Raw genomic sequence first — 115,843 nt, 5'->3', positions numbered from 1 at the left:
CTCAGCAGCCCAGCATACTTACATTTCTCTTCTGTTAGCTGTTTAAGAACCTCTCCAACGATCTGCAATAAAAATCCAAACACAATATTAGCCTATGGATAAAATTACCATTGCAAACAACATTTAATGTGTTTCAGGACACCGAAGGTGACAGTCAGCTTTGAAGTTCTCTTTATGCTGCTTGCTAGCAGTTTTACTTCTTCAGATTTTAACTGTTAACCAGGACAACCAGAAAAACTTCCCTAAGCCATACAATCAGTATGTCTGTTCCTGGTAGCCAAATTGTTCCCACTTACTCTTTCTTGATGCCAAAAAATGGACTTAAATGCTACTTCCAGGCAAGTTCACTGTCAACCACCACTACAGGCTGCCCTGACCTCGTTTCTCTCACATACCTGCCCAACACTCTGCAAGGCCTTGAGATCATTTTCTGATTTTTCATATTGCTTGGTGAGCTCTTTCAGTTGTTCCCTTACTAGAAAAGGAAAGAAACACATAATTGTGGCTTGCACACCCTCAACACAACAGCATCTCTTATTAGGAAAACATTTTTCTGAAATCATCTAAAAACCCAGTCTAGACTTTTAGAAGCTCAACATCAAAGGTATTAGTGCCGCACGGAGACATTTCTACGTGGGGACATGCCACAGCCAGAATGAGGACCTTTACAACACGAAAATAAAAGGCTAGCAGAAAAACCTTAGGGAGTAAAACACTGAGGAAAGAAAATCGCCTGTCCCGGTCTGGAGGCGGCAGGGTCTTACCCTCCCGCCCACCCGCAGGCAAGGTGCGGGGGTCCCAGGGCCCGGGCTGCCCCTCTGGGTTCTCCCCAGGCGAAAGGAAAACAGCCACAGTACCGACACGGCCAGCCACGACGCAAGGCCCTGCCGCGGCAACCGGCAGACCTCGGTCCCGGCCCTCCGCCGCCCCTCAGCCCGGCCGACGGCGCTGCCCCGCGGGGCCCGGACAGGCCCATGACGAAGCGCGGGCAGCGGGCGCGGCGGCCGGCGGGCTCCCTCAGGGTTTCCCCGCGGGCGCTCGGCGGCAGCGACCGCCACAGGGAAGGGCCCGCGGGGCGGCCACTCACGCTCCTTGAGGCGGCCGTCGATCTCCTTGTGCTCCAGCAGCTTCTTGCGGTAGTCCTGCAGCGCCTTGTCTCTCGGGTCCGCCATGATGAGCAGCCGCCGCTCATAGGGAATGCCGGGAAGGGCCATGGCCGCCGGGGGCAGGGCCGCGCGCCCGCCCCGCCCCCCGCGCGCGCCCCCGCGCGCGCCCCCGCGCCCGCCCCGCTGCGCCCCCTGCCGCCGCGGCGGGGGCAGCCGGCGGGAGGCGCCGCGCATGCGCGCTGCGAGAGGCGCCCAGGCGCAGGCGCCGCTGCGCGTCGTGTGGGGTGCTCCGCGCGTGACGGCAGCGGCGTGTACCGGGGTGTGCGCATTGCGATGTGTGTGTAGGCGTGTACGGCACGAGTGACGGCTCAGCCTTCCCAAGAGGCTCCCGCAGCTCCCCCTCCCCTCTGTCACCAAATCCCAGAACGGTGAGTGTTAGAAGGGGCCTTCAGAGCTCATCCAGCCCCAGCCCCTGCTAAAGCAGGTTCTCTTCGATCAGGGGGCACAGGAGCGTATCCAGGCAGGTTTGGAAACCTCCCGAGGGCACTCCACACCGTCCCTGAGCAGCCTGGGCCTGGGCTCCCTCATCTCAACGACAATGAAGTTTCTCCTGTTCCTGGAACTTTTTGTGTTCGAGCTTATGTCCATCACCCCTTGTCCTGTCACAGGGCACTGCAGAAAAAAGTGTCACAGAATGGCAAGGGTTGGAAGGGACCTTAGAGATCACCCAGCCCAAACACCCTGCCACAGCAGGTCCGACTCAATCAAGTTACATGGGAATATGTCCAGGTGGGTTTTGAACACCTCCAGAGAAGGAGCCTCCACACCTCCCTGGGCAGCCTGTGCCAGGGCTCCCTCACCTCAACAGTAAAGTAACTTTTTCTTATGTTTAAATGGAACTTTTTGTGTTCCAGCTCCTTTCTAATTACCCTTTGTCCTGTCACTGGATACAACAGAAAAAAGGGATATCCCAATCTCCTGACACCCACCATTTAGGTATTTGTAAATATGAATGAGATCCCCCCACAGTCTTCTCCAGACCAAGCACCAGGTCTTGCAGCCTTTCCTCATCAGAGAGATGTTCCACTTCCCTCAGCATCTTGGTAGCCCTCACTGGACTCTCCAGCAGTTCCCTGTCTCCAGAAGTAGTCACAGGACTCCAGACGAGGCCTCATCAGGGCAGAGTAGAGAGAGGAGAAGCTCCCTCAACCTGCTGCCCACACTCTTCTTGATACACCCAGGATGCCCTTGGCCTTCTTGGCCATGAAGACACAATGCTGATTTATATTTAGTCAGACTAGAGTTTGCTCTCAGTGGTGGCTCCTCCCCGGGTTTAGGTTATTTGGCAGATTTGGAGACGTCAACAAAAAAAGACCAGACTACATCTGAATCATAACATTATAACATCTATTAACAGGATGAACAAGGATTTGTTAGCAGTGCTGACTGTATGGATTAAGGAGCAGCCATGGCCTGTGGGTACAGGCAAACCCCAACGCACCTCTTGTGCAGCCAGAAACCCAGACACAAAGCCATGGGTCTGAGATAAGGTGAGATGAACACAGACAGGGGCTGCTCCCTGCGCCACCCTGACACCAGACTTCAGAGACTTCTCATTTTTAGACCTCTCCTCAGATTCCTTAGAGTTCTACCTCTCCTCATTTATAGACACCCAAATCTCTGTCCTCAGCTACTGTTTCATACAAGCATGATTTCTTCCCTGTGAGAATGATGGAGCACTGGCACAGGCTGCCCAGATGCGTTGTGGAGTCTCCTCTGCAGACATTCCAAACGCGCCTGGACAAGTTCCTGTGTGACCTACTCTAGGTGGTCCTGCTCTGGCAGGGGGGTTGGACCAGGTGATCTTTCGAGGTCCCATCCAACCCTTAAGATTCTGTGTAACTGCAAGCAAGGAGTTTAAAGTATTTAAAGTTGTCAGTGCCCGCTTATCTGTTGTGCAGACACTTGGCGGTGGGATGCCTTTGAAATCAGCCTGAGAAGTGGCTGAAGGAGAGAACCTCAAGACACCATGACAGTTGTTTTGGCTATAAACCGTGGGACCGAGCTTACAACCAACTTCAAAACAGTTCCAGCCAGGCCCAAAGTGAGATCGTTGCTTCATTTCTCTGTGAGGTACATAAGGAGCGTTCTTCCATTACTTGGTGAGCACGTGTTAGGTGGAGCAATCTCCCACCTTGAACCTGGCACTGCAACAAATCAGTGACGGCTTTCTAAACCACAGGTTCTGTTTTGGAGAATGCTTTCCCGCTACAGAGTTCAGTAACAACCTCGCTGTGTGCCCTCGCCCGCAAGGGCAGGAGGGCACCCTACTACGGCACCTCCCGCGGAGCAGGGCCGGGCCGGGGAGCACCCAGCGCACGTCTCTGCTCCGGGATGATGGCACCTCCCGCCACGGCCTCCCCGTCCCGTCCCGAGTGAGTCACCGCTGCCGAGAAGCCTCGCAGCTACCGCGGGCCGTCTCCGCGCCGTGCCCTCTGCGGGGCCGGGCCGGCAGCGGGCTGCGTGCGGCGCGGCGCGTCCCCGGCGGCGGCCGCGCCCCCGGCGAGGGGCGGGACGGAACGGAACGGAACGGGACGTGGCCTTTTCACCCGGCGGCGGGGCTGGTGTGCTGCGGTGCGGTGAGATGGCGGCGGGCGGCGGGCTGATGCTGTGGGCGCTGGAACTCGCCGCTTTGCTGCTGCTGCAGCCGGCGCTGCCCCACGGATCGCCCGGCGAGGCGGAGCGACGCTGCTTCTGCCAGGTGGGCTCTGCTGGGGGGACGGGACATCTGCGTGCGGCTCGGGCTCGGGGTCCTGTCCTCAGGGGCTGCCTCAGTGCTCTCCTCTCCGAGCACTGGAGAGCCCGCTGCGAGCTGCCAAAGGGGCACTGGGCAAAGGGGTTCCGGGAGTGACTTCTACTCGCTGAGCAGTCCCGTGTTCTCTTCAGTTGCTTTATTAGCTGTACTGTCTCCCTGTCCGTAGAAGGGAAAGTGTTTCAGCTAGGGGAGTAGTTCTTCCCTAACCACCCAGGTGCCCTCTCATCGAGTGATTCGGGGATGTGTGTTGTGTTACTATGGTGCCCAGGAACTGCCTCATCCCCTCACCTGCAGGTCTCCCATGCTGTTCCTCCCAACGTTGCTGTCAAGGGGAGCATGTGGCTGCAACAGGCACCTCCTAAGCAACCCTGTCAGCCAGAGCTGCCATGCTTATTAAAGCTCTTCCAGGGTTCCTTCCCCTCCCTTATTGAGGTGCCAGACATGTTACCTTCTGGCCTGATGTGCTTGGTGCACCTTCTGTTGATGTACAGTGAAGAGAGAACTGGATATAGGCAACCAAGAGATGAGACTGAGTTTCAGGATTTAAGGAAGGGATTGCTGTACAGATTCCTTTTGACTTAACTTTGCCCAAGCACATTTGTAAGATGAGAAGTTGAAGATAGTACAGTTTATTTAGTGCGTTGTTTTTGTTGCCTTTTAAATAAAGGAAGCTGTTGCAAAGCCTATTCTTGGTGTATTAAAACTCTAGTGCTTAAGTGTGAGCCAGAAATTGAGAGCAGAGAAAGAAAACCAATGCAATTGTGCACTTGACTTTGGCTTTGCCTTCTGGGTGCCTCCTGATGTTTCAGTTTCATATGGATATTGTAAATACAAGCTATGCTGTTGAAGAATTAAAAAGCATGCATTTCAAACCCTGTATCTCTATGGAGTTCCTGCTTAGCAGTGAAGTTTTGTCTCCTAAGGACTGACAGCAGAGTCAGGAGTCCAGCATGCAGTAAGGAACCCTTACTGCTGTTCTGGCATAGTAACAGTTTCCAGGCTTGTTCCCTTGAGTGGAGGGATCTGCTGTTGTACTTTTTACATTGTTGGTTTGTTGTGACCCGTTTCTGGTTGATGGAGTAGAGTGTGCTTTGGTTTAGTTTTCAATAGAGGTTCAAGATTTCCCCAGACTTCATTGCCTTTGGGAAAGCATGTTCTGTAGGGCACCATTTCTCAGCCTTACTAACCCCTCAACCTTTTAAAATCTCCCCCCAGGGCTGCCTGATCTTGTAAAAAAACCTCCAATCTGCAGATCATCTTGTGCAGAACTGAGGTGCTTTTCTTTTACCACCAAATAAAATACAGAACAAGCCTTTAAACAATACATTGACCCTACTTTATGTGCTTGAAGGCATGGGTTTATATTTGGTTTCCTCCTGAGAACCATCTTTTGCTGTTTCATGAACTTGTTGGATTGAGAAATCTTGACATGGGGTGGATGCAGGAGCTTTGGCTGGTCCATCAGCCTGTGCTGGGACAGTTGGCAAGGGCCACTTTTCAGCACGTTGGCTCTGGCAGTACTTCAAATGCTGACTTAAGCAGGCTGTAACTGTGGAGTGGGTGTTGCCCTTCTGTCTGTACTGTGAACAATGCCTCACCTGCTTTTTTTTGACTGTTATTTTAGCTCTTTGTTTACTTAGAGAAATTCTGAAACTTTTGTTAGAAGCATCCATCTGTTAGTAAAACCCCTTCAGTTTTACAGACTGTTTCTGCTTCCCAATCTGTCTCATTAGTTCTGAATAACATTTGAGTATCAGAGTTCCTTTAGACTTTACAGATAGCTTATTCCCCACCCAGATAGTCCTGTTTGCATTAATGCTTTAGTCAGCTATGAATCAATTCCCCATATTCCTAGTAATTATTGCTGATTTGCTGTGTACAGACTGATGGAGCCGCCCTAGGGATGTGCTGCAGGTGCTTGGCAGGCAGGGATTTTGAGTATGTTTCCAGTCTGGTGGAGAGCTGCTTTCCTTCAGGGGTATTTCTGTGGCCAGGACACTGTCATTAGGGGTGAGTCTGGACACTGACAGTTACCTTGTTGTTACCTGAACAGACTTTCCAGCTGCTCATGCATTCTTGTTGAATTGTGATGTTCGCCCAGCTGCCTTCGGGGCAGGAATTCATACCCAGCACAGTTCTCCATCTCTGTGGGGTGGCTCAAGAGGGAGTTTCCAAGCACAGAGCAGCTGCACATCCTTCTTTGCTAGCAGATGCTTGGAGGTGCCATCTGACAGCCGATGTGGTTGAACCTCCTCTTGAGGCTCCCACGTGAGGTTTGCTTTTATGTGAGTGCTGGAAGCCCCAGCCCTTGTTTTCCATGTAAAAGATGGGGGACAAAGCACCTAGGAGAGCAGATGCTGGGGTGACTGTCCTCACCTGGCTGCCAGCTACTTGCTCTGAGTGCACTGGCAGGGATGAAAGGGAGACTGAGTGCTGCAGGTAGAGCCACAAATCACTCACTCAGGCTGACTGTGAGGAAGCTTCTGCTGGGGCAGCAGGAAGAGCATCTGCTTGCCCTCCACCTGGGACTGGTGTGGCTTTTCTAGAAGAGCTGGCAGTTGCCAGTGAAGTTATACAAGATGAAGCACCTCCTCAGCCACTGTGATATTCTCTTCTCAGTGTGCTATTGTAGCTTCAAGTGAGAGATACAGAAAAGAGTTTGCCTTTTTTCCTGCCCAGCTGTGCAGCAAATGGTGGTGTATGGGTATGGGATGGACCCCATAGTGAGAGAAGAAAGGCCTAGATCCACTATCCAAGGGACAGCTGTGTGATACTGGTGGAAACAGAAAGAGGTAGAGAGACAGACCAGCATTGCAGGGGAGAGCAGACTGGCAGGAGCCTGGGCTGGAGCACCTCTAAGAGGATAGGCTGAGAGAGTTGGGATTGTTCAGTTTGGTGAAGAGAAAGCTCCTTGAGGACTTTCTGTCAGCCTTCTAGTCCCTAAAGGGGCTGACAAGAAGGCTGAAGAGGGGCTTTTTACAAGGGGATGGAGTGACAGGCCAAGGAGTGATTGCTTCAAACTGAAAGAGAGGAGGTTGAGATGAGATGTAAGGAGGAAGTTCTTCCCTGTGAGGGTGGTGAGGCCCTTGCACAGGTTGCCCACAGAGGCTGTGGCTGCCCCATCCCTGGAAGTGTTCAAGGGCAGGTTGGATGGGGCTTGGAGCAACCTGGTCTGGTTGAAGGTTCAGCAGCTGAGCACCTTCCTGGGTGCTCCCTCAGCAGCGGCAGCCACTGGTATTGCATCGGTCCTGGCGGCCTTGGTGCATCTTTTCCCACGGGGCAAACCCATCCTGACCCATTGGGCTGGTGCCAGGCCCACACCTCTGCAGGGTGGAGAGAGCACAGCCCCTCGCTGCCGCCCCACTCCCTGGCACACGGGTACTGCCAAGCACATGGCACACATTTGGGAGAAGATCAATTCATGTTCCCTCTTAAACAACTGTTCTAGTTATTACAGGCTGAAGATGTAGATAAATATTGTAGGGAGGTGGGGAGGGAAAGTGTTTTAGGGCACCACCCTTGACATGTGCTCCAGCTCAGTTGAAGTCCAAAACAAGCGAGTCTCTGGCTGTGTACAGGGCTGAAATAAGCAAGTTCTGGGTTGGCAGGTGGTCCCAGAGGAAGGGCAGCCCTGTGGGATGAAATGCCAAGTGCTCTGATGCTGCCTACTTCCCCAGGCCTGAAAGTGGGTCAGTGCTGTTTGATGGGGCATCCTGGGGGCTTTCACCATGGTCTCTGAGGAGCTTTGGCTCTTGATACTGTCTTCTGACAGTATCATGAGCTTTGCCAGGTTGGGCACATACAGGCAGTGTCACCAGGCCTGGCTGAGCTATCTCAGCAGCCTTGTGGCTGAGAAAGCAGAGCAGGAGAGTAAGCCAGCTAGCAACAGCTCACTGGTCATGTGCAGGCTAAAGAAATTACCCATCTTTGCCCACTCTGACTGAAATCTTTGGAGGAAGGAGTTTTCCCTCTGACTTGAGCAGAGCTCAAGTTTAACCTTGCAGAGCTTCCCTTTGCCTGTGCCAGTCCCACAGGCATCTTGTTGGGGTATTGTTATCAATCTCCCTTCCAAGGCATTTCCAAACAGAGTATTGGATACCTGGAAATCTCCAAAGCATGCCTCCCATCTGCTCCTGAGTATTGTGGGAGCATCTGCAGTGCTTCCCCCAGGTGATTTTTCAGGATGATATTTTGCCAGACTGATTCTGTCTGGAATTGGTCAGTAGCCATAGTGACCAGACCAAGGCCTGGCACAAATGATGTGTGCTGTTTTGGTTGAGAGCTGTCTGTGTGCTCTGATGGTAAGAGGTACCTTACAGGGACATCTTTCCCCTAGTGATGTGCTTGTCTGGTGTGGATTCAGAAAGCAGCAGCAGATTATCCACAAATCTTTTTGTAGGCCATTTGTAGACCCAATCTATAAGCTGCCTGCTTCAAAGGATGCTGAGTCTCCAGGAAATAAAAATTGTGGTTGGTTGTGTGTTGTGGATTGGGGTTTTTTTGTGATTGTGGTTGGTTTGCTGTTCGGTGCTTCTGGAAATTTTGAAATACCTTTAAATTGGGTAATTGGGTTATCAAATTGCTGCTATGTTTTAGCTTAATGGTGTTGTCCTTTTACAAGGATGATTCAGGCTAGTGGAAACCTTAATTGCTGTGCTGTTCATCTTTGTTACCATGTCAAATGCCTGACAGAATACAGTACCCGTGTGATGATGTGGCCGTGGGCTTCAATGCAAACAACAGAAGTGAACCTCCAAATCCTAGTGCCTTAACAAAAAATGATTTGCTCAAGTGGAGTTGGGCATTCCGGCTTGCTCTCCTAGATTTCTCTTCATTCCCACTTAGATCAGTGTGGCTGAGTACAAAATCTCACAGAATCCCAGCATGGTGGGGGTGGGAAGGGACCTGCAGAGCTCATCCAGCCCAACCCCCTGCTAAAGCCCCTCCATCAGGGGGCACAGGAATGTGTCCAGGTAGGTTTGGAAATCTCCTGAGAAGGAGCCTCCACACCCTCCCTGGGCAGCCTGGGCCAGGGCTCCCTCACCTCAACAACAAAGAAGCTTTTCCTCCTGTGCCAGTGGAACTTTCTGTGTTTCAGCTTATGCCTGTTACTCCTTGTCCTGTCACTTGAGACAACAGAAAAGTGTTGTCTCATCCTCTTGACAGACACGTTTTAAATACATGTGTTAGAGATTCCTCCCTCAGCCTTCTCCAGTTGAACAGCCCCAGTTCCTGCAGCCTTTCCTGATCAGAGAGATGCTCCAGTCTCCTCAGCATCTTGATAGCCCTGTGCTGGCATCTCTCCAGTTGTGCTGGGGAGCCCAGAACTGGACACAGGACTCCAGATGAGGCCTCACCAGGGCAGAGTGTGCTACCCACACCTTTCTTGATGCCCCTCAGGATGCCATTGGCCTTCTTGCCCCTGAGGGCATATTGCAGGCCCATATTTGGTTTGCTGCCCACCAGGTCTCTCTCCTGTAGCTGCTCTCTGGCAGGTCACCCCCAGTCTGTCCTGGTGCATGGAGTTGTTCCTCTCCAGGTGCAGGACTCTGTACCTGTCCTTGGTGAACCTCTTGAGGTTCCTCTCTGCCAAGTTCCTGGTATGATGTACTCAGGATCTAGAACCTGGATTCCTTCACCCTCTCTCCAGGGTGGCACTTGCCTTATAGGTGCTCTAGGCTTGAACCAGGCCAATGGGTTTTTTCCACTTCCCAGTTTTGGGGGCTGTGCTTTGAAGGCAAGTGCTCCATTTTTGCCTTCCTTCTCAGAAGGAGGGCAGGGAGCCTTATTGCCACAGTAATAATTATAGAGGTTTGAATTGATGTTTAGCTCTTTCCAAATTATCTGAGGGCTCCCCGGAAATGCATCAAGGCAAGTGGCTCATGTTTCTCATGTGGCAACACTTTTCTCCCTGTACATAATATGTTTTTCCCTAATTGCTAAGGCTGGAGTAGCACCTTTGCTTTGGTTTCAGGGAGGTTTGTCCTTGAGGCTTGCAGGGTCTGACTGCTGAGGTGCCTGTGACTTTGGTCATCTGCTGCCTTTCCTGCTTCTGGTTGCTGTCCTGTGGTATTCAGCAGCCTTTAGTTTGAAAGTAAGAAAGGAAGGAGCACCTAAAATACAATCCAGTGCCTTCTCAGGTCTTGTGCAACCCCCATCTGCTCCTCCAAAAGCTCTCTGGGATGGTTTTATGCCACCACCCAGCAGTGCACTTTGTCTTGCTTCATGGGAGGTGTCCTTTCTGATGTTTGTGTGCCTAGTCTGCTTGCCTCTGCTTTCAGCTTTCTTGTTCCCAGAGGGAAGGCAGAGATTTGGCATAAGCCCCTGGAGCAGTGTAGCCTGGGACATCGTTTCTGTGCTGCCTGCTACTGTAAGATTATAGGCTTTTTGGGCCAGAAGTGGCAAGAGGGTTTCTTACCATGAGTTGTGGCAAACATCGCGTTCTTTACTTCATAAATTAAAAATATTGATTTAAAATACCTGTCTGATCTTAACCCCCTGACTTTCTCTGCTACTAGGGAATGGCAGCTTGCTCCATGTTGCATTGCTACATCAACATCCAGGAAAAATGCTTGATTTTGGCCAGGGTGATTTCCCCAAGTACTCATCAGGGGGTGTGGGGGAAGCAAAGCTACTTCTGCATTGTGCAACTTTGTCATCCGGACAGTAACCTACGTGTCAGGAAGCAGTAGCCCAGTTTGTGCTACTTTTCTTTGGATTTTTGTTTTGTTTTGTTCAAGGCTTGCACACAGCTTGTTAAGTTCTTCAGGATGATGCAAGAAGTGTTGGCTTTCTACATCAGATTTAGAACAAATGTTTTCTTGCCAAATGGCTCTCTGAGGTGAGGAGAGAGACTGTGGCAGTTGCTGTGGTTCTTATTAAGTCAAACAAATGGTTTGCAGCCTTGTTGATAAACAATAAGGACTTTCTTTGAGGGCTGTCATCTTCTGTGGTATTGTTGTTTCCTAACTGAGGCCTTATGCAAATGCCAACTCTCACCCAGGAGTGACATCCTGAGGCTCCTCTGGCAGGGGAACCTGAGCAGTGTGTGGCTCATGGCTGCTGCAGCAGCCCATCCCAGTGTCTTGCTGGATTTGGCCCTGAGAGAAGTATCTGTGGTCTGTGTAACTGGGTCTGATGTGTGGATAATGGCTGTGTGTTGGCTGTGTGTGTGTGTGTGTGTGTGTGTGACATGGTCTAGTTGAATACTTTTGTCATCTCTGCTTTTTTAAAGAGCTGGAAGTGTCTGTCTGCCTCTTACTGTGCTACCAGTGAATTCTGATGTATCAATGTGTTAGAGAAAAAGTGTTCCCAAATAAAACTGCCTGTCCCCAAGCAACAAGTACAGGACACATCCTAACAGATGCATTGAAAGCATTTCTCTGCCATTTCAGCAGAGATAGATTTAATGTTGTTTAATTTTGGTTATGCTTAACTAGGTGATTCCCTGGTAACAGGAAAGAAAATTGTGAGCTGTTTTGATCTGCAGTGTTAAAAAGTACTGCCTAAGTTCTTCATTTCTTTGGTTTGGGGTTTTCTTTTATTCAACAGGTTACTGGTCATTTAGATGACTGCACCTGTGACGTGGAAACCATTGATGCCTTCAACAACTACAAGCTTTTTCCTAGGCTGAATGAGCTTCTGGAAAGTGACTATTTTAGATACTACAAGGTAATTCTCTCATACAAGAATGTATTATTGCATTAATTTTGTATGCTGCTGCTGCTTATTTAAAAAATAATCTTCCTTGAAGTAATTGCTGGTCTTTTTCAAGTCAAGTACCCCCTTTCAATACTGGCTTTTAACAGTGCAGTCAGTAAGTGTGACTCTCCTATTGTCAGGAGAAACTTCATGTCACACAATGTGCTTCTAAAATAAATGGCATGTTTTTAAAGATTGAGAATAGGATAGTTCCAGCTGGAAGGAACCTACAGTGATCATCTGCTCCACCTGCCCGACCCACAAAAGTTAAAGCATGTTATTAAGGGCATTGTCCAAGTGCCTCTTAGACACCGACAGGCTTGGGGCATGGACCACCTCTCCAGGAAGTCTGTTCCACCCCCTTGGTAAAGAAGTGCTTAATTTCCTAATATTTCCCTAGGAATTTTCCCCTTCTTGAGAACTTATGCAGTAGACCAATGAAATTACTTATTTTGTTGAGCTGGGGCTCAAAAATGTTGATGCCTGGGGATCTACATTGCATAACAAGTGTGTTCTTTGTGGCTCCCCATTGACAGTTTAGTTACCAACAGTGAAGTGAGTTGATGGCGGCTGCTGCCAAACCATCCTTGTTAGATGTGCTCAGCTCCTCTCCAGTGAGACTGTTCCGTGTGACCAACTATGGGGCTGCTCTGAGTGTGCTTGGGTTATGGGGCACTGTTTTACCTGTCAGGTGGAGATACTGGACAGTGGCTGTTGCCTGACCGTTTCTGCAGAAAAAACAAGTATTCACTCTTCTGTAAGAACAATTTAAAATGTCCCTGACTTTACTGCAAACTAGAATGGACCCATATATAAAATCATTGGAGTAGAGCTGCTTTTCCCTGCTCCCTCTTGCTACCAGACCCACAGTCTTGTTAAATTTAATTGTTTTTGAAGGATACTAACTTGATTGCACCAACTTGTTTGCAACTTGATACTAACTTGTTTGCACCAACTTGTTTGCAACTTGATACTAACTTGTTTGCACCAACTCACAGAAAAGAAATGGCCTCAAGTTGCACCAAGGGAGGTTTAGATTGGAGCTGAGAAACAATTTCCTCCCCAAAAACGCTGTCCAGCCCTGGCACAGGCTGCCCAGGGATGTGGTGGAGTCCCCATCCCTGGAGGGATCCCAAACTTGTGTAGCTGAGGGACCTGTTTAAGTGGTGGCCATGGTAGTGTTAGGTTAGCAGTTAGATTCAATGAGCTTAAAGGTCTTTTCCCAACCTCAGTGATTCTAATTTGTAAAAGAAGATTGTGTCCTTTCCCCTTCCCAGTGTTGGGATTTGTAACAGAAATATTAAGATTGGTCTGAATGAGGCATCAGCAGAGATGTCTATGTATGAAAGCATCACAAGAAAGATGAAGCAAAGATTAAAAGAATAACCTGTGCTGATAGCAATCAGTCTGGTAAATACCAAGGAATTATCAATTCCTGTCAAGCCCTGAAGTCTTGCACAGCAGCAAGTCCAGAGCCCAGATGATATGACCAGAGCACAGGTCTCCTGCTGCCAAAGGAGTATGTCAGAAAGGCTCTGGCACACCATCTTCCCACTCCTGCATCAGGGAGGTAGGCTGGGGTCTTAAAATGCCCCAAACAAGGAAACAAAATCAATGAGGGAGTAAACTTCCCCTAAGATTCATGGAGAATGAAGTAAGCAATATTCCAAGGCCAAGCATTGCCCCATAATAACTGTTGGCTTCTAAAGGGTACAAGCCACCTGGCCATGCCTCAGTTTGTCATGGCTCAACAGGAGCCTTAGGATCTGGTTAGGAACCAGTGGCTTGTGTGTTCTGCCCTCTGTTACCACAAACAGTCCAGTCCAAGTCACAGAGGTGCACAAATCTCACGTGAGACAAGGGAATAAGTGATCAAATTTAAGATAAATAACACTGTTTCCATACTCACTGCACTCAGCCTTGCACTGAGTTTTGTTGTAAGCCTTACACTAAGGCACTGAAGATGTGTGTTGGTAAATTGTGCTGTGGAGTGTTGGCTTGATGAAAGAAATGTCTAATGGGATAATATGTTATTTATAGGTAAACCTAAACAAACCTTGTCCCTTCTGGAATGACAATAGTCACTGTGGATTAAGAGACTGTACTGTAAAGCCCTGCCCATCTGTAAGTACCAATCCATTCTTTTACCTCTTCTACATTTGGTTTTTGCAGACCAGGAGGAAGAAGCAGGCAAATGACTGAGTGCTCGTTAGTGTAGCTGTCTCAGACCTGTGGCTCTCATGGAGCTTTCTTAGGAGCAGTGATGTTGGTATCCAGGAGAGAGGCCAAAATGCTAAATTGTCAAAGTATAAAGAAAGGCTGTACTTTCAATAGCTGACCTTCCCTGAGTGGCCCTTTTCTATTTTTTGTATTAATGAGAATTTTTTGGGCAAATCAGCGGTTGTTAGATGTATCTCTTGCCTTAATAGCCAGGATATTCACCCACTGGCCCATGAACAATGCTGTGGTTTGCAGTTTTGACTGACAAATGTGACCAGGCCTGTCTCTTTCCCTGAAATGGCTCTTTGTTTCCCAGGACAAAAGCAAACACTCTATCCCCATCAGAAGGATTTAGTTTACTGACGTAAAACAACTGGAGTGCAGGTGTCTGCCTGAAAAGAAGGGGACGAGAAAAGGAGTGAATCAGAACTTGGTTGCTGAGTTGGTAGAAGTGCAGATGCCCCCCAGGCTGGCTCTGTGGGTTGGCAGCCAGCAGCAGTCCGTCTTACCCTCTCACTCCCAGGCCTCTGGAGCAGTTTACCTGCCATGTCAACGGTGTCATGAATGGTCTCCATGTAAGAAGCCTCCTGGCCCCACCTGTATCTGTTTTTCCAGCTCACTGATGTATCTTCATGTATGATTTAAAGTATGTTGCAGCAAAGCAGCTGTCTGTCCCCTTTGCCTGATAACCCTGTGGTAACCTGATGTAGAGTAGCTGTTGGCTGAAAAAAACATATCTAGGCTGATATGACACCTTGAAATGATTTAGTACAGAGGGAGTGTGGGCATCACTTGTTATGTGACTTCTGATACATTTGATAAACTCATTTATGCGTCAGCAACTGCCCTGCACTTCAAACCAGTGTCCTTTGCCTCCTTTGTCTTCAGAAAGCACCTATTGTGGACACAAAATGGAATGATGATTTTTTTTTCCCCCTCAAAATAACCTTAAATCTCGTTTTAAATACTTTTTCTTTTCCTTAAAGAGGATGGGTTTGGTCGTATGACCATAGTATGACCAACGTGAAAGAGTCGTGTTGCAATGGTGGCAGGAGTAGCAAGAAGCTGTTCTTATCTTAAGAACTGTGTCATTGCTGGTTTTAATGATTTTGATTTGGCTCCATTTCTTTTTGAAGGCAACAACAATTACTCTTATTCATGGCTTGATTCTTTCTCTTCCTGTGCTGCTTGCTGTCACAGCACTTGCTTCTGCAGCGCAGAAGGGGGTTTGTTGCCTTCCTACTGATGGAGGACGTGGAAGTTGAGGAGAACTTAAGGCCTGATTGCCTGGTGTGTAGTGCTTGGGTTATGTAGGGCTGGTGAGCCCGGTGTTAAGTGATGGAGTGGCCAAAGGGAAGCTTTGGAATGCTATGTGTCAGAGGTGGGAGATGCAATAGCTGGTGAGGCTCCCGGGTTCCTGCCAGGAGTGCCAGCATCCCCAGGAGACACCAGCTGACCGGAGGCAACTCCAGCTCTTCTGAAGTTGGTATTGGCTTCCCCAGCCTCAGGCTTGAGTTAGCAAAACATAAGCTGATGGAAGATAAGCTGGGGAAGGCTACTGACCCTTTGAGGAAAGGACGCTTGTGAAAAACCAACACAAACCACCAAGAACATTGCTTAAACTCAGTCTGTGGAGGAGCGAGAAATTGGATGTCTTGGGTCTTGGCAGCCCCACGTGAAGCACACGCTCAATTTTCTCTTTCAGGATGAAGTCCCTGATGGAATCAGATCTGGAAGTTACAAGGTAGGGGTGTGTGTGTGGGCACAAAATGACACAGCTCGTGGGACCAGTTTGGTGTCACTGCAGCTGATAAAAGCTGTCTTTTATCAGCTGTTTGTCGCTGATGGACACTGTTTGTCAAGATTCACTTTATGGCTAGTTTTTTTACCCTGTTCAAATATTTGGCATGCTATGGAGCCTTTGAGGTGGCTCTCCTGAAGTCAGGTATTCCCCACCACTAAGGCAGAGAGCTCTCCAAGAGCAGGTGTTGTCAGGCACAGAACGCTCCTACGGCAGTGCTGCAGCTGCCAGGAGTCCGTGCAACAGTCATCACAGTTGCTTAAGTCTCTGGATATCTGCAGCCATCCTGTGGTAATACAGGGTGGGGTGAATCGTGAAAGTGTTTCTGATGCTTAAACTGGTTAGTGCATTAAAGGCAGAATGGTAACAGCAAAAAACTCCTCTCTCCCCACCCCTTTGCTTTTCAACCCAGTATTCGGAAGAAGCCAATAACCTTGTTGAAGAGTGTGAAGAAGCCAAGAGACTTGGAGCTGTTGATGGCTCTCTGAGGTTGGACTTTTCCCCACCGTCCTTATTGTCTCAAAGGAAAGCTGGTATTGATGGTCTTTCTGATAGCCTTCCTCTGCTTCCTTTGCAGCAAGGAAACCCAGCAGGCAGTGCTGCAGTGGACACGGCACGATGACTCCTCAGACAGCTTCTGCGAAGCTGATGGTATGTGGGGACCTGTTTGATCTGAAAAGTCTTTCAATGGAGTTTTAAGCACTTCTGCAGAACCCTCAGGCCAATGTATAGAGTTTCAGCAAGCCTGGAACATATTTGGCACTTTTTCTTTTTTCTCATCCACCCCTCTTGCCCTCAGAATTTTGAGAATCACAGAGTAATTACGGTTGGAAAAGAGCTTTAAGGTCCTAAGTCCAAGCCCTCCCCTCACACTGCCCAGCCCACCACTAGCCCATGGCCTCAGCACCTCAGCTCCACGGCTTTGCAATAGCTCCAGCGATGGGGACTCCCCCACCTCCCTGGGCAGCCTGGCACAGGGGCTGACAACCCTCTCAGGCAGTAAGTTCTTCCTTAGCTCCACTCTAAACCTCCCCTGGGGCAAGATGAGGCTGTTTCTTCTTGTCCTGTCACTTGTTACTTGGTAGCAGAGGCTGACCTTCACCTCACCACAGCCTCCTGTCAGGGAGTTGCAGAGAGTGCTCATGTCTCCCCTCAGCCTTCTCTTCTCCAGGCTGAACACCCCCATTCCCTCAGCTGCTCCCCATCACACTTGTGCTCCAGCCCCTTCCCCAGCTCCACTGCCTGGCTCTGGGCACGCTGCAGCCCCTCAGTGTCCATTTTGACAAATAATACAGTGCAAATACTTCTGATAAAGCTTTGAAGGCCAGAAAGCTTTTCCCTACTGCAGTGGGTAGATGAGTAGTTGATGGCAGGTTGGTGACCTACCTCTCTGGAGATGTATGAGCATGACTGCTCAGGATGCAAAGGGGTGGCTGGGTCAGTCTTGGAAGATGTCACTTCCTTCAGAAGTTGTTGTCACTGACTCTCACTCTGCTTTGCAGACATCTCTTCTCCTGAGGCAGAGTATGTGGATTTGCTCCTGAATCCTGAACGTTACACTGGCTACAAAGGACCAGATGCCTGGAAAATTTGGAATAGTATTTATGAAGAAAACTGTTTCAAGTAGGTGCTTCAGGAGGCAGGTTCCCTAAGCCTGCATGTGCTGATTGTTGCAGAGGGGCTGCATGTGCTTTAACTCCCTCAGTAATTCCCACCCTCCTGTCTTTGCTGCCACGCTTGTGCAGTGTGGGCTGTCAGAGAAGGGTACAAGCCATGTGATTGCCCTGTGAACTCCCCCTTGGCTGTTCTTTGGGCCACAGGGCAGGCTTCAGAGTCAGGCCCTGTGGTGTGGTGGGGCAGCTGCCTGGCATGAGGTGCCCGTCTGTGGTGGGATATGGTGCCAGGCACACAGTCCTGGTCTGGGCACAGTGGAGCGGACTTCTCTCCCCAGTCCAAGTGCCAGTTTGAACTCTGCAGTGGGTTTCCCATGGCTGCCCACAGCTCTGATGGGCACTGGGCAGTAGTCTTGCCTGCAACGACCCTTCCAGGGATTTCCTCCCCATTCATACTACTCTATGCTGCTGCACCAAGGCTGTGGGACAGTGTCCATTAGCACCCGTGTAGGCACTTGAGTTTTCCTAGCTGTCCTTTCTAAAAGCAGAAGAGAATGAAAAGGCAAGCCATGTTTTGCTCCTCTACCCCACTCCTGTCTGCACAAAGCTAAAGCACAGGAGGAGATGTAAGAACTCCTTAAGCTCTTTGACTGCAGAGAAGTAAGGACTCTGTGCTGTGTTTCTGCACAATGAGGAGACAGTCACCTAATTACATATTGTATTTAAATGATTGGTTTTTGTCATCTTAGGCCTCAGAATGTAAAAAGACCTTTGGCATCTGGTAGAGGTGAGTCATTTATTTATGTCGTTAAGTGGTTTAGTGGTGTACTGATCCTCACTCCAGGATCAGTAAATGTGCTCTGAGCTACTTCTACTGAATGAGAACTATTGTAGCTCTTGATCAAACATAGGATTTTATGGGTAGTGCAGGGGCATCTGGAAGTGTGGCTTTCTAGCATCTGTCACAGAGAAAGGAAGTCTGATGCTCCACTTCTGGAAGAAATGTGAGCTTTGGAAAGACTGGGAGCCCATGTCAACCCTGAGCTCTTACTAGGCCCCTGTTGGCAATGCCAAACAGTCTGTGATGGACTGGGCTGTTCAGTCTGGAGGAGACTGAGGGGGGAACTCATTAATATTTACAAATATCTAAATGGTGGATGTCAGGAGGTTGGGGCAGCACTTTTTTCTGTTGCCTTCAATGACAGGACAAAGGGTAATGGGATGAAGCTGGAACACAAAAAGTTCCATTTAAACTTAAGAAAAAGTTACTTTACTGTTGAGGTGAGGGAGCCCTGGCCCAGGCTGACCACGGAGGGTGTGGAGGCTTCTTCTTGGAGGTCTTCAAAACCCACCTAGACATATTCCTGTGTGACCTGATCTAGGTGGACCTGCTGTGGCAAGGGGGTTGGACTAGATGATGTCTAAAAGTCCCTTCCAACCCCTGCTTACATTCTATGATTCTATGACTGAAATGCAAACCTGGCTGAGATCCTCTGTGGAGACCATTCAGTAAGAGAAGCTCTACCCTAGAGGCTGAGGCTAGGTAGTGTAAACAAAGTAGTGAAGGGGTTTGGAAAGGTAAGAGCTTCTACCCCAAGGCTGCTAAGAGACCCCATGTCTCCTGACACCTTGTTTTGCCCAGACATCAGCCTCACTCCCTGAGTGTTTGACCTGAACACTGTTCCAGCAGTTCCCTTGGGGGTGATCTCCTGATTTTCCCCTCAACTGTGTAGGTGCTTTTCCTCCATCCCTTGACCCTTTGTGCAAGGGAATGGCACTTTAGGAGCTGCACTGGGTAAGATATGCCATGTCCTTTAAAGTATCAGTCCTTCCTTTGGCTGCCTTTAGGGCAAGATCAGAATGAAATAATAGGGGTAGGTTGAAGGGAGAGGGAAGGATTGGTGTTTTGCAGGTGGGGAATCAGAAGGACAAGAAATTAGAGGATATGACCTGATGATAACCTTGCAAGTGGCTAATAAACTGCAGGAAGCAGGGATGGGGTTTTTTGGGTATCCTGTCAGAGGTCATGCAGGAGACCTCTGGCAGAGGTAGACATGTGTGTTTCTTGTTTTCCAACTGTGTGGTGGCTTTACTTCCTTTGCAAATATTGCTCCTTCCTGCACTGCTCAGGTTATTCAATAGCATTACTCATCTGGTACGTTCCCTGCTGCAGTTCAAGATGGTATTTTCTGTTCAGAACATTTCTAAACCTCTCTTGAGAGGCTCGTTCTCTTGTCAGAGCAGATTAACAGAGCAGTCTTAATGCTTTGGAGTTGGGTTGTGGTCATGTGTAATTTTTATTTCCTCTTTTCTCTCCCTCTGCCACTCGTGCTGTTTTTCCATCAGGAGATGATGGAGGTGAGTGGCACCCTTGTTTGTTTTTACTGATAACAGAAACAAATGTGGCATCTTTATCATTCTGTCAGAAGCTGTACCATTTTGTTAACCAGGGGCATTAGCTAATCATTACTCAGACAAATGAAAACTTATCTTGAAATTCTGCTGTGTGTTCCCCTGAGCTCCCTGTCCCTGAGGCCTGACACACACCCTTGTGTGAGGGCTTTAAAAAGCACCAGCAGTGTTTTTAAGTGTGCAAGTCCCATTTGAAGAGGCAGGGCAGGGTCATAAGCCTTCAGGAACAGGGCTTGTCTTGGGAGTTTTTTTTCAGTACCATCTCCCTGCCCTGGCCAGAAGAGAAAAGCATTCAGTGATCCCTGTTTCCTTTCCCTGCTTCCCCAGAGCTCTCTGGGGACTGGCCTCAGAGGTGGTTTGGGGGCATCAGGCCTGGGCAGTGCCCTCACTCTGATGTGCTTGTTTTCTTTTTGTTTCCAGGGCATACGTTTTACAAGTGGCTGAAAGGTAATCCTTGACATTTCTAAACTTGGTTGTTCTTCCTGGGGTGAATGCAGTGTGGCCAGGGAGTGGATGGGAAATCTGGGCCACACTCAGGGGAGGATGAGATTTCTGTCTGACAGCCAGGAGAAGTGTGCTTCCAGTATCTTGAAGTGCCTGTTTCCTTTCAGGTGTCTGTGTAGAGAAACGAGCTTTCTACAAGCTCATCTCTGGTCTCCATGCAAGCATCAACATCCATCTGAGTGCCAGGTACCTCTTAAAAGGTAAGTGCTACTTCCTGCCTTGGCTCTCCTGCCTCAGTCCTGAGCTCACACTTCTGTGGCTCTGCCAAGTGCTCCCTGGAGCCCGTTCCAGCAGGGCTGAGGCCTACTACTATGCTCCTCTCCTCCCTCCCTCAGCACACGTCTTGTAGCTGCATCAGGAGTGCAGTTACCACCTGCCTTTCAGGTCTGAAGATGGCTGGAGTGTGCTCCGTACTGAGACTTCCAGCATGTGTTCCTCCTGTTATTTCCCAGTGGTTATTTTGGAGTGGGTTTCCAGCTGTCTATTGAGGCTGTCCCTTCATAGCCACTCTTTATGATGGTCAGTTTAGCAATAGCCTCACCTAGACTGTGAAGTGCTTGGCTGGGCTTTCCTGAGAGCCTTGATCCATTTCCATACACTGTTTCCATTTCCTTTGCATGCCCTTGTCCATAAGTAGCCATCTGGAGAATCTAAATATCAACCCTGGGGTTGAAAATCCAGGGTGATTTGAAAACTTTTGTGGCCCAGGGCTGTGACACGCTGCCTGCGCAGCATGGGATGTGGGTTCTGCCTGCCTGAAGGATTTAGTTGTGGTAGTTTAGTGGTACCTGTGGCCCAACTTTGTTCTGTTAAAGCTTGCATAAGTCACACACAAAGAGTGTGTGACTAGAGACAGCTTTTGGAATTGGGGTAAGTGATTTAGATTTAACTAAGTAATTCTGTTTAAGTCTCTACAACCCACACAGACCTCACCTTGATGTGAGTTAGAGTAACAAGAGAAACATCAAAGGCAAGAGGTGAGCTGGGACTGCAGAGAGGATGAGGAAAGTAAGGCTGGCCCCAGGCAGCAAAGTAAGGCTCCTTGGCTGTGGAGAAGGGAGAGCTTCTGTTGGTGAGAGGCTAAGGAAGATGCTTTCTGCTCTGAGAAGCTCTTCCTTGGCTCTGCGTCCATGCAGGGCTTCCCACCTGCAGGTGCCATGGTTGCCCATCTGAGCAGATGAAGCTACTCCTGTTTCTTTTTCCCATGTCTAGCCATCAGTTTGGCATGTCTGTGTTCTGCCTGCTGCTACGTGCTTGATACAATCCCAAATACACAATTGGATGAGCAATCAGAAATACCCTTAGTGAAACCTGGGCTTGGCAATGAGAAACAGAGGCCAATCTCCTGTGCTCCTGGGCTGCTTTTGTTCTCTTGTCTTTCCATGAGAGAAGGCGTGTCTATGGCTGTCCCTGTTAATCAGGGAGCCCCTGCCCCCAGGCTGCTCCCCAGTGCAGTGCTCCAGAGTCTGCACTGTCCAGGACCAGAGCAGGGACCTCTCCTGAGGTCTGCAGGAAGGAGGCAGAAAGGAAGGGATAGTCACTGCCCACCCAGTGCTCCCCTGGCCGTCTGAACTCTGACAGATGCTGAGCTATTTCCAGCTTGCATGGAACTGCTCAGAAACAGTCAGCTCACCCTGAGAAACTCTGCAACTGCCTTAACTCTTTTTGAAACAGGCAGGCTCTATTTTCAGCTTTTGCTTGTAAACCTGGGTCGTGTTTTAAAGCAACAGCCAAAGCTCAGCAGGAGCTGTGTATGTGTGTTGGGCTTTGGGCTGGGTTCAAAACATGCCTCTCCTGACTCCTGACCAGTTTGTGGTTAGCGAGAAGGCTGTGGCTGCTGTGAGCTTTGGATCTCCCTGCTTAGTCACGTTTCCCCATCTGCCTGAAAAAACAGAATATTGACTTGGGTTTGTGTTTTACTTAGCAAATCAAATCCCTTGACTTTCTCCTCAGTGCCTGAATTCAGCTTACCAAAGCAGAGTTTAAGTGTGTACATTCCATTTTCAATTCAATATGGAGCATCCAATAATACTTGGGCGTACTCATGATGGAAATCACTTGCCACCTCCCCACCAACCCTGCATCAGCATGAAAGATAACATGAGAGAAAGCAAAATTGCTAGTGTAGGGGGAAAAAAAAGGAAGAAATTAAAAAGAAAATACTACAATAAGCCATCACATCCATCATGTTTGAAGTTCATAAGCACTTAAACTCTTTTAGGAACCTCTCTCCTTTTCAGTATAATATTCCAGAGCTGGGGCACCTGGAGGTGAGGCTGAGGGAAGTGAACAATGAAGGATAAGATGATGTAAAAGACCAAAAATGAGTCCAAGGGCAATTTTGCGATGTACACTACTGGGATTGGGCCAGAGGATAAAGGCCAAAGCTGACAGAGCCTTGTTTAAAAACATCTGAAGATGCCAAATTTAGACATATACCTCACTGCAGCCTGCATTACTCCTCTTTGGGTGTCACATGGTGGGAGCTAATCCAGCCCAAGCCCCTGCTAAAGCAGGTTCCCCTCCATCAGGGGGCATGGAAATGTGTCCAGGTGGGTTTGGAAACCTCCTGATAAGGAGCCTCCACACCCTCCCTGGGCAGCCTGGGCCAGGGCTCCCTCACCTCAACAACAAACAAGTTTCTCCTCCTGTTTAGGTGGAACATTTTGTGTTCCAGTGTTGATGAGATCCCCCCCTCAACCTTCGCTTCTCCAGGCTGAACAGCCCCAGTTCCTGCAGCCTTTCCTCCCCATGGAGATGCTCCAGTCCCCTCCCTATCTTGGTAGCCCTGTGCTGGCTTCTCTCCAGCAGTTCCCTGTCCCTCTTGAGCTGGAAAGCCCAGAACTGGACACAGGACTCCAGATGAGGTCTGTTTTGGTTCTTTTTTCCTCACTCAGATACGTGGTCAGAGAAGAAATGGGGCCCTAACGTTACAGAGTTCCAGCAGAGATTTGATGAAGTCCTCACCAGAGGGGAAGGGCCCCGAAGACTCAAGAACCTGTATTTCCTGTACCTGATGGAGCTTCGGGCCCTGTCCAAGACGCTGCCCTTCTTCCAGCGCCCGGGCTTCCAGCTCTACACAGGCAGCAACAGTCGTGATGCCAACATGAAGCGCCTCTTGCTGGAAGTTCTCCATCTGGCCAAGTAATGACCCTGGGGACCTGGGGAGGATGGCTCTCGCTGCCCTGGCATCTCTGGGTGGGCTTTGCATTTCACAGAATCATAGAATCCCAGTATGGTGGAGGTGGGAAGGGCCCTGCAGAGCTCCTCCAGCTCAACCCCCTGCTAAAGCAGGTTCCCCTCCATCGGGAGGCACAGGAACGTGTCCAGGTGGGTTTGGAAACCTCCTGAGAAGGAGCCTCCACACCCTCCCTGGGCAGCCTGGGCCAGGGCTCCCTCACCTCAACACCAAACAAATTTATTCTCCTGTTTCAGTGGAACTTCCTGTGTCCATTACCCCTTGTCCTGACACTTGAGACAACAGAAAAAAGTGTTGCCCCATCCTCCTTTTCACTTAAAAAGATCCCATTTCACTTAAAGCCCCTCAAAGGACAGGTTCCAAGTTGATCTCTCTAGTGGGGTAGTATGGTTTGTGTGGTGTTGTTGGGAGCATTTGGGTTACCTATGGGCAAATTGCAGACCAGAGTGGCTGGGCCCACAGTTTAACCTTTTTGCTTTGGCAGAGGTGAGTTTAGTAATGGCCTACGTGTCAGCCCTGGGATATTCTGCCTGGTTGACTCCTCTGTGGGATGCCAGTGCTGGCTTTGTGGATTTTGATTAGAAAAAAATCCTAAACATGTTGGTAACAGAGGTTTGGGCTGTTGGGCAGAGTTTGGAGTCAGAGGAGTGGAGGATACCAGAACCAGATGGAAATTGTTGTCTCCTAATGCCATCCATGTGTGAATTGATCTTGTCACACTTATGTGCCTTCAGTGCTTATGTCTGTTAGGTGACAATTGCTTAGAAGCTGTAGAGCAATTGCTGAAAATGTCTCCAAGGTGAGATGCAAACCAAAATTGAATGCCCTGAAGAAATCAAAGAAATGAGCAGCTTCTGCTTAGAAGACACCTAGAGATGTCCAATGTCTAACATCTTCCAGTTCCATCCTCACACATAACCAGATCTTTCCGTGGAGCTGGACTCCAGCTACGCAAACAATCTCTGGAGAAAGAAAACTTCTATTTAATTCTTTATTTTCACTCTATTGCAGGTCTTTCCCACTACATTTTGATGAAAACTCACTCTTTTCAGGGAATAAAAAGGAAGCTGCTAAGCTAAAGGTAATTGGCCAGCCCTTCCCTTTGGGGCACTTGCTGCCTGAAGGGTATTTTCAGGTGTGTGTCTGGGGTAGTACTGGGTCTGAAAGGGGCCTCATGTTCAAGGTTGGGCATTTCCAATGAATTTTGCTTTTTGAATGGTTTGGATACATGTGGGTCACTACAGAGCTGAGGGTGTGCCTTCAGGAGGCACTTGCCTAACTCAGACACGCTAAATTTAGCCTGAAGTCCAGGATTAATACATTACTGGACTAGGATTAATATATGGCAGTGTGTCCCAGTGAGTGCCTGACCACCACCAACGTGCTTGTCTCTTCCCCTAGGAGGAGTTTAGGCTACACTTTAAGAATATTTCTAAGATCATGGACTGTGTGGGCTGCTTCAAATGTCGTCTGTGGGGGAAGCTGCAGGTAAGCTTTCTTAGGAAGTACCTCACCTGAGGGGACTTTGTGGTTGAAAACTGGGTTAACCTGCTCTGGCTGCACCCAGGAGAGGAGAAGGAGGTACAGAGGGTGCTCTAAAACTTGGGAATCTGGCAAAGATCTGCACTGAATTTTACCTGTGGTCAGACCTGGACAGGAAGCCTCTGCTGGGTAGCTCTGCTAAATAAGTACAGCATCTGGGCCTTGTTCTGCTCCTCTGAGCTGTGTGAAGTCCAGGTCTTCCTCTGTTGAGATGATGGCACAGGAATTCTTGCAAAGATGAAGGAGAGAAGTTAAAGGGGTGAGTCAGGCCCTGGATGTCTCCCTGCTATTAAGTGATCTTTTTTGTCCTGCACAGACACAAGGTTTGGGTACAGCACTGAAGATCCTCTTTTCTGAAAACCTGATAGAGAAGATACCTGAAAGTGGCCCTTCCTATGGATTCCAGCTGACCAGACAAGAAATTGTTGCCTTATTTAATGCTTTTGGAAGGTTAGTTGGAGACTTTTCTTTTGCTTTACACAAGCTGCTGTGTTACATCTCAGTTAAGCTTTGACAATCAGTTCTCATCAGCAACGTTGGCATTAACTCCTGCTCTGATTCTGCTGCCTCAGAGGCTTGCAAAAAAAAGGTCAGATGATGTTCATTTGGTGTGTGGCAGCTGGAGCAACTTAAAACAATGTCTTTATACTCTACATTTATGTAAAGACTAAAGGAAGCATTTGCATTAAGATACAAAGAGTTGGGTGGTGTTTAAGGAGCTGTGTGAGTCTGTCCTCGGAGCACACTGTCCCCAGATGAGGGCTGCTGAGCCTGTCCCACACTCACTTCAGAGCACTCCTGTTGGGCCCAGGTCTGTTTGCAGTGGTTATATTCAGTGGGAATCCATCAGAACAGCTGTGGAGAGCTGCATCAGGAGGGGAACGAGGCCTCTGGGGGAGCGAGGACACTGAAGACCCTGTGGTTACCTGTCACTGCTCAGCGGTGTCAGACTGGGAATCTCTGGCAAACAGTTTTTAGAGAGGGTTCTGCTGGTGCTGTTGCTGCTGGTGCCAGAGCTCAGGGCTGCAGCTCCCCACAGAGCCGCTGGCTGCAGCTTCTGCTGGTGAAGCACCACAGTGGGGAGCCCTATATCTCCGTCAGACCCAGGCAACCCCAGAGCACTTCCCCGGGGAGGGCGGGGGGGAGTTACTCCCCTTACAGCCAAAGAGCCTCTGGCCCTCAGCACCTCAGCTCCACGGCTTTGCAATAGCTCCAGGGATGGGGACTCCCCCACCTCCCTGGGCAGCCAGGCACAGGGGCTGACAACCCTCTCAGGGAAAAAGCTCTTCCTCAGCTCCAATCTAAACCTCCCCTGGGGCAACATGAGGCTGTTTCTTCTTGTCCTGTCACTTGTTACTTGGTAGCAGAGGCTGACCTTCACCTCACCACAGCCTCCTGTCAGGGAGTTGCAGAGAGTGCTCATGTCTGCCCTCAGCCTCCTCTTCTCCAGGCTGAACACCCCCATTCCCTCAGCTGCTCCCCATCACACTTGTGCTCCAGCCCCTTCCCCAGCTCTGCTGCCCAGCCCTGGACACACTACAGCCCCTCAGTGTCCCTCTGGCAGTGAGGGGCCCAACACTGAACACAGCACTCAAGTTGCAGCCTCACCAGGGCCCAGCACAGGGGGACAATCCCTGCCCTGGGCCTGCTACCACACCAGTGCTGAGAGTCCTTCCACCTCTCTCCTGATGTGCTGACACAGCTTTTGGAAGACACGTGTGGATCTGCAGAGGCACTTTTTCCAGAGGAAGTTGAGAGCTGACAGGCACAGAACCCTTCTCTTTTGTCCCATTCTGTGTGTGAGAAGGCTGGGGACAGACAGCTCTTTCTCAGACTCCAGCCTCATCTTCCACCTACCTGTATTAGAACCTTCATCCTCTGCTTGTGGCTCTCAAATCATGAGGGTTGTTCAGAACTCTTTGAGAAGGAAGCTGGTGCTGGCTGGGAAGGGCAGAGCTCTCCTTGATGGGAGGTGTGCTCAGGGGCTGCATCCCGATGTTAACCTGGTATCTTTACTCCAGGGGAAAAATGAGGCAGGCAACTCCCAAAAAAACCCTTCAGAAGGACCAAGGAGACTATTATGGCCAGTTTATTGATCTCTACAGTTCTCTAACATCCTGTTCCAGTGTGTTCCTCGGTGTTTGGGAAACTAGTGACAGGCCTGGGTGTAACTAGAACCCAATTTACTTGAATCTAAATTCTCTCCTCCTAAGAGCTCCCTCATAGCAGCCCCTTTCTCTTGGATTTGGACCACAGCATGATGCAGATGCTGCTCTGACATTTCCCTTCTGCTTTCTTTGCACTCAGGATTGCAACAAGCATTCGAGAACTGGAGAACTTCAGGAGCATCTTACGGGACATGCGCTGAATTCCTGCGAGAGAGACCTGAAAGTGTCACTGCTCTGGGGGCTGTGGGCAAGCACCATCCTCCCACCACACTCCCAGCCACTCTGTGGTGAAGCTCAGTGCCTGAACTTCTTCTTCCCACCTGACTGTCTGTAACCTGCTGCTGACAAGTATTTTTGTACAAAGAAGGAAAAACCAAAGAGCTACTTTTATACAAAAATGAGAGTGGGGACCATATGGGGAGTTTATTTTGTATATTGGAAGATCGTTCTGAATCACTATTGCTGTACTCTTCTGAGGGATTAGACCCATCTCTCTGCCTTCAGAGGCTGGAGGTAGGGCAAGATCCATGACACTGAATAAAAGGGGGGGGGTGGGAAATTCCTTGTCTGCTCCCTGATTCCAACCTGCCCCTCGCTTACAGAATCCTTCCACTTCCTGCTGCATAAGAAAACCTGCCAGAGGTTGTAGGAGCCCCTCATGCTTTGGAGCTGCTGCTGTACAAAGCTATTTTCCTCCTGGTGCTGCTTTCCTCTGGCAACAGTCTCTTCCTCATGGTCTCCCTGCGTGATAAGGGCTTCAGTGAATGCTTCGTGAGGAAGGTGAGGGCAGATGAAGCAAGAAACAAAGTGCTGGAGGGATGCTGCTACTCCTGTCTCCATTAGGACTAGAAGCTGGGGGCTGGTGAAGGCCTGGTAACATGAGTTGGGTCTCAGGAGCCATTTGGCTCCTGCTGGTAGCCAGGCAGGTCTAAAATGTACAAGGATTTACCTGCTGTGGGGCTGCTGCTCCTTGGAGTCAGCACGGAGCTGCTCTGGGGCTGAAGCCAAGTTCAGTTGTACTGCTCCAAGGACAAGCAGCTGGGGCAGTGGGACAGAGCTCCTCTGGCACAGCAGGGAGCTGCCCCTCCACCACAGCAGAGTAAGGGGTGAGACAGCTGTGCTCTGGGGGGCCAGAACCAGCCCTGTTACACCTTCTGCCTCTACAGCAGGGGCTAAGGCTGGCTGCACATGGGGTCAGCGTGACCAGGGAGCAGCCACACCACCCAGACCCTGTGCAACACCAGAGGCAGTGCCCTCAGCAGCCCCACTGCCCAGCACCTCCAGCCCCATGCCCTCAGCAGCCCCCCTGCCTAGCTCCCCTAGCCTGCCAAAGCAGGTGCCGGGGCAGGTGCTGCTGTGCAGGAAGCAGCAATTTCTGCTCCAACTCAGCTCTCCTGCCCCCTCTCTGGTAGCCAGGCTCTGCTCTGGGAGCTGCATGAGGGGAAACCAAAGGCAGTGAGGAGCAAAGGACGTGGTTTGAGGAGGTTGGACCCCTGTGAGCCACAGGCAGCCCCAAAACATTAGGGGGTAAAGCATGTTGTGAGGGCAGGGGGAAGGAAAGCAAAGGCCAGGGCAGCTGCAGGACGCCTCACAACACCCTTCTGCACCCACCTAGATGTGAACCCTGAGAAGGACTTGGGGAACCACTGCAGTCCCAGTGAAGCAAAGCACATTGTGCTGGGCTGGCCAGGTGCTACCCCACAGCCAGGAGCCCTCAGGACCCCTGTAAAAGTAGCTTCCTCAAGCTGCCAGCCATGCCCAGCCTCCAGGGCCCTGTGCTGGCACTGCCAAGCTTCCCTGCCCAAGGCCTGGGGGCAGCAGGAGCCCATTCAGGTTCCCTTTAGAGCAGCACACAGCCAGGCCCCTGCCCCCCTGAGCACAGACAGGCTTTTGGGGGTTGGGTTTTTTTTTTATTTCAACAGAGTAGTGCTTGGTTACAGTTTAGTGATGAACAAAATCAGTACATTCATTGGCCACAGCTTCCTGTTGCAGCCAGTCGCTGCCTGACTGCAAAGCCCAAACACTGCTAAACCATACCAAAAAAACCCCAACAAACAAACAAAAAGAGTTTAATGAAAGGCAACTATGCATTAAAAAAGTCATTGTACTTCTCAGCTATAAATTACTTCAGTAAAACACGGGCCCAGCCCCCGCAGGAGCAGTCAGAGCTGTGAACTTCAGGGCCATCCATAGGACTGAACAACCCCCCTGTGCCAGCCCCTCCCAGGGGCCACAGCAACCCCCCAGGAAGAGCTGCTGTTGGTGTGTGCTTCAGTGCAAGAGGAACAGGGAGCCTATAGCCCTTGAGTTTTTTCTTTTTACAACGTTTAATTATTATTCCTTTTTATTTTTTTGCACTACACTCCTTGCCCTCCAAAGAAAAACTTAAAGTGCTCCTAGTGCTTTGGAATTTAAGCAAGAATGGGGCTGCTGTGTCACTGGCTGGCTTTGGTGACTTACGGGAGCAGACAGAGGGGTGATGCCATGAGGCTCTGCCTTGGCTTGGCCAGAAGTCAGGGGGTGACTGAGATGTAGGAGCCCCTGTGTCCCTCACTCCAGGCAGGAACCAGGGCCCTTATCCTCAGCAGAGCCACAGCCAGGGCAGGAACCAGGGCCCTCAGCCCCAGCACAGCCACAGCCAGAGCAGGAACCAGGGCCCTCAGCCCCAGCACAGCCACAGCCACAGCCAGGGCAGGAACCAGGGCCCTCAGCCCCAGCACAGCCACAGCCACAGTCAGGGCAGGAACCAGGGCCCTCAGCCCCAGCACAGCCACAGCCAGGGCAGGAACCAGGGCCCTCAGCCCCAGCACAGCCACAGCCACAGCCAGGGCAGGAACCAGGGCCCTCAGCCCCAGCACAGCCACAGCCAGGGCAGGAACCAGGGCCCTCAGCCCCAGCACAGCCACAGCCACAGCCAGGGCAGGAACCAGGGCCCTCAGCCCCAGCACAGCCACAGCCAGGGCAGGAACCAGGGCCCTCAGCCCCAGCACAGCCACAGCCAGGGCAGGAACCAGGGCCCTCAGCCCCAGCACAGCCACAGCCACAGCCAGAGCAGGAACCAGGGCCCTCAGCCCCAGCACAGCCACAGCCACAGCCAGGGCAGGAACCAGGGCCCTCAGCCCCAGCACAGCCACAGCCACAGCCAGGGCAGGAACCAGGGCCCTCAGCCCCAGCACAGCCACAGCCAGGGCAGGAACCAGGGCCCTCAGCCCCAGCACAGCCACAGCCAGGGCAAGGCTCTCCAGTTCAAGTACTAGAGCAAAAGGGAGGTGCTGAAAGGTGGCAGCTCTGAGAAGCAGGAGGGGGCTGCTTCTGTTTTTAGGCAAGCACAAGGGAAGCAGGTTGGCAGGGAACGGCCCAGGAGGCAGCACACAGCATGCCCAAGGACAGAGGAGTCCATGCCAAGGACAGTAGGAGCAAGCTGTACTAGTGAGCAGAGGGCCAAGGAGAAGTGGGGCTGCCCTAGTGCTGGGGGGATTCCTCTGGCACAGCTGTGGCCACTGAGGCTACCTCAGGGTCTCTCTGGCCCCAGAGTTCAGCCCAGTGGTCTCCAGGCAGAGCCAGCCCCTGTTGTGGGCACAGCAGGTCCTTCACCCCCCTGGGCCCTTCCACACCAGGCAGAAGGAAGAGCTCTAGTGGGGTAAAAGCAGCTCTAGTTCAGGTTATCACCATAGGTGAGAGGAGGTGCCCTCCTGGCCCCGTGCCCTCCATCCAAGCCTGTGTCCAAAGCTGCTTCATCCATCCCCACCTGTCATGCTCTGGGACAAACCAGGGATAACATCAAGCCTGATGGAGCTAGGGGCCAGGTCAAACTTGGCTAGTTTGCCCCCTCCCCTGACCCTGCACCCTCCCAGGCTGTGTACACCACCCAGTGCTGCCAACATAGCTGCTGGGGCCGTGGGAAGACTCCAGGCCCACAGTCCTGCCCCACAGCAGGGGAGAGCAAGGAGCCCAGGGACCAGAGCTCTGCTTTGTCCACACTGTCCCTCTGCAGGCAGACAGACCCATTCCACCTCTCAAGCAAGGACCCCATTGCTTCACATTCAATTCTGGGTTGAAACTTATCTCCTAAATGTGATTTAATACTGAGGGGGGAGCCCCACGGTGGGTAGGAAGGAGGAGGAACAAGGCTGACACCCTCTTCTACACCTGCTCCTGCTGTGCCCACAGGCAGCTGCCCCTAAAGCCTTGTCCCCACACAAGTGGCCACTAGGCCAAACCCACCTTCAGCCCAGCCCCCCATCTCACCTTGGCTGGGCCAAGCCCTGAGCTCTGCTGTGAGCTCACATTCCTGGGCAGGGCAGCTCAGCAGGAGCTGGGCCCTACTTGGCCCTGCTGAGTCAGGATGACACAGGACAGAAGACAGGTCCCCATGGCACAGGGCTTCCCCCTGCCCCAGGAGTCAGGCTGCAGAGCACTTGAGGGAGCACGTCTGTGGGAAGACACTGCCTCTCCCAGCCATGGATGTGCAATTAAAAGAGTAACTAGAAGAGTGTCAGGCCAAGGCCAGCCTGAGCAGGATCGTTCCTTCCACATGTGCAGGTAAAAGTGCAAATATGCAGTTGATGTTTCTTTTTTTTCTAGTGAGGAAGCTCTGGTGCATTTAGCTGCCAACATCTTGAAGACCAGACCAAGAAGGGGAAAAAAAACCCAACCAAAATAAGCTTCCAGAGAGTTCAGCTTCACTTTGCTACATGGTACCTTAAAGTCAGAGTTCTCTCGCTTCCGGCCTGCAGCCATCAGCTCAGTCCTGCTCACAGCCGCAGCAGGGAGTGGAATGTTTGTGTCGATGAGTTAGATGCTTCAGGGAAGAAGGAAAGAGGGGAAAAAAAACCAGGTTACAACCCTATACATGAATGCCACTTCTGGGAGGAAAGGGCCCTTGCAGCCTCTTCAGTTGGGTGGTGCAGGGCATGAGCTGTGGCAATTGTCCGTGTGGGAGCCGCCTGCGGCAGGGAGCAGGGGAGCACGGTCCGGGGGGGAGGCACCTGCACGGGCACCCACCGGCTCAGCCCCGGCCAGGGACCCGTAGCAGCCAGAGCACTGAGGGGTGGCCAAGCTGGGGGGAAAGAGAGAAAGAGAGAGAAACTAGACACAGATTCAGAGACAGGAATCACTGGGCTGCAGCACACTCCCTGCTCCCAGCACCCACAGGAACAGGCTGGGACAGGCAGACACAGCCTCGCTCCCAGGAGCCTGGCTCTGGGGACACAGAGACAAGGAGAGGGGAGGAGCACCAGGCCCTGCAGCACTGGTCCAGAAGACAGAACCTCTGAACCCCTCACTACACCCCCTGGGCTGGCAGGGTTCATGAGCCCACCTCAGGCAGCAAGGGCAAGGCTGTCAGGTCTGCCCAGACTATCCTGCTGGGGATACCTGGCCATTTGCCCCCACACCAGATGCTCCTGCAGAGCTTTGTTCCAGTTGGCTCCCAGAGACCACATCCCTCTCAGGACTTCCCCACCTCTCCCTTTCCAGGGGAGAGGCTTCTCTGGAGGTCTTTTAAGAGCCTTCTGCAGCCCCCCCCCCCCAGCTAAGGAGAGATCCAAGATCAACCCTCCTGTCTGTAGGCATTGCCTAGTTCTACCTGTGAGCACCCAGTGCCAAATCCACCTCTCAGAGCTGGGCACTGCTGTCTAATTAAGATAGCTCCTTTGAAGCTGCAGAAGGGAACAAACCCAAAGTCCCTCCAAAGGCTCCTTGCCCTAGCTGCCTCCTTACAGCCAATTCTGGTACTAAGAGTGGAAGCTGTGGGGTGGGCAGCACAATGCTTACCCTCCTTCCCTGCCCCCAAGCCGGGACAAATCATCATCGCTGTCGTAGCGCCGTGGATTGTCGAAGAAGTAGGCTCTGGAGCTGTAGCTGTGGCTGTTCACCATCCCTGCCGGAGTCTGTCAACAAAAAAAAGAGTTAGGCCAAGAAGGAGCTGTTCCTGAGAGCCTTCCAAAAGGCCTGTCCCCATACCACAGACACCCTGGGGCTTCTCAGCCTCCAGCAGCTCTCTCAGCCTACCAAGTTCTGACTCAGCCTCTGAGCTCGGAAGAACAGCACCACAAACGTGGTTGGCACCAGCTCCCAGAGGAACAAGACCACTCCAAACACCACGTACTCCTCACTGCTCACTTCCACGTGCACCTGCAGAGAGAAGAAGGGGTCTCTGTGCAATCCCAGCCATCAGCAGAGCTACACAGCTTCCCAAGCAGGAATGCAGAGAAACCCTTACAGAGGCAGGAGTGTATACACCAGCACAGTGACTCCCACCTAGCTGCTGCCGCTGGTTTTAGGGAGCTGGTTCCTTCAGTGTGCTGCCAGGGCACTGGTAGCTCCCTCCCCATGCCAATGACTTGCCCTTGCACACAGCTATATCTGATTAAGCATTGCTTTTCTGCTCTAGTTGACTTGTTCCCCCTCTCCCCCAAAAGAAGAGTTGGCCATCTAAAACTAAGGAGCACAAGAGGAAATCCCTCCAGAAGGAGTAGCCAGATAGAAGGAAGAAGCAAGCAGGGCTCCTGAAGGCAGCAAGCCAGTTTGTCTGGGGGTTGAGCCAGTCAGACACCTCCACATCATCCCCTTTGCACCCACATATGCCCTCACAGAAAGGTAGGGGACTGTCTTTCACTCCACCAGCACTGGACTTGGGGTCAGGGACACTTACCTTGTCTGAAAGGTTGTCCCAGCCATAGTTAAAAGGACCAGGAACACTGTCTGGAGATATGGCCACAGCTACCAGGTTATAGCAAGCCCTTGAGGAATACAGGAGAGCAACTACAGATCCCACAAGAATCGCCTGGCAGACAGATGTTCCCTACAGCAGGAAGAAAAAAAACCCCAGTTTTAATAAGGGCCTTCCTACAGAGCTGCAATCCTCCCCCCATTCCCCTTCAACACCCGAGGAGCTGCGCAGGCAAGAGTGACCCAGAACATTTGGACGTTGTTGCTAACATCCTCGGAGCTGGTGAAGAACTTCTCGGTGCGGCGAGAGCCCTGCAGTAGCACAGCTACACAGCCGAGGTCGCCAAGGAGCAGGGAAGGCTGGAGGCACGGGAGGATCTTCAGAGGGGTGGTCCGGAGCTGCTGTCCCACCGCTGCCTCCCCGTGGGAGCCTCCAGAAGGACAGCCAGGCACCAGAACGGACAGCTTGCTGCTTCTACAGCAGAGATGTGCACCCGGATCATTCGCCCTGCAGCATGTGGGCACCCTCATACTGAGCACAACGTTTGCCTAGCAAAGAAGCCCAAATATTGGGGTGGGCAACTCTGAGAAGAGGCAGAAAGACCCAGCACGCAAACCCCAGTGTGGCTGTGGGACAAGCCAGGCTTTGCTGTACACAGAGCAGAGTGCTCAAGGCTGACTGGATGTTGTGGGACCTGTGCCTCCTGTGCTGGTGAGCAGCTTCCTCTCAGGGCTTCAGATGCAGGGCTGTCAGAGGGACAGTTACCCATGGGAGGGGAAGCCACCTGATCACCTGCAAGTGTCTCCATTTCTGTGCTAAATACACCCATGAAGGCCTTTAATAGCCCCTGGCAGCCAGCAAGTCATCACACAGCAGCCAGTAAGCAGGCAGGCAAACACATCTCAGCAGCTGACTTGCCTTTGTCTTTGGAGAGACAATCTGGTCAGGAAGCTCATCTCCTTGACCTGCTCCACATCCAAGCCATGGGCACACTGTCTCCCTTTCCCTGCCTTCAGTAGCACTTGCTAAGGAGAGTGTCTTGGAAAGAGTCAGCACAAAAGTGCTCCTAGAAGCCAAGTCTCTGCCAAAGCACAGGAAGGCAGCCTGCCCCAGCACTGTTAGCCCAGCCCCTGCTATTCAGGACAGCAGAATAGGAGGCAGAAAGGCTTGGGAAGCAAGGCTCCAGCTGACAAGGACCACAGGATAGGACCTGGCAGCGAATCAATAGCCTAACCTTCTTCTCAAGTGTCAAACGGCTCAAATCTTCCTACCTTGAGAGGAGGCCCCTCCAGCCCTGCTGCATTGAGTCAGCAGGTTCACAGATGGAGGTCAGGAGGTCAAGACAACCTTCTTCAGGCATTTGTATAACACTTCTGCCCATCCCCACCCTATTTTTGGAGCTCCTCCACAACTTGAAGTCAGAGGATGCCTCTAAGGAAAGGGAGCAGCACTTGAATACAAGAGACCTTTACCAGACAGCCAGGTTGAGTGTTGAACCCCAAAGCAGGCTTCTCCACAGCATGTTGTACAAGAGCACAGTCCCACAGGCAGCCTCAGGCACCTAACTAGAGGAAGTTACTGCCTTGCTAAACTACTGGTGGGTGAATTTGATAAGTTAATTAGTGTCCAGAGCCAGTCAGAACTGGATACCTGGCCCATGCAAGCAGGGATGGGAGCAGGTTCTCAGCTTAGTCATGGCTCCTCTTTCTCACTCCAGCTCACCAGGCTGCAGCCCACAGCCTCCATGGGCAGCCACCAGCAGATCCAGCAGCCCACACCACAGGGCCTGGGCAGCTACACATGGCCTCTGCTGCTCCAGAGAGCCAAATCTCTCTCACAGAAAGCCTCAGCTTCAGCCCTGACAGCACAGCTCTGGCCACCCTTCTCAGCTGTCACTCAGTTGCCCTCTCCAAGAGAGGGGCAATGGGCCATGCTTTGATCATGCAGATAGCCTGCCAGGGAGCCACGAGGTGCCTTCAGGCAATGCAAGGCAGTAGGCTGGAGCCACAGTGTCCTTTGTAGCCCTGTCTGCTGCCAGGCTGCTTGTCATCCCCTTCATCCTCCTCCTGAAGGAGGACAGAGCCATCCAACAGCCTCCAGGGGCTCTGGGCAGCCTCTCACCCCAGCCAGGCTCTAAGCTCATCTAGATTTACTTGAGGGCACATTGGAAATGTGTTTCTGGAGAAGGCCAGAGCCCCACCTGACACCTGGAGAGAGGCTGTGCAGATCATACAGGGTGAGGAGCTGTACCAATGGGAAGAGACAGTAGCTCCAAAGTACCAGAGCCAGGCCACCAGCTTCCAGTGGGCTCAAGTGTTTCCTAGAGATGGCTGCAGGCTCAGAGTGCAGCCTGCCCTTCTCTACAGGCCGGGTCCCTACCCTGGAGTCACTGCCTTCCACAGCAGTGACATGGCTTCCCCAAGGAAGAGAATGCAGCTCAAGTGCACACTTAACTGCAGTCTCCTGCTACACTAAGATGAGGCTGCTGGTGGCTTACCCCCTGTCCTGTTTGCTTGAGAAGAGTTGTCTATGTTCAGGCTGTCACCGTTCCTTCTGCCCTGGGACAGGACCTACAGCAACTTTCCTTATCTTATCCAAGAGAGGGGAGGACTGCCTCTGGCTCAGGCAAGCAGGCAGCTAAGGCTGACTGCTGGGGAGATCTCCTTCACAAAGAATTGTTATGCATCTGCCAGAAGTAACAACATGTTGCAGATCTTACTGTCCTTAGTGACAACATACTGCAGGAACTCTATCTGTTGCTCTTGGAGAGCCCTCTCCCAGTCAAACCCCAAATTCCACTTCTCAACCTGAAAAGCATAAACAGCTCAAAAGCCTGCTGTTGTGCCAGCAAAGCTGCAGATGAGGTATTCCCCTAAAAACCACACAGGGCACTTAATTCCTACAACAGAAGCATGAACCTCCTGGAGGGAGGAGTTGAAGAGCTGCCACCTTCCTGCCACCTGGAAGGAGTATTTGAGCAACAACAGCTCATGTGCCACCAGGCCAGTGTTGCTCTGAGTAAGCACATAACAGATCCAGCTGAGGATTGTGCAGTTCCAGTGCAGCTGATGAGACATTTACCTACCTTGGACTCGAGGTAGACGTTTGCTGAAGACATCTTTCCTAGTTTGCACATGCAGCAAGCCAGTGAGATGGCACAGAGGATGAAGAGGCTGTCGTTGACTAGGGCACGGGCAAGGACTGTCCACCTCAGCTGGTTCTCTGGGACCTCACCATGGATTAACATTGCACAAGTTAAGTTCACTACTAAGAAGAGGAGGCTGGTAAATATGGAGCCCAGATACAACAGGACCCTGGAGAGACAGCAGGGGTGGGGGGAAACAGAGTTGAATCACTGCTGGGCTCATCCTGCACCCCTCTCCTATCCCATCAGGCCAGGGAACCTCCCAGCACACCCAGTGCTCTGTCTGCTCCGAGGATCTGACCTTCCAGCAAGTTTCAGTGGTTGTACTGCCAGCTCAAGCCTGCAGAGTATTTGTCTGAGCTGCTCTCATAATGCATGAGCAGTGTAAGTAGTCATGAGTTACAAGACTCATCTTCTGACAGGTCCTTATCTTGCAGATTTTAAGTGTTGCTCTAGCTCTGCATTAACTTCAGTCAATAAGATATGAGTCATCACAACCACTGCAACTTATTGAAACCCACTGGAGCCTGCATTTTCCACTGTGGGTTTCCCTGGAAATGGTTAGGAAGCTCCTGGGCTGCACAAACACAGGTCTCACCTACTGCTCAAGCCTTCTCCTGGCGGGGGGGGGGGGGGGGGGGTCTTTTCTGAGGTGAGACAGCTCAGAACAACCTCAAGAGTTCATCTCGTTTGTTTTCAGCACCAGGACACTGATAACATGCATCGAGACTTGCAGCATGTGCTTCCTTAGTGCTTCTGAAAGTCCTGGTTCTGCTCTGAGGCATGGCCCTGACCCTTTGCCAGAGCACAGCTACATATGGCCTGAGTGGTGTTCAGGCTTTGGGGCCTGAAGCTCCCATTCCCAGCTCTGCAGTAAAAGTTCCCCTTAAGCCAGCTCTGAAGGTAATATTACAAAAGGAACACTTACTTGTACTTGTTGAATTCAGCTGCACATTTCACTTTGAATATGACCTAGGGGAAAGATTTACACATTGTTAGTTAATAGGACCTACAGTTTGCCTTTAAGTGCAAAGATATACACAGAGGAGAAACCAGCCACCAGCTGGACACCTGGAAGGACTCTAGATCATCTGGTTGCTACTAGACTGGACTTACCAACAAGAGAGACTGGTACTCTTTTTCCTGCAAGAGCCAAGCCCAAATGTAGGTGTCCAACAAGCTTAAACATATTTAATGCCCCATTTGTGACAAGGGCTTTAACACCACAGCTACAGACTTTATGAAAAAGCAGAGTTGAGCACTCAGTAGTCACTAAGATCATTCAGAAAGACATCTACTTTGCCCAGTGTTCAGTGCTGCATATTTTAGAACCTCAATCATACTTGACTTCTTTTAGAGAAAGCTGCTTCAGCTGCTGTGCTTTAGCAAAACAAATAACTGATCTGAAACAGGCCTCTGGTATTGGATGGGCGACCTGTAAACAAGCCTTTGGCACTCACAGCTCCTCCACCTTTAAGCTGTTTGAAGGCCAAATACGCCCAAAAAGCAACCTTGAAACGGCAGCAAGTCATCCAGAGGTGGAAGGCCCAGTCTGCCAAGTTTCATGGCTCACTTGACAGCCAAATGTATTAGGTGACAGGCAGTTATTTGCAGACTATTTCACTCGTCAAAGTGACATGTGCTCTGTCCAAGAGTGGATCTGGGTTCTGTCAGTCTCCTCACCACACAAGAGGTTAGGAGACTTGAGCTGAAAGTTGCAGAAGAAGAACTAGTGCTTCAAAGCAAAGGCTCCCAGGCTCTCCTCAGGCTGCAGGGGCCTGAACACATGCCTGCACCCCCAGCCAGCTGGGATGGGAAGGCCAGAGGAGAAATGATGAGCTCTTACACTCAGGCAGTCTTACAGCACTCTTCCCAATAGAGCAGACAAGCTTTTGTGTCCCTTTGGGCTGGAAGGTGGCTTCTGCTGAAGCCTCCAGAGGCAGGACTCCCAGCCTAAGGCAGTACAGCCAGCTTAGGAAAGTGCAGACACACTCCCAAGTCACATCTCAGAGGTGAGCACAGCAATCCTGCTGCAAGGTGACAGGTAGCCAGTGCTCACACATGGCCAGGACAAGCAACATGCTGGCAGAGACACAAGGAGCTCATTCATCACACACGGATGCAGCACAGACATGGCAGGAGCTGGGTTTTGTCCTGTGTCAAATGCAGATGCTGGTACAGATCTCACCAGGAAGGATCCCAGAGCTGTTGCATTCAGTCTCAGATAAAGCTTATGTCCTGACTAGAGACTCTGAAGGAGCTTGGGAAGAAATAGAGCCATCTAGCCAGATCCAGCAGACAGGTCCTTGTGGTCACTGCTCATGTGGAGGTTTCCATTTCACTGCCTCTGGAAGGAGTCTTCCCTGTCAGCTTCCAGACTGTGGCTGCAGTGAAAGATCACTTACAAGGCACCCTTAGTCAGCTTCCCCCCCCCAACTCCTCCCTGAAGGGATTTCTTGTCTCCTGCCTTCCAGTCAGCACTGAGGGAGCAACAGCACTCTGAAGCTTCAGGCTCCTGCCACCAGGATTTCCAGAGACACTTGAGAATTTGAGGGCTGTCTGATCCATTGTAGCGGTTCCAAGCATTTGAAAGCCCTCCTATAGGGCATCAGACAGCTTCAGCATCTGGCTTCTCCAGTCTGAGGGAGGATTAACTCAAGCAGCACTTAGTGGGGAACAAGACTTGAGCAGAGGGAGGTATTCAGCCCCCATGGCTGAGGGGCACAGTACTACAAGCATTCTCTGAAGCCCTTCACCCTGTTGTGTATTTCTCTGGGCTGATACAGGCCAGGACAAGCATGGCATCATCCTTTGAGCTCCAAAGCTCATCCAAGTTACAGGAAACCTGGGTCTTGGAAGGACCACATGGTGACTTCAGGAAATTCCTTGAATGCTCTTCTGTCCCAAGATTGCCTGTAGGCCATATTAAAGCACTTTGGGAGTGTCACACAGACAATAAAAACACCCAGTTGGGAAACGCCACGGTTCAGCACCCAGGTGTACTGCATGGAAATCCATGTGAGGTATTTGTACTTCTGCTCTGACTCCCAGAAGAGGAGTCTGTAACTTCAGCCTCCAAACAGCAGCCTGGAGTCCCTGGCTTGTATTCCAGCTGATAATCCTAGGTAAGAACAGCAGAGCAAGGCAATGCCACCAGCTAACAGGAAGATGCTGCATCCACAGCTGCAGCAACCCTCTGCAAGGGCCTCCTGAGGCTCTCCCCTACAGCCCTGAGCCCTAGGGACAAAGGCACACAAAGCTGTCTCAGGGTTAAGAGTGCAATGGCAACCTGAGACTCACACCTGGACTGCTCTGGACTGCTGCCACTAAAAGCAGAAGGAGACCACAGCACCAGCCCCACGGTTTTATTAGCCCCCAGCTACTTAGTCCCAGAACTTTAGGAAAACGACTGTCATTGCTCAGTTCACAAGGGATTTAGTTACCAAGGCAAGGTAACTCAGAAGGTTGCTTTACCTTCACGAGGGCTGGGGCAGTAGGTGACACCAGTGATGTTCACAATACACCTTTATGTTCTTATCCTTGAGATTTCCAGCACTGGACTACATCTGCTGCTTTCAAAACCCAGAGACAGCTGATGCAGAGGGTTCCACTGTGAAGGGAGCACAGAAGGCTCAGCAGTCATCCTATTCTTCATAAATATAGGAGATACAGACCCCTGCCCTCAAACAGGTGTGTGATGCCAAGTTGCTAGTAGCAACCCTTGCAAACTGAACAGTTCCTTTGGTCCCTAGCAAACTGGCCAGCCTTAGAAGTCGTACAGCTGCCTGCTGACAACAAGGAATAGAGGTCCCTGCTGGCCCAGTGCAGCAGGACCAAGAACATTTACTCATAAGCAAGCCTTTCCTAACAGTTAAGCAATAGTCAGTTGCCTTTCTGGAGCCACAAGTCCTTTGAGCACTTCCCATCAGCCATGTGGGATAAGGACGTGAGGTTGAGAAGACCTACAGACCTCAAAAGTCCCCAGTGATGCTGGAAGCTTTTGTTTTTGTGATGGCTGATTTCACAAGAGTGAGTATATCTTGTTCCCATCACTGAGCCCAAGACTCCTCCTTAGAACATGTACTGGAGGTGTCACAGCTAAGAGAAAAGGGCAAGTGACAGACACCCTACCCCACAATGGCCCTGAGGACACTGCCAGCACTGTAGCCCCAACATGGAGCCTCAGAAAGTCCTTCTACATGGTTTTGGTACAGCCATTCACAACAGATCTGAAAGATCCAGGAGAGCCAGAAACTTGCCATTGTCTGATGGAATCAAAGTCTCTTTTGCTCCATAAAGAAATTGGGGGTTTGGGCTCTCAAGATATGACATAACCACATCCCATCTTGCCGTGCATACAGCCCTCTCAGTTGCCAGGGCATACCCGGGCAGATTCCCTCTCCCACCACAGAGATTCAGCAGCAAGGATCAGAGCAGAGCACAGATTACTATTTTGGGACTACATCCCATAACAAGTGTTTGAGCCCCCACCTGCCCCCAGAGATCATCCTGTACCATGATGCATCTACCTTGATTTCCTGGAAAGGCTGGTTGCTGGCATGGCCACCTGTTCATTTGGGAGCCATGGGAATCATCAGTGATGGGATGGAGCAGTTTAAGTGACCCCTTACCAGCTGTTCCTCTAGGGCAGAGGGCACATGCTAGGTGTCTGCTAGACAAGGAAGGGGGAAGAGTGTGAGAATGGATGGAGGCTTTTCCAGTTTTCCACCTGAGAAGGCAGGAAAACACAGGACAAGGACAAACAGCTCTCCCAGGCTGGATGCTCCTTCCATGCATGTCTGCTCCAGTGCAATTAGAGCAGCAAGGGATGAAAGAGGCTGATGTCATCTAATCAGATGGAGCACTTAAAGAAACCCAGACAGGTTCTGGGATCTGGGCATGCCAGGCTGGCGGGGCAGCCCCTTGGAGCCTCACCACTCCAGCACGAGGCCTTACTCATTGCTGCACGCAGTTGCTGACTCCCAAGTGAGACAAGGACGCCAAGTGCTCAAGGAGGTCTTGGAAAGGGTCAAGATGGAGGTTGTTGTGGCTACATTTCCACGTCTTGTGCTTCTGACCATGACCTAGGGGAAAGCAGGAGCTGAACTCTTGGGAAAGACAGCATTACTCAAGAAGATGTCTAGCTGGCAGCAGAGGAGTTATTCTAAAGGCAAGGCAGAGAAGCACCCTGGGCTGTGTATCTGAGCCACAGTTCTGCCAGTCTGAGGCAAGACTGAGGGTGGAGCTGAGGAATTCTGACCTGATGCACTGTGAACTCCAGGTTTCCCCAAAAGGAGGTCATGCTGTTACAGAATGAAGCAGTGAGGAAGAGATGCTCCCAAACAAGAGGCACTGCACCTTGTCATGCTCCAGGTAGAAATAAGGCAGTGACAAAAAGAACCTGTCACCACCAAATCTGCATTCCACACACATTTTGTCAGGCCTCCCATGTCCCCTCGGGAATCTCTGGGGCCAGGAGGGGATAGGAAGAGGATAACCTCTCCCCACTGAAAGGGGAGCACCAGACAGTTTCACAAGTTCAAATTTCAGTCCCAGAACAGCTTGGAGTGTAAAATAATGCTAGCAACTCCATGGATGTTTGTTTCCTGAAGCTCTTCCCCCACCCAGCACCATTTCATCCTCAGCTTGTACACAGTCTCAAGGAGCTCTGTAAATTAGGCAGGATTAGCTCAAATAACACAGCACAGGTCACATTTTCTTCCACTGCTTAGACAGATGCCATTCCTCCAACATCCCCACAAAGGCAGCACTGTGTCCAAAGACAATTAGCCAGGCCTTTAGCACAGAAGCAGCCTATGCTTTTATCTGAGGACCAGCCAGAGCACGATCACACCCTCAGAGTAGCAGAAGCCCAATGTCCTTCTACAGCTTGCTACCAACTGGCCCTTCAGAACTGAAGAAACTCATAAACATAGCAGTCAGATGAGCTGCTGTAGTCCCACCATAGCTCCACTTTCTCCTCCAGGCAGTGACAATTCTTGTTTACTTACACCCTAAGCCCCGTTAACACAACTCCTCCAATGCTTTAAGAGAAACACTGAGCACATCCAAGCCAGGCATACCTCTGTTAGCTACCAGCACACAGCACCTTCCTGTCTAGAGAAGGATGGGCTAGTTTTAATCAGCCTGTTGTCCAGACAAGGCCAAATGTCCCTACACAACATCATTTCTCCTGTTAAAATGGAAGCCAGAAAAGCACAAAGGCTTTCAGTACCTCTAGCTGCACTTTCTCCAAACCTCTGGAGCTGCAGGTTTCACTACCTACCACCACTGTGAGATCACCCACAGGCACCACAAAGTGCTGGGCACCCATTCTGTTTGAAACAGCAAAGTGTCAGACCCTCTCTGCAACCAAGCATGCATACCCATTTTAATAAGTAATTTCATCCTTCCCCACTCTAGATTCTGAGCTCTTATTTCCTCAGACAGGATTTCCCTTGGCTCCAGATCTTCAAGGAGAAAGAAGTGGGGTATGTTCAGCAGGAGTCTGCTGAAAAACAGACATGGGAGGAAGGGAAGCCTGAGGAATTATTTGAATTTACTTTACTGCTCTTTAAAGGAGCGTTTTAAGGAGCCTGTGAAGAGGCAAATCCACTGTCAAGTCCAGCAACTTAGAGGGGAACAAAAATCCAGCCACTTTGTGATAGCAGAACATGGGATCCTTTCCTCAGCTTGCCTTTCAAGGGACACTCAAACACCTACTGGTTGGAGCAATTGGTAGGTCAGGCTCCCTTTCCCAAACAAGATGGATTATGCACACCATTTGTTATTTTCACTGCCACTCGATCAGCAGCATATCTAACACCAACAGCTTTTTAGCCAAGCTTCCAGGTGTTTGTGTTGGAAGGAGGGGGGGGGGGACCAAAACAGCTGAACAGTCCAATTGCTCCAAGTCCCACGTTATCATGTGAATGTTGAATGTCCTGGGGAAAATGAAATCATAACTCCCCTGGGTGACACATCGGAGCGATGGAGCGGTGCCACTGTGTGTTAGCGATTCCTTTGTGAGGCTGGCGAACAGCTGAGAGCTGCAAAGCAAAGAAGCTGAACAACAACAACAAAGCTGGAAGGAAAGTGCTGCCTATTTATGAAACAAGTCCCCAAACTGGAAGGCAAAGCAAGCAAAGGGCTGCTCGGGAGAAACTGGAGCAGAAATAAGATAGTCAAAGGAGGAAGGGGAGGGGAGGAACAAGGCTTTAATAGATAAAGATGAGTGAAAGGACTAGAGAAAGGAGGATAAAAATCACAAAAGTGATGGGAAAGCCAGAGAAGGAGGACTACAGCTCAGCGACAATAACAAGCGGCTCCACAGTGTCCCAGCCGCGATCATTGTGCTAGCAAGGGGCCCACCTCTCCAGCCCCAGGCTGTTGTCTCGGGAGGCACAGGGATCTCAGGGTTTTTGTCTGACAACAAGCTGCAGAACAACAAACCCAGTTCACAGCAGAGCGGAGAGATGGAGAGAAGGAGGGAGCGCAGCAACAATAGCAGAAGAGGCTCTAGCTGGTGACGTAATGGTTGGCATCACTCCAGGCCAGAGCAGCCCCTGCTGCTGCCACTTTCTGGTCCCCTTTTGAGAAGGGGACTCAATTAAAAAAAAGATGCAAACAGTTCCTTAAGAGACCCCCCAGCCCGTGGCACTGCCACCCATCACAGGGTTACAAAGGGGAACCTCATCGGGGAGCAGGGCATATCTCTGCACCCCCACAAGCCCAGATTCAGGGCATGTGCCTGCCTCTCCCCCACCCCGTGCCCCTCCCCGGGCTCTGCATTCAATGCTCACCCTTCCTCCCACCACCCCGACGCTGGGGTTCAGGACACAGTTTCTGCCCACCCCCAAGCCTGGATTCAGGGTTTTAATCCCTATGCTTCCCCCCCCCCCCGTTCCTCCTTACAACCCGAGCCCGAATTCAGGGCACAGCACTGAATCTCCTCAGCCCGCCCCAGAGCCCACATGGAAGACAGACAGTGTCCCACTGAGCCCAGCCGGGACCTCCACACACCCCCCTGCATCCCCCCACAGAGCCTGGTGTCAGGGCACAGCTCTGCGACCCTCCAAGTTGGGCGAGGAGTGTGGGGAGGGAATAGAGATGACTGAAGAAGAGCCTTTAGCCCCAGCATTCTGCGGGGGGGGGGGCGGGGGGGGTGTCCTGTCCCCTCCCCCTCGTCCAAGAAAAAAACTTACCTCAGCGAAATAGAGGTTGAGGAGGCAGAGGCTGGAGAAGAGCAGGCAGCCGGGCAGGCAGTAGAGGAGCCAGTGGGCGAAGGGCTGCTGGAGGCGGAGGGCCTGCAGGGAGTTCTGCAGGTAGAAGGAGAAGAGGGTGGTCCTGAGGGCAGCCCAGAGCAGGCAGAGGAAGAGGCAGAGCGTGTGGTAGCTCAGCCGCCGCTCCCGGTAGTAAAGGAGCAGCCAGAGCTGCAGGTAGGCGAAGAGGAAGAGGGCGGCGTAGAGCGCGGTGTGCAGCACGGTCAGCCCCAGCTCCACGGCGTAGGGCACGGCGGGCCCCTCGGCCGGGGCCGCCCCCCGCTCAGCGAGGGCCGCCGCCGTCGCGCTCATGGGGCAGCGGGAGGCAACGGCCCGCCAACAGTCGCCCGCCCCTCCCGTCAGCCCCGGCTGGACACCCCCATGCAACAATGGGGAGCTTCCCCCCCTCCTCCGCCTCCTCTCGCCCGCCCTCCTGGCTGCGCCGCCCGCCCGCCCGCCGCCAAACAACTCTCTGCCGGGGACAATCAGCTGAGCCCGATTATTTGAGGCGCTCGCTCCTGACAGCGCGCGCTCCCCATTGGCTGGCGCCGGCCCGCCCCCGCCGCGCCCATCCGCCGCCGCCAGTGGCCGCCGCCGCCTGTCACTCACGGCCGCCCCCGCCCGTTCCTTCTTTGCTTCTTGGGTTGCCGCCGCCGCCCGCCTTTCCCCCTTCCCTGCTCGCGGCGGCGGCGCCGCGCCTGGCGGCTGAGGGGGCGGCCCTGGGCAGCTCTCCGCCTGGACGGCTCGGCCGTAGCGGCTCTCCAGCTCCGGAGCGGGGTCTGGGGTTCGTGGGAGAAGGGCGTGTGGGCTCCCCGCAGCCTGCGGGAGCTGGAGGTCGGGTGTGTGTTGTGGGGATGGCGAAGTGGAGCTCGGAAAGCGTTCTGTAGGGGCGGCGGTCCCTGTGGCTGCAGGGGAAGCTCGGGGATCGTAACAGGCAGCCAAGGGACTCCCGCTGCCCAGGGCGCTCGGCTCGGCGCTCGGAGACCCCAGCGCTGGAAGGGCCGGAGCGGCGCAAACCCGCAGCTTGGTTCGGCGGCATCCCGTTGCCAGCACGTAGGAGAAGGCCAGCTCGCAGATTCTGCAGTCGTACAACCGGGCCACCGACCTAAAGGGACTACCGAGGCCAAGCAGAGGTATTGATGCGGGACTTGCACCCAGCAGCCATCGCGGAGGGACGAGGACTTCGGCTCGGGACAGCCGGGTAGGTGACATCCCTCAGCCATCTTGCTGGCAGCTCAGAACTGTTGTCCGTTGTCACAGTGCCAGATGCTTACCAGGGCCTTTGGCGGGGCTGGTCCCCAGGAACAGAATGAACGGGGGCAGTGGGTGAAGCTGCAGGCTGTCTGCTATGCACGGGCATCCAAGTGTTCCTCTCCCGGTCTAGACTGAGGGAAAGGCTGCAGTGTGTCCCTCCTGCGAAGGAGGGCTAGCAAAAGCCCCATGCGGACTACTAGATGCTGAGAAGTGCGACCTGGAAGTGAAAATGAAAGTGAAACTCGAAGTGGCAGGAAATGGGGAAGCATGGGAGCATGGCTGCAGGAAAAACCCAGCGAGGTTTCAATGTGTCACTGTGTTTCTCACCTCAGCTGCTGATGCTTGAGAAGAATCTACGCCCTGCCCACAGAATAGATACATTTGTGTGTGTGAGGGTGTAAGTGTATATACCCTAAGGATAAGGGAGCCCTGGCCCAGGCTGCCCAGGGAGGGTGTGGAGGCTCCTTCTCAGGAGGTTTCCAGACCCACCTGGACACGTTCCTGTGCCCCCTGATGGAGGGGAAGCTGCTTTAGCAGGGGGTTGGGCTGGATGAGCTCTGCAGGTCCCTTCCAACCCCCACCATGCTGGGATTCTATGCAGACCTCTATCTTACATTTGCACTGCAAATCAGGCGCGTCTGGTGCAGGAGTGGGGGAAGCTGGGGGAGAGTGGAGCTCTGTTATCATCTGACGTCGTGTGCCAGATGTGCCTCCAGTCTCGTGAGCTGCTCCAGCACAGATTTGCACCGTGGGCTGATTATGCAGAAATCTGCAACGTCCTTAAAACACTGCTGCTTTAAAAGTGTGCCTGCCTGGACACAAAAGGCCTGGCTGGCAGCATTTGAAACAGTACTTGTGGATAAATACCGCAGTGAGGTTCTGGTTTCTGACCAGAAGCAGTTACATGAGTCTCTCTGCTCTGGGTCCCAGTGTCACTGCTGGACTAGGAGTCAGTGTGTCTGGCATGGGTGGAAACATCTTCCTGTAGTTATAGCACCAAGACCATGGCAGCACATGTCTGTAGAGGCCTTGAGGTTGCAGGCTGGCAGGAAGAAGGGGCAGATGGGAAAGGCCAGAAGGTTATTTTGGTCCCTTGATTGCAAGCCTGGAGCAGTGGAGAACCATCTCAGTGCTGTTCCAGCTCCAAACTCTGGGGAACTGCAGCTTTCTGATCTTATTCAAGTCAGCTGGGCCAAAGAACTTGCCTTTGGAGGATTTGGAAGGAGCTGAGTTGAGCTCTGTTCTGGCAAAACTGGTTAGCAATAATTAACCTGACTTATCTGCTGGTATCTGCTGGTTAGGAAATGGCTGGTGCTGGCCATTTTTTCAAGGATGATCAGGGAAGGACGGTGTGTAGAGGAGAAATAGACAAAATAATGCACTATCTGGTCAGGAAGCAAGGTCGTTGCTGGGCAGCCATAAGTTTCCATAAAACTAACACATAACCTCACCCAGGAAAAAAGAAGACTTAAATATTACTTGACATAAGCAATATTTCAACAGTTGGCAGCAGTGTATGTGCATGCTTGTCAGGCCTGTGGCCTGGGGCTGTCTGCTCTTCTGATGAGTTAAAAAACCTGCAGGACAAACCTTACTTCCCCCTGGCAACGGAGTGGCTGCAGGGTGACAGTTTCACATTGTGGATTGTCCAGACGTGCTTCAGTGGGATCCCAAAGATGTTTTCTTTGGCCCTGAAGAGCCATTTTATCATCTCTTCGGGATAAAAGAAATTGGTGGATGATACAGGTGATACAACTTCCATCTTGGGATGCAATCACCTTGTTGGTCAGGTAGTGACACGTGTCTAGAGTGGTTCATGTGGATCCACAGGGCAGGAGGCTGGAACAGACACCTTTTCAGGGAGATTTTCTGGATCCCCTAAAAGAAACCTTGTGTGCATGATCCAGAGTGCAAGAAGAGCCATCAGGATTACACTCTGCTTTGCATTTTGCAACAGCAGTAGCAGGTGTATTTGTGCTGGGGCATCCAGCCATGCCAGGGAGAGTGCTTCAGCCTGCTGTAGCTAAGGGATTGTGTCAGCCTTACGTGGATTTGGGTGTCTCTTATATGTCCTCCTTGCCAGCAAATTTGTGAGAGCAGCACGCTAGTTAACTGCTGCCAGAAGGGTATGAAAGGCAGGCAAGCATGCTGCCAAAAAACTGTACCAGCTGAGTGTGGGGTGAATGTCCTACTGCAACAAAAGGCCTGGTCTGTGTCAATCATCACAAGAAAGGTTGAAGTGATTTCGTTTAGAACGATCCACCTAGGGAGTTAAAACTTCCCAACTGAGGGCTCTGCAGGTGGGAAAATACTGACCTGATGAGATAAAGTGAAAGGGAAGCAGCAGTGACCACACAGAAGGTGTAGGTTTTTGCAATAAGGTAACTGATCACAGAGAGGAAAATACCCTGCTGAGGAAAAAGGGAGATTTTACACCCCTGGTCTTTAAGTCCAGGCTGATGGTGTTTCTCCTGCATTCAGAGAGGCCCACAGATGATGGAGATGGTACCCAACTGTCCATGTTTCCAGCAGGACATTGCTTCTTCCTTGTCTTTCGAGTCTTAAAATTCACCCAATTCACCTTCTGTTGAATGAAATGTGCTGCAGCTTATTCAGTACTAACTGTTGGCACCTGAGGGCTCTGTGAGGCTCGGTGTCAGAGAAAGCAGCTGGCACCACAGAGATGATGCTAGGATCCCAGCCTGTGGTTACAGCTCCAGGATTCCCAAGCAAAACTGATGCAGCACAAGAAATTTCTGCCAACCCAGAAGTTTGTGCTGGGTTTCTATGGTGGATCTGGTTTCATTTTAGGCTGTCTATGGTGGCCTTATCCACCTTACCTGGCTCTGTTTTGGAGGTACAACAGTGAAAACACGAAGCAGGTCTTGAATACTGTCTGTACTGTGCTAAGGTGCCCCACAGTCTGTGGGCTTCAGGGTTTCCCAGCAGTGACACGGAGCTGGATCACACATCCCTAGCATTTTGACACATCTCTGGTAACCCTGTGAGTGGCTGAGGTACAGCGTTCTGGCTGTTTCCAGCCCAGTGGTGATAATTTTCCACTGATGGAAAGAGGTGATGGAGGAAATTACTTAAAAGCTGAATATTCAAGTCTGGATTGATAGGGCACAGAAGGAAGGTGCTGGGCAGGATGGAGGTGAGAGGACATAAATAGGGAAGGGCCACATCTTTGTTTCAAGGGAGAGAAAAGCATGAGGAGGAGCGAGGCCAAGGATAGTGGGATTGGGAGCTGGGGGAAGAGTAGGGGCATGGGACAGAGTGAGGAGTCGTGGTGAGGCAGATTGGATTGCCTCTGGGAGAAGTGCAAGGAGAGCAACAGTCACACAGGGGTGTGGAGAGGGCAGAAAGGTGGATGCTGGAAAAACTACAAGAGCCAGAGGAGACATGAAGAGAGATCAGGACTATGTAGAGGCTGGAGTGGTGTTTTAAACTGCTGGCACCCTCCTGCAGGTATAGTGCTGAGAAGCCTTTGAGTTATTGGAGGCTGCTCCTCCTGCCTCCTTGACAGTAAGCTCTCCCATTTGACCTGGACTGGTTCCCACATGCCAGGAGTGAGTTTATTTTTCCATCTGGCAGTAGCCAAGTTTGTCAGTTAATAGATATTGCCCCCCCTGTCCTGATCTCTGTCCTCTCTGTCAGCCAGGGGAACAGATGGGAGGGCAAAGGACCAGAAATGCCTGGCACTTCCCAAAGCTGGAAAGGAGAGAACTGGAGATTTTCATATGAAAAGAAAAAGAAATTCATGCCTTTCTCAGTTCTGCTTTGTTCCTTTGTGCTGTTCAGGCCTGACTCAAACACCTCACCTACACGAGAGGGAGCCTGTGAAGGCCGAGCAGTTCTGGCTGTCACCAACTTCTCACTCTTGGAGCAAGGCAGAGGGACTTTGCCTGCTTATTTTTGAGTCTTTGAGTTTGGGCTCGTCACAGAGCAGTGATAGTAAGCTGACAGCATCTGACAGGGTGTTGGAGGGAATGACAGCCCATGGACACAGAGGCGTTTGTTAACAGAAACAGCTGCAGCTCATGATGCAAAGCAAACAGCTTCTCCATGGCTTCAGTTTCAGCATTGTCTCTTTGTTGACCAGGAACTAGCCATGCTCCAGCACACTCAGCAGCAAAATACCTGAACAGACTTGAAGGAACCTGGCATTAAACAGGGAATGCAGTGAGAAGTGGGTGTTTTCTCATCCTATAGTGGTTGCACACATAAAGGTCTCCTGAGCCCTTTAATCTGAGAAGTGGGAAAGAGCTGTGGCAGGAAAGCTTGGGGAGGGCTGGTGGTGAGCCCTGGCAGGTTGTTGGTGATCCCTGGCAGCAGACTTCCACACTTAGGCATTGCTCCATTCTCTGAAGCATCTCACAAATTCTTTGGACTCCTCTCCTAAACCAACTCCATGTGGAGAGCTGGTGTGGAAGGGAGACTGCTGGGACTGCCCTGGAGCCTGCTGTGGGTCGTGGGTTTTGCTCCTGTGCCATCGATGTTAGAATAACGTGAGGCTGGATTGAGCAAGGTTTGAGAAGCTCGAAGAGGTTACACTAACCCCTCTGCCTTTTGGTGTAGTGGAAACCTCAGATGGTGAAGAGATGGGGCAGGCACTGGGGGAGGGCTCTTGAACCTCCCCACATCATTTGTCACAGTGTGAAGTGATCAGTATGGCCTGTCCCTTTGCAAACACCTCTTTTAGTGACATCCTCAAAGCTTTTTAACAAGCATTGAGACAGTTTGGCTGGGGTTTTTTTCTTGTATGATACTGTCACTGTTTTCTGCCTATACATGTAATTGTGGTTTAACTCAAAGGAAAAAGGAGAGAAGAAAAACAGTCCTAAATTGAAAGTGTTGAGGGTCTGTGCAAGCCATATAATCTCAGAATGGTTTGGGTTGGAAGGGACCTTAAAGCTCATCCAGTTCCAACTCCCCTGCCATGGGCAGGGACAGCTTCCACCAGACCAGGTTGCTCCAAGCCTCATCCAACCTGCCCTTGAACACTTCCAGGGATAGGGCAGCCACAGCCTCTGTGGGCAACCTGTGCCAGGGCCTCACCACCCTCACAGGGAAGAACTTCCTTACATTTGATTTCAATCTCCTCTCTTTCAGTTTAAAACCATTACTCTTTGTCCTGTCACTCCAGGCCCTTGTAGAAAGTCCCTCCCCAGCTTTCTTGTCAGCCCCTTTAGGGACTGATGGCTGCTGTAAGGTCTCCCTGGACCCTTCTCTGATCGCCAAGTCTCTCAGCCTGATTCCATAAGAGAGGTGCTCCAGCCCTCTGATATCCTTATGGCCTCTTCTGGACTCCCTCCAACAGCTCCATGTCTCTCTTATGGTGGAGGCCTCAGAGTTGGAGGCAGCACTGCAGAGGGGTCTCACCAGAGTCGAGTAGAGGGGGAGAGTCCTCTCCCTCGACCTCCTGCCCACACTGCTTTGGGTGCAGCCCAGGATGCAGTTGGCCTATGAGCTCCATTTGGCTGTCAAGGCATTGACTACAACTCTTGGGGTGTGCCCATCCAGCCAATTCCTTACCCGCTGAGTGGTCCATCCATCAAATTCACATCTCTGCACTTGCAGATACTGCTCAGAGGGAAGAGAATGGCCTCTACTGTCATCTTTACAGTTGCCTGAGTCACTTGCTGTTGTAGTTACTAACACATGACCTTCCTAAACAGAAGACAGTCATATATGTCATATATGTGTATATATATATCTCATATATCTATGATGTTTTGGTTTTTTTTCCCTAGTTGTGACTCTGCCGTGCCTGTAGCTGGTGACAGCCATGTCAGCCCGAAAGGACAGATGGATTTCTTCCTTCTCTTTCCTGCTCTTCTGTGCTTCCTGCATCCCAACACATGGCAGTGTGAGCCAGCTGCAGGAGCTGAGCCCCCAGCAGTATTTCAGCAGCTTGCAAGCAGGCCGAGCATCCCTGGCTTATTTCATCCCTAACGGTGGGTGTGTGCAAGTGGAACAATGGAGAGGCAATTCTGAAGACTTTTAAACCCAAAGATAATTGTGAAGAGCTGGTCAGGCTCAGCTGGCTAATCTGTGTTTGCAGAGCTCCAAGTGCTCCTGATAGTCAGAGACCTCTTGGGATGGGATCTTTCCTGGTACACTCCTTCAAGCCTCTTCATTCATTTTCTGCAGGTACCACGGAAGAGAAACTCAGCTTCCTAAGGAGTTGGCCCCTAAAGGGAATGGGTTTTTTTCCATGGTACCTTGCAGGGAAAGGGGAATCCCTTGCATGCAGGGGACTATGGAATGGGCTGCCAAGAATTCAGACATCCTTGGCCTTGCTTTTCTTGTTCTGCTCATTCATGACCCTCAGGTATGGTTTCCCAGAGACAGGTGTGGGCTGAGACACCAACACAGCTCCCATGTGACTGGATATGTTAGAAAAGAAAGAGCAGAGACTGTGGGCATTCATTATTGCCTGTAATTAATTTTATTTCAATAAATACCTTACTCTCTGAGTAAGAGCAAGACCATGTTGTGTCAGGCACTGTCTCGGTGCATGACAGGAGCATGCTCTTGACTCTGAGCACTTGCAGCTCAGCCCAGCAGTACCTGTCTGATAAAAACAGTCACAGTTCCTCTGTCTCCCTCAGCCACATCCTCATAGGCCCCTCCAGGCTCCCTGCTTGACCTGGGCAGGTCAGCTCAGATGTGCCAGGGTGTTTGCATGGGGACCTCAACGTACTGTTACCATGGCAGAGCACAGACAGTGCTTGCACTAAATGTACTCTTATCTGCCTCATCCTTAAGAAGAAAGGATGGAAACAATTTTCTTTTGTCTTTCAGTTTCTCCTGGGCCCCAGCCCTTCTTGGAGCAGATTGAGAACTCAGCGGAAGCCCTCCAGGACTATGGCATTTCCGTGGTGAAGGTAAATGGGGAGGAGGAGTGGGACAGGCTTCTTATTTGTGCAGGGCTTTCTGTGAGCTAGACAGAACCACGTTGGGGACTGACACCAGTGAAACCCCACAAGAAAACAGACCAAGGCATCCCATGTTATCCCTTGCCCTGGTCTTACATTTGCTGCTTGTGAGTTGCATCACAGCTTCTGCCAGTGGGACATGGAAGACTTCGTGTTCCAGAGAGACTCGATTTCTGTTGTTTCACTGCTGCCAGATTAGAAGACAGAGGCCAATTCTGACACACAGCCCCAAGGTTTATAGATGGTGGAAGCTACCTGATGGCTGTTCACATGAGTTCCTTTTGTTGTTACTAGAGACTGATTTGGCCTGTAACCCCTTCATGCTGAGTTTCTCTGGCATCTTGTCCTGTGCATTGTTGGGCTGTTCCTTTGGGTGTTTCAGACGCTCGTTACGGTCATTCTGCTTCCAGCCTCGTTTTCTCAGGACACGAGGTAGTGACATTGCTGCATTGTGTGTGGGGGTGGTGCTTGGCTCATCATCTCCAGAATTTTGAACCTCTTAGACCTTTGGATCTCTTTGGATCTCAGTTGAATTCAGATTCAAGTCCAAAGAGGCTGTCTTTTCACTAGTTGTGTGCATACAGCAGGCAGGATGAGGAGAGAATTCCTCAGCATCTGCTTCTGGGAAAGTCTATAGTGTCTATAGTTAATAGACATCAGAGGAAGAACTTGTCCAGGTGAGTTTTGGATATCTCCAGAGAAGGAGACTCCACAACTCATCTGTTCAGAAGAAGAGAGAAGATTCCTAACAGAAAGCTCATGGGGTGAGATGGGGACGGGGAGGTCGCTCAGTGATTGCCCTCACAGGCAAAGCCGACTCAGCTTGGGGAAAATTAATGTATTGCTAATCAGAACAAGGAAAGGGAACGAGAGATAACAGCTAAAGCTGGGGGCATCTTCCCTACCCCACTTCTTCATGGATCGCCACCTCTTCTGCCCCAGCAGCACAGGGGGTGGTGGCTGGGGGTTCTGGCCGCTTGATGACAGATTGTCTCTGCCTGGAGACCTCTTTCATTTTCCATGGAAGAGTCGTCTTGTGGGCTTATCCCAGTCACACAATGCCTCAGCATGGAGGGATGGATCCTCTGCCAGACACTTGCAGAGGTTGAGTGGTTCAGACTCTCAGAAGCCTGGGGGAAAGATGATCTCCTCAGACACCTTCTCATTGCCAAAGAAGAAGTGGTTGAGATGCTTCTCCTCAAGGCAGTGGCACAGGTACCGCATGACGTCCTTTGTGTGTGGCTGTAAATACCTCTGGTGCCAGTCTGACAGGAGTGTGGTGGGCAGGAGGTGCATCACAATTGTCTTCATGGTATAAGTGGAAAAGCCTGTTCCTGCCAGGATGCCAGTGCAGAGCTGCAGGCAATGGAGGTGGAAGCTGTGAAACGAGGCCTTCCTGGCCACGTGCCTGAAGAACTTTGCCTCTGCCACAGCACAACTCTGGGGCCATGTGGTGCTTGGGCTGAAGAGCCCATGTGGTGAGCTCTGGCTGCTCGTGAAGATGTCTGAGTCACCTTGCTGCACACCGAAGAGCAGCTCAATGAAGACAGGGCTTTGGGAGGCATTTGGCAGCTTCAGCTTGCAGGAGCGACTGGAGGACAAGTTCTCCACCTTGTGACTGAGGCAGCTCCTCCCAGGCTGATGTTGTGAACTTCTGGAACCAGAGGGCAGTTTTCTGCACATCTAGGTAGGGGCTTTGCAGAGGATGTAGAAGAATCTGGGACCCTGATTCCTCCTCAGTTCCTGCTTGAGGTGGTGGAGGAGGCACAGCATGTCTCCTGCCGGCTCCTTTCCCATGCAGAGACACTCCTGATGCTCACGGGTGGGGAAGTTCCTTCCCAGCAGCTCCCGTGCAGGGTCTGGCTGCAGGTGGAAGGAGTACTCATGAGGGCCCTTCAGGGGCACGAGCATGCAGAACCTTGGAAGCAGCAGGGCAGTGGCAGCACTACCCCTGTACAGCCACAGTTTCAAGCTTCTCTTCAACATATGAATAATCACAATGTTTTTTCATGTTGGCTTTTTGGTTCAGCATTGTAAGAGGCCGAAGGTCTCACCTGAGTTTTCTTCCAGACTGTCTGAATTGCTGATGTTCTGACTGATCAGGACTTGCTGATGGTTGCTGTCATGCTCTCTGAGGGTGAGCTGGAGGATCATAGAATCATCAAATGGTGGGAGTGGACAGGGTCCTGCAGAGCTCCTCCAGCCCAACCTCCTGCTAAAGCTGGTTCCCCTCAATCAAGGGGCACAGGAACGTGTCCAGGCTGGTTTGGAAACCTTCTGAGAAGGAGCGTCCACACCCTCCCTGGGCAGCCTGGGCCAGGGCTCCCTCACCCATACAGCAAAGAAGTTTTCCCTTGTGCTTAAGTGGATGCTGGGCCCTGTGATGGTGAGGGCAGCCTGCAGCCCCACTGGGCTCAGAGCCATCCTCCAGCCAGAAGGCAGATGCTGGTGAAGGGCTGGGAGGAGCAGAGCCCCTGTGATGGGGGGACATGCTGTCATGGGAAAGCCAACCAAGAGGACAACTGACAGGGCTGGGAAGAATCCAGCCAGTGCTTGGAGGTGATCTACAACTGATTGAAAACACAGGGCAAGTTTTACAAGCCCAAGTGGGATGAGGAGCTAAAAATACAGCTGTGGTGGCTGGGCGAGGGGAGGGAGCATCCGAGGCCAGCGCCTGGTTGTTTGCCGCGGCCGCGTGCGCTCATGCCGTGCCTGGCGCTCGCCCCCGGAGAAAGTCTCTCCCTTAAGAGCATCCAGATGAGGCCTGTGATGATGTGAGATCCCACTTGCTGCTCCTCACACAGCCCAGGCACGCTGGAGGCACCACATCGCCTTCCTCCAGTGGGAAACCCAGAGGCAGGGGCAGGACAGCGCTGCTCATGGCTTGGCCCTGGGGGCAAAGGCTGTGCGAGAGGTTTGGAAGGGGCTCATCGGGTCTTTACTCAAAAGCCTGGGCTGGGCAACGGGTTTGAGGAGGCTGCTGACAAATCCCAAGGGTTTCCCATGCTGAGCTGCTTTTTTTAACCAGATTTCCCCGAAACGTGGAAACATCGGTGCCCGTGGAATCCACAGGGAGCTGCTGCCCATCTGCCAGCTCTGCTGCACTCCCAGAGCCCAAAGCATCAAAGCACAAGAGACTAAACAGTGTCAGGCTCGTGTCAAGCAGCTGCCTTTTAAACAAGGCCGTAAAAGTGAGGAGGCAGCGCTGAGCACGGCTCAGCCGCCACCCTGCCCCACGTGCTGAGCTGCGGCCTTGCCGGCAGACCCTGTGGATTGGGTAAAAACAGGACTCTGTCAGCAGCCTGGTGAGCTGGGCTCGTGTGAGGGGGAGCTGGGCTCATGCAAAAGTCCCAGGGTTCCCAGCAAGCCAGCCTACAAATCTGCGTAGGGTTTTGGGTCCCAGCACCGGGGCCACGAGCAGCCACCACCTGCTCTGGCTTCACTGCGGTTGCTGCTGAGCCCTCCCAGCTGCAGAAGGTGCCACTTTGTGGCTGAAAGAAAAACCCTCTAAAAACCTCCCCAAACCCTGAGAGAAGTTGTTTCTCTGAGCAGTCAGTTTGTGAGCAAGGTCCTGCCATGGTCAGAACACCAGCCCTCCAGTCCTACAAGCCCAGGGGTGGTCTCTTCTCCCAAGTTACAAGTGACAGGACAAGAGGAAACGGGCTCAAGTTGCCCCAGGGCAGGTTTAGAGTGGAGCTGAGGAAGAGTTTTTTCCCTGAGAGGGCTGTCAGCCCCTGTGCCAGGATGCCCAGGGAGGTGGGGGAGTCCCCATCCCTGGAGCTATTGCACAGCCATGGAGCTGAGGTGCTGAGGGCCATGGGTTAGTGGTGGGCTGGGCAGAGTGAGGGGAGGGCTTGGACTCAAGGAGCTTAAAGGGCTTTTCCAACCACAATGATGCTCTGACCCTCTCCCTCCTGTGGCCATTCCCCCAGCACCCCACAGCCAGTGGGGAAAGGCCAGAAAATTAATAAAGAGAATAAAAAGGGGAAATAAAAGCAGAGAAAGCACCAGGTGTGCAGGGCTGGGACTGGCCTCTGCTCCAGGGCACAGGGCTCTGGCAGCCTGAAGCTGCTGCCATCCTCCAGCTCCCAGATGTGAGCAGCTTTGCTCCTGTTGGTGTTGGCAGCTCTGTCAGTGATGAACAGTCCCTGCTCTGGCTCCTCTTTCCCTTCCCACAGCCAGCCCCACGTGCTGAGAGGAGCCTGGCTGAGCTGGAGGGGTTTCCCCAGGGCTGGGAGAAACCTCCCAGAGCTCCTTGAGCCCATCACCCTCCCCAAATCTCCTCCAGCACCGGTGTGCTCCCTGATCTCCTTTTGGTGGAACTGGGATGGATAAAAGCACTGAGAATGCCATTTATTGGGAGCCCAGTGTCCCCAGTGCCCCTGCCACAGCACATCTGGGACAAGGTTTTCTCTCTGAACGGGGGTGGGGGCAGCAGGAGACGGTGTTGGCTGGAGCAGATGTGAGATGTCAGAGCACAGAGCGTTATGAAGACACTTACAAAGAGAAGTCACTGTGTTTACAAGAAGCCATTCCAGGGCTGTTTGCTTTGCCTCTGTTTATCCCTGGCCGTTCGTGCCACCAGAGTTTTGGCCACGCAGCTGATGGAGAGCCATGGGCTTTGTCATGCCGAGTGCTTGTGTACATGGAGGAACATTTATTTGTCATGAGCAGCTGCTATTTCCACTGATAAAGAGCTTTTCCATCCAACTGGGGCTGGGAAATGCTCGTTTCCAGCTGTGTGGACTCTCCAAGGGCCCTGTGGAGGCTGGTCAGCTCTGCAGCTCGGTGGGGATGAGGCCTCAGCCCTTTCCCTCAGCCAACCTCCAGTACTCCAGGCCTCGCTGTCCCCCATGGCCCCTGCTCTCCTGGGGCTGTTCTCAGCAAGGCCATCAGCAGCCTTGGTTTCTGCTGCAGGGCCACGTCAGAGCTGTGGATTAGAAGGAGCACGAAGCCCCTGCAAACCTCCTGCAGCTCTGCAAATGGAGTTGGGGCCAGGCCCAAGAGAAAAGGGAAAGGGGAAAGAGAAAGGGGATGGGGATGGGGAAAGGCTTCCTGGCTCTCTCTTGGTGTGTGGAAAGTGAAAGGGATGGGGAAAGGCTTCCTGGCTCTCTCTTGGTGTGTGGAAAGTGAAAGGGGATGGGGAAAGGCTTCCTGGCTCTCTCTTGGTGTGTTTGCCCATGGGACGTTGCCATGCTCAGGAGGTTTCTCTGTGGGTTTTGCTTTGCCATCAGCCCCCTGTTCATTGCCTTTTGCCTTCCCAAGCCTTGGCAGCTGAACCAGTCAGGATTGAGCCTCCTCAAGATGCTGTGGGAGCTGGAGGCTTCCAGCTGCCAGGGTTGTTGGGGGCATCCCGGGACAGCAAAGCACAGAAGCTCTGAGCTGCCTGAGAGGCGTCAGGGCTCAGAACCCAACCAGGACATGCAGGGCAGGACATCCGCTGGCTCAAGCAGCTGGTTCTCCCCTCAGGGAGCTCCTTCCCTGCGAGGATCCTTCCTGGAGCAGCTTGCTCAGCACTTTCCTTCTTGGCAGAGCTGCCTGCAGAAGCCAGGACCTGCTCTTCCTCCCCAGGCACAGCATTTTCCTGCCAGTGCATCCCACAGACACCCCAGCAGCAGCTGGGCTCAGCTTCAAACAGCTGCCCAGGCCAACTGCTTCTGCCATGGCTACACAAGAAGCTCTTGCTTCTCTTCATCATTTATTATTGGGGTGAATGTGCTGTGATGATTAGACTAAATCCCAAAGACCTGCAAAGTCCATAATGGATGATCTCTCTTGGAGAGAGAGCTGAAGGGCCCTGGTGTGATGCTTCCCTTCTGCAGGGGGTCTGGGAGCAGCTGGGCAACTTTCAGCACCTGCAACTGTTTAAGGGAGATCAGCTTCTCCTGGGCATGGCACTGATGCTCTCAGGGGTGTTTGAGTGTGGCCAGAGGAGCAGGGCAGGGATTGTCCCCCTGTGCTGGGCCCTGGTGAGGCTGCAGCTCGAGTGCTGTGTTCAGGGTTGGGCCTCTCACTGCCAGAGGGACACTGAGGGGCTGCAGCGTGTCCAGAGCCGGGCAGCAGAGCTGGGGAAGGGGCTGGAGCACAAGTGTGATGGGGAGCAGCTGAGGGAATGGGGGTGTTCAGCCTGGAGGCTGAGGGGAGACATGAGCACTCTCTGACAGGAGGCTGTGGTGAGGTGGGGGTTGGTCTCTTGTCAGCCCCTGTGCCAGGCTGCCCAGGGAGATGGGAGCGTTCCCGTCCCTGGAGCTATTGCAGAGCCATGGAGCTGGGTTGCTGAGGGCCATGGGTTAGTGGTGGGCTGGGCAGGACAAACAAACAGCTTGGGTTCCTGGTGGCTTTTTATTCAGAGTTCCTGGGTTTTGGTGACCCTCTGGGGACAGGGGTTGGGGGGAACATGGAGCATTGCTTGAGAGGCAGGTGGGACCCAGGGACACATGAATGTCCCAGCCAGCCCTGATGTGGAGTCACAGCTTTTGTCAGCAGGTAATTAGGGCTTTGAAAGCACTTTGAGTGCATCCTTGGTGAGGAAGACCCTCAGTATCCCCTCATCCTCCTCTCTCTGCAGATGTACATGTGGTCTTTGATTTACCTTCATGTGTTTAGGGGACATTTAGCTACTCACATTTTTCCCACAGTTTGATCTTTTTCATGAGCAACCACACATACCATGCTTAGCTCTCTGATCTCACCTGGCCTCCCAGTAGCTGCCTGAGTGGTTTGGTCACTGCTGTGTACCCATGGGCATGGCAGAAGAAAGACCACAATCCCCAGGAGGGCATCAGCCCACTTGTCTCACTCAAGTGGGACTTTCCCAACTCCCTCCACAGCTCCCTTCTGTCAACTCAAACTGCAAAGAATGATGTATGGAGTCAGTTCACTTCTTTTCAATTCAGTGCAATAAATATTTCACAAAAAGGGGGTTTTGTCTGAAAAAAAAACAACCTTTTAGGTGAAAAATATCACCTTTCCAAAACTGAATTTGTTGAGGGAATTACAAATTTAGGCAAGTGTAATCAGATTATAAAGAGGTACTTGTGTATGTATGTATGTATGTATGTATTCAATTTTCTGTGGCTGAATTTAATAAGGAAGCAGCAATCTGTCACTATGAATATTCTGGGTAGGTCAGAAGATCTCTTGAACCTATCTGACCCAAGTCAAGACAGGCTGAGCTGGAGAACTCAACTACAAACTCCAATACCTATCTCTGGACTCTGTATTATTGTATTTCCTCTCCAAGCAGTTTTAGAAAGGTGGTTTTTACACTCTTGAATGGAACAAAACTGCAGTGCTGTATCTTTGTAGTCATTTGTGGAGATGAATGTCTAATTGAATGCTTTCAATGTCTAGGTTAATTGTCCCAAAGAGGACATCTCGAGATACTGTGGAAATGAAAATGCATTAAGGACAGCCTACCTGTTCAGGTGAGGGAAGGCTTTCTGGGCACCACACTGGGATTGCTTTCTAGGGCAAATGTTTGAAGGAAACACTGGCAGTGCTCAGAGATGTCAGTGGAAGAAAAGAGGAACCCATGAGGACAGCAGTGGCATCCAGAGTTTAGCAAAAAGTACTCCTGAGAGGTCCAACACAGGTAAAGTAGATGCTTTTGTCCTCAATGTGAGAGCCCCCATCCTGCCCCATGTTCTTTTGAGCAGCTTAGGGCTGTGCTGCTATATGAAACCACGAGAGAAATCCTCCATCAGTGTTCTTCTCTCCTCATGGCCTCCCACCACTGGGTTCTTCAGTTATACTGACAAGTTGGTTTTGGCTCTAGTCCTAGGAAGAAACACTCTTCCTGTTGGTGTGGTTAGCTCATAAGCCCTGAGTGTGAAGGTGTAGCTCTTGGTCTCTCTGTGGGTTGTCAGCTGGAAGCTTGTCCATGTGTTAGTTCAGTTCTCATTGACTGCTGTACATGAGCCACAGAAACATTTCCTTTGGTGGTGGGGGTCTACAGGGTGATGCTTGGTATGTAGAGACCTTCTGTCAGTGTGTGCTAGGCCTGTCATCAGCAGTCCTCAGAAGCTGAGCCAAAGGGCAGTGGCAGAGGTGATTTCACTAAACCAGCATTGCCTGGACACCCGGCCCTGTGAAATCCCCAAAGTCAATTCTGACTTTTCAGCCACGCCTGCCAGCAGATAGCTGGAAGTATTCATCAGAGTGGCATTTCAATCAGTGTGTGTGGCTAACCTTTCACAGTTTGTCTGGTGATGCTCTTTCTTCCCTCCCTAGGGGGAGCGTGTTGATCAGAGAGTTCCCCACCGATGCCTTGTTTGATGTGAACTCCGTTGTTGCCAACGTTTTGTTGTAAGTAACAGATCAGATGCATCTCTGTGAAATCCTTCACTTTCCAGTTGCACTTACTGATACAAAGTTTTGCATAAATGCAAACCCCACGTCTTCCAGTGAAACAGAAGGCTGTTTCTCCCTTTGATATGATTTAACCCTGTTAAATCTATGCCCTTAAGATAACTCCCCAGCTGTATTTTGCTGTGAATCTTCAGTCTACCAGCACGAAGCTGGAATGACACCTTGTTTTTCCCATCACACCTATGTGACTGCAAATTCACTCTCAGGAGAAAACAATTGCTAATGAGTTTTTCCTGACTCCTCAGTGCCCTGCTCTTCAATGAAGTTAAATACGTGGAAACACTGGCAGATCTTCAGAACATTGAAAATGCATTGAAAGGGAGGTCAAACATGGTTTTTGCCTATGTACCAGCTACTGGGACAGCAGGTATTAAAGCTCAGCTTCTCCTCTTTGCTTTCCTCCCAGAGCCATTTTATTGAGATGCAAGGGAGCTGGGTTTCTGACCCAAAATCCTGCAAATGTGGGATCAAGGAAACCTGAAAAGGCCATCCAGACACAAATTCTCCACCTCTAGATGTCTTGCTGTGTTTCCAAAGGGATCAGTTGCACCAGCTAACTTTTCTGGAAGGGTAATATTTCAGAGATGGACTTGAGAGGGGAGGCAAGCCAGGGGTTGTCTTAAAAAAACAAAGGAATCCATAGGCAGATCTCTGGTGACACCATAGAATGGATTCACATACACTACCTGTGTGTTTACTGGGGATCAGCAGATGGGTCCAGCTCAGTTACCTTCATAGTGTGTCTTCAGACAGCTGTGACTTTTTACTGGGAGTTTGTGAAAGCCTAGACATTGATATTTCCATCCATTGATGAAGAGGGAGATCTGGAGGGAGCCAAGCTGAGTTTGTTTTGCCTTTCTCTTTCCAGAGCACAGAGCTGTGATGGAGGCAGCTTTTGTCTATGGGACTGTCCACCAGTTTGTTCTGACAACTGAGGCAACGCTGCTGGGAGACACTGGGTATGTCCAGACAGCCACCCAGGCAGAGCTGCTCCCCTGAGCTCTTTGCTCTGCTCTTGGTTTCTCAGATTCCCAGGTCAAATCTGGGATGGCATTAGGATGTTATGGCAAGGGTGGACAGTCAGATCTGGTCTGCTATTCCAAAACCAGCGGCTGCTTGTGTTCCTGGACTTGGACTGGTTGTGCCATTTGTGACTGTTTATTGAATGGGATTTTATAGGAGAGGAGCCCACTGCCTCCTTTCCATAGCTGACTGACCAAACCTCTGCTGTGGGTTTTCAGGAGGGCTGATACAGCTGATGTTACAGTCTTAAAACACTGCCTTGTGCCTTGATGATCGAGTCTGGCCATCTGAGAAGGATAAGAACTGCTATAGTGAGTCAAAGCAAGGCCTCCCTTACTCTCTTACCTCTGCAGTGGCCATAGGTGCCTCCCGAGGAGCTGAGGAGGTGGATGTGTACTGCCTGCAGCCCCACACCTTCTGGCAGTCAGAAGTTTCAGGACCCTTGGAGCTGGGAGCTGAACCTGTCTCATTGTGTTAACAGCCACCAGAGTTTATTTTAAACACGTCTTTTCACCTCAGTAACTTCTGGCAGCAGTGAGTTCTGCAGTTCAGCTGCAGGAGACACTGCTCATGCATTTGGGACTTCCTCTCTGGCGTCCCTGGAGCTGGCCAGCTCAGGCCACCCCCTTCCCACCTGAGAGGGGCTGCATTAGAAGGGCAGATCCTTCAACACAGCTCGCTGCTGCTGCTGTTACCTACTGCAGTCAGGAAACGCACAGGGAGGGAGGTGGGAACATCACACAGTATGTTACGTGATCAGCAAAGCCTTCTTGTAGCAATTTGCCTGCATTCACAGGTGACACCAGGGCAGGCACCACAGTGGTCCTTCCCCGAGGTGCCATCCTTGCCAGTATCACGGTCAGGGACAGCGTTTTGTGGCTGCCACTAGATGGCACGGTTGCCATTTGGATAGCAATTGGGCTTCCTTCTCCTTAAAGCAGAAAGGCCACCGGCAGGCTGTCTCCTTAGCAGATGAAATGGTGGTAGCTTCACCAGCATGAATAGCTTTCAGCCAACCGGAGCAGCAGTGACCTGACCTACAGAGGTAGGTCTCACAAGCCTGCCAAATCCTCAGCTCACGATCATCTGCCCTGTAAAACATGTCAGGGCACTTTAAAAGCCTGTGGTGGATGCCTTGGAGCTTCAGCGTGGTTTTTTCTTTCCTCTCTCACAGCAATGCTAAGCCTGAGGCATCATCTGCCCGGCTGTTGTTCTGCCACTGCCAGCAGGCCACAGACCTGGCACAGCCCTGCAGGAGGACGGCCATGGGGCAGGCTCTGACCAGGCTCAACATCCACAGGCACCTCAAGCTCATGGGGGCTCCTCTGGTGGTATGACTGGGAGGGAGGAGCTGCTTGGGCTGTGTGCACGAGGGCACCTGGAGCAGATGTGAGGATGAGGGAGGTGTGAGCAGAGGGCAAGCTGTAGGAGGGATCTTACCCTTCCCCATGAAGTTAATGGTAAAGCTCCTAGACTGGGTCCAAGCAAGGAACAGACATGAGGCTGGATGGGAGTGACACTCCATTGCACTGCTCAGCCTGCTTAGAACTTCCTAGGGAGCTTGGGCTCCAGTTGATGCATCTCTGGTTATCTGTAAACACCATGAGAGGGAACAGGGTGGAGATGCCCCTTAGACTTCACTGGAACACATAGGATAGGATAGGATAGGATAGGATAGGATAGGATAGGATAGACCAGACTATGTCAGTTTGAAGGGACTTATAATGATCACCTACCTCACATACCTGACCACTTCAGGGCTGAGCAAAAGTTAAAGCATGCTCTTAAAGGTGTTGTCCAAATGCCTTTTAGACACTGACAGGCTTGGGGCATTGGCCACCTCTAGGAAGCCTGTTCCAGGCTTTTACACCCTCTCAGTAAAGAAATGCTTCCTAATGTCCAGTGTAAACCTCCTCTAGCACAGCTTTGAACCATTCCGACATATCTTGTCTGTGAGTACAAGGGAGAAGAGATCAACGTCTCCCACTCCATGTCCTCTCTTCAGGAAGCTGTGGAGAGCAATGGGGTTGCTTCACAGCCTCCTTTTCTTCAGAAAGACACAAAGTCCTTAGCCACTCCTTTAGGCTCCCCACAGGACGTTCAGCCCCGTGGGGAGCTCACTAGCAGTCATTAATGCCGTGATGAGCACAAGAGACAGGAGATTCCCTCCTCTTCCCATGGGGCAGTGAACTTCAGCAGGCCTCTAGTGACATTTCTGCCCAGCTGAAAGGATGGCTAGATGAGCTGGGAAGTGCCTCCTTCAGCCAGCCTCCTGAGTTAGGCCTGTGGAGGGAAGGCACTTCGTTAAGCAGCTCTGTGCTGTCATGAAGCAGCATGTCCAAGGCAGGAAGGGAGAGGATGCCAGCTCTGGCATGTTGTGGCCAGGGTATTCAAACTGCCTCAGGGGATGGATGCCAGATACATAAAAATTAATAGGGATTTGACATCTAAAGTTGCTAAGTCACAAAGAACATGCATAATAAAGGCCAGGTTTTAAACAGGGAGAGTCATGACAGGTTGGAACAGTTTAACCAGACTTGTGTGGATTCTACTTCAATGGATGTTTTAGAATTGGAGTTGGAGGCTTTTTGTTGAGAATCTCCTTATTTCCTTGGCTGAGGATCATATGATGGCTTGGGCTGCGCAGGAGAATAGCTGAGGTAACTTCAAGGGTGTGGAGATGTGCTGCAGTATAACCATATCTTTTCTGCAGACAGAGGTTGCTGAGGATCCAGAGAAGGTTTCCACTGTTCACTTACAGCTTGGGCTACCACTTGTGTTCATCCTCAGCCAGAAAGAGACCTACGAGGCTGACAGGAGAACAGCAGAATTTGTGGCCTGGCAGCTCTTGGGGAAAGCAGGAGTTGCCCTTTTGTCCAGGTATTTGCTCTCAGGTGTTTTGGGGTTCTCTTTGCTTCTGTGTTGTTTGTGAGCTCAGTTACCCTACCATCAGGATCATGTATGCAAGGCAGTAAAAGTAGGCTGTATCCTGCAAGAGGATGTCACACTTAAAGCCTTGTCCAGAATCAGATTGGTTTGGTTTCAAGCTGGCTGAAAGTGTAGAAATGTTTGACTCTTTTGCTGACTTAGAAGTGGAAAAACATTCAGATTAGGAGAGATTTTAGAAAGGAAACTTAGCACAGTATCTTGTCCTCTGCAGTAAAGGAGGTGGACTCTGGGTGCTGGGATGCAATGGGAGTCTCTGCTCAGTAAGCAATGCCTCAGTCGTTGAGGGCTCCCTGAGACCAACATGCTTGTTCCCCAGGAGGAAAGGTCACACACTTGTGGAGATCTGGCTTCCTCTGCAGTTGTCCATCACTTATCTCTGCTACATGAGCTTAGGAGCAGCCTGCACACACCATAGCGGCTTGTGTTAGCCAGTGTTTCCGTGGTGTCTTGCCAAAGGAGGTGTGCAGCCTCTGTAGGCATGATGGCACAGCCCTTGGGGATGTCTGCTGGCAGCTGTGCAAATGGCAGGAGATGGTGGAAGGATGGAAGTGGACTCTCCTTATTCCAGCTTTCTGCCACCATGGGACCTCCCTGTATGGAGACACTTCTTGGCTGCATTGACTCATGAGCTGAAATCCATCAGCAGAGCAGCTGCACTGGGCTGTGGCTATCAGTGAGTGAGCAAAGACCCAAAACATGGAAAGGGGATCCAAGCCCCTTGTGAAATAAGCACATTATGCAGTGCAGTCTCACCAAAAGATCACTTGAGCCTGTTTCTCCACCACTGATGATTCTGGGTTCCTGCAGGTGCTTTGGGGACCCTGAAGCATGACTCTGAGGGCATGGTACCCCTGAGAGAGGTGGGCTTGCCAGCCAGGCAGGCTGAAGGCAGGGAGTCACCTTGCACATTGCACCTTCTAATGTTCACTTTGTATTTTGGAAGGGACCTCGTGGGTTTGAACATTCTCCTCCGGTCCAACGTCGCTCTCAAGATGCCAGATGAGGTCAGATGTTGGGTTTCTTTATTGTACAGCTCTTATTTCCCTATCTGGGCATGAAGCTCTTGAGAGGTGTTGGAGTGTTGCTCAGCTCCATTGCTGTAGGAAAGCCTTCCCAGAAGCTCAAGGGGAAACATCGTTCCCTAGATACCGATTTGGAACTACCTGAATTTGGTACTGCAGAGCAATTATGCCTGCTAGTGAAGAGACAATAATGACTTTCTTCTGAGTTCAAAACATAGAGTGGCATTTCCATTGCACCTTAAAGTTCACGAGGTTGTGAAGTACCTAAGGCAGTAATCCAAGTGCAAATTCCCCAGAGATCTGGACTTCTAAAGGCCTTTGCCTGCCTTCAGAAAGGCATTCCAAAGATGGGAGAGGAAAAGAAACAGAGAGCAAACAAGCAAAGGTCTGTGCTGAGCCAAATAGTGCTGCAGGCAGCGATCTGGGAAATGGGCAAGGTGGAAGTTAAATGAGGTTGATGAAGATGAGCTAAACTCTGGAGGGACCTGACCCAGCCTGTGAGGCGAGGTGGCATTCGATGCCAGCAGATACCAGGGAACACAAGTTGCCCCAGATTACCTGAACTGTCACACTTGTGATTGCAGAGATACAGGATCAGACCTGAACCTGAGCATCCCCTGAGGGCTTCCCATGCCCTGGTGAGAGATGTGTTTCTCCTTCTAGAGCCAATGGGAGGTGCCAGCAGTTTGTCATTTCTCTCAGTTGATTATAAAATTCATTTTCTCTGAAATGCCTTTTGCTGAGGCAGTGCCAGAACTGGTTTTAAGCAGATGAGGTCTCATTTCTGATAAATACATTTTGCTCTTCTCTTTCCATGGGTTGGAAGCCCTCTTGGGAGCAGTCTTCTTGGTTGAAGTCCACGAAATAAAGAATTTTTTATGCCAGTTTCCCAGGCTGGGGTGGGCCTGCCCTGACCCAGCCTGATCCTTTCAGATGGGGGACAGCCAAGTGAGCCCTGCACCTCCCTCCCTTCTCTCCTTCACTGTTTGGCTGCTCTGATTCTTTTAGATGGGGGACAGTCAAATGGGCCCTGTACCTCCCTCCCTGCTCTCCTTCACTGTTTGGCCACTGGGCTTTTTCTTGCAGTGGGAGATCCATGTTGAGTTGCTGGGAAGTGGAGCCAGGGTTCACGTTCACACCACTCCAGACACAGGATCCCACCTAGCCACAATTACTCCCTCCCAAGGAAGTCTAGACTAAGAAAAACTGTGTGATTGCAATTAGGCCAAAGAAACACACTCCATATTCCCTCCTGTTTGGCAGCTTTAGGCGTCTGTTCACATACCCCCAAAATAAGGAGCTGGGTGATGGTGCCCCATCAGCCTTGAGTTTGGTTTGTGGGTGGAATGGGCACAGGTTGATGGTTTGCTCCCACTGATTTATTCTGTTTTCTTTAGGGAGTGCCAATCAAATACTTGGTCTTGGAAGATACTGATGAAGTTATAACCCTCGTGGAAGATAAGAACAAGGTTGAAGAAATCCAGGACAAGGGGGAGGAGGAGGAGGAGGAGGAGGAGGAGGAGGAAGACGAGGATGAAAAAGAGAACAACAACCAAGGTGTGCAACTACACAGTGAAAAGCTGTTTGTCATCAGATATCACTTAAAATCAGCTTCTGCTAGAGATGTGCAGGCACATGGCAAAGCATTAGAGAGTGCTTTTGCAAATCTAAGACAAACTATCACAGTCACATCATGGTTGTACAAAGTGACTGTTTCATTCTCTGCAGATCACTGGAGTTCCATGACAGACAGGCATAATTTCTAGGGAAAAGCACCAGGGAGAAAAACCAGCCGCTGCTAGAGGAACAATTGCAGAAGTGCTGCACGAGGGAGAGGGTTGAATGTATCCAGCTTCAGAGGCATGGGGGGTTAAAGTGTACCCAATGCTGTCTTTAAGCATCAGAAGAAGAGCCTCAGAATTATTAGTCCTTTGGCAAGGATTGATAAATGTTTTTCTAAAAGCTGTTCCAGACTTGCCTTCCCCAGGGAGAAAACACTGGTCCCTGCAATGCATCCTGGAAAGTGCCTTTGTTTTCTCCACAGAATTGGTTTTGTTTTCCACAAAAAGTGGCACAGGATCCTAGGGGAGCCTACATGCTTAAAGAGTAGTGTTCATATCAGAGGGCACAACTAGTGTTAGACAGCATAAGTGCACTGAGATGAGTCTGCATGTGTGCCTCTGGTCCCCCATAGGAGGCAGTTACCCACCCCCTTGCTGAGTCGCTGTGTCTCTGCTGAGACACAAAAACATGCTGATGGGATGGCACTTGAGGCTGCAGTTCCTTCTGCCCTCTACACCTACGAGTGTTCATGGCCATCTTTGGGTTCCTTGCAGACATTCAGGATGATCAAGTGGTGGAAGCAGTTTGCAGGGACAAGAAGCGAGAGCTGTCCCTGGAGCAAATCCGTGTCCTGACAGAGGAGAATTTCCACTCTGCTCTCTTGGAGACTTCCCGGACTGTGGTCCTCTTTTATGCCAGCTGTGAGTATGAAAGGTGGCCTGGCTGACCCTCCTCTAAGCTCATGCTGCTCCCATGCCTTCTGTCACATGGTGGTCCTGGAGACAAGCCTCAAGAATAAGTGGCACATCTTGGGCCTCCACCCACCATGTGTTCTTTTTGTTGACTCATACTATGTGAAGACAGAATCTCTCAGTATAGTAGGTATTAGAAGGTTCAGGGGTTTTTAATCTTCATTTTATGGGACTAGAATGTAGGAGAAGAGGGGAAATTGTGGTAGCTTGGGCTCATGGGATATAGCCCACACAACTGTGTTGCTGTCTGCTGCACAGAAGCATTAAGTCCAATTTTCCTTGTTTCTGTCAAGTCTTTCAGAGCCTGAAGCACCTTAGGATGCAGAGAATCCTAACATGACACTGTCAGGGAGCAAGGTGGGGCTGGTCTGTCACCTGTATGTCCCTCAGGGCTGTGTGTCTCCTGTGTTTCAGGGGAGGCAGTGTCCCTGGCAGTGCTACAGTCTTACACTGAGGTGGCCGATCACCTGAAAGGTAAGGTGCCACAGGTCTGAGTGTGTTACAGCTGGCATGCACCTGCCCTGGCAGTAGGAGCCAGAAGACTGGGAGGAGGGGTTGGACTAGATGATCTTTTGAGGTCCCTTCCAACCCTTAAGATTCTGTGATTCTGTGAAACATTGATGGTACCTCCTTCCCTCACCCAGAATGGACTCATTTTTTTCCCCTCAAACTCTTGAGGAAGGAATACCCACATTAGGTTGTTTAGGAAGAGTCCTTTGTTTCTTCTTTAGGGATCTGTGTGGTCCATTTATTCCTCTTTAAAGTCATGGGACCAGGAAGGCAGCCTTCTGCAGTCACCTCATGGTGGTGTAAATTGGCACACACCAGCTGCCTGGCTGATGGTGGTGATGATGATGGTGAAGTTGATGGGCACAGTGACTGTGTGATGGATGATGGTGATGATGGCAATGTTGATGGGCACAGTAACTATGTGCTGGATTCCCAAGAGCATAGGGAAGGCCAGGGCAGAGCACCAGTGACAGTGGGTGATCCAGGGTGGACTTTGGAGTGAGGAGGAGCAAACAGCAATCACTACAGCATGCATCATGGAAACAGAGTCCTGTTTGTGCCCGTTGGTGCTAGGTGCTGCACAGAACATGGAGATGCAGTGTATGCTGCACACGAGTCAATGTGCTGAGTGGCACATCAGATCTCCTGTCCTTGGGATCTGGAAAGCAGCAGTAATTGGCCCTGGCTTTGGTGGAAAGTGTGACAGACAGGTGTGGGCAGGCCCAGATCCCTCAGGGCAGGACTGTGTCAGAGGAAGAGTTTCCAAGGATGGTGCCTTCAGGGCCTGCAGATTGGCTTAATTACATGGGAAGTCTCACAGGCAGCCACAGAGCTCCTTAAATAACATGTGACAGTGAAGAAGCAGCAACACTTAAAAGACGGCACACATGGGATGGTCTGGTGGCAAAGGCAGGAGGGGATGGTCCTTCAAGATGGTCTGAGCAGTTCCTGAGCAGTGTAAGCCCCGATTCAGCTTCATTCAAGTCTTCAGCCTCAACCCTCCCTACAATTAGTGGAGAGAGGTGGGTTCTTCTGCACATCCATCCTTCTTACGTGGGCTGAGTCTCTTCCAGAGATGCCTCTTTCTCCCTCTGGCTTCGGGAGATACTCAGGTGGCTCCATCCCCAACTCATCACAGCACAGTGGGGAAGTTGTGTGGATTTGGGTGAGAGCTGTTCTGACACCACTGGAAATGGCTGGTGCCTTCTCTTGGTTTTTCTTCTTCATGAAGGCTCATTTCTCCTAGTGATGGCACATCCCTGGGACTGAGCACTGTGCCCTGCAGAATGCAGGTAGGATTTAGGCTGAGAGCTTAGCAAGGGGGACATGTCAAGAGTCTGTAGAGGACCATGCCAGCTTTCTGGGAAGCAGATGCAGTGGGAGCACTGGTGGGAAACCCTCCTGGGAACACTGGGGACAGTGCTGTGGTTTGGATGAAAGCAGTTCTGTGTTCATAGTTTGCATGAAAGGAAAGTCCCCAGCAGCTTTGATCTGGACTGCAGTCCTGGGAATAAACAGGAAAGCTCAGGGACAGTTGTTGTTTTTAGAGATGTTATGGTTGTTGATGATTTAGGGTTTCTTTTAGACTCCTCAGCAGTCAGACCAGCAAGATGAGCAACCTTGGAGAGTCAGTGGATGAAACCCTGCCTCTTCCTGAGCCAGTGGCTAAACCTGGGCTGATCCTGTGTGGCCAGACTCTCGTGTGTTTTTATATTTGATAACAATCTCAGTACATGGAAGCAGCCACAGGCAGATTCTCAACAGAGATTATGAACTGATTGGGGTCAGAGCCTTTTCTCTGTGATCATTGAGGTCCCACCAAAGACTCCCAGGCCAGCTGTGACCTGTGGAATGACTCCAGTCTACTTCCCTGATGAGGCCTCAGAGAGGCCAGAGAACAGCTGCATTTGTGCATCTAGAGATCCCTTGTCTCTGCTATTGAGGAAGCCTCAATCACAGGAAGGCTACCGGGGAACTGGAACACCTGAAAAGATGGAGGTCCCTGGGCTCTCAGCCTGAATGAGGGAAGATACAGCAGTCCAAGGGACAGAAGTCTGGATTGGGAAGAAGATCTTGAGCTAGGCAGGACTGAGAATGAAACATGGGGTATGGCTTTGGGGCAGCTCTCCTAAAAGCCATTCCTTTTTCTCTCTGGGGTGGAGCTTTCCTCTTGAGGGCTGAGAAACCAAGACCAGCTGTCTAAGGCATGAATCACTCACTCTGGGAGGCATGTTTTGAGTTGCAGAACCAGCTCCCACTTTTGATGCCAATTCCTTATGCAAAGTGGCACTGAGAATAAGCCTTATGAGATGAAGGGTGAGGGAATGGATGAGGCTGGGGACTGGAATGACCTTGTGATTCATCCAGTAACAGATGTTCAGCAAATGGTCACAAAATTAAGTTTATAGCCCCCCAAGTGTTTTCTCTTTGTTGAGAGATCCAACCTAGCAAGAGATGAAGAGAAGCATCTCTTGTCTTGCCAAACCAAGTGCATCTGCTCTTGCAGCAAGGGTGTGCTGTTCTCACTGCCACTGGGGCCGACTGCTGCAGCTCTTGTTTGCTTCTGCAAGCTGTGCATTCATGGAAGCAGCATGGGATGGGAGAAGAGGATGTGAAGGTGAGACAATGCCGAGCATTTCTTAGGTGTTTTTGCAAAAAGAGGAAACCAGTGTCTAAGAACAACAATATACTGTGAAAAAAACACAACCCAGTTCTGCTTCTCGCTTCTGTGCTTGCAGAGTCTTTGTGATCAGTGGCCTCCAAAGACAGGGATCTGAAGTTATAGTTCAAAGGCATGAAAATCACCCATGTGATTTAGCATTATGGATATTCATGGAACCTAAATGAAGTGAGGATTTAGGAGTCCATTGCGTGATGCTGTCTGGGTAGTAGTTTCCCATTCTGATGGAATTCCTGCTCTCGAAGTGCAGCACTTCACACACAACTTACTTCTCTTTCTTCTTGTAGCCTTTGGACCAGCTCTTCAAGTGAGCTGTTTCTAAAGCCAGTCCTGCCCCTCCAGAGGATTAGATCATTGAAGGATTATTTTTTCTTGTTCCAAGTATCACTGATGCTTTGTCTTGTCCTGTTTTTTTAATAAAGCCCCTAGGACAGAGGTTCTCACTGTTGCTGGTTTTAGTAGCACCTAAACTCATAGGACACAGGACTCTTGTGTTCCTTTTACCATTCTCCCTATCCAGCAGGGCTGAACAGTCCTGCTGAGTTACTCAACTCCTGGACCTGCTGTTTGTTCACTAATTGATAACATGGTGCAGGTTGGGATGGGAGAGTGATCATCCCTTCTAAGGTGTTTTGAGGCTCTTTTGGAGAGTCAGTTTGGTACTCAGCCCCCCAAGGTATTATCCAAATACCAAAACTCATTTTGAGGGACCTTAGAGCAGCCTTGCAACTCAATTTTAATGGGACATCAAAGCCCCGTTTCCATGTGAGTGTTTTTCAGAGTTGAGCAACACAAGCTTATGTGGTAACAGATGATGAGAACCAGCTATACTGGATTAGAGAGGTGTGAAATAAATCCAAGGACAGGCTTTTTAGTTTCAGATGTTATTTCAGAGCCTGAAGAATGACACAAAGTATTTCTTGGGGAGTGTTTTGAGAACTCCTTACTGTCTGAGGGGGATTGCAGACCCTCAGCTCTTTGCTGCTACTTGCTTTTTCTGTACATGAGTTTGACACAAGGCAAAACAGCAACAAACTCCATATGGGAGCTGGAAAGCAGAATCTAAGAGGATGGTTACAGACAATGGCCCAGTGGGATGCCAAGGACATAAGGGCAGGTGACAGGAACGCATGCTGAGGTCACCTCTGCCCTCACCTTTGTGGGGACGCTTTGCCCATCCGTGACTGGAGCATTTCTAACCTGTGATTAAAACCCTTCCACAGCTTCTCTGCCAAAAAGAGTCAGCAGTGCTTGGTTCTCAGGAGCTTATTTTCATATTTGTTCAAACCTCCCTACCTGAGAATGAGTTGTTGCTTGTCCTCGCCCAGCTGGGAGCAGAGTGATCTCACTGTCGCCTCCAGAGCAGACTTTACACCTTGGTACATTTTACTGTTTGTTTCTTCCAGGCAATTTGTAATCAAAAGAAATGCAGTTCTATGGGTTTTTACTCAGGAGGCATGTCTTCCAAACCTCTCTAGATTCTCTCTCATCTGCCTAAGCTGTTCCAAAAACATGTTTCCCAGCCTGACTTACTGGGTTCTGCAGAGGTCTTGCTGGGACAGAAGAGCATCGTTTTCCTCCCACGTGTTGTAGGCGCCATGGAGAATTCATCCCAGAGTGAGCTTTGCCCTTTTCTGCAGCACTGATGATATCTCTGCCTCCTGCTGATTACAGAATGCTGCTGTTGTTACTCTTTGGCCCTGAAATTACTTGCAGCCCCTCTGGGCTTGGGGTCATTTGCAGATTGAATGTGTGTGTTTTATTCCATCAGCCTTTAATGAAAGCAGTGATCAGAATCAAACCCCAGACAGACAGAGAGGGAAGCTTTAGATGGCTTGATCTGCTGTACTCGTGAGAAATCCTCATCATCTGCCCTGATCCACGTTTCTGAAGGACACTCTGTGATGATCTGCCTCCATGTGTGTACATGTCTCTAGGTTTCATCCCATCTTTCCCACATAACTCTTGAATCCTCTTCAAACCAATTTAGGGAAGGCATGAAGATTTCTGAGATATGGCTTTGCTGCAGTGGGCACAGATGGTGTGTGGCCTGAGGACTGCACACAGCCCTGCTGTCCTTGGTCAAGCCTGCAAGTAGGTTGGAGGCATGTTAGGTGAGGTTGTGGCTAGTGAAGCTGGTGATGATTCACCTGCCATCTGGTTAGCACAGGCTTAGCCCTGGACCAGCAGCAGCATGTGCTAGTCATTGCCCGACCTGCAGGATGAAAGAAAGGCTGATAAGGACATACTGGAGCATGCAGGGAACCAATCTGCAGTTGTTTCACTGCTTATGAATCCCTGGAGTTTATTGCTTTGATGAGACCCATAAAAAGCTTTTTCAGTCCCAGGAACCAAAGTTAGACTGACTGCTCTGTAATTCCCAAGTGCTCTCCCTCTACCTCTCCCTTACCTGTGAGACCCCAGGCTCTTAAAGTCCTGCTGGTGACTTGGAGATGAGCAGCTTGCATAGGTAGGACAGGGTGAATGCCATCAGACTGCCAACCTCTATTACATCTATTGTGTTTATGGGCCTTTTAACTGATTCTTGTGTTTTGGGCTCCACACTTTAGGTAGAACAGACCCTTGACACCTCAATAAATGCAAAAGCCTTGAACACATCAGCACGACAAGCTTTATCTTTTCTCTTTCCTGTAAGTGAGGCCCTACATAATTTCTTTGTCTTGGCCTTATTCCTAAGGTATTTCCAGCGCCTTTCCTTACTGCCTTTAATGCTCCTGGATGGTTGCCTCAGTTTCATGCTGTTCCTTTGAGTAACCAGCCAGATGTGAATGTCTCTGGGAATTTCCTTCTGAGAATTGCAACTACCATGTCCCTGAGTTTATTCTCTTTGTGATCTCTTGTTTGGATCAGTCCACACCTGCTGGGGAATATTTAATACATGCACAGGTTGGAAATGGTGGCTATTGTGCTCTCAAGTGTAAGGCATATCTGTGAATGATTTCAAGAGGGAGACAGCCTGTACTCAAAGGGATTGTGTATTCAGGGCTGGATTTTTACATCCTGCCCACATGAAACAGCATTTGATTCCAAGAAGGGTTCTCAGCAACATCTCAGCAGTAGCTCACCTGTGCTAGAATCCAGCCCTGTGGGATGCACACCAAAGCAGGTAGGATTGGCAGCTGGCAGCATGAGTACCAACCCATGCTGTAACAGCCCAAGAGGTTCACAAAAAGCTCTCTTTTTCGGTATTGTTTTTTGTCTTCTTCCCATATTATTTACATGTATTTGTTTTCTACCCCAGGAACTCAGGGAGTTTTGCTCTCTCGGGTGAACTGCTGGGACTGGCCTGGCGTTTGCACAAAGGAGAATGTCACTGAGTTTCCTACCATCAAGATTTATGAGAAGGGAGAGAGATCAGTGCTGTACAATGGCATGTGGGGAGCTGAAGAACTGACCAGCTTCATCATGCTGTAAGTGTCTGTTAATGAGTCCCCACACAACGGGGTTGGCACATCTGCTGGATGATGTTCTGGATGCTTCACAGCCTGTGTAATGGAAATACTTTTTGCAAAAGTAATATCAGATCAGATTGTGGACCTGATTTGGAAATCAGCTTAATAACTTTTTGTGCTTTTCAGTGTCAGGGAACATCTGTTCTTGGACACTGCATCCATCTTTCTCTCTTTGCTGGAATTCCTTCTCTGTTGTTTTTAAGGGGTGTCCCAAGGATCTCAGAGCAACTAGTTTGGCTCAGGGCTGTTCTCTTCCCCATAATCAGCTCCAGTGCCTTGATGTGATGAAGCATGGTTCTTCCTTCCTATTTTTGTCTCTAATGAGGCATAACAGTTGTCATATTGGGTTGGGGCATTGATGGATTGAGGTTACCCTTTTGTCTCTTCATCCCAAAAGTGAAGGTGGCAGCGGCCCATGTTGTTCCTCTGCCTTTCCTTAGGAGCCGAGTTTCCTGCCCTCTGAAGCTGGCCACGATTGATGAAGCAGAAGGGTATTTAAGAGGAGAGTTTCCACCTGAGCTGTCATCCTATCACCACATTTCATTTCTAGGGGTATTTAACAGAGCCACGAGTGAAGGTTAGTGTGTTATTTGTGGGTTAATGCGCTCAGCTTCATTCCTGATTGGAGAGGAATGATTCCAAGTGCTTGGAAGTTCCTCCATGTTTCAATTTCTCCAAGTATGTTCACACCACAGCCTTCCTGGCACCACTCTTTTTGTTTTCACAAGAAGTTAGCTGGTGGTTCCAACTGTGGGACCTAGGCTCTGTATCCTTGCCCAGGGGACATTCACTTGCCTGATGTGTTTACTACACCCAGTGTGGTAGCACTTGACAAGCCCAACAGAGACTGAGACGTGGTGCTTTGTGCTGTACAAAACAACAGTGCCCTGGGTGACCTGTCTCTGCAAAGAAATTTTTGCAGTTGCCATGATTTGTGCCTGTTGCCCCTATTGTATTTCCTGCCCCTGACTGTGAGGAGCTTGGCTCTGTCTTCTTTATGAGTTGCCTTCAAAGTAGTTTTAGGCTGCCATTAAATCCCCTCATAACCTCAGGCTGAACGAGCCCAGACCCATCAGCCTCATGGACTACTCCATGGACAACATATCACAGCATATTCTTTCTTAAAGAAAGCCCTTTCCACTGCTGGCTTGATAGTTATCTTGCTGACTGCTCCTCCTGCAAGTGTGGTAGTACCAGACCTTGCAACCAACACAATCCAAAACCTTTGGGTTTTTTAAAGAAAATAAGCAAAGCAGAAATAAAATAACCCCCAAATTTCTTACATCAAAGGGAAGGAAATTGGAATAACTCAATGGAATCCACTTCTGGACTTTGAGATAGATGGGCACAGCCTCCAGAGTGGTGGACTTCAACTAGAAATTCTAAGCAAAGTTGCTGGAAAGAGTCTTCTGAACTTGTCTGAAGTTGTCTCACTCAGTGATGGCCAATGACAGGACAAGGGGCAACAGGTACAAGCTGGAACATAAGAGGTTTCAAAGAAATACAAGGAAAAACTTCCCTGTTCAGCTGAGGGAGCCCTGGCACAGGCTGCCCAGATGGGTTGTGGAGGCTCCTTCTCTGTAGACATTCCAAACTCACCTGGACGAGTTCCTGTGTGACCTACTCTAGGTGGCCCTGCTCTGGCAGGGGGGTTGGACTGGATGATCTTTCAAGGTCCCTTCCAACCCTTAACATTCTGTGATTCTGTGGAAAGAGAACATTATGTCATGCTTCAGTCAAACCTGCAGTGGAGAGCCAGGACCATCCAACCCCACAATCTCTGAGTTACCAGCTAACCCTGGGAATTGCTGCATGAAAAAAAAAAGGAGGATTTTCTGATCTTTCTTAAGATCAAGATTTCAGATTGTTTTTTGTTTTGAATCTCCAATGGGCCTGTAAACTTTGATTAAATGCAAACCAAGCTGCTTTCCCACATAAGGAGGTCCAGAGGGAATCTACTGTACTCAGAGGTAAGAACAAAATAAAATGTCTGGAACCAACACTGGTCTGTGTTCACTGAGCCAGCTGACAGCTAAGACACCTTCCTTCTTCTGGAGGGTCAAAGTCTGTAGCTGTAGCAGAAAATCTTGCTGATCTCAAAAACCTCTTAGTCCATTCCTCCCTGCTTTTCATCAGCTGAGCTCCAAAACCTCCCCTCTGTTCCCCATATTCCACTCTCTGCAGTAGTGAAGCCTTGATTAACTCTGTGGTAGGCCCTTGTGCAACATGGGGGTGGTCAGAGGGGTTCCTGGAGGGAACCTGCCTGGATCTGGCTGGACCCTGTGAGCTCAGACCCTTTCCTATATAGAAGTTATTCATTTCTTTCCGTGCAAAAAAGAATCTTGGAGGTTTCCAGATGGCTCTGTGTGGAGCCTGCAAGATTACTTCTTCCCTCAGGGCACACTCAGTCTGCAGTCTGGAAGGGCATCTGCATTGTGGGGCAGCTGAGCCGCAGGTGCCAGGGGAGAGGAAACACGTGGTGCTGTCGGCGCCTGTAACCTGCAGGGTGTTGGAGCATCATGCAGAACCACCTGAGGGGGCAGAGAACTGTGGAGCCAGCTTCTGGCACCAAACACAGGCCAGAATCAGGGAAACCACACTGCTGCTCTTATCAGCCTGGAGACTTATCTGAAATTTCCGATGATTTTCTCATGGCAAAAACTGCTGCTTTAAACCTGAACCGGCAGTGCACTGTGTCATTGCCTTTTCCAGTTAACTGAAAGAGAGCAATGACATGTCCAGTTAAAGCAAGCCCTGGACTTTTTCCAGCACTTAGCATCAGAACTATGTTAAGAAGCCCTGCAGTGGGTCTGAGCTAAAAGAAGCTTGTCAGAAAAATCATAGTTAAAACGTATTACAAAGAAGTGAATGGTATTACTGGGGCAGGGAAGGAGCACTTTCCTGGGAACTTCAAGGACTTGTAGGAGAAGAATTTGTTTGCAATGCAGAAGCTGAAAGCATACTTAGAAGTAAAACTTTGTCCTTAACCTTGCAGCAGATGTATGAAACTACACCTGTGTTCTGCAAAGCTCTGTAGTATTGCAGGGCTTGCCAGCTTTGGTGTAAACTAAATAAAGGTGGCATGAAAATCCCAGCGTGGTGGGGGTGGGAAGGGCCCTGCAGAGCTCATCCAGTCCAACCCCCTGCTAAAGCAGCTTCCCCTCCATCAGGGGGCACAGGAACGTGCCCAGGTGGGTTTGGAAACCTCCCGAGAAGGAGCCTCCACACCCTCCCTGGGCAGCCTGGGCCAGGGCTCCCTCACCTCAACGACAAAGGGGTTTCTCCTTGTGTTTAAGTGAGTTTTTTTTTGGTGTTGCAGTTTATGTCCATTACCCCTTGTCTTGTCACTTGGCACAACACAGAAAAGTGCTGCCCCATCCTCTTGACAAACACTTTTAGGTACTTGTAAGAATGAGATCCCCCCCTCAGCCTTCTCTTCTCCAGGCTGATCAGCCCCAGGTCCCACAGGGAATTCAAACCCTGCTCTCAGGTGTGACTAATTGAATAGGAGATATTTAAATAGCTTCATTAGAAATGCTTTGTATCTGTAGTGGAGTTGGGTGAGTTTGGGGAGCAGCGGGGGCGAGAGGTTCTTGCACAGTGCTGACATTGCAGTAAGCTGTTGGGAAATGAAGGCTGATGCGTGGCTCTGGGTCTGGCACAGTCCCCAAATTGGTAAGTGTGGTAGGGAGGGAAGATCTAATTTGGAATCACGTGATGAAAGGGGTTGCAGGTTGTCCTGATTTAGGAGAGAATTCTTGCAATCAAGGCTGCTCCAGGGCAGCACTTCAACACAGATTTCCTTTTCAAGTGGGTGTTTAAAGTTAAATGCCTGTAGAATGTTCTTCTGAGGAAGCCTGGATGTGAGCCTGCTCTTTCCACATCAGGCTGTGTCCTTCAGTGCACGGAGGGTGCTCACAGTCTGCCCGTGGCCATTTCTGCAGTAGCAGAGGCACGCACAAGTTCCCCAAGGCTTTGTTGGCGAAGTTCTTGGTGATCCTTACCATCTGGTCCTATGGGTTGCTTTTCTCTCAACACTGGTAAAGTCAAGTGACCAAATTTTAAAAAGCAATGGAAAAGCATGGGTTTGACATGGCAAGGATGGTTTCTCTGTGTCCCAAGATGAACCAGCCAAGAGCTCTGTCACCAGCTTTGCTCTATGTGCGTTGCATCCCGCAGTGTCTGAACCCTCAACGAGCCCCTCCTTTGAGGATCTAAGCTTCCATCAGGAAAGGGAAATAATGTAAAGGAAAGTTTGTGGTCCCTGTGGTTCCAGGAAACACACTGGAAAATATGGCTTTAAGTGTAGCTAGAAAGCAGGAAGCAAACAACCAAGAAGTGACCAGTTGTGAGCCAGCTTCAGCCGACTGAGGTCTGAGTCACCAGTCCCAAGAGCTTGGGCTGGCCGGTTGTGATACGACAGTGAATGTTGTGAGGAACACTAAATAGTATCTGAATGACATCTTATTGAAATTATAAAGCAACACATATCTGTAACCTTAATCCTTGGGAAAACCTGACTTCTCCAATGAGGGTGATTTCTCACTCTCCTGAAGTCGGAAGAGCCTCCTTTATTGCTTTCAATTGCTCAATACAAAGTGTGTGTGTGGGGGTGGCTGTTGAAATCTGCCCTGTTTTCACCCCACCTTTGGCAGCAGCAGTTTTGGTCTCTGATCTGTAAGTGTATTTTACAAGCTCACGCACTGTGGTTTGCATGTTCTCACAAAACGTGTGATCCTTCTATGGATCCAGCTGCCCAAAACTGACCATGTTTCACAATGGCATAAACCATCTCTGGAATCAGCTTCACTTTGGGGCTCTGCTGGCTGTCTCTCAGCGGGGATAGATTCAGTTAAGATGGATCATGAGAGCCCCAACCCAGTCTTTTCCTCCCCATCCTCTGCCTGACCTGACCTGGCTGGTAAGGCAAGTGGAGGACCCCAGCAGCTGCTGCCCATGGGTTCATGCTGAGCTCTGTCAGTGAAGGTGCTGGCATCTATTTTGCAGCTGCCCAGACATGCTGTGTCTGCAAGGCATTGCACTTTTTGACATTCCCTATCCCAGCTGGATGCCCATGACAGACCCTGCCTGCTCTGAGGAACCAGATAAAATCAAGACACTTGAGGGAGAAGCTGGTTTATGTGCTAGGCACTTAGCACTACTCCAGTTAAGTCATCATCAGTCATTTCCAAAAGGTCACTGGGATTTACAAGATTTCAGTTTAGGTTTATAGTGGGTCTCCTGTTCCTAAGAACACTTATAGACTTGAAGTCCTTAAAGACATTTCATTTTCCATCAGTGCCTCTGTTGTGCAGATCCTGGAAACTGAGTGCTGATGGCTGAAGAGCAATTACTGTTCTCATAGCAAGAACTTTCCTTCTGATCCTTTTGGCCACTGCCAACTCCTCCTCCCATAGCCTGAGGCCATGGGACGCATCCATTTCTCACGAACCTCTCCCCAAGGTTTTGCTCCCAGCTGGCAGTTTGTGGTGGGAGGGTGTTCTGTGTGCAGACAGTGATTTGATTTCCAGGAGGAAGCTGACACTTCTCTTTCTATTGTTTGTTTTTGTATCGCTTTCTTTTTCACAGCTAGGGAAGCTTTCGAAGAGGCAGGAAACATCTTGAGTGGCCACGTAACGATGGGGATGTATTTTGAAGATGATGCTTTGGCTTTGTAAGTTGTTTATCTTTTTCTTTTAGGGGAATTCAAACTGATCTGTATTTGGTGAAAGTCAATGCCTAAGGCAAGTGTCGTTGGCCACTCTCAGTGTTTAGCAGCAGCCCCAAATAGCTATGAGTGACTCAGTCCTGTAGGGTGATCTCTCAGCCAAAGAGAGATGTAGTCCCAGCTCTGATACTGATTAGCAGCCTGTCCATGGGCAGTTTATTTAGCCCTGGTGTAATGAATGGTCACCTCTTGTCCCGCTGTTCAAATTCACTCTGGGTATTTTCAGTCCCTCAGCCCTGCCAGCCCCCCTCCCCCCCATCTATTGTGTTCTCCATACAAACAGGATCAAACTGTAATGGAGAATAAAACAGGCTGGGAAAATGATACTGACTAGCTAGGATCCATTTGTGAGGAAAACAGTTCTGTCCCCCTGTTTCAGGAAGAAGGGATTGTTACTGGTCTTTCTTCACCTTCTCCTCTCCTGTGAGTCTTGCTCTGATGTTTACCCCAAGAGCAGCCACAAGAGAGGCTGCTTGTGACTACTTGCAGGCTTTCCTGGCTAATGGTGGAGTGAGCACTGTATCTGGGTGCTAGAAAATGGTTTGGAAGCCCTGAAATAAATGCTCTCATCCGACAGAGCTGCTTTGGTGTGGACCAGATGGCCCTTCTGCAGTGTGAAAGGCATTAAACCTCTTTGGTCTCATCCAGCTTCCCACTGGGCACTCACATCTGGCTGTGGGATGTTTGCAACTGCCAAGGATGGGGAAGAACCTACATCTATCTTTTCGACAGTTGATCTTACCATGGATCTGTGTTTCTTGGAAGATCTGCCCCTCTCTGTTTCCCTCCCCTTGGTAAGAGCAAGACATTCCCACCATTTCCAGACAGAGCTTTGGGGAGGTGCATCATCTTTCTCCAGAAAGACGGCTGGAAAATTACAGCAGCCTTCTTCTTGCACATATGATCAAATGAAGTGAAGGCTTTCTTGGTAGCTCCTGATTGAATAAGCATGAACTGTGGCCCTGACTTTTAGCCACACTGGAGCTAATGGGATATGAGCGTGTATCAGTCCCATGAGCTTAACTGTATCATTAGGACTCACTTCAACAAGGGGCAAAGTGCTTTGGATTAGACTGTGAGAGATGCTTCAGTGCCTTTAAATACTGCTAGATCCAGAGGGAATCTTCAGCTTGTCCTGGCATCTCATTTCCATCAGGAATTAGCTATTAAGGCAGAGTTAAAAAATCCCAGCAGGTCCTTGGCCTGTTTTCTAGGTGTGGGTTTAACTGTGGCACTGCAGCAGTGAATGACTTTTCATTAGTTTCTTAACAGATGCAATGCATCTCTAGTGTGTCTGATGAGAAAAGGGCATTTTTTGTGGTATGCACAGAGAATAAAAATGTAAATATCTTGGTAGTAGCTCTCTATTAACCAAATTGTGCCTCAAAGCACCAGCCGTGGTTGAGTCTTAGAAGCGAGGCAGTGCCAGGCTCCTTCACTGCTGGGCTGGGAGATCACTGGCCAGCTACAGAAGTCACAACCAGCAGCATCAAGGTGAAAACCTGACCTTCCAAGCTAAAAGACTTTTCTCTCCTAAGGATCTCAGAAGGCAAAAAAGAGAAGAAGGCAGAGTGATCTTACAAAACAAGATACCAGTAGAAAAAGCCTGTGTTCTCTCAGCAATGACACATGAAAGTCTACACCTCCATCCTCCTCCAGCCACAGTCTGCAGCATGCTTCTGTTTAGTTGGAATAGCTAATACAGTTTATATAGATACTCAGTCTGCCAGGATTGGATTTTGGCTGTGATTTGTGGGTGAAGCTACTGTACATGGTCATCTTCTCAACTGTAAGTAGAAAGTAAACACTTACAGGAATTCCTTATGCAAGAGCCAGGCTCACTTCCCTTCTTAAGAAAAGAAAAGCTATTCTTCTGCTAAATGCTCAAGGAAGAAATGTTTGTACCTCCCAGTGCACAGAAAGCTGAGTCCCCTCTTCCCAGAGAAAAAGGTGTACAAAATACACAAAGAGTGTTGTTAGCAAAACTGTTTGCTCAGCAAGCACCTGCTCACTTGGTAACTAACGAAAGAAGAGAACCATTAAAGAAATAATGCTTTGAATGAAGTAATTCTTTATTTCTCCAACACTCAGGTGTCACAGATTCCTGCCAAGTATTTGTTTGCAGGTGGTTTTGATTTAAATGCAAGTCTCACATTGCCCATTGAATGCTCCTGGTGTATAAATAGAAATCTATCTTGAGCAACCATACAGCCCCTGGGTACCAGCAGAGATGAGAAGTGATTTCAAGCCAGACTCCAGTTATTAGATGGGATATTTGTTGGTTTCCTGGCAGGATACAAGAAACTTCTTTATCAAAGGCTACTCAACAAATTGATGTGTTGAGAAAGAGGGAGCAAGAGCCTGTACCTCCTCTGAGACGTGATCAGGCCAGAGAGTCTGTTTATACCTGTGGAAATTTGAGAAGTTCAAAATCACAGAACCTCAGAATTTAAACATTTTCTAGGGTTTTACCATTCTTTATCAATGAGAAATACAGGTTAGTTAGTAAAACAACAGAGAGGAAGGTTAAGGATCCTAACAGTTCAAGGGATTCCCAACCATGACCAGAGGTGTGAGACTCAACTTCTTTGAGGAGCAGAGCTTGAGAATCTAGGTAGAAGGGGAAAGCTTGGCTCAGGGCTGGATTTATGAAGATACATTTAAAAAGCTGAAATGAATCAGATAAATCCAAGAACAGCTTAGCAATGTGTTCACAATATTGCAAGACCTCAGGAAAGTCCATGGACATTCATTACTCCTGCTTTTTATCAAGACATCAGTGCAGATCTGGGGTGCCCTTCAGAAATTTGCAGTGAGGGTATTATTTCCCGACAGATAAGTGCTGTGATGGTGGAAGTGAAAGGCCTACATGGGAGCCAAAAATCATGGACATGTGTTACCTGCAGTTCCTTCTGCTTGCTTGGTCACTGATGACATTAAATACCGAACACTGAGGTTTTTAAAGCATATTTGAACTAGTCTTCATCCCCTTCAGAACTGCTAATTGAGTGTCCAGACTCAATTTGCCCAGACAAAGCACAGAGGGAAGTGCAATAGGCTGTAACATGACTTTTCCATGAACTCCCTTTGCAATAGATTGAGTCTGTGGCATCTTTCTCATATGGAGGGAAAAAACCAACCAGATGGATCCGATTACTTTTGTAAAGGGAATCAAAGGCTTCCCACCTTCCCACCTCCAGCAGCCCAAAATGTCCTCACGCCTCGCTGTCTTCCCCAGCACGTCTACTGTCACAGCCTTTGAAACATAAACTACAGACACCACCAAAAAAACTGATGAGATAGCAGACTTCCTCCATTGTGCCCTTCCTCAGGACACTGACATCTGGAGCCTTCAGGACTGAAGTTCCTCATACTTCTAGAAAATGGCCCTCCCATCTTGGTGTACTCCCTGCCCTTTTGTGGCTCAGACTTCTTTTGTTTTTGCTCTTTTCACCTTCTCAGCATTTCTTTAAATACCCTTCAGCCCCTTAGCCAGAAGAACACCGGGGAGTAAAGGCTGAGCTGGTTTCTACACCTGGAGTGTGCATTTGCAGGCTCTGTGTGTTGGTGTAAGACATATCTGACTTCAGCAAAACTGCCTGTGTTCACCAAGCCAAAGACCAGATCTCCTGGAGCTGATTTAACGTAGATTAGTGTCCCTTGGGTGGAACCTAAGAGCTTCTGTTTGCCTTGCTGTGGGAGGCAGAGTAAAGCACTGGCTGGGCATTGGCACCATCTAACTTCACATGTGAAAATGAAAGAGAAGTGACAGCAAATAGCTTAGAGGATAGTGGTTTTGTATTTTCCTGTAGTTTATCTGCTGGTGTCTTTTTGCCGATGAAAGTGTTGGGTTTGTGTGTGTGTGTGTTGAGTGTCTGGTGCAAGCCGAGTAAGGGCTTGTTTCAGAAAGGGATAAGGAAACATGTCAGCCCTATCTCTCCCCATCAAATCAGGACACCACAGTGGCTGGAGAAGGGGTGATGGGGAACACAGTCTTTTTCTTCTGCAGGTGCTTGTGCCTCTACATATCATAGAACCTGGAATGGTTTTGATTGGGAGGCACCTTCCAATCAAAAGGCACAAGCTCCTCCAGTTCCAACTCCCTGCCATGGGCAGGGACACCTTCAAACAGACCAGGCTGCTCCAAGCCCCATCCAGCCTGCCCTTGAACACTTCCAGAGATGGGGCAGCCACAGCCTCTGTGGGCAACCTGTGCCAGGGCCTCACCACCCTCCCAGGAAAGAGCTTCTTCCTTACATCTCGCCTCAATCTCCCCTCTTTCAGATCCCGTAAATATGCAGTGTCTCCCCCAGCCCTACTTCTTTCCAGAAGTGGAAGCCAGAGTGTGGAAGGCCTGTCTTTGTCCAAACAGAGCTCACAGGACATGGTGCAGATGATCAGATATGAATTGCTGGACATTTTTGTAAGTAAAAAAAGAATGACCCAAGTGTCCTTTTTCCATTGTGGTTGTTTGCAGCAGCACTGATTATAGCATGCAACATAAATATGTTTGCTCATTATTTCTATCATGCTGAGTTACATTTGTTTTTAGATTTTATGGCTTGGATCAGACAGTCTGGACAGAAATCTGCTGTTTGCTGTGTGGTCCCGTGGGAGGAGACCCTGGGAGCCGATGACCTGGCTTGTGCTCATAGTCACGAACCTGCGGCCGTAGGGGCTTGGCCTCTCACAGGCTCTTCTCCCTGCCCCTTGCATGGACCTTTCAGAGACCAATTATAGCCATAGCACGTGGAGCTGGGCTGAGCTGGCCTTGCTTCTACTTTCTCTCCTCACACCCCTTCAGCTCAGAGGACACAGCTGCTCCTACAGACTCAGCTTGTGATGGGCAGTGTTGGGTACAGACGTCTCCAACAGGCACCAAGGTCCCAGCGCCCACACTTGTTTTCAAGCTGCCTGTGTTCAGCATGGATCCTGCAGCCTTGCTTAGCCCCTGCACTTCTTACAAAAGACAAAAAAAATCTAGTTTTAGCCTGTTCTTTCCTCCCTATGAATCCCAACTTTTTTTGATGTCTTGCAGCCAGAAATCACCGTGCAAAATCTGCCCCTCTACCTGCAACTCAGAAAGCCTTTCCTCATCTTGTTCAGCGATGGTGACATCAGTCAAATGGAAAGCAAGGAAATGCTGAAGCTGGCAAAAGGAAGAGCCCAGCAAGTGTTTGTGGCTTGCTGGTTGAACTTGTGAGTGTGTAAAAACCTCTTGTGTTCTTTCCGTTAGCTCGCTCTCAGTATTTCAGGGCAAGAAGAAACTGAGCCTGCAATAACCGAAAAGTGGTTTTGCTGGTAATGTGTTTTTTTGGTCTGAAATCATCACGAGTTGGGAGGTCAAATCATTTAGCAATGATTCTGTATGTTCTTGGCAGCTGCAAAATGGCACAGCCAAGTAAAATTAGTGAATGTTTAATTGATTGCAGATATAATTGTCAATAGATTAGATGGTGTGAAACCTCCTGCATAGTAGCCTGACCCTGGCTGGGGGGTGCTTTGTGTTTTTATCACATGTGGGGCATTTTGATGCCCTTTTGGAGTGTCTTATGATGATTCTTCCACCAGTACTTAGAAGGAAGCACAGCAGGACAGTTCCTGTTTTTTGACTGGGGCAAAGAAAGTTTTCAGAACAAAGCCCTTAAGGCAAACTTCAAAAATATTCAAGAAACAAAATGAGCCCAGGAGCTAAGAAATAGAAAGTTGTAGGAGAGGGATGGTTTTTTTAATCCTCCCCTCCCTAGCTGCATTTTCAGTTTTTAGCCTCTGTTTGTTTTGCCCAAGCCTAGAGACACCTCACTGTCTTAATCATAACGTGCTTTGAAGTCTGGGAAGCGCCTCGCAGCGTGGGCTGAAGTTTAGCTAATGGGGAATGCACATGTTTGCAGAGAGGAGACTATTTTTTTTGCCAGTAATGCAGAAAAAAGAACCCAAGAGCCCGTTGAACTTCCCCACCTACACATTTGCCTCCTTCCTTCGTCAGAGCCAAAGGGCATTGTGACAAAAGAGGGCAGAATGTTTACAAAGGCATGGTGTGATAAGACAAAGGCTACTGGCTTTGAAAGAGGGGAAGTTTAGATGAGATGTAAGGAAGAAGTTTTTCTCTATGAGGGTGGTGAGGCCCTGGCACAGGTTGCCCACAGAGGCTGTGGCTGCCACATCCCTGGAAGTGTTCAAGGGCTGGTTGGATGGGGCTTGGAGCAACCTGGTCTGTTTGAAGGTGTCCCTGCCGATGGCAGGGCAGTTGGAACTGGATGGGCTTTAAGGTCCCTTCCAACCTGAACCATTCTGGGAATCTGTAGTTCTAACATGGCCATAGGCTCAGAAGGAGTACCATGATCCTAGAAAGAGAGCCTTCTTCCCATGGTAAGAGCCAGCTCAGACCTCAGGTGTCCCTCAGCCTCACACTAGAGCCAGCATCTTCGTGGGCTTACTGTCCTTCTGTCTCAATGTCCTCTTTTGTCTCTGTGTCACTCGGGGAAGTTGCCCTTTTAGCTCCTGGGGCTGTGGGGAAGCACCCAGCAGCTGCCCAAGGACTGAGCTGCCTGAGCACATGCCTCTGCATCAAGTCCTGCCTTCCCATGGAGCAATGGCAGTGGCTGGACTGGAGGGAGCTGGGGTTAGCTATGCAGGGCTCTGTGACCTGTCCCACTCCTTTCTCACCTCTTCTTAAAAACCTATGGTGGAGAACATTTCACACCTCCCTGCAGAGTTTACCTCAGCTCCTCCTGCTCCAGGATTTCTTCACACATCTCATCTGCCATCCGCTCCCCCTCCATTGGACTCCAATGACTTGCTTAAGGCATTGAGCTTATAAATAGTGTGTGTGCTTTGCTCGATGTGGCCTAAGGGCTTTGGTACATGCTTAACTCTCAGTGCTGCCAAACCACTGGTGAGCAAACTGAATCTCCTCTTCCCAACAGGAAGAAGACCCCGGTGGGTCGCGGGGTGCTGAAGGCTTACTTTGCCAGTGTGCCTTCGCTGCCTGTTCTCACCTGGGTGAACCTTCATGATGGGGGTCAGGTATTCAAGTTCCCATCAGAGCAGTCCCTCACTGAAACCAACATCTTGTCTTGGCTGGAGAAGCTGAAAGCAGGCCTGGAGATTCCCAGCAGTAAGTGGGCACACGTTTGTAACGATCCTAAGCACGCACTGTTAGCACCGGGCTGTTTATGAGAAGATGCTACGTGCAATAAATTGTCTGCCCTGGAATTTAATGATGGAAAAAGTAGCTAGGCTAGTTTGAGCACGAGAAGTACAAATAGTCCAGCCAGAAGAGAATACCCACACTCACAAGTTTGCTTCAGGACTGTTTAATGTTCAGAGCCAAGAGTGAATCGCTGTGAATCGACACGTCTTCCCCGCGATAATCTCCAAACCTGGCTGTGCTCTCCACTCACTGCCAACAGACCTTCTGAGACACAGCTTGCTAACAAAGCCCTCCTGGCTCCCACTTGTCAGCAGAAGAAATAGCTGCTCTTTAGACCCCTTCCAGCATTTTTTTCGGCTGGGAGAGGATAAGGAAGCTGATGCTTTGCTGTGCTCTTTGTTACGTAAAGGATTGGCTTGTACTGCTAAGCTTTTCTTTGCACCCCTCCTGCTTTGAGCAGCCTGCTGGAGCTTTAGAGGAGGGCAGCAGGGATGTGCCTTCCTTTCGTGTTATGTGTAGCCATGGGATGCCCCAGAAATCTTGGGAACTGCCATCTGCCAGCCTGCTCCAGGCTCTAGAAGAGCCATGGATTGCCTCCACTTGATAGATGTGAATTTTAAAATGAGCCTTTCAAAGCAAGTACTTCCAAAAGCCTGATGAAGCAGGATGTGTAGGCTCTTGCCAGACCTGAAGACACCATTTCTGACCCAGGAATTGCTAGGAGAACCTTGTGAGCCAGCCATCCTCCCACACCTCTTTGCATTGCCACTGCTAAAAGCACCCAGCTTTTCACACAGGTCCCTACCTAGGGACCTTAGTTTTCAGGGGTGTCAGAGAGATGAGCTGCTGACTGAGTAGCTCTCTGTGTGGCCAAGGCCTGTGCCACCCATCAAAACCTCCTTCCTTAGGCTTTTAAGTGCTATGAACTGTGTGACCAGTCTTAAGAGCATAAATTAACGAGCATCCTCTCCTAATGGGGCTGCTTGCTCCCCATGTAGACAGCAGCCTCCCCTCACTCCTAATGGCATCTCTATGATTAACACAGTTATCTGAGACTTCAATGAAACATCCATCCACTGCTGGCCAGACCTTGAGTGGGACTGCTGCAGGGGAGCTGTCTGAGGACACAAGACCCCCAGCACCTTTGTGCAGTGGAGCCTTGAACAGTTCCAGCACATACTGATGCACCTCTGGCTGGTTTAATTCGGGGGGTGGTGTTAGCTTTGGAGAAAAGAGGGTGCTCTTTAATTTTACATTCACCAGAAGGGCAGGAAAAGCCATAGTTCCTCTGACAGGGAAATGTGTGTGGAGTGGGGCTGCATAACCCTCACTAACATGGGACTGTGTTTGCTTCTCAGGTGTCCTGTCTGAGGAAGACTGGAAACCACCTCTCCCTGCTTACGACTTCCTCCAGATGATGGAGATGGCAGCGCCTGAGCCGCCCCTCCACAGCTCCCCTCCCCACAGGGACACAGCAGCACAGCTCCCACCACAGAGCCCAGGAGGGGACAACCCCCTCCAGGAGGAGCCTTCCCAGGACACCAAGGCCGAGAAAGTCGCGTCCCCCGGGAGGGACCTGCGAGGCACAGCCCCGAGGCTGTCAGCGAGGGAGAAGCAGGGCAAGAGACACAGCGAGCTCTGAGAGAGGGGCAGCGAGAGGTGTGGCATGCTGCCCACCACACCTTCTCACCTTCCCACCCCTCCGTGGAGCCTTTATGACGAGAAGTGCTTTTAGCTGTAAATTAAGGGTGAGGGGGTAAACCGGCCCCTAAGTCTGGTGCAGCGCGTTGGTGGTGGCGCAGCGGCGGTTGCACCGGAACGATGTTGGTCCGGCACTCACCGTACCGCCACCGCCCGCTGCTGGGACTGCATCTCGCTGCCTGCAGCCGGAGCCTGTCGCAGCGACGTTGCTGCGAGGGAGCTCGGCCCGCCGCAGAGCTGAGGGACGGATAGCGACGAGCTCACGGCGCGCTGGAGGCTGCAAAAGCCCAGTCAGCACGGCCCGGCTCTTTAGTGCGCACATAGGCACTGCGGTTCCTCCCGAAGCAGGAAGAGGTGAGGATAACCAAAGGTCATTTCTTTCCCCTCCTGGTCGCAGTAGCAGCTCTACAGCTGCGTGCCAGCAGGAGCTGCTCTCAGAAGGCGGTTCCAGCAGCGCCCTGGCCATGTGGAGCTGGGAGGGCAAGTGTGCCACCTGCCCCAGGGCTGCTCCCGCTGGCACCCACTCCTCTTCACACCTGACCCCAGAGCCCAGCTCCTGAGTGTGTTCGTCCTCGAGGGGAAGAGGAGCATCTGGTGAAAGCAGTTTTATTACAGGGCCAGAGCTCGGGGCATCACAACAGCTGCAAATAGCTGGGATGTAAATCTGCCAGCAAATCCCAGCGGAAGGCAGGTTGGAGAATGGCTTTGCTCAGTGCTGGCATTTTCTTGGTAAAGAGCCCAGGGGGGTTATTTGCAGCCTCAGTTTTTCTTTGCTGTCTGCGACAGGAGTGAGGTTGTTGCCTCTTGAGCAGGGAGTGAAGGCAACAGAAAGCTCAGGGCTTGAGAAACGGGAGAGAGATGAAGGGCAAGGCTGGCAGTGTTGGGAACAGGCCCTTCTGAGGTGCTGTGGAGCTGCTTCATATCCCTGTCCAAATGGGGAGGTGAAGGACCTGCAGAAGTGACCTCTGTCCATCTTCTGAGGACAACAAAAGCTCTGTTGTTCCTTGCTGGAGAACCTGAGCTGCAGGCTAGTGTGGGATGTAGGCTGGGGAGACCTGGGTGTTTGGAGGGAAGCTTTGTCTACTCCCACCTGTGCCATGATGGTCTTCCAACCCCCTGCAATAAACATCTGCTCCCTCTCATAGCACCACTGAGATATGGCCAGAGGGACAGATCCTCTTCCTTATACCACTGAAGTTACAGGGGAGAGGAAAAATTGATGGTAAGGAACTGCTGAGAGCATTGTAAAGTCTGCTTCTCATCTGCAAGAAGCCCACATGGTTGGGAGTATTTTGAAATGCCCAGAAATAGACCATTAGTGCTGGGATCTCCTTGAAGCTCTTAATTGAAACTGACCATTTTTTGGACTTAATGACAGGCTTTGAGCCAAAATGTATATATTTAAAGTAATAAACTGTAGCATGCAGAGCAGAGCCTGCCATGCAGCCCAGTATTCCCAGAGGAGGGAGGGGGTCAGGGTGCAAACAGATCCTTCGTGGGTTCCCATCGTTCCTCTGCCATACGAGGTCCTTGCGCCAGTGGCTCTGTGAGCTTTGCCCTGGTCAGTGCCTGTCCTCACAGGATCCCAGCATGGAGGGGTGGGAAGGGCTCTGCAGAGCTCATCCAGCCCAAGCCCCTGCTAAAGCAGGTTCCCCTCCATCAGGGGCACAGGAACGTGTCCAGGTGGGTTTGGAAACCTCCTGAGAAGGAGCCTCCACACCCTCCCTGGGCAGCCTGGGCCAGGGGTCCCTCTCCTCAACAACAAGGAGTTTCTCCTTGTGTTTAAGTGGAACTTCTTGTGTTCCAGCTTGTGCCCATTACCCCTTGTCCTGGCACTTGAGACAGAAAAAAGTGCTGCCCTATCCTCTTGACATGTACCTTTTAAATACTTAAAAGTGCTGGTGAGTTCCCCCCTCAGCCTTCTCTTCTCCAGACTAAACAGTCCCAGGTCCCGCAGCCTTTCCTCATCACAGAGATGCTCCAGTCCCATGATCATCTTGGTGGCCCTGTGCTGGCCTCTCTCCAGCAGTTCCCTGTCCCTCTTGAGCTGGGGAGCCCAAAATTAGACATAGGACTCCAGATGAGGCATCACTAGGGCACAGCAGAGGGGAAGCAGAACCTCCCTTGGCCTACTGCTCACACTCTTCTTGATGCCCCCCAGGATGCCATTGGCTTTCTTGCCCACGAGGGCACATTGCTGACTCGTGTTTATTTGCTGCCCACCAGCACTCCCAGGTCCCTCTCCTGGAGCTGCTCTCCAGCAGGTAAATCCCCAGCCTGTCCTGGTGCATGGGGTTGTTCCTCCCTAACGGAGCGAGGACCACATTGGTCCTCTCCCTAATGCCACCACTGCTGCTGTTCCAGCCTCACTCTCCTCCCTGCTGCAGCTGAAGAGTGATGCTGGGGCTTGTCCCTGATGGCATGAATAAATCCTCTCTCCCGTTCAGTCAATCCACCTCTGCCTCAGGCGCTGTCCCGGATGCATCCCGATGGGAACGCTCCCTTCCTTGCTTGCTTGCTTCCTTCTGCAGGGTCTGTGCCATGCCAGGAGCTTGCCTACTGGCCTCTGCCTTTCTGTGGCTGGTGCCTGAGCAGCATGGAGTGGGAGCTTGTCAACTAGGGGCCAGTCTGCACGGCGCGCGCTGCTGTGGAGCTGCCGCTGCCGTGGGGCTGCGGCTGTCGGCTGCGTGCCCTGGGGATGCTGCTGACTGAGGGGGAGCCCGGAGGCGTGGGGAGACCCTGCTCCACACGCTTCAGCCCCCCACATCACCAGCGGCATCATCGGGTCGAGCCCCCAGCTGCGGCCTGGGGGAGCCCAGGGAAAGGGTCTGACAGCAGCTGTGTGTGACTGTGAGCATGGCTGTGAGTCGGGGTCCTGGACCACCTCAGGCTGCCCGGCCTTGGTTGAGTTTGTGGTTTGTTTGATGGATTGTTTGAGAGTGGTCTGCATCCCACGGGGTGCTCATTCACTAGAGAAAACACTACAGCACTCAGTTGTTTTTGGTAGCGGGGAAAGTGGTATTCAGTGAGTATTTATGGCTGTCTGGCTGAGGAAGGAGAGCTCTGGCCCTGGGGGCTGCTGCATGGGATGGTATGGATGCCAGGGGCTGATGCCATCCTGCCCACCATGCCTGGCAGAGATGGGCAGTCAGGGAGCCTGTCACCACTTCTGCCTCTCAGCACCTCCTCATGCTGCAGCCAGGTAAGATCAGAGCGAGAGCTGATGCTTTCAGCCCCTTTTTCAACCACTGAACACATAAAAGATATATCTGTTTGGGTAACCCACAGATCTGGCTCCCCACATGATGCTTCTGAGGTGTGTGCTGAGCTGAGAAGCTGTTAGATTTCCTGACAGATATGATATGGACTAGTTATGGTTTCAGGCCAACATCTGCTTTTGATGGTGTTTTGTTTCAGCACTGTGCCAAAGGTGGATGTTCCCGAGTACTTTGTGCACTTTGGGAGCCTTTCAGGGGGGTCTTTAAATGTCAGTGGTTGTCCAGAAGATACAATAATGATAGACAAAAATAAGAAAGGATTACATGCTTGTCCTAGAGAGCAAATCTGAGTTACTGTCCCAAACAGTAGGGAATTCCCTACTGCCATGCTCTGACTGGTGTCTCACCATCCTCCGTGCCATCAGTTAGGAGGGAGGAAGGCTTGCAGCAGCAGTGGGAGGGAACATTAAGGCTGCACGTTGCATTTCCCACCTTCCAAGAGCTTTTAGAAGAAGGGTTACAGAGGTGCCCACTGTGTGGCTGGGCCAAGAGGTGCTGGACTGAGCCCCATGAAAGCCCCAGGGACCGGGAGGTTCCCATGCCATCCACTGCCCTGGGATGCTCAGTGCCCACTGACTCAGCTCCCACGCACGTCCCTGCTGGGTGCTCTCCAAACCATGGGATACCAGGGAGCAAACGTGGCATTTCTCCCAGTGTTTCCCACTTTGAGCAAAGCAAGGACAGTGAAAGTCCTTACAGTGGCAGGTGAATTTGCCAGCTCAGCTGTTCTCAGCCCACTCTGGACCACTGGTGAGCACAGTCCTAGGCTTGGACCACTGATAGCCACAGTCCCTCCCAGTAAGCCTGGCTCCACAGCTGGGCTCTCATCTGGCTCTGCTGTAGGGGTGGAACTGCAGCACAACAGAAAACAGGGCTGTGTCAGGGAGGAGGCGTGCAGGGGAGGGACATTGCCCCCAGAGGGGAGATGCTGCAAGGCAGGAACAGGGGGCATGGGAAGGGCACGATGGGCTGTGTGCAGGCAGCTGCCTGCCAGCTGTCCATGGCAGCCCTGTCAGAATGGCAAGCAGGATATGGACGTGGTGGGCTGGTAACAGTCCCTTGGGCTTATCCAGGCCTGGTGCTGCGTGGAGATGGGCTCTGGCAGGGCTGGGGGATGGTAGGGACCAGTCACTCCATCCCAGCTGGTGCTTCAGCCTGGCAGAGACACTTTCCCTGCTGCCAACTGGTGGGACACGATCCTCTCCTCACGGCTTGGCCATGATCCCTTCCATGGGACATCCTCCCCTGCCATGGGATACCCTCCCCAGCCATGGGACAGCCTTCCCTGCCATGGAGAGCCCTCTCCTGCTGTGGAGAACCCTGCCCTGCCATGGGACACCCTCCCCTGCCATGGGACACCCTCCTCTGCCATGGGACACCGTGCCCTGCCCAGCTCCTCAAGCCCACATGATGCCTGCAGATGTGGGGCAGGGCTGGTGGCTGAAGCACAGAGGTGGGGGGCAAGCTGGGGGAAATCTGGAGAGAGAGATAGAGAGATGTTGATCTGGGGGTGGGACAGGAAGCGGCTGGTGCTGTATTGGCACGGCTGGAGGTGCCAGAGGAGCCACGCAGGGGAAGGGAGGGTGCAGGGGCAGGATGGAGTAGGGATGTGAGATAAAGGGTGGTGGGTGGCTGGGATGAGTTTCCTCATTGCGTAAGGTGGCTCTTCTGCCTGGTGCTTCCATTGCTAAAAACACAGCGGTGCTCCTGCCAGGGCAGGTACCCAATCCCACACTGCCTGTGGTAGCTTGCAGGATGCCCATGATGGGCCTCCAACCCTTCTGCCCCACGCTCAGCATGAGCAGGGATCAGGTCCAAAGGGCACCACTGGCTCCATCCTCTCGGAGCCAGGTCGAGCAGCCTGAAGCAGCTCCTCATAGGATGCCTTCTCTCTGTATTTTCTCTTCCCAACAGAGAGATGCTCCACCTCCAGCATGTCCTTCTGGGACTGCACCGTGGCATTTTCTGCTGTCCCCGAGCTGGGTGATGTGGGTGGCCACGCAGGGGCCTCCCCACTCATGCTGCTGTTTGCTGAGGGTGATTCACACCCGGCAGCTGAACTCAAAGACCAGGCTGGAACAGCAGCAACCCCCTGGCAATCCCTTCACAGCATCTCTCCCAAGCCCTGGAGAGTAGCAGAGCCTGGAGTTCTGTGGGGAGGTGGCACAGTCCCCTAGCCCCACGTCACTGGCTCCATTGTTCATTGTTCCCTCTTGGCTTGGCTTGTGCGTAGGAAATGATAAGGGGCAGAGGGCACTGCTCCAGTTCCTGCTCTCTGCAGGTTATTTCCCCACTCGCCTCACCTCTCCTTAGGTAAACTCAGTGCTTTACCTCCCTTGGAGTTTGCTTTGCTGTCCCACACTGACCCAGCAGGGCATGGGGCCCAAGGGAACACAGCACAGCTCTATTATTAGCCCGTGGGGTTGCCAAATCCCTTCTGTGTGATGAAAGAGTGGTGGTGGCTGCAATAGGGTGATTCAGCCCTCAGTGGTGACATGGGGGCCAGTTTCCCAGCTGGGAAGGCTCCCAGCTTCCCTCCAGCCCCTGAGGGCAATGCCCAGCTCTCCAGTGGAGTGGGGAGGTGTGGAAGAGCCTTTGTTCCGTGGGCTGCGGATTTCTTGGCTTGCTTGCAACACAAATAGTCGTCTGGCTGAACTTGGTGGTGTTCCTCTCCCTTTGACAGCTGCCCAAGCACATGGACCTATAGAAGAGTAACAACCAAGACCCCTGGTGAGGGCAAAGCCATGGACCTGTTGCTGAAACCCCTTGTGCCCAGGGCTGAAGCAGGGTCTTGGGAATGAAAGCTATGATGTGTCTAGCCCAACTGTGCTCCACAAGTAGTCCTGCCTGGAGGAGAGCAGACAGCAGAACTTCTCAGTGCAGTACATGGAGCATCTCCTCAGGCACCTTCTGTGTCTGAAGTCTGGAGTCTTTTCTCTCACAGCTGGGCTTGTGAGTGACCCAGGTTGGGGAGCAGGAGCTCTGGAGGGCTGGGTTACCTCAGGGAGGTGTTCTGGGTGACTCTCCGGGGATCCTGGTGTTACTGTGGGAGAAGTGGGACCTTGGACATGGAAGTACCATAGGGCTGCATGAAGGGTGCTACGGTTGGGAAAGCTCAGCTTTGCACAGCAATGAGCAGAGGAGGGAGCCTCAGCTGTGAGCAGGGCTGGGCACTAACACCAAGGCAAATATTTGGAAAGGAGGTTACTGCCCAAAAATAACTGCAAATGCTTTCAGAAGCAAAGCTGGAAGAGTGTCCATGGGCAGCAGGCAGAGTCCTGCGACCCAGGGCAGCTCCCAGCACAGGGCACAGAGGGAGAGAAAGAACATGGTTATTTACTACCCTTCCTGTGGCAGTACGTGGGGTCTGTGGGGCTTCTTTTGGCTGAGCTTTTTGCAGACACCCCATCTCCATGGAGCTGCCAGCTGGGAGGGTAAAAAATAGCCTCTCCTGTCCCTTGTCAAGAGGTGGGTGCTGAAATGCATCCAGACACTCCTTGTTTGCTCTCAGGAATGAGCACCTCTGTGTTCACATTCAACCTCTCTCTTTACAGCCAAGAGAGGATATTTGAGAGCCTTACTTTACTTACAGTAAACCCTTACAGTACTGTAAGGGTGAGGGAGCCCTGGCCCAGGCTGCCCAGGGAGGGTGTGGAGGCTCCTTCTCAGGAGGTTTCCAAACCCACCTGGACACGTTCCTGTGCCCCCTGATGGAGGGGAACCTGCTTTAGCAGGGGGTTGGGCTGGAGGAGCTCTGCAGGGCCCTTCCCACCCCCACCGTGCTGGGATTCCATGATTTCCCCTGGAAAGCCAATGTTACAACCACAGGCTTCATCTGAGCTCCAGCCCCTTCTTTGCCAAGCACCCAGGTGGTCCCAGACCTTGTCCTCATGTCCTCAGTCCACACACCACCCCCAGCACCAGCCAGGCCAAATGAACTGATGCCAACAAGAGTGTGAATGCCTGTGGTGTGACCCACTGCCACCATCCCCTGCCGTGCTCCCATCCTGGTGGCACACAGCCTTCCTCCTCAGGCTGCCAGCTGCCAGCCCTTCCTGCAGAGCTGGGTTTCCCCAGAGTTACCTGGCTGTGCTCTGAGCTGTCCCCGTGTGCAGACCCCTCTTGTCCCCCTTCAGCAAGGTGCCGCTTTCCTCTTCTGCCCTTAATGAAGAGTGTGAAAAATACAAGCTTGCAACCTTCTAACAGGCAACCTTCAGGGGCTCCAGCTCCTGCGGTTGAGCTGAGGACCCCAGAGAGACAAATCCCAAAAGCTCCAGGTCTGTGCCTCTCCTGCAGCCTCTTGCTCTTCCCCTCGTGTCGGGGAGGAGGCAGCAGTGAGGCATTGTGGGCTCCTGGTGCAGGCAGGAACCTGCTTCATTTCTGCTTCTGCAGAGGACAGACTGAGCCCTCACCATGGCCTCCCTCACCAGGGATGCACTCAAAGTGCTTTCAAAGCCCTAATTACCTGCTGACAAAAGCTGTGACCCCACATCAGGGCTGGCTGGGACATTCATGTGTCCCTGGGTCCCACCTGCCTCTCAAGCAATGCTGCTCCATGTTCCCCCCAACCCCTGTCCCCAGAGGGTTACCAAAACCAAAGATCCTTGAAGAAAAAGCCACCAGGAACCCAAGCTGTTTGTTTGTCCTCAGCCCAGGACTTGCACTGGGCTTTGAGTCAGGAGCTGGGAGCTTTGTGGCTGCCAGCTCAGCCACGATGCCACTGCCTCCAGCAGCCGGTGTTGCAGCAGGGCTCACACACTGGTCCCAAGGGGCTCGAAGGTCCATCCGCTGTGGTCCATCCACTGGGCCAGCAGGGAGCATTCTGGGAGGGAAGCAGGTCAGGACAAAGCCTGGCCAAGCTGTGGAGTGTGAGATGGGACGGTGGGAGCATGATTCAGGCTGTGTCAGCCCGGGGCAGCGATGCACCAGCCAGAGGAAATCCCTCAAGATTCATGGCTTGGGAAGTCCTGTGGTTGGTGGGGACCACAGTGACCCAGTGATGCCACCTCAGAGCAGAGAGGGCTCTGGGTGATGGGGCATGGCTGGATGCCAGCAGCTCACCCCCTCACCTGCAGCCTGGCAGCCAGATGCTGAGACATGTGAGGCACCAGGATGGTGCATGGGCTGAGTAAGAGACAAAGCTGCGATTTCAGAGAATCCCAGCATGGTGGGGGGTGGGAAGGCCCCTGCAGAGCTCATCCAGCCCAACCCCCTGCTAAAGCAGGTTCCCCTCCATCAGGAGGCACAGGGATGTGTCCAAGTGGGTTTGGAAACCTCCCAAGAAGGAGCCTCCACAGCCTCCCTGGGCAGCCTGTGCCAGGGCTCCCTCACCTCAACACCAAACGAGTTTCTCCTTGTGTTTAAGTGGAACTCCTGTCTCTGAGCACCACAGAAAACAGTGTCACCCATCCTCCTGACACCCACCCTATAGGTATTAGAAATGTGATGAAACACTGTTTTCAGCAGGAGGGATTTCTCTCTCCTGTCATTGCAGCCAGGAGCACAGTTTGGGCCATTTTCAGCTCCAGCTGGAATGAAATCTCAGCTATTTTACTTTATCTCCTCAGTCTGATTCCCAGGGAACAGGAAGGGCTTCACAACACAGCCCAGCCTTCCCAGCTCCCCATGGCAAAGCTTCAACTATTCCCCTGCACGCCGTGCCCTGCTCCTCCCAGCCTGTCCCCCACACTGACAGCCACAGCGGCAGGCCAAGGCGGGGAGAGGGGTGCTCTGGGAGGACATCCCCCACAGCCCCTGTCCCCACAAGGTGTGTTTCCCACCCATGGATACATCCTTGGCCAGTTCCCAAGCCCCTGTGGAGTGAGGGGTGGGTGAGTTCAGAGGGGGTGGGTTGGCTCGTGGTGGCTGCTGACCATTGCCAGCTGAGGTTGCTCTGCCTCTCCCTGTCCCTGGCCTCATTCCCTAAATCCCAGCGAGTGTCTGGTGATGGAGACAAGCTACAAAGAGACCTTCAGTGTGAGCCAGCTGCTCCAGACTTGCATTCCTCCCCCCAGGCAGCTCCCAAAGTAGATCAATGGTTTTAAGGATATGAGTTCAAGCCATTTAATCCCAACCCTCCCGCTGTCCATTTCCTTTGCACTTCCTTGGCTTTCCATGATCTTTTTTTCTTGAGCAACATCCCAAGGATGGCTGAAAACTGAGTCATCAGCAGTGAGGACCACTCAGTCCTGCTCTCTTCTCTCCCACACCATGGGTCTTCCCTGAGCCACCACAGTGTGACGAGGGCAAATTCCTCTCTGCATCCTCCCGTTGGTGTGTCAGAGACTTCCAGGGAAAGCCAGTGCTCCAGCAGTGCTGGGAAGAAGCTTCCCAGTCTCCCAGGGCCAGGCTTTTAAGCTGAGGAGTTTTGCTTACCCTTTGCCCACAGCCAGCCAGCCCATGACAGACCCAGCTCCTCTGAGACAGGGTCCCTGCCACCCACCCTCAGCAGGGATCAAGGTTGGGCTTCATCAAGAGAAACATCTTGTTTTATCCAGCCAGGCCCCTAGTCAGGGCCAATTCATTATCACACTAATGTCCCTGCACCAGCATGAGGTTATTGACACTCATTTGTTTGCCTCATCTCTTTGCCCAAGCTGCTCAGTATCAAGGACAGGATGTATTTTTCTTGGATATAACAGCTGGGACCCCTGCACAGTGACCTGCTAAAAGGACAAGGACTCCATAGGAGCTCCCTGGGAGGACAGGGCCTGCTCTGAAAGGATGGAGACCCCAAAGGGGTTCTCACCCCAGTGACATCTGCTGCTGCAGCAGCCATACGGCCCCATGGGCTGCCAGCACCCTTCCACTCCCAGAGGCACCAACAAGCTCAAGCAGAGGGAAAAAGGGAATTCAACAGGACTTAACAAATGCACCAGGCACTGCTGTGCAATGGCAAATCTCAAAGCAAACATGCCTGAGAGAAGAAATCCTGCCTGGCTTCATGTGTCCTTCTGAAAACACAGAATGACTTCAGAAAAATGTGAGAAAACATGAGCTGCTCCCTCCTGAGAGGCAAGAAACAGAGCAGAGTAGCAACATGGTGGTGTTTGCTGCACAGACCTGTCTCCTTGCCCTGGTAGGGACGAGGCCTGTGCTCCCAGCACCTCTGGGTGAGCTGGAGGAGGGTGGGGGGGCATGGGCAGCAGATCATAGAGTCATAGAATCCTTGAGCTTGGAAAAGACCTTTAAGCTCATGGAGTCCAACCCCTCCCCTCACCCTGCCCAGCCCACCACTAACCCATGGCCCTCAGCACCTCAGCTCCACGGCTGTGCAATAGCTCCAGGGATGGGGACTCCAAAGAGACCAAACCCCACCTCACCACAGCCTCCTGTCGGGGGGTTGCACAGTGCTCATGTCTCCCCTCAGCCTTCTCCAGGCTGAACACCCCCATTCCCTCAGCTGCTCCCCATCACACTTGTGCTCCAGCCCCTTCCCCAGCTCCACTGCCCAGCTCTGGACACGCTGCAGCCCCTCAGTGTCCCTCTGGCAGTGAGGGGCCCAACACTGAACACAGCACTCGAGCTGCAGCCTCACCAGGGCCCAGCACAGCGGGACAGTCACTGCCCTGCTCCTCTGGCCACACTCAAACACCCCTGAGAGCATCAGTGCCATGCCCAGGAGAAGCTGATCTCCCTTAAACAGTTGCAGGTGCTGAAAGTTGCCCAGCTGCTCCCAGACCCCCTGCAGAAGGGAAGCATCACACCAGGGCCCTTCAGCTCTCTCTCCAAGAGAGATCATCCATTATGGACTTTGCAAGTCTTTGGGATTTAGTCTAATCATCACAGCACATTCACCCCAATAATAAATGATGAAGAGAAGCAAGAGCTTCTTGTGTAGCCATGGCAGAAGCAGTTGGCCTGGGCAGCTGTTTGAAGCTGAGCCCAGCTGCTGCTGGGGTGTCTGTGGGATGCACTGGCAGGAAAATGCTGTGCCTGGGGAGGAAGAGCAGGTCCTGGCTTCTGCAGGCAGCTCTGCCAAGAAGGAAAGTGCTGAGCAAGCTGCTCCAGGAAGGATCCTCGCAGGGAAGGAGCTCCCTGAGGGGAGAACCAGCTGCTTGAGCCAGCGGATGTCCTGCCCTGCATGTCCTGGGTTGGGTTCTGAGCCCTGACGCCTCTCAGGCAGCTCAGAGCTTCTGTGCTTTGCTGTCCCGGGATGCCCCCAACAACCCTGGCAGCTGGAAGCCTCCAGCTCCCACAGCATCTTGAGGAGGCTCAATCCTGACTGGTTCAGCTGCCGAGGCTTGGGAAGGCAAAAGGCAATGAACAGGGGGCTGATGGCAAAGCACAACCCACAGAGAAACCTCCTGAGCATGGCAACTTCCATGGGCAAACACACCAAGAGAGAGCCAGGAAGCCTTTCCCCATCCCCTTTCACTTTCCACACACCAAGAGAGAGCCAGGAATCCTTTCCCCATCCCCTTTCACTTTCCACACACCAAGAGAGAGCCAGGAAGCCTTTCCCCATCCCTTTCACTTTCCACACACCAAGAGAGAGCCAGGAAGCCTTTCCCCATCCCCATCCCCTTTCTCTTTCCCCTTTCCCTTTTCTCTTGGGCCTGGCCCCAACTCCATTTGCAGAGCTGCAGGAGGTTTGCAGGGGCTTCGTGCTCCTTCTAATCCACAGCTCTGACGTGGCCCTGTAGCAGAAACCAAGGCTGCTGATGGCCTTGCTGAGAACAGCCCCAGGAGAGCAGGGGCCATGGGGGACAGCGAGGCCTGGAGTACTGGAGGTTGGCTGAGGGAAAGGGCTGAGGCCTCATCCCCACCGAGCTGCAGAGCTGACCAGCCTCCACAGGGCCCTTGGAGAGTCCACACAGCTGGAAACGAGCATTTCCCAGCCCCAGTTGGATGGAAAAGCTCTTTATCAGTGGAAATAGCAGCTGCTCATGACAAATAAATGTTCCTCCATGTACACAAGCACTCGGCATGACAAAGCCCATGGCTCTCCATCAGCTGTGTGGCCAAAACTCTGGTAGCACGAACGGCCAGGGATAAACAGAGGCAAAGCAAACAGCCCTGGAATGGCTTCTTGTAAACACAGTGACTTCTCTTTGTAAGTGTCTTCATAACGCTCTGTGCTCTGACATCTCACATCTGCTCCAGCCAACACCGTCTCCTGCTGCCCCCACCCCCGTTCAGAGAGAAAACCTTGTCCCAGATGTGCTGTGGCAGGGGCACTGGGGACACTGGGCTCCCAGTAAATGGCATTCTCAGTGCTTTTATCCATCCCAGTTCCACCAAAAGGAGATCAGGGAGCACACCGGTGCTGGAGGAGATTTGGGGAGGGTGATGGGCTCAAGGAGCTCTGGGAGGTTTCTCCCAGCCCTGGGGAAACCCCTCCAGCTCAGCCAGGCTCCTCTCAGCACGTGGGGCTGGCTGTGGGAAGGGAAAGAGGAGCCAGAGCAGGGACTGTTCATCACTGACAGAGCTGCCAACACAAGCTGCTCACATCTGGGAGCGGGAGGATGGCAGCAGCTTCAGGCTGCCAGAGCCCTGTGCCCTGGAGCAGAGGCCAGTCCCAGCCCTGCACACCTGGTGCTTTCTCTGCTTTTATTTCCCCTTTTTATTCTCTTTATTAATTTTCTGGCCTTTCCCCACTGGCTGTGGGGTGCTGGGGGAATGGCCACGGGAGGGAGAGGGTCAGAGCATCATTGTGGTTGGAAAAGCCCTTTAAGCTCCTTGAGTCCAAGCCCTCCCCTCACTCTGCCCAGCCCACCACTAACCCATGGCCTCAGCACCTCAGCTCCACGGCTGTGCAATAGCTCCAGCGATGGGGACTCCCCCACCTCCCTGGGCAGCCTGGCACAGGGGCTGACAACCCTCTCAGGGAAAAGGTTCTTCCTCAGCTCCAATCTAAACCTCCCCTGGGGCAACTTGAGCCTGTTTCCTCTTTTCCTGTTACTTGTAACTTGGGAGAAGAGACCACCCCTGGGCTTGTAGGACTGGAGGGCTGGTGTTCTGACCATGGCAGGACCTTGCTCACAAACTGACTGCTCAGAGAAACAACTTCTCTCAGGGTTTGGGGGGTTTTTAGAGGGTTTTTCTTTCAGCCACAAAGTGGCACGTTCTGCAGCTGGGAGGGCTGAGCAGCAACCACAGTGAAGCCAGAGCAGGTGGTGGCTGCTCGTGGCCCCGGTGCTGGGACCCGAAACCCTACACAGAGTTGTAGGCTGGCTTGCTGGGAACCCTGGGACCTTTGCATGAGCCCAGCTCCCCCTCACACGAGCCCAGCTCACCAGGCTGCTGACAGAGTCCTGTTTTTACCCAATCCACAGGGTCTGCCGGCGAGGCCGCAGCTCAGCACGTGGGGCAGGGTGGCGGCTGAGCCGTGCTCAGCGCTGCCTCCTCACTTTTACGGCCTTGTTTAAAAGGCAGCTGCTTGACACGAGCCTGACACTGTTTAGTCTCTTGTGCTTTGATGCTTTGGGCTCTGGGAGTGCAGCAGAGCTGGCAGATGGGCAGCAGCTCCCTGTGGATTCCACGGGCGCCGATGTTTCCACGTTTCGGGGAAATCTGGTTAAAAAAAGCAGCTCAGCATGGGAAACCCTTGGGATTTGTCAGCAGCCTCCTCAAACCCGTTGCCCACCCCAGGCTTTTGAGTAAAGACCCGATGAGCCCCTTCCAAACCTCTCGCACAGCCTTTGCCCCCAGGGCCAAGCCATGAGCAGGGGCGGGGGAAGCGCCGTCCTGCCCCCGCCTCTGGGTTTCCCACTGGAGGAAGGCGACGTGGTGCCTCCAGCGTGCCTGGGCTGTGTGAGGAGCAGCAAGTGGGATCTCACATCATCACAGGCCTCATCTGGATGCTCTTAAGGGAGAGACTTTCTCCGGGGGCGAGCGCCAGGCACGGCATGAGCGCACGCGGCAGCGGCAAACAACCAGGTGCTGGCCTCGGATGCTCCCTCCCCTCGCCCAGCCACCACAGCTGTATTTTTAGCTCCTCATCCCACTTGGGCTTGTAAAACTTGCCCTGTGTTTTCAATCAGTTGTAGATCATCTCCAAGCACTGGCTGGATTCTTCCCATCCTGTCAGTTGTCCTCTTGGTTGGCTTTCCCATGACAGCATGTGCCCCCATCACAGGGGCTCTGCTCCTCCCAGCCCTTCAGCAGCATCTGCCTTCTGGCTGGAGGATGGCTCTGAGCCCAGTGGGGCTGCAGGCTGCCCTCACCATCACAGGGCCCAGCATCCACTTAAGCACAAGGGAAAACTTCTTTGCTGTATGGGTGAGGGAGCCCTGGCCCAGGCTGCCCAGGGAGGGTGTGGAGGCTCCTTCTCAGAAGGTTTCCAAACCAGCCTGGACACGTTCCTGTGCCCCTTGATTGAGGGGAACCAGCTTTAGCAGGAGGTTGGGCTGGAGGAGCTCTGCAGAGCCCTGCCCACTCCCACCATTTGATGATTCTGTGATCCTCCAGCTCACCCTTAGAGGCAGAAACAAGCCCAAAGGAGTTGTCAGCAGCAGAAGGGCTGCACTTCCATCCCACATTCCTCCCTTCTGCCTCAGCTCCTGAAGTCATGGCCGGGTACTAGGGAGGGACAGAAATCCAGGAGCATGACAGCAACCATCAGCAAGTTCTGAGCAGCCAGAACATCAGCAATTCAGACAGTCTGGAAGAAAACTCAGGTGAGACCTTCGGCCTCTTACAATGCTGAACCAAAAAGCCAACATGAAAAAACATTGTGATTATTCATATGTTGAAGAGAAGCTTGAAACTGTGGCTGCACAGGGGTAGTGCTGCCACTGCCCTGCTGCTTCCAAGGTTCTGCATGCTCGTGCCCCTGAAGGGCCCTCATGAGTACTCCTTCCACCTGCAGCCAGACCCTGCAAGGGAGCTGCTGGGAAGGAACTTCCCCACCCGTGAGCATCAGGAGTGTCTCTGCATGGGAAAGGAGCCGGCAGGAGATGTGCTGTGCCTCCTCCACCACCTCAAGCAGGAACTGAGGAGGAATCAGGGTCCCAGATTCTTCTACATCCTCTGCAAAGCCCCTACCTAAATGTGCAGAAAACTGCCCTCTGGTTCCAGAAGTTCACAACATCAGCCTGGGAGGAGCTGCCTCAGTCACAAGGTGGAGAACTTGTCCTCCAGTCGCTCCTGCAAGCTGAAGCTGCCAAATGCCTCCCAAAGCCCTGTCTTCATTGAGCTGCTCTTCGGTGTGCAGCAAGGTGACTCAGACATCTTCACGAGCAGCCAGAGCTCACCACATGGGCTCTTCAGCCCAAGCACCACATGGCCCCAGAGTTGTGCTGTGGCAGAAGCAAAGTTCTTCAGGCACGTGGCCAGGAAGGCCTCGTTTCACAGCTTCCACCTCCATTGCCTGCAGCTCTGCACTGGCATCCTGGCAGGAACAGGCTTTTCCACCTATACCATGAAGACAATTGTGATGCACCTCCTGCCCACCACACTCCTGTCAGACTGGCACCAGAGGTATTTACAGCCACACACAAAGGACGTCATGCGGTACCTGTGCCACTGCCTTGAGGAGAAGCATCTCAACCACTTCTTCTTTGGCAATGAGAAGGTGCCTGAGGAGATTATCTTTCCCCCAGGCTTCTGAGAGTCTGAACCACTCAAGCTCTGCAAGTGTCTGGCAGAGGATCCATCCCTCCACGCTGAGGCATTGTGTGACTGAGATGAGCCCACAAGACGGCTCTTCCATGGAAAATGAAAGAGGTCTCCAGGCAGAGACAATCTGTCATCAAGCGGCCAGAACCCCCAGCCACCACCCCCTGTGCTGCTGGGGCAGAAGAGGTGGAGACCCACGAAGAAGTGGGGTGAGGTGTGGAAGATGCCCCCAGCTTTAGCTGTTATCTCTCATTCCCTTTCCTTGTTCTGATTAGCAATACATTAATTTTCCCCAAGCTGAGTCGGCTGAGCAGGTGACGCCTTGTTTTCCTGCACTTTTATCTCTTTTCTACACATGTGTAGAAACCCTGCTTCCACTTCTGCCACAGTTCATTCCCTCCCTCTTCCCATCCCTCCACAGCACCATCTTCCTTGAATTGCCCTGTAAAGCTCTTTCCCTGACGTTTCACACTGAAGAAGCTCAAGTGTTCATACACAACCTCCACCTGAAGTTTTGCACCCGTGAGTGAGAAAACCAGAAAGCATTAGGGACACAATTAGTCTATCAATCATTTATTCCTTCTCCTGGGTAGATCTTCCCTATCTTAATTCAGATGCAATGGACGTTCAAGCATTTGCCCACAGTCTCACCAATTGTCTCCACTGGTTACAAAGATGAGACATCTTGATTGGGATGACAAATGAAGTAGTAATTTGTCAACTGTCAATATTTTTTTACAGGTTTGTATCCAGCAAAAAGCCCCAGAGTTTGCAGCAGGAGGGTCACAAGGCATCACTCCAAGCCTAGCGGCTGTGTGGCTGAAGGCAGAAGCAAACCCTGGCCCAGGCTGCCCAGGGCCGGTGGGGAGTGTCCTTGGGAGGTTTCCACACCTGCTGGGCATGTTCCTGTGCCTCCTGATCGAGGGGAATCTACTTTAGCAGGGGGTAAATGAGCTGAATGAGCTCTGTAGGGCCCTTCCAGCCCCTACCGCTCTGGGATTCGGTTAAACTTTGGAGATGATGATGGTCTTTACAATTCCTTGCCTTTAAACCCATTCAATTGGAAAAAACCATTCTTCTGGCTCACACAGATCAGAACCTCATTCAGGGCTTTCTGCTTTAGTTCAGCTTTGGTTTTGTGCTGCCAAATTGAGGATGTCTCATCTTGATGCCAAGATTGCAAGTGACGGAGGATTACAAACCAAGCAGGTATATCTGTGTGCCTGCAACATGCACATCCACCTGGTGTTCCCCATGCACCAGCCACATGCACAGTCTCTCTACAAAAACCTTCCCCAAAATCAGGTACTGCAGTTCATGTGTCTCTTGAAATGCATACTAGCCCATTTCTCACTTCCAGTCAAGGGTACAATCACACACAGGGTCATCCTGTAAGTAAGGAAATACATTAAGCTCCCAGAGGCAGCTCACATTGCTGCTGCTGCAGCAACCCTGCATTTCTACAACATCCTTAAACATGAACATGAACCCCAGCAGCAGCAGAGAGCCATCTACATTGTGTGCTCATCGCCACGCTTCTTTCCCGCAGTCACAAATCTATTATCAAATGTACTCTCAGACACAATCTGGGACACATGCCTGGCACACACAGCATCAAGCTGTAAACAGCCAGACGTAGACAACAATACTAGATACACTCAAGATTGTTTGACTAAGATGGGAATCTGCCTTGCTCGACAGCCTACGATCAGTAGACACACCTTGTAGAAACAGGTTGGGATCAACACAACCATGTCCCAGGAGCAGAGGGATGCTGGAAGGCTGCAGTCATACCCCGTGCACCCTGGCACTCTTTATTTGGTTAGCTCACACTTCCAAGGTATTTCTAGCAAGTGGAATATTTCTGTAAGCAGTAACTGAAAGCTGTGGGGCCTACTAGAAAATCCAGTAGAGCCTATATGAATTTTCAGTGGTGATTTTTACTGATCCTTGGGTTTTTTTGTTTGGAAATTCAGATGCTTACTGCTCCATTAAAAAAACCCCAAACATGGCTGGCAAGCAGCAGTAGAGACCTTTTGAACATTTACAGGCATAACAGAAGGTCAAACTACTCTAAATACACATTATTTTCACCTTATCCAATTTGTCCATCCAACCCACAGACACTGCACAACGTTTAGCATCAAGGGAGCTGCATTACTCCTTTAGAGCTGCTACATTTCAAACACCAAGCATGAAACTGGGGCACATTCTCACAGCAAGAAGGCCACGGTTGGTCCTCCACTGCTGAAGTGACACGCAAAGCACTTCAGTCCCGGACTCACCAGGGTGGCAGAGAACTGGACAGTAAAATAAAGAAAGAAAAGCAAAGAACTGCCAGTCACCACGAGGTCAGGGGCTCTGATAAAACCATACGTATAAGGAACTTGCTAGAAACACCAGTCCAGTGGAAATTCAAACATCTTCCACTCGTAGGGATAAACGCTTCCCAAAAGAAAAAAGCTCAGGACGTGTCCAAAGCAGCTCCAGAGTAACAGATCTTCAGAGCTCAAATAAAAGGTAAAGAAGATCCTATGGCAGCGGACAGTTCTCTCAGTTGCATTGTTCAGTGGGTTCCCGGTGGATTTCCAACAACAGCTGTAAACATGAGATCCCAACACGCATTCAGTCCTTACCTATTGCTGCCACAGAAACAGAAAACGCATCTGAAGTTGAGAGTTGTTACATCCTGCATGAAGAATGCAGAGGGGACTGTGCCACCTTCTCACCAAGAAAGAAGAGTGAAAGGAGACCCACAGGCACACAACATACCAGAACATCTTAAAGCCACCTACAGACTTGTCTGAAACCTGCGGGACACAAAGCAGATCTCAGGCGCTGAATGAGGGTGTTGGGGAAGAAACCACCTGCCTCAGTTCTGGTGAGCACAGCTTTGGGATGCAGCTCTGTATCACCCATCACTCTTTAAATTCCTTTGATTTGAACTATTCAAAATCAAAAGCAGCACAGCATCATTGTAATATGGTTTCCTTGTCTTTTGCAAGCTCTGCTAAATAACTAATTCCTCAGCAGAACACCAGAGATGAAGAATGAATACATGTCACAAAATGGATAGTCCTAATGGCTTCTGACAACACAGCATTTAACTTGCTCATCAGAGGGCAATTAAACCAAGCTTCCAGTTTTACTTCACCCCACATAAGGCAGCATGAGCCATGCTAGAGCACTGGTTTCAAACAAGTCCCTTTCAGGCCTACATTCTGAGTCCAGAGGAGTGCCACTGCCAAATGTCCCATTGAATTCTTACCAACCCCACCATCCCCATTTTTCACGCTTACCCATGACATCCTCACTCAGGCAGTGAACTGAAAACCCAGCACATGGAAAACCCAGCAACTGTCCCTTCTTCAGAGCAGGTAATTTTCAGGGCTTCCAGGATACCAGAGAAAGTCTTGAAAACAAGATGCCATCATTCAGAAGGAGAGGGATCATACCCAAAGGGGATGCAGCTAGGTTAATCACAACTAAGTATTAAAGGAAATGACCTTACAGAAGACTCTCATAGATTCATCCTCTGGCTGCAATTTCACTCAGCATTATCCATTATCTGCTTCCACTTTCACCTCTGCTTGAGGGAAGTGGTCACAGTCAAAGTCATGAGATGTCCATGACAACCTGATGAGTCACTGTCAAGGATCACATCACAGCCGTCACCCTTGTGTGCCAGTCATCTGACGACAAAATCACTCTCCTCAACTTATGACTCTGCTGACCACACAAACTTTGATGTGTGCATACACAGGCAGAGCTCACATCAGAGACAACATCCCTAATCAAACCCATGTCAGCTCTTTGGTGAAGAGAAGCTACTCAGCTGTAAAGCGATTTTAAAGCACCACCTCATACCACTCTAGACTGTTATAGCTAAGCTCAGAACAAGCCTCAATACGAAGAACACCAGCCTCATTACCTAGATCCCTCTCTCCAGCTCCAGGAAGCCCAGCCTTTCTCCCCAGGCTTATGCAGACTGTCCTGCACACAAGACTTGTTCTTACATCCAGTGAAATGGTGTCAGTCTTTTCACTACAATCATTCAAAATCAAGACACTTCAGCAAAACAAGATCCTTGCTTTTCTTGCTGGAGAGAAATATGATCCAACTGCTATTCCATAACATGGTGGCCAAGAAACCAATGGCATCCTGGGGTGTAGGAGAAGGGCTGTGGGCAGTAGATCGAGAGAGGTTGTCCTCCCCCTCTCCTCTGCCCTCGTGAGACCACATCTGGAATATTGTGTCCAGTTCTGGGCTCCTCAGTTCAAGAAGGACAGGGAGCTGCTGGAGAGTTCAGCACAGGGCCACCAAGGTGACAAAGGGAGTGGAGCATCTCCCTTCTGATAAAAGGCTGAGGGACCTGGAGCTCTTCAGCTTGGAGGAGGGGAGACTGAGGGGTGATCTCACTAATGTTTACAAATATATAAGGGGCAGGTGTCAGGAGGATGGAGCCAGGCTGTTCTCAGTGACGGCCAATGACAGGACAAGGGGCAATGAGTACAAGCTGGAATATAAGAGATTCCAGAGAAACACAAGGAAGAATTTCTTCCCTTTGAGGGTGAGGGAGCCCTGGCACAGGCTGCCCAGATGAGTTGTGGAGTCTCCTTCTCTGGAGACATTCCAAACCCACCTGGACGAGTTCCTGTGTGACCCACTCTAGGTGATCCTGCTCTGGCAGGGGGGTTGGACTGGATGATCTTTCAAGGTCCCCTCCAACCCTTAACATTCTGTGATTCTGTGATCACTATTTCCTCACCACACTTGCATACAACCCACATAAATTTAACAGGGAAATAACTGGGATAGAATAAAGCAATTTGGGAAAACTGGAAGTAATTCCAACAGAAATCCCAGTTTCCTGCAGTTCCCTCTCCCACAATTACTGAGCTTTGGAATCCAGATCAAAGCTTTTCTTGTCATTAGAAAGTGGATAAGGACTGTCTGCTGCTTCTTCCTCTGATGTCTATTAACTATAGACACTACAGACTTTCCCAGAGCCAGATGCTGAGGAATTCTCTCCTCATCCTGCCTGCTGTATGCACACAACTAGTGAAAAGACAACCTCTCTGGACTTGAATCTGAATTCAGCTGAGACCCCAAGAGATCCAAAGGTCTGAGAGGTTCAAAATTCTGGAGATGATGAGCCAAGAACCACCCCCACACACAATGCAGCAATGTCACTACCTCGTGTCCTGAGAAAACGAGGCTGGAAGCAGAATGACCGTAACGAGCGTCTGAAACACCCAAAGGAACAGCCCAACAATGCACAGGACAAGATGCCAGAGAAACTCAGCATGAAGGGGTTACAGGCCAAACCAGTCTCTAGTAACAACAAAAGGAACTCATGTGAACAGCCATCAGGTAGCTTCCACCATCTATAAACCTCGGGGGTGTGTGTCAGAATTGGCCTCTGTCTTCTTCTAATCTGGCAGCAGTGAAACGACAGAAAGCAAAGGGATGGATGTTACTGATGCAGCATTATCAGCCTTGTAGTAATGGTATTGATCTCAGGAGAGAAGCTGAAAGCTGGCAAGAAAAGTAGGATTTTCTGTCCCCAGGAGAATCCCAAAGCAGTGGGCATTAACAAACTCATGCAGCATCATTCCTCATTTGAGATAAGTGCATTTCTTTAATCAGAAATGATTGTCAGGAGAGGCACTGATGCACTGTCTTTCATTGGCCAAATTGGTATATTGCCGTTAAACAGGACGCTTGAGCACCTCCAGCTACTCAGGGCCTGGGTAATTTGCTTGTGCTGGGCCTGGGTGTTGGGCAGCAGGCTCAGGTTTTAAGCCTGGGATGTCTGGGGCACCCCAGCAGCCTTCCTGAAAGGGTGATACCCTCGCTCACCAGGCTGTAAGGTGAAGTGCAGCCTGATCTTCACTTCAAGCTCTCCCCTCTGGGGATGCTGACAGAGGACAGTGCTTGGTGTTAGTCCCCCATGACCAAAAAGGGATCTGGTGAATCCAGGAAAATGGGAGACGTGGAGTGACCTGAGGGACCCAGAGGAACTTGAGAAGGTTTCAGGTCAATCTGTGGGGATGCAGAGGTCCCAAACCAGCCCCAAAAGCAGAAGGCAGCTAAGCCAAATACTTCTCCTCTTCTCCTCATGCTGGAGCCGTGGGGAATTGCCATCAGCTCTGCCATCTGATGCTGAGGTAAGGCCTGGCACGGCTGCAGAGCAGGACTGGCAGCCCAGCTGTGGCATCTTCTCTGCAGTCACTTCCTTGCCTAATTCACTTAACCCACTTTAACAGCTCTCACACCGCACAGCCTCCTGGACCCCGGGGAGATGGGCTCCCTGCCCAGCCTCTGCTCGGAAAGGCAGCAGCCTCCTGCCTGCCTCCCCCCTTCTCCTCGGGCTCTGCTTCCCTCCCAGCCTCCCCAAGGAGCTGAGAAACAGCCCCAGAGGTGCTCCTCAGGGATGTCTGTTGGGCTCCGGCGCGACGTCTCCTCTGCCGCCTTTGCAGGCTCTGACTGGCTGCTGCCCATGGCTGCTCACCCCCAGGAATGGGGTCGGGGGAGTTCCATGGGTCCAGGCAGAGCTGTGGATGAAGCACTTGTGCTCAGCCAGGAGGCCAAAAGGGTTGAAAAATGAGGGCTTGCTCCTTGCTGATGGCACACAGATCTGCAGGAGATGTCCCAAACAAGCCAAGAAAGGAGCAGGAGAGAAAATCACCCATTAGCAGAATCAGTTCGGTTGGAAAAGACCTTTAAGATCATCCATCAGTCCAACCTCTCCCCTCCCACTGCCAAGCCCATCACTAACACAGGGCCCTCAGCACCTCATCTGTATGTCTTTTAAAGGATGACCTCCTTTCCTCTCTACTCACCAACCCCAGAATGCTGCACTGCATCCCCATCATTTCCCACACAAACCATGCCCCACTGCCTGGACCCTTCCTGTTCTTTTTAAGGGAGACAGCTCAGAAGGAAGAGGAGGATTGAGGGATGACATGATCAGTCTCTGCAACTCCCTGACAGGAGGCTGTAGTGAAGTGGGGGTTGGTCTCTGCTCCCAAGTAATAAATGATAGGACAAGAGGAAATGGCCTCAAGTTGCCCCAGGGGAGGTTTAGATTGGAGCTGAGGAAGAGCTTTTTCCCTGAGAGGGTTGTCAGCCCCTGTTCCAGGCTGCCCAGGGAGGTGGGGGAGTCCCCATCCCTGGAGCTATTGCAAAGCCGTGGAGCTGAGGTGCTGAGGGCCATGGGTTAGTGGTGGGCTGGGCAGGGTGAGGGAATTGGACTCAAGGAGCTTAAAGGACCTTTCCAACCAAAACGATAACTGTAAGGAAAGACAGAGGCTGCCCTCCCCACTGCTGCAGGGAGCAACTCGAAGGCAGCCCTGGGCTGCTCTATCCTGCTGGGAAAGGGTCTCCATCCCCCTGGTCCTGCATCTCCCCATTCCCTCTGGCAGCTGCAGAAAGTCCCTCTCCATCTTTGAGAGGTCTGGTGGGCAGCTGATGTCCCCAAGGGGTGGCTTCTCCCTCTCTCCTCGTCAGCAGTTTGATTTCCAGATGCAAACGCAGACACAAAGACCTTCCTGGCGCATCTGGCACAGGCACATTTCCGGTGTGGAAAGAAAAAGCCATTAAGGGTTGACACAGACAACGAAATGACACTTTGGCATCTTGCATTTAAGCCAAGCAGATGTCGGTTGAGCTGAAGACAGTCAAATTAATTTGGCTTTCCTATTGGTTGCTGTGTGACGCTAATGAAAGTGGTGTTTTGTGCAGGCTGATGGCTCAGGATGCAGAGAGATTCACAGCCTTCTTTGCCCTCATAAGGCTCTAATTGATGCTCTTTTCTCATCTGAAAGGACTGGGAGGGTTGAGTGCTTTTTTTGTTTTCTGGGGTGGGGGGAGTCCATGGCCAGCAGCTGAGGGGTTGGGTCCTGCCAGCACGTCCCTCTCAGAGGGCTCAGACTGCATGTCTGCCTGAGAACCAGCACGTAGAGCAGTCCCTGAGCAGCACAGTGACCCCCAGAATCAAGAATCCCTGAATGGTGGGGGTTGGAAGGGACCTCCAGAGCTCATTCTGCTAAGGGATCCCCAGAGCTCAACCCCTTGCTAAAGCAGGTTCCCCTCCATCGGGGGACACAGGAACATGTCCAGGAGGGTTTGGAAATCTCCCAAGAAGGAGTCTCTACACCCTCCCTGGGCAGCCTGAGCCAGGGTTCCCTCACCTCAGCACCAAAGGAGTTTCTCCTTTTGCTTAAGTGGAACTTTTTGTGTCCCAGCTTATGTCTATTACCCCTTGTCCTGTCACTTGAGACACCAGAAAAAAGTGCCACCCTGTTCTCTTGAGAAACACCTTTTAAATACTTGTAAGTGTCGATGAGATCTCCCCCTAAACCTTTTCCAGGCTGAACAGCCCCGGGTCCTGCAGCCTTTCCTCCTCACAGAGACGTTCCAGTCCCGTCAGCATCTTGGTGGCCCTCACACCATCTGTGGGTCAATGACCACAAAGGGACACGGGGGTCTCAGGAGCATGCACAAGGGTCTCTCCTTGCATGCACCAAGTCTTTCCAGAGCTCACAACCAATTTCTCTTTTCATTTGTTACATTCAGTTTCAGCCAAGCCCTTTCCCTGCCCCTGCTTGCCAGGATTGCTGTCCTGGATCAGGCACAGCTCACGCGGGAGCGACTCTGCCGTAGCATTACCCTGTGAAAACACAGGTCCCAGCAGGATAGATGCTGGGAGGTTGTCTCCCAGCCCTGCATTTCCTGATGAAGAGCCATAAACCTCCCAAAAAAAAACCCCAAGCAGCTGGCAATTAGTGGTCAGCAGCCGAGCTGGTGCCTGGTGGGAGCAGATCCTCAGAGTGAGAGCCACCAGGAGCATCCCGCTTTCAGGTTGTCCCCACCTCTGTCCCCCTCCCCACTCCTGTCACACACCTCAGCAAGCTGCTCACTGCAGGATGTGAGCCCCCTGCCATTTCCAGCCTATCAGCCTTTTTGTTTCCCACCGTTTTCTTCCCATCTTTTGCATGCCAGGCAGCCTCTGGCTTACCGGAGGATTAGGCAACCAGTCCCAAAATTCCAGCGTGAGCAACCAGGTCACGACCATCCAGACAAATAAAGCACAAGGCCCCACGGCTCTTCCCAAAGCCTTTTGGCTCTTTTTGAGGACAAGCACCCGCTGAGGCACGTCTGGGTGTGCTGAGCCCTGAATCCAGACAATGCCTTTGCTGCTGCCACGTGCACAGGCAGGGAGATAATTGGGGAGGGGGTGAAGGTGCCAAATGTGGGCACCCTGGGCTCAGCAACGAGGTTCAGGACTTCATCACCTGAGTGATGTGACAGTGGGGGGAGCACCCCAGCTGCAGCCTCATTTAGAGGGCACATCTTGCAACTCTCTCCCTAAAATTTCTTCCCCTCCTTCCCTTCCCTCCCCTCCCCAAACCTCTCCTCTCCAGCCCCAGGTTGCTGCCAGAAACCCGCCGGCAAGGCTTGAGCAACAGCAGCCCATGCCTGACATCTGCCCACACACA

The 115,843-nt window shown here is 51.3% G+C and overlaps 4 protein-coding genes across 7 annotated transcripts in view; 2 read left to right on the top strand and 2 right to left on the bottom strand.

Annotated features, from left to right (window-relative positions):
• PSMC6 (proteasome 26S subunit, ATPase 6) overlaps positions 1 to 1,227 on the bottom strand; it is a 13,194-nt gene extending 11,967 nt beyond the window's left edge. Inside the window, exons 1-3 of the mRNA XM_061998037.1 lie at positions 1,088 to 1,227; positions 396 to 475; positions 23 to 62 (exon numbers count right to left, since the gene is read on the bottom strand). Coding sequence (XP_061854021.1) covers positions 23 to 62; positions 396 to 475; positions 1,088 to 1,214 — 247 coding nt within the window. The 5' untranslated portion in view covers positions 1,215 to 1,227. The remainder of the gene's footprint in view (positions 1 to 22; positions 63 to 395; positions 476 to 1,087) is intronic.
• Positions 1,228 to 3,692: 2,465 nt separating this feature from the next.
• On the top strand, positions 3,693 to 27,655 carry ERO1A (endoplasmic reticulum oxidoreductase 1 alpha). Of its 2 annotated transcripts, XM_010208571.2 has the most exons (16): positions 3,693 to 3,867; positions 11,473 to 11,592; positions 13,663 to 13,746; positions 15,548 to 15,586; positions 16,056 to 16,132; positions 16,221 to 16,294; positions 17,146 to 17,266; positions 18,006 to 18,043; positions 19,603 to 19,614; positions 20,089 to 20,115; positions 20,280 to 20,372; positions 23,070 to 23,316; positions 24,383 to 24,452; positions 24,773 to 24,859; positions 25,230 to 25,363; positions 27,221 to 27,655. In XM_010208571.2, the coding sequence occupies exons 1-16, from the start codon at positions 3,751 to 3,753 to the stop codon at positions 27,279 to 27,281; spliced, it is 1,401 nt and encodes a 466-aa protein (XP_010206873.2). In that variant the 5' UTR covers positions 3,693 to 3,750; the 3' UTR covers positions 27,282 to 27,655. The 2 variants fall into 2 exon arrangements, with proteins under 2 accessions (XP_010206873.2, XP_061853871.1); XM_061997887.1 differs by lacking the exon at positions 19,603 to 19,614.
• A 2,465-nt stretch (positions 27,656 to 30,120) lies between these two features.
• On the bottom strand, positions 30,121 to 45,481 carry GPR137C (G protein-coupled receptor 137C). Of its 2 annotated transcripts, none has more exons than XM_061997934.1 (7): positions 45,104 to 45,481; positions 37,828 to 37,871; positions 36,840 to 37,068; positions 33,737 to 33,886; positions 33,094 to 33,216; positions 32,857 to 32,972; positions 30,121 to 32,140 (listed from the first exon to the last, which is right to left on the bottom strand). In XM_061997934.1, the coding sequence occupies exons 1-7, from the start codon at positions 45,470 to 45,472 to the stop codon at positions 31,975 to 31,977; spliced, it is 1,197 nt and encodes a 398-aa protein (XP_061853918.1). In that variant the 5' UTR covers positions 45,473 to 45,481; the 3' UTR covers positions 30,121 to 31,974. The 2 variants fall into 2 exon arrangements, with proteins under 2 accessions (XP_061853918.1, XP_061853919.1); XM_061997935.1 differs by having other exon boundaries at positions 30,121 to 31,882.
• A 349-nt stretch (positions 45,482 to 45,830) lies between these two features.
• TXNDC16 (thioredoxin domain containing 16) lies at positions 45,831 to 91,929 on the top strand. 2 transcript variants are annotated; one of them, XM_061998244.1, is made up of 20 exons: positions 45,831 to 46,361; positions 52,171 to 52,374; positions 53,225 to 53,307; positions 60,712 to 60,785; positions 61,591 to 61,665; positions 61,974 to 62,095; positions 62,597 to 62,687; positions 63,926 to 64,082; positions 65,465 to 65,631; positions 66,644 to 66,704; positions 68,120 to 68,279; positions 69,059 to 69,205; positions 69,671 to 69,730; positions 75,709 to 75,877; positions 76,360 to 76,496; positions 81,509 to 81,593; positions 85,932 to 86,070; positions 86,686 to 86,846; positions 88,574 to 88,764; positions 90,159 to 91,929. In XM_061998244.1, the coding sequence occupies exons 2-20, from the start codon at positions 52,206 to 52,208 to the stop codon at positions 90,440 to 90,442; spliced, it is 2,532 nt and encodes an 843-aa protein (XP_061854228.1). In that variant the 5' UTR covers positions 45,831 to 46,361; positions 52,171 to 52,205; the 3' UTR covers positions 90,443 to 91,929. The 2 variants fall into 2 exon arrangements, with proteins under 2 accessions (XP_061854228.1, XP_061854229.1); XM_061998245.1 differs by lacking the exons at positions 85,932 to 86,070; positions 86,686 to 86,846; positions 88,574 to 88,764; positions 90,159 to 91,929 and adding exons at positions 82,225 to 82,441; positions 83,186 to 83,929.
• The last annotated feature ends 23,914 nt before the right edge of the window (positions 91,930 to 115,843 follow it).

The sequence above is a fragment of the Colius striatus genome, chromosome 6, assembly GCF_028858725.1.
Source record: "Colius striatus isolate bColStr4 chromosome 6, bColStr4.1.hap1, whole genome shotgun sequence".
NCBI classification, from domain to species: domain Eukaryota; kingdom Metazoa; phylum Chordata; class Aves; order Coliiformes; family Coliidae; genus Colius; species Colius striatus.
This window is presented reverse-complemented; position numbering and strand designations above follow the sequence as displayed.

Bases quoted from the DNA above. Each gene is read 5' to 3' on its own strand.
- ERO1A (XM_010208571.2), top strand. From the start codon at position 3,751: ATGGCGGCGGGCGGCGGGCTGATGCTGTGGGCGCTGGAACTCGCCGCT. The intron at 11,593-13,662 runs GTAATTCTCTCA...TGTTATTTATAG, and splicing joins ACTATTTTAGATACTACAAG to GTAAACCTAAACAAACCTTG. The intron at 25,364-27,220 runs GTTAGTTGGAGA...CTTTGCACTCAG, and splicing joins TTATTTAATGCTTTTGGAAG to GATTGCAACAAGCATTCGAG.
- GPR137C (XM_061997934.1), bottom strand. From the start codon at position 45,472: ATGAGCGCGACGGCGGCGGCCCTCGCTGAGCGGGGGGCGGCCCCGGCC. The intron at 33,217-33,736 runs GTAAGTGTCCCT...TTCTCTCTGCAG, and splicing joins GGGACAACCTTTCAGACAAG to GTGCACGTGGAAGTGAGCAG. The intron at 32,141-32,856 runs GTAAGCATTGTG...CTTTCCCCCCAG, and splicing joins CTTGGGGGCAGGGAAGGAGG to CTTGGCCACCCCTCAGTGCT.
- TXNDC16 (XM_061998244.1), top strand. From the start codon at position 52,206: ATGTCAGCCCGAAAGGACAGATGGATTTCTTCCTTCTCTTTCCTGCTC. The intron at 60,786-61,590 runs GTGAGGGAAGGC...TTCCCTCCCTAG, and splicing joins AGGACAGCCTACCTGTTCAG to GGGGAGCGTGTTGATCAGAG. The intron at 81,594-85,931 runs GTAAGTTGTTTA...CCCCTCTTTCAG, and splicing joins GAAGATGATGCTTTGGCTTT to ATCCCGTAAATATGCAGTGT.